General features: G+C 32.6%; 3 protein-coding genes and 1 long non-coding RNA gene across 11 annotated transcripts; all 4 read left to right on the top strand.

Annotated features, from left to right (window-relative positions):
- The first annotated feature begins 9,471 nt into the window (after positions 1-9,471).
- Positions 9,472-18,236, top strand: LOC127702597 (uncharacterized). The gene is made up of 4 exons (XM_052206876.1): positions 9,472-9,848; positions 10,200-10,312; positions 13,996-16,070; positions 17,351-18,236. Exons 1-4 carry the CDS (start codon positions 9,537-9,539, stop codon positions 17,530-17,532), a joined length of 2,682 nt encoding a protein of 893 aa, XP_052062836.1. The 5' UTR covers positions 9,472-9,536; the 3' UTR covers positions 17,533-18,236.
- A 4,086-nt stretch (positions 18,237-22,322) lies between these two features.
- Positions 22,323-101,572, top strand: LOC127702592 (perlucin-like protein). 7 transcript variants are annotated; one of them, XM_052206867.1, is made up of 7 exons: positions 71,182-71,332; positions 96,097-96,160; positions 96,666-96,804; positions 97,895-97,986; positions 98,755-98,842; positions 100,827-101,056; positions 101,460-101,572. In XM_052206867.1, the coding sequence occupies exons 3-7, from the start codon at positions 96,666-96,668 to the stop codon at positions 101,517-101,519; spliced, it is 609 nt and encodes a 202-aa protein (XP_052062827.1). In that variant the 5' UTR covers positions 71,182-71,332; positions 96,097-96,160; the 3' UTR covers positions 101,520-101,572. The 7 variants fall into 7 exon arrangements, with proteins under 7 accessions (XP_052062825.1, XP_052062826.1, XP_052062831.1 ...); XM_052206868.1 differs by lacking the exon at positions 71,182-71,332 and adding an exon at positions 73,351-73,372; XM_052206865.1 differs by lacking the exons at positions 71,182-71,332; positions 96,097-96,160; positions 96,666-96,804 and adding exons at positions 22,323-22,345; positions 22,814-22,952.
- LOC127702596 (C-type lectin domain family 4 member M-like) lies at positions 47,853-51,746 on the top strand. The gene is made up of 5 exons (XM_052206874.1): positions 47,853-47,977; positions 48,914-49,008; positions 49,463-49,545; positions 50,639-50,732; positions 51,463-51,746. Exons 1-5 carry the CDS (start codon positions 47,949-47,951, stop codon positions 51,702-51,704), a joined length of 543 nt encoding a protein of 180 aa, XP_052062834.1. The 5' UTR covers positions 47,853-47,948; the 3' UTR covers positions 51,705-51,746.
- Positions 79,872-88,289, top strand: LOC127702601 (uncharacterized). 2 transcript variants are annotated; one of them, XR_007982500.1, is made up of 5 exons: positions 79,872-80,131; positions 81,110-81,201; positions 82,353-82,519; positions 86,573-86,686; positions 87,756-88,289. It is a non-coding gene; the product is annotated as an uncharacterized LOC127702601 (long non-coding RNA). The 2 variants fall into 2 exon arrangements; XR_007982499.1 differs by lacking the exon at positions 79,872-80,131 and having other exon boundaries at positions 81,049-81,201; positions 87,756-87,892.
- Positions 101,573-118,468: the final 16,896 nt, after the last annotated feature.

Below are 118,468 nucleotides of genomic sequence, written 5' to 3'. Positions count from 1 at the left end.
AAAAAGTTTGAAACTGTATTAAAAATGTTTAAAGTTATATCATAGTTGTTACTGTATATACTATAGAATTACTGAATATGGCTTAAATTATGGAAGAAAGAATGTCAAGGTTTTTGAATATTAATGAATTACCTTTCTATTATTATAACATCATCCAATGAAAATTCTGCCAATAAATTTTTAAGATGTATCATAACAGAAAAACAGATTAAGCAACGAGTGAAAAGAGGATCTGTTTTTCAATACACCTTATCCTTATTTCGTCCAATCTGGAAAAAAACAGTCACTTAGACAACTTCCTGTTTGGGTCAAGTGTCGCAAAACAAAGGTCATCAATAATGAGCTGAGGGACAAAAAAGAATAGAAATTAAACATTTTGAAATTTGATTGTTTATTTTCTAATTTTCTGAAACACAAATTAAAAGTAAAAAAAAATGCCTTATTTGAAGTGTTTACGATGGTTAAAACATGTCTTGTTGAAAATTTTATGCACAATACAGTGTTTAAACAGGGCCCTAGATAGCTTCAAGTGGTTTGTGACATCATGAAAGTTGTGTAATTTCAGAACTTATCCTGATAGGAATAAATTGCAATAAGTTGTATAAAACTGACCTCATTTCACTTTTTTTTCAAACAATGTTTGATAGAACTGTATTGTTTAAGCTTATTTTTGTGAAATAATCAATAGATAGATATATGTTAGTACCAGCAGCATTAATTAGATATATTTATGCAAAGGAAATATTAATAATTGTGTTATATATCTTGCAATATTTTTTGCTTCTTTGAATATATTTTCATGAGGAAGATGACAAGATCTACCGGTAATTGACAAGGTTCATTCATCATGTACTTTAGTAGCATGAAGGTATATCAATATTGTTGATTTTATTATATTTGTATTTTGAAAGAGCTATGTATAACAAAACAACTGTAAATGTGACTCATGCATATTGAATACATTTCAAATATCAAAGTTTCTCCCTCCCTCCACTCGCGTTATAATTGAAGAAAAATTAACGTAGGAATATTTTTGTGACTTATAGTCTGAACCCAGTTGCTGTTGTCTTGTTCTTTGGTTGAGTTGTTGTCTCTTTGACATATTCCCCATTTCCATTCTCAATTTTATTGATCACTTCATTACTAAAACAAAAAGGACAGATGATAGATCTTTTTATTACAAGAAAACAGCAAACCATTTGACGCAAATGGTACAAGGAACCAGACTAGATAGATATTGTGTCAACTGAGAGAGGTACTGTAAAGTGCTCTATTCTCGTGGAGTTTAAATTTTCTAGGATCAAACGTCTTTGTATTGTTTTAGTTTTGCTGTATTCTCGTTCTCTCTCCGATCTTCCTTATATGTAAAATTTATGTGAGGGGACATTTTTATGGTTTTATCCGAATGGCAAATTCAACGAAAAATGAACCCCTTGTGGAATATCCCACCTTTAAAGTATATAATCTGTTTTCAGGTGCTGTTGGAATTTGTGATGTAAAATAAGAAAGTTAATTATTGGAAAATTGAAGTTATCTCTTTTATTATAATGTATAGTAGTAATTTTACACAAGAATAAAACATCGCAAATAGCATTACCTAAATAATATTTTAATACAGTCTTTTTTTACAGTTTTCAGGTAGTAGGTAAATGTATGTAGATTTTGGTTGCAATTAATTGCAGTTGACTGTTTTGTTTTTTGAAACTGAAATGAATTCTTGCAGAAAGGTATTATTTGTTGACTAGCTAGATATTAGACATATTTTTAAGCTTTGCGCCAGTAATTTATGATATAAATGTCCGTCCAATTATGTAATTGTAAATATAAAGAATAATATTTATTAACTTATTTATATTGATATTTATTACTGTTTTTATGTCAATAAACTGTCAAAGGAAGAAAAATTTTCAGTTTATATAAAAATAAGAAGATGTGGTATGATTGCCAATGAGACAACTGTCCACCAGAAACCAAATGACATAGAAGTTAGCAACTATAGGTAACTGTAGGGCCTTCAATACTGCATAGCAAGCTATAATAGACCCCGAAATGACAAATGTAAAACAATTCAAACGAGAAAACCAACAGCCTGATTAATGTACAAAACAATAAACGAAAAACAATTATGATATACAGCAACAAACGACAACCACTGAATTACAGGCTCCTCAGATTTCTTTACACTTTTGATACATCCACATTGCATCATCCTCATCCAATAAGTTTGAAGGACAACCTTTATTTGACCAATAGAGGTGTGTTTCGTTGTCCTGTCTTTTCTGCTTCAGTGACTGGTTTGTTACATGGTTAAATGTTTTCAATCTAGTCGCATAGAGAAATGTTTATCGGTCAGTTTTCATACATATGATCTATTTCTAAGCTTCCCCTTTGTCACCTGTATATGTTTTTGTATGTTCAGTTTTGTGTCCTTTTTGGAAATTGAACACAGCTGTTCATGTCTGTCAAGTCAAGTAACATTTATCTAAAATTGGTATAAAAAACACATTTAATTAACATAAGCTCTGTAAACTTTTCAACCAACATTTGTCAGTTTATAAGTGTTGAACCATTGCATTGCTATCCAATTATTATGTATAGCAAAGGTCAAGTTATGGTTGAATATCAAAGAATTTTGCTTTAGTTGTTTTTATGCCCCCGCCGTAGCGGTGGGGGCATTAAGTTTTACCCTTGTCCGTCTGTACGTACGTACGTACGTACGAACGTCCGTCCGTACGTCCCAAAATTGGTTTCCGTTTTCTAACTTGAGTTTGCCTCAACAAAATGTTATGAAACTTATACACAATGCTTGTTACCACAAAACACAGATCAAGTTTGAATTTTGGTGGTGTCACTTCAACCGTCCTAGAGTTATGCCCCTTTATAATTGGAAAAATTGCAAAATTTTTAGTTTCTGTTCTCTAACTTAAATTTGCCTCAACCAAATGTTATGAAACCTATACACAATGCTTATTACCACAAAACACAGATCATGTTTGAATTTTGGTGGCGTCACTTTAACCGTTCTAGAGTTATGCCCCTTTATAAATGGAAAAAATTGCAAAATTTTTATTTTCTTCTAAATATCAAGTTATTTTTAAAATTGGAGTTATCGTCCTTTGTCCATGATTATAGTTGAATCAACTACAATCAATGCTTTATACAATGCAATGTTTAATTTTGACTTTCACTGATAAAACACAGATCAAGTTGAATTTGGGTAGTGTCACTTTAACCATTATTGAGTTATGCCCCTTTATAAATAGAAAAAGTGCTGAATTTTTAGTTTCTGTTCTATACTTAAGTTAGCCTCAACCAAATGTTATGAGACTTACACACAAAACTCAGATCAAGTTCAAATTTGGGTAGCGTCACTTTTACTGTTCTTCAGTTATGTCCCTTTATAACTATATGATATGCAAGCGGGGGCATCATCTGTGTCCACATGTGGACACTATCCACATTTATTTTTTTTTTTTTTATTTGAAGATATATAGATTCTACCACTGCATCGAGTGTGATACGATATTTATCCACTCGAGACAGTTAAATTTTCAAATTTAAAACACAAGGCTCGCCGAGCGTTTAAAATATTTAAAATTTAATTGTCAAGAGTGGATAAATATCGTATTACACGAGATTTGGTGGTGGAATCTGTTTCTCTAATGATTTTCAAACAATACGCAGGCAAATTTATTCCTTCTTTTCGAATGATCTGTTCTTTCTATGTGACGTCATCAGGCATGGTCGCCTTTTTTAATGCCTTCACAATAGGAAATTCAGAGGAAAGCAAGAAAATTTGACGTCATAATCAAATTTTAACCAATGAAGAACTGAGATCAAACGAACCACACATTGATTACATTTTTTTTATACAATGGGGTGCAGAAAGGGATAAATTGACGAAGAATTAGAGAAAATAAAATCTTCCTTGACTAAAGGTGAAGAACATTAATCAGAGTGCTGTTCTTTTCAAGTGATTAACCGTAGATAACACAATTTATCTGCATAAGAAATGTTCTAGAAACCTTATGGTATTAAAAAAAATATGGACAAATGACCCAGCCATAAAACAAGTTCAAAAAAGGCAGTTAGTTAGCCTTACTGATGAATGTAAATCCTGGAAGGCAGTTAGTTAGCCTTACTGATGAATGTAAATCCTGAAAGGCAGTTGGTTAGCCTTACTGGTGAAGGTAAACCCTGAAAGGCAGTTAGTTAGCCTTACTGATGAAGGTAAACCCTGAAAGGCAGTTAGTTAGCCTTACTGATGAAGGTAAACCCTGAAAGGCAGTTAGTTAGCCTTACTGATGAAGGTAAATCCTGAAAGGCAGTTAGTTAACCTTACTGATGAAGGTAAATCCTGAAAGGCAGTTGGTTAGCCTTACTGATGAAGGTAAATCCTGAAAGGCAGTTGGTTAGCCTTACTGATGAAGGTAAACCCTGAAAGGCAGTTAGTTAGCCTTACTAATGGAGGTAAACTTACTGATGAATGTAAACCCTGAAAGGCAGTTAGTTAGCCTTACTGATGAAGGTAAATCCTGAAAGGCAGTTAGTTAGCCTTACTGATGAAGGTAAATCCTGAAAGGCAGTTAGTTAACCTTACTGATGAAGGTAAATCCTGACAAGCAGTTGGTTAGCCTTACTGATGAAGGTAAACCCTGAAAGGCAGTTAGTTAGCCGTACTGATGAAGGTTAACCCTGAAAGGCAGTTAGTTAGCCTTACTGATGAAGGTAAATCCTGAAAGGCAGTTAGTTAGCCTTACTGATGAAGGTAAACCCTGAAAGGCAGTTAGTTAGCCTTACTGATGAAGGTTAACCCTGAAAGGCAGTTAGTTAGCCTTACTGATGAAGGTAAACCCTGAAAGGCAGTTAGTTAGCCTTACTGATGAAGGTAAACTTACTGTTGTAGTGTATCAATCCTAGGTTTAAGTAGACAATTGCCATGAAATGTAAAACGTAAAATGAAGCCAATTGTTGTTTTATAAGCTCTTTTTTTCTATTGCTGTACAATCATGGCATCTACATGAACCAAATTTTGAATGTTTAATAATACTAGTAATCAGGAAAAGTATGACATTTACAATATGTAAAATCATTGAAATCATGAAAACAGCACGTTGATCACATAGTCGACTCATCCCCCTAGTATTCTAACATTTGGGTAAATTTAAAGAAAATGATACGTAACATTGCATTTACCATTTGTATAACAGACATAATCCTTTAAATAAACTCGTTCTAAAAGGTTACCAATTCAACACTGTAATTAGATCTTTGAATATTGTTTTATTGGTATAAATATTGATATTGATATCAGTAATTAAAACCATGCTAAATATTATTGTTATACGCATATGCACTTTCACGGTACTACAATCTGTCGATACCTATATTTTGGCATTGCACAAGATCATGTTTTTCTCTGTCTGTTAATGACGTCTTTACACTAAATCCATTGGATGTTGGATGTGTACTGATTGATATTTTAGTCTTAGATACAGGATTTTTTTATTAGTTATTATTGGCTTTGAACTAGCTGTCAGTAGCTGCGAGGACTCTCAGATCTGTACTTGGGTCTTTTTTGTTGTTAAGGATGAGGGATGTATAAATACCCTGCCACGTCCGGTCAGTGTTATTTGCTTGATGTTTTTCTGCTTTGTATCGATCTGATGAGTCAAGCTTTAATAGTTTGTTCTTATGTTGTGCTGTAACGCCACTGTCCCAGGTTAGGGGAGGGTTGAGCGCTCACAAACATATTTAACCCCGCCACATTCTTTATGTGCCTGTCCCAAGTCAGGAGCCTGTAGTGCAGTGGTTGTCGTTGGTTCATGACTGTCATATTTGTTTTTCGTGAATCTTTTTGTTATAGATTAGGCCGTTAGTTTTCTCAATTGAATTGTTTCATATTTTTCATGTCGGGGCCTTTTATAGCCGACTATACGGTATGGGTTTTTCTCATTGTTGAAGGCCGTACGGTTGCCTGTAATTGCTTACATCCACTTCATTTGAACTTTGGTGGATAGCTGTCTCATTGGCAATCATACCACATCTCCTTATTTTTAAAACTGAAAAGAGAATACTTTTGCAATAGCTTTTTCATATTAAATACTAAAACTTTTTAGATATTTAGACATATTAAGTAGATGTTCATAATATCCACTTGACATTTTATCATATGACTTCTGTAGTTAGTAATGAGTCTTTGAAGCATGCTCACAAAGGTTCATTTGTTGATATCATTTTCATACTGGTCAAAACTTTTTTTTTGCTTTGAACAGCTTTGGAGGAGATATTTTCAAAGAATTAATAAAAAATAACACAGAAATTCACTTTCTAGCTCATCTAGCCCCAATCATCATGTTAGGCATTGTCATTACTAAAACACATTAAATGTCTTCTAAACTGAGAAACAATTTCCACATTTAACCGAAATCTTTTACTTATGATACTGACAATCCCCCACAAAGTAATATAAATAGAACCATACAAATAGTAAGCAAATACATGTTCTCAGATACCATCTCCCATATAAAAAAATCACATTAAGAAAAAAATGAACCTATTATGTGTTCCTCTCCTAGCTACAAAATGTATCCAAAATCAAAGATGTGGAACATATTCTATCATAATCATTTGGTAATTAATGCAATTAGTATCTCTTCCATGCCCGTGTTGAACATAAAAAACTAAATATTACATAAACAACACCCCTAATGCTTATGTTGGTTGTCATTGTGCAACACAGTTAATACATAGAAAACATAAAACATAGAACTCCTTTTGTCATATAAAACACTGTCAAACATCCAATCATACTATCCACACTGATCTGTGTCCACACTTGTTTTTATACAAAATTCTTGCTATTACTTAAACCAGATATATAGATTATATATCAGAACATGTGTTTGTCTGATTTTATTTCCTTTATCAGATTTGTGACTTTTTTCATACTTGTACAAAATTTGTGAACTTTTTTGCTGTGACTATTTTTAAACAAATTTGTGATTTTTTTGTTTACCATCGAGGATGACGATAATCAATTGGTTTATGCGTCTAAAGAGGTATCTCTTTTTTAATATGTTAGCTTGGTAAACTGTTGCTTAAATTTTAACTTGCAGCACACAACAGAGAACGATATAATGTGTACAATAGTGAAGTGATTTATTAATTAATCCCGAGGAACATACACGACTTGTCTTGAATACAATATATATCGAATAGCCTATGGTCATTTATCAACAAACTGTTTATCATCGATAATTACACATAATAATGCACGCATAACAGAAACTGATTGACAGAAATATGCGACCAATAACTATAAAAACAAACCACATTATAAAATATGTTACGCCTACCAGGTCTTTACCGGATGTTCGTTACATCAGAAATCTGTCAATTAACACATGGTCATCAGCTTTTAGTTAACTTGAAACCTTTCAAAAAGTCCAGGAAGCCATAATTATTGAAAATATTGAGAATTATTGAACTATAAATACACATAAATAATATCAAGAAGTCTATTCACAAACATGGACTTCTAAACATTTGTCGTGTTCAAAATTTCATCGGGTGGGAAATAATGTCTCTCTAAAGGAATACATTTGTATAAAATTTGGTCAATTAAACTTATCCTCGGCGTCCGCTAGTACAAACCATGTCGTGGGTGGTACGTTTAGTTGTGTGAGATGTATAATTATATAAATATGCAGCCACGTATGGTCCGAATGGAAAGTTTGATGGCGTGTGTTGCCACGCCGTCTGAAAATGTTAAAGAGTCCTTGGAGAAACTTTGCAGGATTCGTAAGTGGCCTGTTGACAGCAAATATTTTTACTCCTATCCAACATACCATATTTTCCTTTTGGCAGTCCAAATTCCCGTCCTTCATCTTGGTCAGAACATATGAATAATATTGCAGGTTCATGAATATTAAATATAAGCACCAGTTTGCCTCAAACTAGACTATAAGTATTGTAGAACCTATCTACATAATATCAATTTGTAGCCAGTATGAATATCACTGAAATATCTGCCACTGGATGTTAAACAGACAATCAATCAATCAAATGAAGTTGTAATTATTTTTGTACATTTATTGTCATTAGATAAAAAAAATTGTGACAATAAATGGCATGACACATTCTTCGTTGTCTGTCGTGAAGTAAATACAATTTGTATTTGACTGTATAAAATAAATTGTAAATCAAGACTTTGTTATTTGTATACAAAATTCTTAAAAATAAAGTTTCATAACATAAAAGTAAAGTAATATTTATCATGCTAATAATGCAGAGACTTAGCTGATATGATTCTACTGTTAATTTATACGACATCAAATTGAGGAATAGTTATACCGTATTTGAAAACTAAAAGTATTAAAATATATTTGCAAAATATAATTACATTTTTGTGTGATAGTTATCATGCAATTCTGAATAGACCTAGTAGATATGAAAGTATAGTCAAGTAATACGAATAACCTCTTAAGGAATAATTCGATCTATCTTATTTGAAAACTGAAAATGTAAATATTTCAAAATATAATAACATATACTTGTGTGATTTTTATTCGACGGAAAACTGTTTGATAAAACATAATGAATTTTAAATACTGGATTTGGAAGGATAAAAAAGTCTGGGATGGGAAGAAAAGGACATAGAAGAAAGAGGATTATATAAACGATATCATAATTTGTTTAATTCTATATCGCATGTCAGAAAATGAAGTTTGTGCCAGACGTTAAGATTTTGGACAGATTTATTACTAATGGTATTCTAGATGTGTCAATGGCTTTTATTTAATGGCTACACAACTGTCATAGTTTTTATTGATGGACCTTTGTGACAAGACAAAACGTATTGACGGAATGCGAGTTTTCTATCGAGGTAAGATATTTTACTTTAAAAAATTTCTAGAAGAAAATAGCATGAAATACAATATTCTCACAAAACATCAGGTTTGTTACTAGGGAAAACCTATAGTTCTCGCTTATCTAAATGGTTGCAAAGTATGCACAATTTAACAGACACTCACACAAAAACTATCAGGGATTTTCCGAACCACGCGCTTTTCCTGTATATTACGTTTATCTAATATATATGATATGGAACGACATCATAATCATGATGAAAGAAATTTTTAAAGTAATATTCTATTCTTATGATAATACTGAAGGGGAATTTTATTTGAATTTGTTTGAATCAAATTTCGATAAGAAACATTCATTTATTTAATGACTGAAATCATTGGCCTTGTAGTATATATGAACATTAAGAATTCCAGTAAACAATGTTGATAATTATGATGGATTGATCTTTTTTTTACAAGACACTATAAAACAAAAACGTCTTTGACCTCAAATGACCTAACAATGAATACCTTAAATTTCATTCCAGGAACCATTATTAGGCAGATATAATGCATGCATTTATACTTCTAATATTAATAATTGGGACCACACGAGCTTTGATAGAGGAAATACCGCTTCCAAATGAGCTCAGCATTTGTTTTGAATCCCTGAGTAGAAAAAATGACATGACCAAAGTACCATGTACAGAAATCCAATGGCTCTGCATGCAGAAAAGCCTGTGGAGACTTGTCGACCACAGCATCATGAATATTTCCGATGTTGACAGAAAATGGATCGATGCCATACTTCAAATTCCAGATTTCAGAAGTGCTACAAGTGCTGCTACATCCACAACAGGAACCGGAACTGCAACTGGAAGTGGTAGGAAAAGGCGCCAAGCTGCAGCTTCACTGCGCATTCGAACAGAGTATCGAATGTTGAATGACCTTGAAAGGGATCAATATCATCGTGCTGTTAATACACTGAAGCAGCTCCCTGTATGTATAACTTAAGAGACTGAGTTTACGAAACACAAGAAAACGCAAATGATTTTTTTGGGACGACCAAATTTGAATCATCAAAGATCATTAAATCAGTTCTTTTTCACGCGCAACACTAAACAATTGTGAAAAGAAACAAATTATATTTACACTAAATAAGCTAAACATTTATAGAAATTGGCTTAACCAGCAAACACAAATCATAATTTAGATAAAGGTAAACTAGTTGTCTGTCCTTTTTGTTTATACTCTCACAATGCGTAAAGAATGATTTTCTTGATAAAAAAAAAGTAATCAGTTTTACTTAATATATTCTTTTTTACAAAGTAACATATATTTTATCTTCAGATTGGAAACGTGTCAAGGTATGACTTTATAGCCAACATCCATCGTGGAGACGCAATTCCAGTGGCTCATTTCAGTCCAAACTTTCTAGGATGGAATAGAGTTTACCTTTTGATGTAAGTTATATTCAATTTTAAATACCAATTCTTTTTGACACAAGACATCTTTGGAGTCCGGCATGGTCTTATTCTTTTACTTGGGAAGATGGCATATCAAAGTAAATCGTATAATAAGCTGAGGTGTACAACATATCACCTTTCGGTTACAACATATTGTTATAAAATGAGAAAATATGGTATAATTGCCGATGAGACAACTGTCCACCAGAGATCAAATGACGTGGATGTAGGCAATATATGTCTTGTATAACTGTCTCGATGATGATTATCCCATATCTCCTCTCATTCAAATTTTCAATACGCAAACATGATGTCAGACATTGAAATGGCTTGTATGATTAAAAAAATAAACAGACAATTTTATGAAAACTAGTTTAACGCAGCCACATATTCATATGCTTGTCCTTAGTCAGGAACCGACAGTGGTTGTTATCAATGAGGTTGGGTTTATTTTTGATAGGACGTAGGTTGTTTGTTTTTGTTTTATTGTTTTGTTGTTGTTGTTGTTGTTTTGTGTGTGGTGGGTAGGTTAGTATTTTTGTGTGTTATTTTCTATTTTTCAATTTGTTTTTTTTTGGGGGGGGGGGGGGGGGGAATTTGGTGTTGATGGTTGATCAGTGATAGTTTCTCTATAATTTATCCACCACTTTAATAGACTCTGGACAATTTAAAGTTTGACACATTGGAGACACCTGTCAATTGTTGAAGACTGCATGTTGCTCCCTATATGGCCTATGCTTATTTTTAATGATTGTTGGGTTGCTGTTTTAATGAAGTATACACTACACCTCTTATTCATAAATATTATTACTAACCGGTGAATAAATATTAAAAAATATTTAAATGTTCACGCCTTTAGGACATATGTAATTTTTGCTTTATACCAACACTGAAATGTAATAAAAAATAATAGCATTACAGTTTTTTATGTAAACTGAAAATGACATGTACACTTTATAAATTCGATGCATGAGAGGCGCTTTTTGGATTAAATTTCACAAGGAAAGCTCAAAAACCCCAAAATTGGAAGCCAAAGGTGTATAAATATTTGAATATTTAAGGAGCAATATGACCAAAAGGAACCAAAGTAGAATAGCGAAATCCATTTAAAATCATTTTGTCTGATATAGTTGAAACCTTAAATTCTTAATTACTTTTAAATTTTTCAACGAGGATATATAATAAATCAGACTGCTTAGCTGATGGTTACATTTGGGTACTATCAGTCCAACAGCAGCGGTGTCGACCAAGTACTAAAAATTAAAATAATATTTTGTAAATTTAATGTGTATGGGGCGCTTTTCTGGATTAACCTTCATTAGGCCAAACAAAAAAGTATGTGTGTTTACTGTACCCCTACCTTCCCTAATTTTATCCCCTACCCTTAAGTTTTTTTTACCATTTTTGATTAAGCCCTGTTAAAGTCACAATATTGCTCCCATTGACTCAATGTAAAAAAAATATTAAAAATAAAAAAAATTCCCTACCTACTTACCCTATTTTTTTCAGCATGTAACAGTAAACACTCAAACTTTTTTGTTTGGCCTTAGCAATGCTCAAATACGAAATAAGTGAATGCCAAAGATATATAATTACTTGAGTACACAAGGAGCTATATGACAAAATGACATAAAAATAGAATAACCAAAAATGCTGTATGCATATACGATTCAACGGGGAAAGGTTACAAGTTCGAAGAAAGTCAATTTACCAGGAAGGTCATTGTGAGGATAAATAAGTCCTGGATTCTTTTACGAAAATGTACAGTAATACATCTTTATCATGTCTGTATATTGCATTATGTTTTGACAAGAGTAGTTCATATTTTTGAAAATACAACAAAGATAAAACAAATTTTAAATGCTTGTAAATAGATATATAATAAAAAAGTTATAAATGCTTATAAATAGATATCTATTTACTGCAGGGTTTGTTGCTCGTGCTTTGTGGATGCAGTAGAATGTGTCCCCGTGCTTGTGGCGTATGCCCTTATATTTTTCAATTATGGGTTGTTTGCCTGTGAGAGAGCTTTCACATGTTTATCTATTTACTGCAGGGTTTGTTGCTCGTGCTTTGTGGATGCAGTAGAATGTGTCCCCGTGCTTGTGGTGTATGCCCTTATATTTTTCAATTATGGGTTGTTTGCCTGTGAGAGAGCTTTCACATGTTTTTCTATAATACATAATTTAACATAATTTATGGATGCTTATAAATCACCCAAAGCTTAAATTTTGACAGATTTTGGCTTTTTTTTTGTATTTGTCTCACAAATAGTCTGCCGGAAATAAGTAAAATTATACAAATAAAAAGTGTACAGTTTCCAAAATTAAAATGATCTTCAATGTCAAAACTTAATGTATAAGTATTTATTGAAATGTTGATTGAGTATATATACTTAACAACAAAAGAAACTCACCACATCCATTGTTTTCTTTGAGAGTTAAAATTTAAAAAAAATATTGAAATGAGTCAAAAAAATTTCACAACGTTTTTGAAGTCATTAAGACTAAATTCTGTGAAAATGAGAATTTTCTTAACTTTAATTTTTGATATCTCAAAAAATCATTTTTAACCGAAAAAATAAAATGTTACAAAATTTGTGAAAACTAAAGTCGAAATTATCTTTTCACCTGAAAACAATGAAAATGACTTTGATTTTCAGTTTCTTAATCGAATTCTTGTCTGATACCCAATTTGACCAATTTGACACTGACTTATCTCAGATTTTGGATTTTTGACTTTTGTTTTTTAAAATCTCTATTGTCGCCAATAGAATGAACATTTCTCCGTAAACTCTGCATTAATTTACAGGTTATGTCTAAATTTTAATAAATTTTTACAAATTTGTTGCAAAAACAAACAATTGTGAACTAATTTATAGGGTAAGATTTGGTGACTTATTTGTGTTGTTAAGTATATTAAAACTCTTTGATTTAACTCCATGTTAAATCAGCTTTCATCAACTTTCCGAATTAAGACCTGTTAGTGGATCAAATACAATCGAAAGAAGCCACTGTGCCCGACATTCCATTATACTCATTGTACTGAAATACACCATATATGAATATTCATAATATATTTCCTAATAAGATATGTTGATTTCACTGTTATGTCTGTGAAGACACTTTATCAAGGTATTCTATTGACATGGAATGATAATTCACTTACTTATACATATATATATATATATATATATTATGTAAATCATATAAAATTAACATATTCTTGCAATTGGTTAGTTTTTGGTGTAAAGTTCATTTTGTTTACCACCACAACTGGGTTAATGAATAATTATATATCATCGTTCTCATATAGTGTTATATTGTAATTTGATGCGCGATCATTTAATTAATTATCCTTCTTTTAGGTCTTGAAACCGTTCACTCATGAATATTGATAACCCTTTATTTTTTAAAACTGTGTAATTGGCATCTTTACCTATAGAAACATTAGTTTTAAACTCATGTAGTAAGATAAGAGTTTGACCTCCTCGTTAGTTTTAATGTTTTTTCTCTCTGTATCGTTTAATGCTGTATTTTGTATCGAAATTTACTCAGATTATTTGAAGATTATTTTCTGTAGCTATTTTCTTAAAAGATACGACTGGGTCATTGATTTCATGTCGCCTGTTTTTGTGTTATTATGGGGCCAATGTTCTTTAAAATGTTTTTTTTTTACAGATACGAGAATGCTTTGCGCCAGATCGACCCTACAGTAACTGTGCCATACTTTGCGTCAGACTTAGACGATCCTTTAGATGATCCAACACACAGTGTTATCTGGTCAGATATATTTATGGGGAACGGTGATGGTGTTGTCAAGACTGGTCCGTATGGGAACTGGAAAACACCATCAGGACCTCTTGTCAGGAACATTGGTAGCATGGGCCAGCTTTTATCAAGTAGCAGAATTGGACGAATATTAAGTAAAAATCGAACTGAAGAAATATCTGAACCAACAGCTCAATACGACACAAATCTTGAACGACAACAGTATTTGGTAAATCGGTGGATAGGTGGTGGAGGTGGACAAATGTCAGACCTAAATTCCGCTGCGCATGATCCAGCCTACTTTAACCATCTTGCTTATGTTGACTATATTTGGGAACAGTTTCGAATGTTGCAACGTCAAAAAGGAATCAATCCTGCCAAGGATTATCCTGTTGGGCGTGGAATACCAAGTACTACTGAACCAATTGGTTTTGGAACTCTTCAAAATATAGATGGTTACAGTAGTTACTTCACTGAGTCAGTTTACACTTATGAATACCTACCAGAATGTTCCATTGATCATACAGATTGTGGATCAGTGTATCTTAGGTGTGATACCAGTGTACATGTTCCTCAATGTGTTTCACTCACTCGACATGAATGGAACTTACATCTAAAGGCCACTGGTCAACTAGGTACTAGTCCTAGTTTGGGAGGATTCAGCTTCGGTCAGAGCGCCCTTCCAGTGCAATCAAATAGTAATCAGTGTCCATCGTCCGATAGAGGCATACAGAATAGATACAGAGTGGATGATATGACAGATATAAGAGAATGGGTGTACATTCCCGTAGAAATCCTCAGTAGAAGACCTCCTGAAAAAACGATTTATGATTCCTATCCAGTTTTCCATAGTAACGTCATTTACGACGGCGATGTCTATTCACCGGATGCCTACCGTGTTTTGAGAAACACTCTACACACTGTGCGATTGGGAAAATATGACTATTGTAAAGACACTTCTTCAAATGCTGGTAAAATATTCATCAAATCTGAGGGACTTAATTATTATGGTTCTTACCAAGAATATGCAATAGTTGACAACAGAATGGCCCTGTCGTCTTCAACAGCGTATGTGGCGGTTAGGTCACCAGAGCTAGGAATGACACAAACACTCATTACTGCGCATGACTCGTGTGGTAGAATGTGTTCTGCTTACTGTAAAATGAAAGGGCGAATAGAATATCAACCATGTCATGGAGCATTGCAGATGACGTCTGCAACACCAAAACAGTACAGTGTGAATTTCGGGGAAGTAATTGAGGATACTTGGGAATTTTATAAAAAGAGATATTTTCCAAGAGTGAAAGTAGATAATGTTTTTATAAAGTTTTTCTGTAGTTATAATGAATACTGGCCAAAGAAAATAGAAAAACCACCAACCGTCATGTCATCCAAGAAAACCAGCAATCAGAACATGCATCAACTAAAGAGTTCAGGCGTTCAGGGAGGAGTTAAAAAGACTGGAACCCAAGTTAAACCATCCATCCGACTTAATACTGGTGTACAGCCACAAAGAACCAATACTGTATCACTGCCACAAAGGACCAAAACTGCACCTCAGCAAAGGACCAATACTGCACCGCAGCAAAGGACCAATACTGCATCTCAGCAAAGGACCAATACTGCACCTCAGCAAAGGACTAATACTGCACCTCAGCAAAGGACTAATACTGCATCCCAGCAAAGAACCAATACTGCACCCCAGCAAAGGACCAATGCTGCACCCCAGCAAAGAACCAATACTGCACCTCAGCAAAGGACTAATACTGCACCCCAGCAAAGAACCAATACTGCACCCCAGCAAAGAACCAATACTGCACCTCAACAAAGGACCAACACTGCTACTCAGCAAAGGATGTCTCAAATCAATTCACCGCCAATTGTATCTTCAAATATGGGAGCAAACACACATCAAAGCCAAAACCAGATGCTATCTAATTCAGTATCCACACAAAATACAGGTCAGGGAGGGATACGAAATCCAGGTATGTATTAAACGTTTTATTCACATTCAACAGATTAAGACTGTTGACGCATGCGCTGTAATATTTTTTTACCGTTGCAATGTAAATGTAAAACTATTTAAAGCAATTCATGTAAAAAGTAAAATCACAAAAATACTGAACTCCGAGGAAAATTCAAAAAAGAAAGTCCCTAATCAAATTGCAAAATCAAAAGCTCAAACACATCAAACGAATGGATAACTGACTTGGTACAAGCATTTTCTTATGTAGAAAACGGTGGATTGAACCTGGTTTTATAGCTAGCTAAACCTCTCTTGCATGACATCAAATTCCATTATATTGACAACGATGCGTGAACAAAACAAACAGACACAATAGGTAAAAATGTCAAAAATAGGGGTACAGCAGTCAACATTGTGTTATCATCTTAATCACTATAAAAACAAACAAATTTGATAAAGAAGCACAAAAAGGCATACATCAAATTTAACAACCTCATTTTGCTTTTTTATTATACGATTTTATTTATATATGTAAAATCCACCCATAAAGGATTGAAAGATTTTAAGTACTGGGACCGAATTCTTAACCCGACAGACACATGGTTAGATTAACATTAACTTTAACGTAGAATCGCGCGTTTGACGTCACACAGGTAGAAATAAAATAATTTTGTCGTTCAATGTATGACGGGATGTATAAGTACAGAGTCACGTCAAATGGATATCACAAAAAACAGACTTAACAGTTAAAGTAATATTAATAAAGACAAATAAAAGAATACTATAACACGTTATTAAGATGATAAACAACGTTAGGACGCAGAATCTATACTTCAAGACCATCGTGTATTAATTGTGAAGTTAATAGTTTGGATTGATCTTAGAAATATTTCATGATCCGAATGATTTATCTCCCTTATTCGTTGAATTTATATAACCTTCTCTTTAATTTGGAAGTTGATGTTTCTTGATATCGTATAACACACACTTAAAATCTGTTCATGGTAAATGAAAAACCGGAAGGTCTGGATGGGATTTAAAGAATAGAGAATAAAGGGTAAAAACTTTAAAGAATAGAGAAAAATAGGCAAAAACAAAGAATACAGAATAATGGCAAAATACATCATAAAGAATAGAGAAACATGGTCTTAAACATGTTAAAAATGAAAGAATATATAGAAATGTTCCCCCCATCCAGACCATTTTACCTGGTGTCTTATTGTCAGCTCATTTTCCCACAAACTTTATGCTGACATTCAGTATGATATTGTCTTCATAAGTTTATATATTTCTTTACAGGCTGTTTACTTGGACATGGCTGTATTGTTGCAGGCTCATGCAGAACGTGTACACATGGTCAGAAAATAGCATGCATCAAATCTTCAACATTGTTTGCTCATTGTCAAGGCACTTCATTACTCATCAGACGTTGTCTATCTAATAGTCGTTTTGATTCTGTTACAGGCACATGTCTAATGTAATTAATGTAAATGGAATAAGATTATAAGATTGTCGCATGATAACGTTTTGTTTTAAAAAAAATGTTATAATTTGCAGTGATCTTAGTAGTCATTGTTGTTGTTACAAACCAGCACGATTTGTAAACTTATTAACACCATGGAACAACGAGAATCATAAGAATTAAGATACAGGCATAAAACTGAGGTTTCAACGTGCTAATGCAGCGAACAATATTTTTTGGCAGTATATTATTTTGTTTATGTTACAATGCACACAGTACTCCAATTAAATATAGCATTGCCAGAATTTAAAATTAGGATTCCAAAGGATCTTACTTGGCGTATTTTCGTTCAATATAAAATTAAGTTAAATCTCTTACGAAAAAAACACTTGCTGGTGGAAAAGTAAAATTTTGAAAATGATATAAGTTAGTGTCAGGAGCATGACCGTGAATACTTAGGATAAAAAGTATTGCATAGTTACAGTAAAAACTGTTCTCCTCCGCGGGAGGGACACTGTTGTAAACCATTCCAATTGATAATCATCGAATCGTAGAGAGGATAGAAAATACTTGCAAGCATATGACAGTTCAAATTAATGGAACAAATTGTCCAATTAAGAATTGTGTTCTTATATTTTATAAAGAAGAGTGTTGTTATTCTTGTTTTATCGTGCCCTTTTCTTATGTTTATACATGTATTTTTAGAATAAAATTCTGAATGATTTTATGAAATTCATCTTATTTAAAAAAAAAAAACATTTCCAACACACAGGTAAATTATCGTATTCTTGTCGTTGATTTCTTTGTTAGTACATTTAGTCAAGAGGATGTCGTTGGTTACTGTCGGCCATTACTGTTTCCATTGAATTTTATTCATGCCCTTGGTTTTTTTTCTTTTGAATTGTTTCACATTATGTTATTTCGGGGCCTTTTATAGCTTACCATAAGATATCGGTTTTGTTCATAGTTGAAAGCCATACGAGGACCTGTAGTTGTCAAAGTCCCTGCACTTTGGTCATTGTTGGAATTTTTTCTCATACAGTCATACAGCATCTACTTTTTGGTATGAGTATTTAATTGTTTTGAACTTTTATACAATTTTAAGCTTGTGAAGAAGAGACGTACATGAAGAAAAAACGAATAGATCTATGAAGATAAAAGAGCTGTTAAAGTTGTTAACGAATACTTTATTTATTTAACTGCATAAAAAAAGTTGACCACAGATGGGTTTTACATTATATAAGTTTTATGGTCACTATCACAAATTAGTTGACTAATACAATGTGTATGTGTCTAAACTCACAAGCAACATATTTTCACACTTTGGATCTTTCTGTAACTAGAATATTCGTCTGATCTGTAAATTTACTTATATAGTGTCCTATTCCCGATTGTGACATTTTAGCTGGATTCACATGACAGGTAACACATGCACAGCAGGAGAAGTTTCCCCAGTCAACGCACCTGTCCCGCTCCCTTTTACATCATACGAATTTTTTTTATCTTGATTTGTATCTTCTTAATGAATTTAGGAAATTAAAAAAATCGGTAAACTACAGTTTCCTCTAATTTTGGCAATTTTTTTTGCTACTTTACAACATAATTTTTGATTGAAATATCCCAAATTCTTTATTCTGAGCGTTCCGTGTGAATGCCAATCCTTTTTTTTTTTTTTTTTTTTTATATTTTACTATAATTTGTAGGAACAAGATGAAGACATCTGTTGTTGACATATACTATATTAGAGTACATTATATGAATAGATATAACATATAATACATCTAAAAGAATGCATACGTTTGGTTTCTAATCTATCATCCGTCACCAACTTGATCTACGACAACGTAGACAAACATAAAGGAGTATTAAAAGTCACTGTAGAGTTTATTAGGTCATACGAATGTTAATCGTGTGTAATAATACAAGGGAATTATACGAAACGGAAACGTACGGGAGTTTGATTAGTCGACAGAAAAGCAATTCACAAAAAAATATTGTTTTATGCTCAAAGGCGAAACTTGAACAATAGTTTATACTATACTGAATTTGTAAAATACATTGCTGCTTGATCAAATAGCACTTGTGCATAGAAAAGGGTCTTTCTTTTCACTTGTATATTTTATTTTGACAATAAACGTATTAATTTTAATTGAATAAATAATCTTAAAATGTATTGTTTATTTGGGTGAAAATATATGTTTTAATTTTAAGCTCTTTCAACAAAGGAAGAGGTATGTTAAGAGCCATTTGTAACCCCGGAAATGCCCCAAAAAAGTAAAATTAAGCAAGACTTTAAAAAATGTGTTAAATGAACAGGGTCATAAAATAAATTATAATCTAGTAAATGACGAATTGGTTAACCGATAATATGTTGGTGTTTCCATTCGCAAGCGATGAGTTTTCTTAATCTTATATCTTTAGATACCAGATTAGTCATATCTGTTATTTTACCTAGTGTGTCCTATTCTGGATTGTAACATTTTGACTGAGAGTTGGTTCGCACGGCGGTTGATGTATGCATATCCTTCGACGCACATGATATCATGCGATTACTTCAGTTTTTGTTTGTTGCTATCAGATTTGAACATCAGTAAGGTACTGGTGCCTTAATACAGAAGAACATAGACAAGATATTACAACACAAAGTTACATATGTAAAGGTAACAGCAAACTACAGTAACACTATCAAGTGCTTAACATGTAGTGTAGATGAAGGCAGAATCAAAATGTTGAGGGTGGTGTAGAAAAAAGTAAAATCACAAAAATACTGAACTCCGAGGAAAATTCAAAAAGGAAAGTCCATAATCAAATGGCAAAATAAAAAGCTTAAACACATCAAACGATTGGATAACAACTGTCATATTCCTGACTTGGTACAGGCATTTGTAGACGAGTGAATCCAATATTCATCAATGACTCTAATAAATGTACATTATTTTTTCCGTTTTGATTGTTCCAATATATTCATTAACATTTTTAACTTCCTAACATTACAATTGCAGATATATGTCTTTATTATATTTTTTTTGCTATTAGTTATTTAAAAAAAAGTAGCCTAAAAGTAGTTAATAATACTAATCACAAGGATCATTTTCGTTGCATAATTGACAAGCCTATTTTCTCTTGTTATGGATTCCAACCTTCTACATTCTATTGGAAGTTTATGATTTATCGTTCAATATTTTAAAAAAAATATTACAATATCCCTTTTATCAAGGATATCAAAATATTTTTCGAGCACTGGGTTGATAATACTGATTGTGGATTACTAGTCCCGGCAGTATCATCAACTCTGTGGACTGTTCTTTCCACGACCGAAATGATTTATTTCTATGGTTTTTCGTGGGGTTTGTGTAGCTCAGTCTCCAGTTTTCTGTATGGAGTTTTTTAGAATGTTCTTCATACTCGTTTTTTCCATGTAGTCTGTTTTTTTGACATGATTTGTTTTTGCCTCTTTTGGTACTTTTTCTTTCTTTTTTTTCATTAGATACTTTATTAAATTATTAAAAAAAAACTAAGGTAGAAACTCCCATATGCAAATTGATTGATTTGGCTATACGCTATAGCTCCCATTTATGTTTCTATTGCATGTATAGCTCTTAACGTTTAAAGTGCATATACATCCTTGGCGTTAAATATTTTTGGATTTGACTTTTCTAGCTCTGGGTCGATACCACAGCTGGTGGACTTCTAGTCCCCCATTGGTGTCATCAGCGCAGCAGTCAGTGTTTCGGTATTATACTGATTTATAACATACTTAATTTTAAACTTTTCGTTGATAAATATTGAAATTATTAATTAAACTAAGCTAAGGTTCCTGATGCATGTTAATCAGCATAGTTGTCATCCCTTGTGTGTTGACATGAATTATCATTGATATTGTCATATTTATAAACTTTTCCGAAATACTAAGGAGTTTTTACCCCAGGAATAGAATATCTTAGCTTTGCGAAACCTTTCGAAGTTTTTGGCACTCAATGCTCTTGTACTTCGTTCTTTATTTGGCCTTGAAACTTTTTAATTCTAGGTCACTGATGAGTCTTTTTTTTCTAGAAAAGCGCTTCGGACGAACCACGTTTATAGTGTTAGTTTTGTTTTTCTAGCACTTTGTCGATACCGCTGATGAAGGACTTTTATTCTTTGAGGGTAGCATAAGCTCAATTGTCGGTGCTTCGGTACTGGTATGATTTATAACATGCCTTTCTTAAAGTTTTCGTTGATAGATTTAGAATAAATTAGGAAAAAACTACGGTTCTAGCTGCTACCTCAGCCAAAATTGAACATATAGCGATTTGGCTATTATTTGTATGTCTCTTTAGGTTTAAAATAGCCCCTCACGTCTTCATGCACTTATTCATCTTTGGCTTTATAATTCATGGGTTCGGGTGTTCCGGATGAAGGTAATTTCAAATAGCACCACATTTTTGAAGTGTTATTTTCATTTTGGAACATTTCAGATAAGGCAAATCAAAACATTCAGATATATATCTAAACTACAATGTTACTCATTAGTGATGTGAAAGTATTATAACAGACCATTTTTGCAATCGGTTGTAAAATATGAGATGCAGCTTACCACTATTGTTTCATTATTTTTATCATTATGAACATCATTAATATTTTTATTATTATATAAAGATGAAAGAACATTATACCGCTTTCCACTTTCGGTAACATGATATAATGTATAAAATGACTGATTGCAAGTAAACATGAAAAGGTTATAATTCTCATATTTCTGTGCACTAAATTACCAAAAATTTCTTTTAAAAGGAACACTGGTAGATACCGGTGCACACACTATTTATATAACTGGTTTCCATATGCAAAATGTATGTTGATTTTATAAATTCCAATTTCATTCTTGATTGTTTCAGATTTAGTTTAAGATGTACCTACATGACTGGATATAAAGCACATAGTAATATATTATTTTTTTATTTCAATGATTTTTTTGGTTTTCCCAGCAAAAAAGGAAAAAAAATACTTTCCATATCTTTTCAATAGAGAGGGATCGGATAATGTATCCCCGACATTTTAAAAAAAGTAATGACTGAATCTTTTCTATATAGAGCAATATTAACCGTTTATTTTCGTTTTTTAGATGCACAATTTTTGAGGGTTTTTCATATCACTATTTAGACTGTCGAATCTATGCAAAGAGAGGAGCTTGGCTCACGTTGTTTTCTTGTTCACTCATATTGATATTTTATGTCTTTGCAAGCTATCATAAAATATTTTATTACTTCACTTTTCGTTTACCAAGCTAAAGATCCTTAATTGTAATAATTATTATTTAGAAGAGGATGATTACTACATTACTTGTAATATTTTGCTGTATATTGGTTGTGAAATCTGAAACATGCATTGGGAGCCACGAAAAATCCATCTTTTCTGGTATAAAATCCTCCATAAAGACATTGGAAGAGAAGTTGGAAGGTAAGATACCAGCTCAGTTATATTCAACTTTGGTATACACAACTCAAAGCTAAACAAAGATATCAAATAGGTCTGGTTTAATATATTCTCAATATTTTAGACTCTAGAGATAAGATATTAATATGCTGTATACACGCGCGCCGTATATTTTTGAAGACTGTATGTTGGTCACCAATTTAGCGTGTCGGTGGGTTACTGTCACAATAGCGAATATCCAACATTAAGTTAGCCAGGACTTTCCAAAATTCTTTTCTTGTACATTTGTAATTTTAAAATAGTCAAAGCTAAGCCAGAAAGAGTATTAAGTTACTACAATTTAATATTGTGTAGTCGTTATTGATTTTATTGACTCAGTGCTTTTAACTAGTTCCTCAACTACTATCAAAGAACGTATCATTAACTTTTGTAATAAACGTGACATATGAAAATAGTGGAATTAACTATTTTTGTTTTAGATAAATATCGTGCTTTTAATGGTCCTTTTGATTCTGCTGACAGTTTTGACTTTTCAACTCTTTACACTACACTTCCACACAATCTCATCAAACACAAGTTTTTGTATTTGATTAAATGGTCGTTTGACAAATCTAATTGCAAATATATTTGCTGCAACTTATTTAAAGCCTTCTTCTCTAATGAGAATGGTAAACATGGTAAATATGCTAGATATACTTACTGGAGGTATGATGAGATGATTGAAGCGGTGAGTATTTTCCTTGATAACATTTATGTTCGTTTCGGCAATAAAGTGTATCGACAGGTTGTAGGTATTCCTTTGGGCACCAATTGCTCCCCTTTAATAGCAGACTTGTTCTTGTACTGTTATGAATCATAGTTTATGATCAAACTCAGTAAAGACCCGTCTAAATTGCATTTAATTGATAAATTCAACAACACTTATCGTTATCTTGGTGATATTTTTTTGTAAAATAATCAAGAATTTTCTAAATTACTTCGAAATTTACCTAAGGAACTTACTTAAATGAATCAAATATAAACGGTAATAACTGTCCTTTTCCTAGATTTAGATATTTCAGTTTTACACGGAAAACTCTACACTAAAATTTACGACAAAAGGGACGATTTTTCTCACCCTATTGTTAAGTTTTCTTTTTTGAATGGTGATGGTCCTTTGGCACCATCTTACGGTGTTTATATTTCACAAATGGTTCGCTATGCCCGTGTCTTTAGTGACGTTTTGGATTTCAATGAACGTAATCTATGTATTACTGGTAAATGATTAAGTCAGAGATACCTGTACCCGTGCAAAACGTATTTCAAACGGGATAGCACATTCTTATTTTACGGAAATGTTGTTTACCGAGCCCGAAAATATAGATACGATCCGGGTAAACTGATCGATCCTTTAAATAAACTTATTTTAAATGTTTACCAATTCAACACTGTAATTAGATCTTTAAATATTGTTTTTATTGGTATGCATATTGATTTTGTTATCAGTAAATTAAAACCAAAATAATGTTGTTATATATGTTACAGGCATTTTCTTAATTTAGGCATTTTGTAAAATGCCTGAAAACTTTAGGTATTTTCTAAAATGCCTGTAAGATTTAGGCATTTTTTTATATCAACCAATTTGTTCAGGCATTTTACAAAATGCCTATAAAAATGGAAAAGGCATTTTACTAATGGCCTGAATTATGTAATAGAATGGAATGTTCACACAAACTGAGCCATAGAAAGTACAAAACAACACAACAGTTTTATCTATGATAATTACTGAATTTTAACGCGTGCATCTAAAAGATTTAATTATCAAAAATAAATTCTACTGAATTATCTAAAATTCCCACAAGCACAGAACTCGACTATTATTTGTTATTTCATAAAATATTTGGATGGCAGCTCCTGTTGCACATTTGTCCCAATTGTTTGGCAAACGCCGGTTGACGTTAAATCTGATCTTAGCACGACAACCTAATTTAGTGAAACCCGGACAATGAAACTTTCAGCTCTGTCAACACTTAAATGTTTGAAAATCATGGAGTTTCGAAAACTGCACACACATGAATATCTTCTTTTTCACGTGTTTCCAAAAGATTCGAAGTATTTTAGCGTGATAAGGTTGATTTACATCTTTTGGCTTATCAGAGCATTCACCAGGCTGAATAACATATTCACATAGTGAGTGATGCGTGCATAGCAGGAGACGCTTACTCTTTTGACGCACCTTGATTTGTCTATTCTTGATTTAGTAAACTACTGTCGCCTAAATTCATCAGATTGTAAAGACCTAAGCATGTTCTTGATGCAGTGACCATAAAGATAATCATATCTTTACTTCACAACCAAACACGACCTTGTATGGTGAAACCAATGCTTTAGAGGGGAATTCGTTTTGCTGTACAACATGTATAAATTTGCATTCTTTCTGAATGGGGATATTGAATATGATGCCTTGTGAAAGGAAAATGCCACGCTCTCTGAACATTAAGAAGATTGTTCTTTTTGGTAATATCTCATTGATATTCCCTTTTCTACAAATTACCTGAAACTAAACAGGCAATTTGTTGAATTTTGTTTCAAAATGATTCATTTTACAAAATGACTAGATAAATTTTGTAAATTGCCTAAAAATTCAGTCATTTTATGAAATGCCTAAATTAAGAAAATGCCTGTAACATATATATATATACACATGCACAGTCACGGTTCTACAATCTGTCGATACCTGTGCTTTGGCATTGCACAAGGTCATGTTTTTCTCTGACTGTTAATGATGTCTTCACGCTAAATCCATTGGATTTTGGATGTGTGCTGATTGATATTTTAGTCTTAGATACATGATTTTTTATTAGTTATTATTGGATATAAACTAGCTGTCAGTAACTGCGAGTACTCTAAGATCAGTACTTAGTGTCTTTTTTGTTCTATAGTTGTATAAATACCCTTCCACGTCCTGTCTGTGTTTTGTTACTGTATGTGATTGTCCCAAGTCAGGATACTGTATTCAGTGTTTGTCGCTTCTTGCTGTATATCATATTTGTATTTCGTTAATTGTTTTTTACATAAATCAGTTAGTTTTCTCGTTTGAAATGATTTACATTTGTCATTTCGGGGCCTTTTATAGCTGACTATGCGGTATGGGTTTTGCTAATTGTTGAAAGCCGTACGATGACCTATAGTAGTTAACTTCTATGTCATTTGGTCTCTGATGGAGAGTTGTCTCATTCATGGCAATTGTATCACATCTTCTTATTTTCATATCATCTACAGAACTCGAAAATATCAAATTGTCTTTACAGCGATAGACCACCACAAGACAGCTTAAAGATAGAATTTTTGTTAACTTTTTTTGTATAGGTATTGTAGAATATAAATGCACATTTCAGTATTTTATGATGTGGGATGTTTCATTTTCTACAACTATTCTATATTATTTGAGAAATAAGAGTAAATGCACGACAGAACAAAGATCAGAGTGATCCCCACAACGAATTTGGCTCAATTTCCTTTTAAACTGTGTACATTGAATGGAGGAAATGTACTGTAAATCCACGGAGATTGCAAGATAGCCACCTTTTTCACGAACATATTAGTATTACTAAATGTAAATGTTACATCTCACAGCCCAAAAAAGGGATATGTGCATTTACATTCTACAATTGTATACATATTACATATACATAAACATAAATCTTACCCTTAACTAACGACTGTCATTTGGTGGTCCGTCCCCGTACTTAAAATTAGTTATTTAAGCATCGAAAAATTTTTTTTTTTAACTAAGTAACTAAGTGTGACTAGTTCAAAGTCTAATTGCACATTTTTGTTTCTTGATTATGTTAAACAGAAACTTCTATAAATATGTACACTTTCATGCTGAAGTGTTTTAAGAAGCTTAGCAAAAATGACATTAAAAAGAAACCAAGACCTTTTATATTAAAAGTTGCCAACGGAGTTGGAACCTATGTTTCTACTGATTGAATGAAAACATTAACGGGAAATTTTATAGACACTGCTAAACACCCTGTCAAAAATATATATTAAATTTATATAGATCGGGGAATATCAATTGGAGGTCCACAAATCAGTTATGACCATGCTGGAATAACATTTTATTATCTGTTTATAAGAATAATTTTGAATATAAAATTGGTTTAATCCACCATTTTCTACACAAGGAAATGCCTGTACCAAGTAAAGAATATGATAGTTGTTTTCCATTCGTTTGATGAGTATGAGCTTTTTATTTCGCCATTTGATAAGGGATTTCTACTTTGAATTTTCCTTGGAGTTTCGGTATTTTTGTTATTTTACTTTTTTTGTAAGATGTTGCGGTAAATGTTTTTGCTCGTTCAACAAATGACTTTTTTTGTAGAGAGAGTGCAGAAATATAGGAGGCTTCCTTGCACAAATCACTGATTCTGCAGAAAATTCGTGGCTTGTCAACATGATTAAAAGTAAAAGTAAGATTTGTCTTTGTTTTTTGTTGTGATATAACTTTTTAAAAATATTGGGTGATACAAGTAAATACCATTATATTATTGTAAATAAATAGTGTTTCATTTTGAATTTTATATGGTGCGTAGCCTGCACAGCAGTAAAAGAGAAATATTAAAAATTATAATAATAATTTGGTCTACATGTTACGAGAACGGAATGAGTTGGATTTATACTGGATTTATACTTTCCGAAAAGTTTAAATTGTTGACATTATCATAAGAATAAGCCTGCTGTATACATTGATTGCCCAACAGTCACGACAATACACAATGATTGTTCGGATCTTGTTTTTCTTTGCCAAATATGATGACAATGTATGATATGATATGATATGATATGTTTGTGATTCATTCAACTGTTTATGTTAAGTCTTTTTTTCATTTTTTAGTCTCATGGCAACCAAATTTTTATATATGTATGAAACCGTCTCAAGACATCACGAGTATGTTTTTCTACATAGGCGAATTAGTTCAGTAAATCTGATGAACATTTTGGTCTACAAAGTGTTAATGCATTTTATTGCAATAATAAGTAATAAAGTTATTTTCATGGAGTATATTGATGTACACACAAAACTTTATTCAGGTTATGAATGAGTTGGCCGAGTTATAACATTAATAAAGTCTGTAAAAGTAACATTTAAGATCAGATATGATAAAAACATTAGACTTTATTTTGATTCGGAAAGTATACAACAATACAACAAAACCTTTATTGAGCTTGTGTCCTAATATATGAAACAAATACTCATCTTACATTTTAATTATTGGACATGCAAACAACATTACAAACTAGCCATAAAAGCACTATATATTAAAGAAGAATACTTAAAATTTAAAAGTTATACGAATGACATCGCAAGTCTATTTGCTAATTACCGTTTTGATTTTGTTACACACTTTTAACGCAAGTTGTTTCCATTTGCCAATTGTGGACTGGTTCTAGACAAAATTGTCTTCTGTCCATCCACATTATGATATTTTGAAAGTGGTATACTGTGGATTCAATAATATTCGTTGGATACCAATTTTCGTGGATTTCGTTGGAACTGGGGAACCACGAATTTAAAAGTTCAACGAATCTTAAATTTTCAAAAGGAATGTATGCAAACTTTGCCAAAGCCACGAAATTAAATATCCACGAAAATGCAAGTTTTTCTCAATCCACGAAAATTGGTACCCACGAAAATAAATGGATTCACAGTAAAGGCGTTTTAACCAGTTGTTAATGAAAAATAACAATTGATATCAAAATGTTTAGCTTAACAAAAGATTAAATAAAATTAAAAGATTTGATCAATAAAGATGTTTGTCCCTTCTAAGAAGAAAAATAACCCGTCCAAAGCGATCAATTACAAAATTGACAAATCGACTACTACAATACATGCATTAAAATTAAAAACTATAGCACCGGAAAAAAGAAATAAAATACATAATGAACAAAATAAAATACAAGGAACATGATAACTAAACCAACTGATTTATATGTAGTGTATGAAAAATTCGTTCTTTGCATGTTGCATGAAGAATAAACTAAAGCATATCATCTGATATAATTACACAGAAGTACGTCAACAGTACTACTGGATTGGTGCAACAGATTTTCAGGAGGGTCAATGGAGATGGGTAAATAATCTGTCTAAAGTCCTTTATTCCAATTGGCACTCCGGTCAACCTGATAATTCAGAGGGCAAAGAAGACTGTGCTCACATCTGGTATGATAATGGTTATAAATGGAATGACAGGCCATGTCAAAGTTCAATAGGATATCTTTGTGAAAGCCCACAGGTATTTATTATTTGGAAACACTTTTTTTTTATTTGATTACAATATCGTTGTTATAAAGTCCATTATGTTGACGGGCTAAGTAGCCATGTCAGCTTTATTTTTACCTCTTGGAGGAGAGAAAATCTCTTTTAAACACCTGCATAAATTTGTCGAATCACTACTTAATCTAGCTTGTTTGTCAGCAAACATTCTTAAAATTCAAAACACAGGATCTAAATCAAATTGGTCTGACATACGTTTTCAAATTTTGAGTAGGTTTTTTTCATATCCTGAAATGAAATTTAACAAACCGCTTCTTTTTACTTTTACTTTCACGAGGCTTTATTTTTTTATCTTTTTGATTTATTTACATTGTAGGGGACTAGTTGTCTTCCATACTCAGGACTGCTGAAGAGTGTTGTCGCTGGAAAGTAGCAATATGCAGCCTTTGTGAAAATATGAATGAAAATTAAAAATTTTAAGTTAAAAAGTGTCATAGTAGATATACTGGATTTGTCCAACAAATTTTCAGGATAAATGATTTGTCTAAAGTATATTATTCATGTTAGAACTATCATCAATCTGATAATGCGTTAGGTAAAGACGTTTGCACTTCAATATGATATTTGTATATCGTTTATATCCTAAGATAAGTGCCGTTTATAGAGCTACTACGAAATTGATCAATGACGCCGCTGGTAAAACTTGTTACATTTTTGCAAATAGATATAAGAAGATGTGGTATGAGTGCCAATGAGACAACTCTCCATCCAAGTCACAATTTGTAAAAGTAAACCATTATTGGTCAAAGTAATACCTTCAACACGGAGCCTCGTCTCACACCGAACAGCAAGCTATAAAGGATCCCAAAAATGGCTAGTGTAAAACCATTCAAACAGGAAAACCAACGGTCTAATCTATATAAAAAACGAAAAAACACTTATGAACCACATCAACAATCGACAACCACTGAACATCAGGTTCCTGACTCAGGACATGTGCAAACCAATGCAGCGGGTTTAAACGTTTTGAAAGGCGCCAACCTTCACCCTTACCTGAAACAATAGTGTAACATCACAACATAGAAAGACACACTATAAAATATCAATTGAAATGGCTTAACTCAATCAAAAGACATATTAACAAAAACAAGAGAACATACACTGAACAAATAAATTTTATCTATGAAACAATGTAAATATAAAATTAATAAAACAAGGGGGTTAGATGTAAAACAATATCAGAAAGACAACCATAACCTTGGACAAAATGCCGCCAAATAAAATAACGTACACAGGTAAATAAAAATAATTTTGCTGTAAGGTATACATGCAATACGGAAATATTTTTACAAAATAATTTTGTTGTTCATAGTACGAGAACAGAAGTGAAAACTTATCGTCATACCAAATACCAAATACCAAATAATATCAAAGATGGTATATATTAAAAATTGTGAGACGTGATATAACACTAGATAAGTAAACATTAAATAAAAAAAATGCATAACAAATTGTATTAACAGGTCAAATTAACACGAAAGTACGATTTGAGAGTAATCGCAGTTACTGAAAGCTAGTTAAAAGCCAAAAACAATTAATAATAAACAATCATGCATCAGAGACTAAAATCAACTTAAACACATCCTAGGGATGTAGTGTTTTAACGTCATGGAAAGTTAAAGAAGTCATGACTTGTGCCTGCAAAATTAAAAAAAAATAGACAGGCAGTAGGATATAGTTAGAAGAAAGACTGGAAAACTGCTTTTTCTAAAGCAGTTTTTAATATTTTATCATATTATGACAAATCAACTGTTAATTCGAGAGACAAACCACAACAAGAAACAATGAAAAATGGAAGCTTTTTCAATTTTCAATTTATAATGTCGAAATAAAAAATGCTCCACGATGGCGCTTGTTTCATTTTTCAATTTTTAATGTCAAAATGAAAAATGCTCCATATCGCATTTTTCATTTTACTTTTCTAAAAGTCAAATGGAAAAATCATTAAGGTGAGCAATTTAATATTTTTTTCTTTTTCGATTGAGATTGAAACTACTTTTTTTTTTAAACAGACAAATACGTTTGCTTTAATTCTCATATACTGTTGAAAAAAAAATCAGTTTTTAATTAAATTGAGAAAGGAAACGGGGAATGCGTCGAAGAGACAACAACCCGACCTAAGATCAGAAAATAGCACAAGGCCACCAATGGGTCTTCAACACAGCGAGAAAATCCCGCACCCGGAGGCGGGCTTCAGCTGGCCCTTAAACAATAATTTATTCTAGTTCAGCAACAATGGACGTCACACTAAACTCCGAAACATATAAATGAACCAAAATTAAAAAAACATACAAGACTAAAAAAGACCAGAGGTTCTTGACTTGGGACATGCGCAAAAACGCGATGTGGTTAATTTTGTTTTGTGAGATCTCAACCCTCCCCCTATACCTATAGTCAATCTGGAAATAGCAAACACACAGCAATACGCACAGTAAAATTCAGTTTAAAAGAAGTCCGAGTCCGATGTTAGAATAGGTAACAGACGAAACTAAGCATAATGACAATAATCAACATGAATTAACAAAGGACTACTAGTAGTTACTGACATGCCAGCTCCAGACCTCAATTAAACTGATTGAAAGATTATGTCTTCATCATATGAAAATCAAGCACAATCCCTCCCGTTTGAGGTTTAGTATCATACCATCATAAAATATACGATAAATAACATAACCCGTATCATGCCAATAACTGGTTTTTTGTTTTAGAATACATGTGTTTATTTCCGATGCAAAGACCCTATGCGTGAATCAATATTAATTAAAAAAATGCCATCTTTAATGACCTGACAACAGTAACTATATCCCTTTTGAATAAGTCAGTTTAAAGGTTTGGTTAGCTTTTGAGGTGAATGGCGGCATGTTTGTGCTTTGTATAGAATATTACCATCAAAGATGGGATGTGAAATACCTGAACGTATCAGATGTATGTACGTTGATTTATATTTACGAATGATGTCCTTATAACGATGATAACATTTAGTAAATGTTTTAACGAGTTTGTGATTTCGAAAACCCTGGTGTAATAATTTTTCAGTAATATAGAGATATCTTTCATTAAAATCAAATACACGAGCTAATCGAACAAGTTGAGATATATAAACACCATAAAATGGTGCCAAGGGAAGGTAGGTCACTATCTAAAAATGGATGATTAACAATAGGAAATGAAAAGTCATCTCTTTTATCGTAAATTTTAGTATTAAGCTTTCCGTTATAGATGCATTAATGTAAACTTGCTTTTTCAATATCATTTCGAAATCAAAAAATAAAGTTCATGAGCATTTTGAACTTCGGATCTTCTAACGAAAAATGATATTTTCACAAAAACTACGAAAGCTTTTTTCCTCTTTTTCAGAACAAGTTACTTTAAAAATTTCCGGGCAATTTGCAAAATCTATTTTCTAAATAAAATGACAAATGTTTGGCGTAAATGTACACGGACGCTTTTGGTTACATAGTTTCTAACGTACTCAACAACTTATGTATCATTGGCTTTTTTATTGTTTGCGTTAACGATTTCCCGATGAAGATAAAATCAGAAAAGTGCTTCGGACGAACTAAATCTAGAAAGTGGTACTGTCTTTATCAAACACTTTGTCGTTACCGCGACTGGCGGACTGATAGTCCATGGGTGCATGTCGGCTCAGTACTTCATTACTGAAATGATTTCAAAAATCCTCCGTCTATAGATTTGGAAATTATTAAGAAATTAAGTCAGTTAAAGTGACCGGAGTTAGATTTTGGCAATTTTTAAAATTCCTTCCGTTTATATATAGATCCACACATGTTCAAAGTGCTTTAAATCCACCATTTTCTACATAAGAAAATGCATGTACCAAATCAGGAATATGACAATTGTTATCCATTCGTTTGATGTGTTTGAGCTTTTGATTTTGCCATTTGATTAGCGACTTTCCTTTTGAATTTTCCTCGGAGTTCAGTATTTTTGTGATTTTACTTTTTCCAACCTTTTGGAATCGATTCAGATATATTGGTTTGAGTGTTTCTTGTTACGGTTAATCCAGAAAAGCGTTTCAGACATACCATATTTATATATTGTTATTTTCATGAAATTTCTAGATAAAAGAATGCAAAACATTCAGGTGTTTATAAAATACCAACTTACTCATATATTCTTTTTTTTGTAGCTTCCTTTTTTGGTTCTATACCACTTTATGTTTCTAGTGCATATACATCCTTGGTATTCAAAGTTTTGAATTTGAATTTTCTGATAAAGATAAATCAAGATAAGGGCTTTGAACGCACTAAATTTATAAAGTTATTTTCATCGTCTACCAGTGAGTCGGTACCGCTGCTGGTGGTGTCATTCCTAATAGTATCATCAGCTCAGCAGTAAGTGTTTCGGTACTGACCCCGGGGGTTACTTCCTATATGTTTAGTGGTACGAGTGTGCCGCAAAACAGGGTCGCTTTTTCATGCCCTGCTGGTTAGAACAGGGTCCCTTTTTTATGTCCTGCTGGTTAGAACAGGGTCGCTTTTTCATGCCCTGCTGGTGAGAACCGGGTTTTTTTTTAAACAAAGTATTTGTCCAGAAAAGGATCGCTTATTTAATTAACTGTTTAAGATACAGTCTAGAACAGCATCTATTTTATACAATCTAGAAAAGGGTATACATTTTCTGAGCTTGTCTAGAACAGGGTATGTTTTTCAATATTTCTGTTTAGAACAGGGTATGTTTTTCAATGTTTTCTGGTTAGAACAGGGTATGATTTGGCAAGTGCTGTCGGCACATTATACCCGAAAGGATAGTCAGTTTTGTTTGTTACACTTTGTCGATACCGCTGCTGGATGACTATTACTTCTTGATGATAACATTGGCTTAGTAGTTGATGCTTCGTTATTGGTATTATTTATATTATTTATATATTTAACTTTCTTAAAGTTTCCGTTGAAAGATTTAAAATAAATTAAGAAAAACAGAGGTTGAAGCTCCCTCAAACAAAATTGAACTTTGGTCGATTTGTGTATTTTTTTTATATGTCTCTTTTAGTTATAATTAACACTTATTTATCGTTGGCTTTAAAACTTGTGAGTTCGGGTATTCCCGATGGAGGTAATTCGAAATAGAGTTTCGGTCGCACAAAATTTTTAAAATACTATTTTCTCTTTGGAACATTTTAGATAACGCAAAACAACTCATTAAAAAATATCTAAACTCAAGATTACTAGTAAGTTATCCCACAAACTTAAAATAGACCATTATTTCCAAACGGTTGTAAAATTTGGGATGCAGCTTTTTGTTATTATTATTATTATTATTATTATTATTATTATTATTATTATTATATAAAGATAAAAGATCATTTAACCGTTTTCACCGTGATATTATATAATGTATAAAGTGACACCAAAAAAAAAAACCTCTGTTAGATACATGTGCAACCACAATAACTGGAAACAGGTTTGTTGATTTCATTAATTCCAGTTTTATGTTAATCTGTTTCACATTTGGTTTAAAAGGTACTAAAATGAATTTTTAAAGGCATTGTATTATTTTTATTTCTATTTTTGATTTTAATTATGATTTTTTGGAGTAAATGAAGGCTGAAAAAGGTTAAATAACAAAAATGCCGAACTCTAAGGAAAATTCAAAACGGAAAGTCCTTTATAAAATGGCAAAATCAAAAAATCAACACATCAAACGAATGGAAAACAACTGTCATATTCCTGACTTGGTACGGGCATTTCCTTGTGTAGAAAATGGTGGATTAAACCTGGTTTAATAGCTTGCTTACCCTCTCACTTGTATGACAGTCGCATATCATTCCATTATACTGACAACAATGTGTCAGCAAAACAAAAAGACATAATAGGTAAAAATGTCAAAAGTAGGGATACAGCAGTCAACATTGTAATATAATCTTAATCACTATAAAACAAATAACTATTTTAACAAAGAAAAACAAAATGCCATATAAACACCCTATATACAAAGTACATAAGCAAAAATGAAAGACAATAATACAAAATTTACCATAGCACAATAACACAATGGCGGGATGTATAAGTACCGAGCCACGCCAAAAGTATATTACCAAAAAATGGACTAAACAGATAAGGTTAAAAATGTAGAAGGACAAATAAAAAGAACACCATAACACGTACTCAAGATGATAAATAAAGTCAGCACCTAGAATCTATACTTGAAGAACATCATTTATTATTTGTGAAGTTGATACGGAATATTTATCCACTAGGTCTTTGTATCTTCCAATGATTTTTTTTAGAAAAAGGACAAGACGTTCTTTGACATAACCTTGGCTCATCAACTTTCTGCTCAGACACAGGTGACGGTTTATAAAGTCTGAGTAGGAGCTGCAAGCTCTTGAATACCGAATGAGTTGGGAAATGTATGTCCCATATGCAGGTGAAGTTGGTATATTGCTGCTAAGGTTGGGGAAATTTATAAATTCAAAATTAAAATCGTCTCGTTTGTCATAGATTCTGGTACTGAGATGACCGCTCATGTCAAGTTCAAGGTATAAGTCTAAAAATGAGGCAGAGGAAGCCGTGCCTGTTGTTTTTTTAATTTCTAGTTCTGGAGGATATATCAATGGAACCAAATCAGAAAAGTTTGGATTGTTAATGGAAAGAACATCATCAATATATCTGAAAGTGAAATTAAATGATCTGGCTTCTTTGATCTTCTTGTTTTTGACAAGCGTCTGAAGAAACTCCGACTCGTATGAAAATAAGAAGAGGTCGACAAGGATATGCCCACAATTCTTTTCTAAAGGAATGCCGTCAATTTGTTGAAAAGTCTACCTCCAAATTCAACTTTTTTTTCAATAAGACACTTCAGCATACTGATCACTTGTTCCTATGTGTAGCATGTTTTACCTTTTTGTTCACTATTAACAAAATATGCCGTATCCCAAAGCAATCAATTTATAGCGCATGCTACTATTTTTATATTGAAAAGCATTGTGGATTATTTCTTTAAGCCGATTTTTCAATTTCACATGGGGAATGGAGGAATACAGGGTTGAGAAATCTAATGTTTTGATAGAATTAATTTCAGAGAAAGATCGAGATTTGAAATCACCAAGAACTTCTATAGAATCCACATATGGTTGATACCACTAAGCGAGTTAACAGTTTCACAGAATTTCTGAAGACCCTCTTTCACAGCGGACAGAATTTTTGTCAATCTAATGGACAATTCCTTTGTAGAACATGCAGATGAGCTGGTAATGTACCGTTGTTTGTACGGAATTTTGTGAAGCTAAGGTATCCAATACAAACAAGGCTGGGTCATATCTACAAAAGAGGATATGAATTATGTATTTCCAACTTTGCAAAATTATTGATATTTTCTCCCTAATAAAGGCCGTGTTAAAACTATTTATTATCGTAGGGTTGATGTCTCGTTGGCGTATATCCAACATCCCCTTTCATAATTATATTTCACTGAATGTCGTGATCATTATGTTAGACTGACCCGCTAAATCAACGTGAATGAAACTGTCATAAAGACTCCAAAAAATCGATCATTTATTGTGAATAAAGTTCATTAAGCTAACACTGATGATGTTATCCGTTTTTATTTCGTTTTAAATGGAGAAAAATATATAACTTCAGTATTATACCACTTAACCACTTAACCCCCAATGTATGCCGTGTAATGTGAAACAACAACTTGTCATCATTTCAAAAGAACGCGGCTAGAGTTTAACTCTGTTTAGATGTAGTAGACGTTTCAAAACTCTATTTCTCATGATCTTAAAACTGTTAAAGCTATTACAGAAAGAGCGCTAACTGATTAACATTCTTTAGTCGAGCAATTGAAAATACAAATCTTTAATTACTTTTAAGATGTCTCACCAGCAATTGCTGCTGTATTTGTTGAAGTGCACCGTTGACTACCAAATCTAATCCAGTTATCAGTGAAATACGCTAAAAATCTAAAATTGCAAACTGTTTTATGATTTTATCTTTAAAAAGTCCAAGTCTAATAACATTTCATAATGTTTCTCAATTAATTTTCAGTGAAGGGGAAAGTTATTGATATCTAAATAATTTTAATTCCAAAGGCTATTTAAATAGTTATTGCAAGTCCATTTATAATCTCCTATCATAAAATCTTCAAAATTCAAATAAAGGCATTTGAAGGTTTGACAAATTGAATGATGTCTTAAGTACCTGTCTTTGTAAGAATCATGCAGGTTCCTGTTGATGGGCGATTCATGACCCCTCTTCAATTGTCTTTATATTTTGTTTATGAAGAAGGTATGGTATGAAAATAAGTTTCATATATTATTTTTTTTCTTTTGAACCTCGGTTGCCATAGAAACCATCCTTACAAAATTTTGCCAAAATACGTACAAAAGTAGCCTTTGAAAATTGAAAAATAAGGGATTTCAAAGAACCATTGAAATAAAGTTAATCAATACAAACAATAAGTATATTTACAATATTAACAAACAAAACCCCAAACTATACAAAAAAGTTAAAATTTTGAATTTACTTCATAGTTTGTTTCCTTAGCAACCATTTAAAAATGTGTTAAAATTCGAAAATTAAAAATTTCAAAAACTCCTAAATTTTAAATCTGTTTATCAAGACCAACAATACAATTACATGTCAGTGACAAATTTTGAAAGACAACATTCTATATATTCATAAAATAAAAAGAAAGTCGTGTGTTTTTTTTTTTTTTTTTAAATAATTTTAGTCAAAAATTGTCAATTTTCACCAAAATTCAGATTACCAAACAGATGAATAATCAACCATTTTGAACTTAAAAAGCTAAAATATTCCATTTGTATGTGCATTTCTGACATACATTTGTTAATTTTAAACTAGAATATATGATTAATGAAGATATACTTGTACAAAACGAAAACTCATCACTCTGGGTATGGTGCATCCCCCCCCCCTTTTTTTGGAAAAAAAATCATTTTTTTCAAAATTATAAAATTTGTTGAAAAAAATGTGGAATCTTATTGTGTTTACTTGTGAAATAAGCATTTTAAGAATTTAAGCATAACATTACTTCTATAGTCATATGAACGATTTCTCAGAAGTTTGAAAAAAATGGTAATACGCATAACCCGTTGTCGTGCCTGGGATTGATGCTGTTAGTGAAAAAGAATAATATTGAAATCCAAAACATTTAAGTATGTGTATAAAAATAATAAGAGGATGTGTTGTAATTGCCAATGAGACAACTCTCCGCAAGAGACCAAATGACATAGAAATGAACAACCACAGGTCATCGTACAGCCTTCAACAATGAGCATAACATGATTGTCTGTAAAACAAATCTAAATGATTAATTTAAAAAAAAATTGCCCTAGACTAAGATCTGATAAACAAGAATGCACACCCTGAAATGTCTGGTTGGTTTTATTTATCAATGAATTACTTTTGAAACTCTGTTATATAAAGATTTTAATACAAGTATCATATTAACTTAACATTATCAATGTTCTAGGAAAATGAGGTCAGGGTAAGATGAACTATGTCAGATAGACGAAAGAGAGAGAACGGAAACGCAAAATTCAGCATTTTTTTCCATTTTTAAAGGGGCATAACTCATTAACAGTACAAGTGACACCAATAAAATTCATACTAGATCTGTATTTTATGGTAATAAGCATTGTGTATAAGTTTCAAAACATTTGGTTGTGGCTAACTTAAGTTAGAGAACGGAAACAAAAAAGTCAGCAATTTTCCATTTGTAAAGGTGTATAACTCTAGAACGGACGTACCTACGAACAAGGGTACAACTTAATGCCCCCTTCGCTACGGTGGGGGCATACAAATTCTACGTGTTCTATCTCAGGAAATATATACCAACAATCTATCTTAAACTGTGCAAGACTTTGTCAATGTTTGTATGGTATATGATGGAAAAGGACAGCTTGTCTATCAATTTTTTTTTTTAAATAATCTAACTGAATTATTATTTGTATAAGGCAGAGGTGTCGCAGCTTTATAGTTCTCAAAACATATTCTCCTTGTGGGCCTTGAGGAAAATTTGCTGGTCCTAACTAGTATATACTGTTTTGATTCTCAAAACCTTAGGACCAACATGTGCAAAGATCATTCATGGAATTTTGCTCAATTTTATCAATTGTTATATTTACATATTTGTATGCCCCTACCGTGGCGGAGGGGGCATTAAGGTTTACCATTGTACGTCCCAAATTTGGTTTCTGTTCTCTAACTTTAGTTTGCCTCAACCAAATGTTATGAAACTTAATCACATTGCTTATTACCACAAAACACAGACCAAGTTTGAGTTTTGGTGGTGTCACTTGTCACTTTAACCGTTCTAGAGTTATGCCCTTTTACAAATAGAAGTATTGCTGTATTTTTCGTTTCCGTTCTCTAACTTTAGTTTGTCTTTACCAAATGTTATTTAAATTATACACAATGCTTAAAACCACCAAATACAGATCAAGTTTGAATTTTGATGGTGTCACTTTTACTGTTCTAGAGCCATGCCTCTTTACTAAGGTTTCAACTCCCTCAGGCAAAGTTGACATTAGATGAATTTGGCTATTTATTTTAGGTATTTTTGTCATATAGCTCTTCAACTGTTTCGGTACTTATACATCCCTCGGATTTCAAATGTTTGGCATTGATGAAGGTAAATCCAGAAAAGCGGTTCGGACGCATGAAATTATTAAACGTGTTGTTTTCAATTTTTTACAAAGGGAAAAAGTTGCTGAATTTTTCGTTTCTTTTTTCTTTCATCAGTTGGGGGCATAGGTGGCCGAGTGGTCTAAGTAGTTACTACTGTAATAACTAGCCAGTCAACTCTGAGGTTGTGAGTTCGAACCCTGCTCGTGTGGGTGCACTCGACTCCAATCTTAATCGACTAGGAAGTCAGTTTTCCTATCGAAGGTCGGTGGTTTTCTCCGGGCACTCCGGCTTCCTCCACCAATAAAAACTGGCCGCTACGAAATAGCCCAAAAGCGGTGCTTAAAAGTGGCGTTAAAACACCAAAAGTCAAATCAAACCAAATGTTATGAAACTTTTACACAATACTTATGACCACAAAACTTACATAAAGTACACATTTGGTTAGTGTCACTTTTACCGTTCTCTCTTTCTTTAGTTTGCCTCAACCAAATGTTATGAAACTTTTACACAATACTTATGACCACAAAACTTACACAAAGTACACATTTGGTTAGTGCCACTTTTACCGTTCTTCAGTTATGTCCGTTTATAACTTTTATGATATGCAAGCGGGAGCATCATCTGTGTCCAATGGACACATTCCGCATTTATTTTAAGCTCTTTTGCATAAGTTAGATTCATTATATATTAGAATAGAAAGAACGGTTCTGTAGTTCTTCTTCAATTTCAATTTTGACACAGTTAAATCGACATAGTGACAAATAAGTGTTTGCATAAAGGTTTCGATACATATCGAATTACATGGGAGGTAAATAGTAACAGCCATTAAGTGTACATATTCTGACTCTGCGCAATAGTATACTAGTCAACAAAAGAAACGATACAAGGCATTGTATTAAATTTTCCATATATAATGAAATTGGAACACTGTACCAAACTAAATAACTGTCCCATTGGTCTAATTTTTACAGAGTGTTATTTTCTTATCAAACCACTGATTTAAGACAAAAGACCGATTTTTTGTTTTTTTTATTTTTGTTATTTTAAAAATAGTCTTTTTTGCCAAAAACATAATAATCAATATTAGAACTTAAAATTTTAAACTTAAACATGGTTTGCTTAAAATTTTGATTGCCGTCCGTCCTTATAACCATCTGGCTATCCGTGTGTCTGTCTGTCTGTCCGGTCCTTGCAGCGCTCTCACATGTACAAATCTTGTCAGATTTATACGAAACTAATGCTTAATATAAGCAACATTTCAAACAAGTTATATATTGGTGGCCAATCGACTTTTTTAAGAGTTATTACCCTTAAAAGTATTAAATTTATGGAAAGTGGCCTCGTTAGCACTCTCGAGGGAACAAATTGTTTATTTTTCATTTTCAGTATATTTCTGATTGAACGGACGTAGTTTTTTAGTTCACCGTTCCATCACTTGGCGTTCTACGTCGTCGTCGGTCCGGTGTTAACTATTTCAAACATCTCCTCTGAATCCACTGAACCAATTCCAGCCAAACTTAAGCTGAATGATCCTTAGGATATCTAGAATGAAGTTTGTGTTTTTTTTTTTCTATTTTGTCAAAAAACATGGCCGTCATGGCTAAAAATAGAACATAGGGGTAAAATGCAGTTTTTGGATTATATCTCAAACACTAAAGCATTTAGAGCAAATCTGATGTAGGTAAACATATTCATTAGGTCAAGTTCTATCAGCCCTAAAATTTTCAGATGAATCTAACAACCCATTGTTGGGTTGCTGCCACTAAATTGGTAATTTTAAGGAAATTTTGCAGTTTTTGGTTATTATCTTGAATATTATTAATGACAAAGATAAACTGTAAACAGCAAAAAAGTTCAGCAAAGTAAGATCTTTAAATAAGTTTAAAGACCAAAATTGTCAATTGACCCCTTAAGGAGTTATTGCCCTTTAAAGAATTTTATCACAATTTGTTCATCTAGTTTGCTTACTTTAAAAAATCTTCTCCTGAAACTGCAGAATCAATTTCAGCCAAACTTGGGAGTATTTAGTATAATTTTGTATTTTATTTCCTTGTAATTCAAGAAACATAGCCACTATGGCTAAAATGGAACATAGGGGTAAAATGCATTTTTTTGCTTTTGAAGAAAATATGACAGATACAAAGAACATTTAAATGGAATTTTTAAGCCACTCATTGATATATATTGAAAAGCATAAATAATCATTGATAAAGATTTAACTAAAAAATTACAGGTGATCGATTCAGGCTCTTGAGAGCCTCTTGTTTAGAGTTTAAGTTTTTTTTACATAGACTGAAATAAAACTTGGACAGAGGCTTATTTTCAAGACCATGAAATAGCATCTAAAAATTTCAATTTGCACAAGACAAGTGTATTTCATGTATTTAGGGACGCAGCAATCCTTCATTCAGTCATCAGCCTTTCGGCTGTTTTCTGTTGTTTGGTTGGATTGTTGTCTCTTTGACACATTCTACATTTCTGAAAAAAATTAATATCTAAAAACGGGGAAGGAGGTACTATCATTGCCCTAACCCTTTGAAGAAATTTCATGCTTCAATGATCAAAATGTTCAGAATTTAATACCATCTTTCTTTTAATTTTTGATAAATTTTATAATTTTGAAAAAAATGATTTTTTTTTCAAACAAAGGGGAGGGCACCATGCCCAGAGAGAAAAGTTTCATTCTCTACCAATATATCTCTATCAATAATATATTCTCATTTATAATTACTAAATTTGTGTCAGAAATGCACATATAAATGGAATGGTTTAGCTTTTTAAGTTCAAAATGTTTGATTATTCATCTGTTTGGCAATCTGAATTTTGGTGAAAATTGACAATTTTTGACTAAAATTATTTTTTTAAAGAAAAAAAAAACACACGACTTTCTTTTTATTTTATGAATAAATAGAATGTTGTCTTTCAAAATTTGTCAATGAAATGTCATGGTATTGTTGGTCTTGGGAGATAAACAGATTTAAAATTTAGGAGTTTTTGAAATTTTTCATTTTCGAATTTTAACACATTTTTAAATGATTGCTATGGAAACAAACTATTTGGTAAATTCAAAATTTTAACGTTTTTGAAAAGTTTGGGGTTTTGTTTATTAACAATGTAAAAACCTTAATTGTTTTTATTGATTAACTTAATTTCCACAGGACTTTTAATTCCCTTATTTTAAATTTTCAAAAGGGTCTTTTTTCACATATTCAGGCAAAATATTGTTTTGATGGTTACCATGGCAACGGGCAATATACAGGGAAAATAAAGACAGAATTTTACTTTTCTACCAAAGTTCTTATGATATAGGGCCAAAAAAATTACTTCTGTGACATGTCATGAATCACCCTCTGCATGATTTTTACAAAGACAGGTACTTAAAAACTTAAATTCCCATCTGTATCTTAATACATTGAAATAGAATTAGGTCCATTTATGAGAAATAGAGAATGGTTGAAAATATATATTTTTAAAATGATGTTCTGATTACCGTCTCTTGTCGCTTGGTCATCTTGGGCCCAAGAACACAGTTATTTTTGTAGTGCATTTCATTTAGACAAAAAAGGCGTATAAAAAAAATCGTATCTGCTCTATCAAAAAAAGTTTTTTGCAGTGTAGTGAATTACTTTTTGGACAAATTATTTCAAAATTATAGAAACTAAAAATATGGACAATTTTATGTTGAGGGGTCTATGATTCAGTTTGACAGCTTCAGACATACTAATGTTTTACCTTTTCAAACTGGACCAAATCATTCATTTACCTAAAAATTCATGCCCAAAATTTTCTCTACATGTAGCTTCACCACCTTCTTACTATTTTATGCATAAAATACAAAGAAATTAATTTAGAAGTTGTAGTAAAAACATTTGCAAGTTATATACTGTCCACTCAAGACTCTACTAATTGTCTAGACAACGAAAATCAAAGAACGATAACTGTGTTCCTGGTACTATTAAAAAGATGGTTTAAATGCTTCATACGATTCCATGACGGTTTGACAAAGTTAATGATGTCTTAAAAAGTTAAACCTTATACTGTATATTAATGTGAACTGCAAAAAAAGTAAGTGGTTTTTGTCAGTAAAATACATTAAAATGGAATGGAAAAAAAATCTAAGTTTTGCCTCTGCCAAAGTTTCGTAAAGTTCTCTGTAGATTTGATTAAGATATTTGTGTCTTGAAAAGTTAAACATAGACCTAATCTAAATGGTGACTCCGATGGAATGTATGATCTCTATGTCTTGTTTTTTGCGACAAATGTCTCAGGCTCCACATAATCTATTCTTTATGACGTCCCATGCTTCCGTCGTCTAGTCATCTATTACAGGTGAAAACTCCATTAGACAAAGGTGACCTTAAATGATTTTGGCTGTATTCTTCAGGTCCTGTAGATAAAAGGTGCTTCCACAAATTGTTTCCATACATTATGTTTTATAGTTTTTGTTTTATATTTTTGTTAATTTTGTTTGTTTTTTCATGATTTAGTTTTTTACTTTTTTTTATTTTTTACTAGAATATATTTTACAAATAGAATTGTTTGGACGAGTATTGTGAAAATAATTGTATAAAGTTCGAGATTGGATGTTAGTTACGTACGCGCGTCATTGTTTGTGATATCCTGTGGTGTTTGTCGTTGATGGAATATGTTCGTTGTTGTTCTGCGGTTTGCATGTTGTGTCGACTATTTTATTATTTGTTTGTGCGTTTCTCTGTGATGAATGTTCTTGTGTGTGTTTGTGCTATATTTCTGTCACGTACAGGATGTACGAGTTGAACACCGGTATACAACTGTTGCCTCTATTTACTTTAGTAGCAATACTTTCTGCCCTATAGCTTTTGGTTAATGTGTATTTCAGTTGATACGGTGCGTCGGAGTATACTCTTAATATTCCGATTTCATTGACATTCATAAACGCGTACTTAAAATCACAAATTTGCTCTCTATCATACGGTAGTGTGTATTTACATTTCACGGACATTGGATATGCATTTTTTTATTGTGATGAGAGATGTGATATGTGTAGCTTATGTGGCTCATAGCATTTTACCGTATTTATGCACACAGGTTTTCAAATGATAAGGTTTGAGCGTTCCTGATGAAGGTAAATCCAGTTCGGACGCACGAAATCAAAAAGGCGATTATTTCAGTTTTCTTGTACTTTTTATTATGTGTCTTATTTTTATTTTATTTCATCAAACATGTGTTTAATAATATTGGTAGTTCGGAACCTTCAATACAAGATGATACATCTGTGATATCAGAAAAGATGTATTAAATACAGTATACATGTTTAATACGAGCAGTAAATAAAGAACACACATTTTAAATGGTTAATTCATATGATTATGTCGACACAAGACAATTCCTTTTCGATAATTATATCCTTTATATGAGCTGATTTGTTAACTGACATAATAAAAGAGGAATAAATCAAATAATATCAATAAGCTTTTCCAGGAGACCACTAGATCCTTTTTATTGCATTTTGCTTATACTTATTTGGAAGTATGAACCATCTGACTATCATGATCATATTATTCAAAGAGTTTGTTCAATTCTTTTTTAAAATTATTCCAAAATAATAATGGTTGAGCCGAGTGTTGAGTGTGGTGACGTTGAATATTTTTTACGGTTATGTCTGTCTTGTCGCACCCCTTTTTACCACTTCCTTGTAAACGAGAAAATGATACTTGATGGGACTCTATATCATTTGTGGCATGTTCACAACGATTAGAGGAATATTCGTAAAGCATCTACAATTGTTTTTGGCACAAAGCTGTCTATACCTATCTTGAAATATAATACTCTAGCTCATAATCGAAGAAATATGGTAATGGAAGAGAGATAAATTAAATTACATCATGGATTTTATTTTCTGAAGCCATTTATCAAAAGTGCATGTTCTTTTTTCCATGAGTTTTGTTGAACGATAAACATAAGTTATTTAATGAGTTACAGTTGTTTTAGAAGGAACACTGTCTACAATATTCACTGCTTATAATGAAAGAATTTTACTGAACTGTTATATCGTACTTTCAAAGTAATCAGACCCGGAAGGTTGCCTGGGGGTAAAGAACTATGGTTAACCCTTAACCTATACCAACCGACACCCGTTGTCGAGAGGGGCATCCGTTTGGCTCTGATCTGAATGAGGATGATGAATCTTATGCTTCGTGTAGGGATAGTGCCATAATCTCTTGCTGTTGCAAATCCCGTGGCTTCAAACATCATACTTGTTATATTCAATCTTAATCCTATCTTTTTTTTGGGAAACATTTTACAAATTCAAATGTGACGTCACTTTGTGTGTTTTTTTTTAGAATTTCAAATGTGACGTCACTTTGTGCGTTGTGGTTTTGGCTAACTCGGCTGTGTATTTTTATGTGTTGGATTAATTTGTTTTATGTAATGTATCCGTTTTTATTCTGTAGTTAGTCCCCACTTCGGTTTTATCATGTATATATTATATAGTCATTTTATAAAATTTACTGTTTGCAAAATTATAAATTATTCTAAATTATAAGGATGTTCTTGTACAAGACAGAAAAACCTGGCCGTGTTAGGCGCAACTTTTTGGAAGTTTTGGTCCTCGGTGCTTTTCAGCTTTGATTTGTTTTGTTTTGGCTTTCAAACTTTTTTCATCTGAGCGTCACTGGTTGGTCTTGTGTGGACGAGACGCACGTCTGGCTATTGAATTTTAAGCCTAGTACCTTTTGTTAGCTATTATTCGTGTGTTTCTTTGTCCTATATGTTCTCCCATTTATTTGTATTGTGGTCCTGTCATGTGATGTTATCGTTTTGGTGTTGTGTTTGACGTTGCCATAAAAGCGGGAGGTTTGGCATGCCACAAAACCAGGTTCAACCAACCTTTTTTTTTTAAAATGTCCTGTATCAAGTCAGGAAAATGGCCATTGTTATATTATAGTTCTTTACTTTGTGTTACATTTTAATGTTGTGTTTTTGTTGTATCGTTGTTCTCCTCTTATATTTGATGCGTTTCCCTCAGTTTTAGTTTGTAACCCGGATTTGTTTTTATCTCTATCGATTTATGAATTTCGAACAGCGGTATACTACTGTTGCCTTTATTTGTATTTGTCACCTGACGTTAACCCAATAACAATCAATCAATCGACATAATTAAGTTACTGAATTTAATTATCAACAGAAATAACATTATCTAATCATTCTATACGATTTTCAGTGCAACTTTCTTCTCTACCTCAAACTTAAAAATAACTGAACGTTATCAATATATACAGATACATTGGCGTTGCCAGTTTGTTTTCAACTTGTGAATTTGAATGTTCTATTGGTATCTTTCGCCCCTTTTTACACTAATATTTGATATCACTGTATATCATATATCTGATATATAATGACCAATCAGGGTACAATCAGATGCTGACATGATATATCTTAATTGTAAAAGTTTGTATTAATAAACTTTACAGAATGGGTTAACATTATTCATTGATAGAAGATGTACAGTGCCATATAATTGTATTCATCATCGTCCTTTGATCTTATTGGATAGTTATCTCATTTGAAATCCTACTCAATCTATTTTTTTTAAATACTAACTTAAATGATGTAATTTTGACATTCATTTTTTATGGTCTTTCTCATGCATTCAATTTTCCCCTTTCTGTTTTGTTAATTGCTTTTTGCTTTGACAACATGATATTTGATTGTTCCAGACCAAAATGTTCCTGTTTGCTCCTACAATGTTTTCGAGGAATATCAAGTATGACCAATTAATATGCATATACACAAAAAATATCGAATTTGAGAAAGTGTCCTTGTATTGATACATAACATTAATTTACGTTCGTAAAATTTTCTAATTTTAAAACAACAAACTACGACTTTTTTACAGGATGTATGAGTTAGCGACGTCCTTTTGTGATCCTTTGATAATCAAATGTTTGTTCATGTTACTATTCTGCGTCATATTTTTCAGTTTAAAATGCAGTAATTAAGATTATATAAACTATTACGTTTGTGTCAACAGGAAAATGTTGTTGTATTTTGTGCGTTTTTCCTGACTGAATAAGGTTTATAATCAGCCTCTTATTGGGAGGAATGCAGAAGACTGGCACGGCTTTGATCGGGTAAGTTACACTAATACTTGCAGTAAGTTAGTTCCCTTTGTAACAAAAAATGAGTCATAACCATATTTATTTTTTATTATAGTAAATACAAATAAAAGGAGATGTTAGGTGTATGTCGATAAAACAACAGCAACAAAACAACTGTTACACAAAATCCCAAAAGATATCGAGAAATTGTTATATAGTACAAACCAAATGCCAGACTACAAATTATCAAGTTTAAAACCATCGAGACTAAAGGAGGGTGGTAAAGGGTTATTTTCCTGCAACGTTTTCGGCTTTTTTATTTCACGTGTTTTCGTGTTTTGACGTTTTATTTCTCGTTTTCTCGTGTTTGGTTCGATGTGCGTGCTTCGTGTTTCCCCTTATTTATTTTCCGTGTTTCGTGTCGGTACTCTAAATTTCTCGTGCTTGTCCCGCGTTTGATTAAAAAATAAACCGGGACTAATTCAAAGTCACCTCGGATATTTACAATTCTATATTATATGTATGGTATGTAATAAAGTCGATCAAATTACTATGAATAATATTTTTTTCAAATCAGATACAACTAGCGGACGATAAAAGGTGACCGCAGGGTCTTCATGTCCATAAATGATGACTGCATGATCTCCAAGAACGGCTGAGTAATAACTTCTAGTACTTTTTTCCTTAATATTTACGATTTAATTTCTCGTGCTTCGTTTTTCCCGATTTTCATTCTCCGTGCAACGTTTTTTCGATTTTTATTTCACGGGTTTCCGTTTTCAGGCCCCCCCCCCCCTTTACCAGCCTCATAAAGCAGTGGCGTAGGAGTAGACAGGAAAGTGGGAGAGAAACTACGGAATTCTGTTTTTACGGTTTTTGTAAGGTATTCAAATACAAAATCGTAAAATGTGTTGCATATTACGTGAATGTTGTTCTTAGTAATTAGTTCTCTCTTATTCTGTTTTTCAGTTTCACCTTAGAAAGTCATTTTCTTCCTGACTTTAGAATGGAAATTAAAATTCTATTGTTTTGCACTGCTATGGCATTTACCTCTGTGTTAGGAGGTAATTATCAATGCTTATTACTTATATGCGAGATTTAAAGTACTAATGTTATAAACAATATTTAAAATTTGAATGTGATTTAAAACAGTCTTTGTCTCATTTCCGTGTAATAACATGACCAGAGGACCGATCAAACGTATTACCGTTTTACCATCACACAGAACAATGGAATACGGGAGCATTTTGATTGGCCCAGGCGTCAATGAAGAGGACACTGTAACTATGCAGCGAGGGCGATAGTTAAAATTTATAACTAATCCACAGGAAAATTTGAAATTTTATGGTTTGATGGCAGAGAGAGAGAGAGAGTGTGTGTGTGTGTGTGTGTGTGTGTGTGTCTGTGTGTCTGTCTGTCTGTCTGTCAAATGCAATTTTAAAAAATCTTTTGTATCTGATTTCTGATATTACATCTTACCACTTTCGATTTCATTGAAAATTTGTTTTTCTTTAACAGATAACTGTCAAGCTCCCTACGTAAGGATAGGGGATGGCTGTTACTTTATCAGTAATGACAAGGTGTCTGGTGATGCAGCATTTGTACGTATAAACAATGAACCAACAGATAAGTACTGACGCAATGTAGTTTCACATACTAGTACACTGATTGTTTACATGTGTTATATGGTGGTAAAATCAAAACAAAATTTTACAAGCATTTGTAGAATCTATACACGAGCTGGTCATGTGTGATATTTGTCTCTACCTTGAGGAGTTGTTTGTTCCAATTTTACGATGGCCATGTCAAAGACAATCTCGAAGGGAACAAATTTCTCTTGCAACTTATTGGTTTTTATGTTCACGTATACAGTGTGTTAGTGAAAAGTTAAATAGAACATGATACGTCAAAGGAATTATTATAGTATCAATACAACACACAAAGCAGCTAGAAGTCAACATGTTCTCCAAAATATAAACAATTATTGTCTATTTTTGAAATCGTATATAGTCGAGAAGTAAATCGAATGCCAGTGGGTAGACCAGTTGTGTGTGAATTTTATAGAAAAGGGCAAATATTTAGCTCATTGTTTAAGGGCGTACGGTGACCTATAATTGGTTTCTATATATGCAAAATACCATTTATAGGTTTGTTTTTGTATATATATCATGTAAGTACCAGAGTATTGTATCCTTAGCATCATGTTACCTGAAAACCTCGGTCCTCAGAAAATGGTCCGTTATGAATAAAATTAAAATATAAAATTAAGAAGATGTGGTATAATTGGCAATGAGACTATCCATTAAAGTTAAAATGAAGTGGATGTAAACAGTTATAGGCAACCGTACGGCCTTCAACAATGAGAAAAACCCATACCGTATAGTCGGATATAAAAGATCCCGACATGAAAAATACATGGCTTACAAACTATAAAGACAATACAAATAAAAATAAAACATCAAAAGACATTTCTCCAAAAACCTTCCACTGGTGCTCAACCAACTTTTGTATGCGCATGTCCAAAGTCAGGAACCTCGTCTATGTTTATACTTATAGTGTCTTACAATTGTACAGTTGAAAGATTTATTGTCTTGTCTCCAATGTTTAAATCATGATGATGATTGATATGATTAATTCTTTCCAATTATTGAACTGATGTAAAATTCCATATTGTGCATATTTTTTTGTACATAGGCACTCTGTGCGAAGAGAGGTGCTTACTTGGCTAATTTTGAAACCCTTGAGGAAGCCATGATAATGAAAATGAAACTGCAGCAAAAGAATTCAGGTAGGACCAAAGAGTCACACTAAAAACAATAATGCATTGTCAAATTAAAATATAAATACATGTACTAAAACAGAAAGTTAGATTTTCAATTTGACGAACAAAATTTAATTTCCTCCATCAGATATCTTGGAGCCAATTAAACGTTTTGGAAATGCAATGTTGTATAAAAAGATAGAAGGCTGTATAAACATAAAGGATCCATAATCAGATTACCAATAATGTTAAAGGTGAAATTAAGCTGATGGGTTTGCAGCTAAAAACAACAACTATACTGTGAGATTATCATATAAAGACTTGCAAATGTATGTTGCGTGTATGAAAATAATAGGGTTAAATAAACAGTATCAAGATAAAATAAGGAGATGTGGTAAGATTTCAAATGAGAGAACTATTCATCAGAGACCAAATGATGTAGATGTTAGCAACTAAAGATCACTGTACGACCTTCAGCAAAGAAGTGCAAAATCATAAAAAGCCATCAAAGGCCCCCACATGATAAAATGAAAAACAATTCAAGCAAGAAAAGCAACGGCCTGATTTATGTAGAAGACAATAGACGAATATGATATTGATCGACTATCGAATGTGATATTGATACCACTATTCATCAACATATTATTTATGAATATTATGCACTCACGTCTAAAAAAAGATCTGTGACTTTTTTTATATCTCATCCAATCGAATTTTTAGATTAGTCTTTTTATCAAAATTTTTCAATCTCAAACAGGTTTACACTACTACGTTGGTGGAAGAAATATCAACCGATACGTTACTGGTGGTGATTGGAGGTGGGTTAAAAATGAACAGATGACAAAAATGACGTACTACGCCTTCGGTGACGGAGAACCCAATGGATCTATCGCGGCACCACAAGACTGTATGTTCTTCTATGCGCAGGACAGATATAAATTCCATAATGTCATGTGTGATAGTGGAAGCTATCTTGGAGGTTACATTTGTGAAAAATAAAGCTATTGATTAAACTGCTCGAATTACGTGTCTTGCACAATACATCATTTGTTTATTTTATTTTTATATGATATATGAATTAAAGGCAATGAAAGATATAAGGCGATAAGGCAGCAACACAACGACACACATTCCGATATCTAAAATGCATCTAGAGGTAAACACACGGTCTTCAACAAGTAACTTCAAATATTCTCAAGGTAGAACACAAATCCTTTTAACTTTTGATATCTGAAGCTTAGTAGAATTCTAGTACTTACTTGCATAGTAATGGTTGGTCTGACCTAAATAAAGTAAAATATACCAGCTCATTGGAATGAGCTAAAATTATTGGACTGCACGAATCATCGCCTGGATTTTTCATCATCCGAGTATGGTGTAATAGTTGTCTTTACAATAACATATCTTAGTCAGATTTGAAGTTTAAGGTCAAACTATGCATTAAAAGAGTTTGGTATTGTGGTATACCTGCATTAAACTAAATCAAATGATTCGATAAGGTGAATTTCATTTTAAGAATACATGGGTACATGTAGAAAGTTTTAAAAAGGCTTATAAAAAGCCTACATCCTGTCGTTACTGTTTACTTATATGTTGGCATTGCACAAGGTCGTGTGTTTATGACGCCTTTACAATAAATACGCTGGATATTTACTATGATTTATTCATATATGACGTTGGCTTTGACGTAGTTTTTAGTAACTGTGAGTAATCTTAAATCGGTGCTTTGTGTCTATCGTTTTTATGTTATTTATTTAATTTTGTTTGTGCTTCGTACCGATCTATTGAGATAAGTATTTTGCAATTGATTTTTAGAATTTGTTATCTTGTGCTGTAACACCACTGTCCCAGGTTTGGACAAAGTTGAGTACTCACATGTTTAGCAACGCAAAATTCGTTATGTGCTTGTCCCAGGTCAGGAGCTTCTAATTCAGAGTTTGTAGTAGGTTCATATAAAAAGGAAGATGTGGTATGATTGCCAATGATACAACTCTCCACAAGAGACTAAATGACACAGAAGTTAACAACTATAGGTCACCGTACGGCCTTCAACAATGAGCAAAGCCCATACCGTACAGTCATCAATAAAAGGCCCCGAAATAACAATGTAAAACAATTTAAACGAGAAAACTAACGGTCTTAATTTTTGTACAAAAAATGAACGAAAAACAAATATGTAACACATAAACAAACGACAACCACTGAATTACAGGCTCCTGACTTGGGATAGGCATATACATACAGAATGTGGCGGGGTTAAACATGTCAGCGGGATCCCAACCCTCCCCCGAACCTGGGACAGTGGTGTAACAGTACAACATAATAACGAACTATAAAAATCAGTGGAAAGAGGCTTAACTCATCAAATGGATAAAATACAAATACTACCAATACAAGTGGACGTGGCCGGGTACCTGTACATCCAAACAACAAAAAGACACTAAGTACAGATCTGAGAGTATTCGCAGTTACTGACAGCTAGTTCAAAGCCACTAACAACTAATAAAAAAATCATGCATCTAAGACTAAATTATCAATCCGTACACAGCCAACATCCAATGGATTTAGTGTAAAGACGTCATAAACAGTCAGAGAAAAACATGACCTTGTACAATGCCAAGATATAGGTATCGACAGATTGTAGATCCATGAATGTGTATATGTATATAACAATAATGTTTAGTTTGCTTTTAATTTACTAATAACAAAATCAATATTAGTACCAATAAAAACAATATTTAATGATCTAATTACAGTGTTGAATTGGTAACCTTTTAGAATAAGTTTATTTAAAGGATCGATAAGTTTACCAGGATCGTTTCTAAATTTCCGGGCACGGTAAGCAATATTGCCGTAAAAATGAGGATGTGCAATCCCGTTTGAAATAAGTTTTCTACAGGTACAACCAAACTTCAAAACCAAATCTTTATATCTGTGGAAGAATTTAGTAAAGGTTTTAAGTAATTTGTGGTAACGAAATCACTGGCTTAATAATTTACCAGTAATACATAGATTACGTTGGTTAAAATCAAAAACGTCACAACAGACACGGGCATAGCGAACGAGTTGTGAAATATAAACACCGTAAGAAGGTGCCAAAGGAACATCACCACCCAAAAAGGGAAAATTAACAATAGGGAACGAAAAATCGTCCCTTTTGTCGTAAATTTTAGTGCGGAGTTTCCCGTGTAAAACCGAAATATCTAAATCTAGGAAAGGACAGTTGTTACCGTTTAAATTTGATTTATTTAAAATAAGTTCCTTTGGGTAAATTTCGGCAGTATATTGAGAAAATTCTTGATTAATTAACGAAAAAATATCATCAAGATAACAGTAAGTGTTGTTGAATTTATCAATTAAATGCAATTCAGACGGGTCTTTACTGAGTTTGGTCATAAACTGTGATTCATAACAGTACAAAAACAAGTCTGCTATTAAAGGGGCGCAATTAGTGCCCATAGGAATACCTACAACCTGTCGATAAACTTTAATGCCGAAACGTACATGAATATTATCAAGAAGAAAATTAACAGCTTCAGTCATCTCATCACACCTCCAGTAAGTATATCTAGCATATTTACCTTTCTCATTAGAGAAGAAGGCTTTAAATGAGTTGCAGCAAATATATTTGCATTCAGATTTACCAAACGACCATTTAATTAAATGGTCAAATTTTTGCTTGATAAGATTGTGTGGAAGTGTAGTGTAAAGAGTAGAAAAGTCAAAACTGTCAACAGAATCAAAAGGACCATCAAAAGCAAGCAATTTATCTAAAACATTCAAAGAACTTTTTACACTCCAAAAATAGTTAATTCCACTATTTTCATATATTTTATTACAATAGTTTATGATAAGCTCTTTGATAGTAGTTAAGGAACTTGTTAAAATCACTGAAAGATTAGTTGTAGAACACTAACTTGAGGCCGAGATGAAACGATATTTTACATGTCTGTTTTATTTGTTTTTCTAAAGTTGAATTGTTATATATAATGCCGTTAAGAATTAAAAAGACTTGTTTTTTTTTTTTTTTTTTCATGTCGGAACATGTGATAGCTTACTTTACGTATGGGGTTGTCTCATTGTAGACAATCGTACGGTGACCTATAATTGCAAACATCTACGTCATTTGAATTTGAATTTGGAGAATAGTTGTCTCATTGGCAATCATATCACATCTCCTTATAAGAAGATGACAATGAAAAGCTGATATCAGACAGCGTTATTTTAGATAAATTACGTGCTTTTGGTGGTCCTTTTCATTCGGTTGATAGTTTTGACTTTTCTACCCTTTATACCATACTTCCACACAATCTTATCAAACTAAAGTTTTCCTATTTAATTGAATAGTCGTTTGATAAAACTGATTGTAAATTCATTTGCTGTAACTCATATAAAGTCTGTTCTCTAATGAGAAAGGTAAATATGCTAGCTATACTTACTGGAGATGTGATGAGATGATTAAAGCTGTAGTTTTTCTCATTGACAATATTTATGTGCGTTTCGGCATTAAAGTTTATCGACAGGTGGAATGTATTCCTATGCGCACCAATTGTGTCTCTTTAATATCAGACTTGTTGTTTTACTGTTATTAATCACAGCTTATGACAAAACTTAGTAACAACCCGTCTAACTTCCATTTAATTGATAAATTCAACAATACTTACAGTTATCTTGAAATTTTTGTTAAATAATCAAGAATTCTCTTAATATACTACCGAAATGTACCTAAAGGAACTTACTTTGAATACATCAAATATCAACAGCAATAACTTCCCTTTCCTAGATTTAGTTATTTCAGTTTTACACCAGAAACTCTACACAAAAAATTACGACAAAAGGTACGATTTTTCTTTCCCTATTGTTAATTTTCCTTTTTTGGACGGTGACGTTCCTCTGGCAAACTTTTACCGTGTTTATATATCCCAACTCGTTTGCTTTACCCGTTTCTGTAGTAAGATTTGGATTTCAATGACCGTAATCTTTGTATTGCTGGAAAATTATTAAGTCAGGGATTTCGATACCACAAATTACTTAAAACATTTACTGAATTCTTCCATAGGTACAAAGATTTGGTTTGCATGTTTGGCTGTAACTGTAAAAACTTATTTCAAAAGGAATAGCACATCCTTATTTTTACGGTGATGTTGTTTACCGAACCCGGAAGTTGAGATGCGATCCGGGTAAATTTATCAATCCTTTAATTACATTTATTTTAAAAGGGTTACCAATTCAACACTGTAATTAGATCTTTGAATATTGTTTTATTGGTATAAATATTGAGTTTGATATCAGTAAACTAAAATCATACTAGAACCTGTTGTTCAGTGCTTGTCGTTTGTTGATGTGGTTCATAAGTGTTTCTCGTTTCTCGTTTTTTATATAGATTAGACCGTTTATTTTTCGTGTTTGAATTGTTTTACAAAAGTCATTTTGTGGCCCTTAATAGCTTGCTGTTCGGTGTGAGCCAAGGCTCCGTGTTGAAGGCCGTATTTTGACCTATAATTGTTTACTTTTTACACATTGTGACTTGGATGGAGAGTTGTCTCATTGGCACTCATACCACATCTTCTTATTTCTATAAATATTATTGTTGTACACATATTCACATTCACTACAATCTGTCGATACATTTATTTTGGAATGCATAAGATCGTGTTTTTCTCTGACGGTTAATGACGTTTTTACACTAAATCCATTGGATGTTTGGTGTGCACTGATTGATATTTTAGTCTTAGATACATGATTTTTTTATTAGTTGTTATTGGTTACGACTCGCTGACAGTAACTGCGAGAACTCTCAGATCTGTACTTTGTGTCTTTTTTGTTGTCAGGGATGTCTAAATACCCTGCCACGTCCGGTGCTTGTTGTCAGATGTTTTTCTGCTTTGTATCGATCTGATGAGTTAAGCCCTTTCAACTGATTGCGTGAACCCCTGAGGGTTCACGCATATTTATTAGTTAGAAATATAGTCTATGGACGAATATTCGGAAGCTAAATTATTATTCATTCGGAACACATATTCATCTTATCTGTATTAGCTTCCTGCAATTAAGAGCACCTCCATACTGTGTATCTAAGATTATTTAAAACTTGGCAATAAAGAATTTTCGAAGATCGCTAATTCACTTATCTGATATATGATAAACAATCTATAGATCCTTTTCAAACATGTATATTTATTGTAAAGCTACATTTTATGCATTGCAAGGGTTTACTGACTTGAGCAAAGTTGACAGTTGTACCCTTTGATAAACAAGTGAAAGTTAAATGGTCAAGATTTAATTATAACGAGCCATGGTATCAAACATCTGGTAAAAGGGAGGGTCTGAACACGGAAACACGTGAAATAACAAATCGCAAAAACGTTGCACGGAAAAAAAAACTTTGGAAAAACGAAGCCAAGGAATAAAATCGTAAATATTAAGGAAAAAAGTACCAAACGTTATTACTCATCCGTTCTTGGGGATCATGCAGTCATTATAAATGGACATGGCGACCCTGCATGTGGTCACCTTTTAGCGTCCGTTAGTTGCATCCGATTTATTATATAATACAATAGGCTATTAATAAATATCTTGGAACCAGTTAATTAGTTTATAATTTAAAACAATATTTGGGCTGACTTTGAATAATTCCCGGTTTACTTTTTAATCAAATGCGGGACAAAGCACGAGAAAATAAGAGTACCGACACGAAACACGGAAAATAATTATTGCAAAACACGAAGCACGCACATCGAACCAAACACGAGAAAACGAGAAATAAAACGTCGAAACACGGAAACACGTGAAATAAAAAGGCCGAAAACGTTGCACGAAAATAACCCTTTACCACCCTCTAAATAGGCCATACTAGATGTCGACACCTCATATCAGAACTTACGTAGATGGTCAATTTCGTTTGCAAGGTTAAAGAAATCTTCAACTTGCTCTAATTTGCCTGTGAAGACTATAAAACCGTCATCCCTATTGACAGTGTAATTTGATGTTTTCTCTCCATTGGAACTTATCTTAGATTTTAATGAATAGGGCAGACATATGCAGATCTGTGCATGTTGGTGACAATGGGCGCTCCTATAATGTGTTTGTATAACAGTCCATTAAACTCAAATTCATTGTTTCTAAGAATTAATTTAACAAATGCAGTTAAATCTATTTTGTTGTGAATCTTTAAAGTATATTCTCCTGTGTGTCTAATGCGTTGATAACAGTTTCTTCTAAATTATCAATGATCATATTTGTGTACATTGACGTACATCATAGGCAATAAGAATGCATACTTTTTACCTCGTGTGACTCTATTTTATTAATGAAATTTTTTTGTATCTTGAATGTAAAAGTTATGCCTCTTCAATAATTGGATGTTGGATGTGTACTAATTGATAATTTAGTCTTAGATGCATGATATTTTTAACTAGTTGTTATAGTGGCTTTGAACTAGCTGTCAGTAACTGCGAGTACTCTCGGGTCTGTACTTAGTGTCTATTTGTTGTTGGGATATACAAGTACCCGGCCACGATGACCATGACCGCAATGACCATTAGAGGGGTTACGGAGGACCTAAATGCCAAAATACGCGTGAAAATTAAGAAATAGCCAATTATGAATAATGAAATGGATATTTTGAATAATGGAATGAACTGCTGCGACCCTTTTGCCCCTAATTATAGATATACCTTATACCTCATTCGAAAGCTTATTAAGAGAGAAACAAAAGGTATATAGTCAATATGTTCCGCAACGCATATTAGAGGAGTAACGAAGGACCTAAATATCGAAATACGCGTGAACATTAAGAAATAGCTTATTTTGAATAATGGAATGGACAGCTGCAACCCGTCAGCCCCTAATCGAGGAAAAATTTATACACCAAATTAAAGCTTATTGGTAGAGGAATAAACTGAGTATATACGGTATATAAAGTCCACTCTGTGTAGTATTTCTGTTTGTATCTATCTGATGAGTTAAGCTTTTTCCACTGATTTTTATAGTCAGGAGCCTGTAATTCAGTGGTTGTCGTTTGTTGATGTGTTACATATTTGTTTTTCGTCCATTTTTTGTACATAAATTAGGCCGTTAGTTTTCTCGTTTGAATTGTTTTACATTTGTCATTTCGGGGCCTTTTATTGCTGACTATGCGGTATGGGCTTTGTTCATTGTTGAAGGCCGTACGGTAACCTATAGTTGTTAATTTCTGTGTCATTTGGTCTCTTGTGGAGAGTCGTCTCATTGGCAATCATACCACATCTTCTTTTTTATATTTATAATTAAATCAAGTAAGTATCTCTCGCGGGAGAGTTACCCTTATTGATGATTGGTCGGTAACGAACATTAATGTGTCCTGCTAGCTGACCAGTTCGCAATGCCTCATTACTTTTATCTAGATTAACTTTATGAATTTTTGGAAGAAGGTACATGTGTCCTCCATGTTTTGAATTATTATTCTTTAAGAAATTATACGTCTGGGAATCTTTTTTTCCTCTCCTTGCTTTATATTTAACACTTCTCTCAACATGCCAAAATTGTTATGATTTACAATAAAAAGAAAATATTATCCTCCACACACATGGCCAAGATAACACTGATATATAATTTCTTATTCAGTTGAATTAATAATAAGAATAAAAAAGTTCTAAGGTTCACGTATTGTCTTTTTTTTTTTTTAAAAGCAACTTGTTTTTATAGTTTGTTCTTATGTTGTGCTGTAACACTACTGTCCCAGGATAGCGGGAAGTGTGAGCGCTCAGAAACATAATTTTATCTAAACCCGCCACATTCTTTATGTGCCAGTCCTAAGTCTAGAGCCTGTAGTTCAGTGGTTTTCGTAGGTTCATGTCTGTCATATTTGTTTTTCGTAAATTGTTTTTTTTTTTATAAATTAGGCCGCTAATTTTCTCAATTGAATTGTTTCATATTTTTCATGTCGTGGCCTTTTTTAGCCGACTATATGGTATGGTTTTTCTCATTTTTGAAGGTCGTGCGGTTGCCTATAATTGCTTACATCCACTACATTTGAAATTTGGTAGATAGTTGTCTCATTGGCAAGCATACCACATCTCCTTATTTTTGTATTATGTACATTTCAAGAAATCCTAGTAATATGATTGATAATAGCATGAATTATTATACCTTAATAGTAAGTAAATGATGATTAAATTCTTTAATTTTTTACCCTCAATTCGTTCAATCATTTGTAAAAATCATTCAGAAAAGGTCTGAAAAAATTGCATGTCATTTTTGTGCACACCAACATCATTTTTAAATCGTGTCCGCACACGTTTATTTTCGTTATACAGTTAGGTTTCATGTTCTTCGTCGATTTTGGTTTTTGGGGATTCAGTCTTAAAAAGAACATACAAAAATATACTATTATTTTAGTTTCATTCATAATTTAGCATGAAAGTGTTTCATCAGATATATTGATTGGTCCAACAGATTTTAAGGAGGTTGGTTGAATTGTCTAAAGTACATTATCCCGGTTGGAACTAGGATTAATCTGATAATGCTTTAGATAAAGAAGGCTATGGCACTTTAATATAAGTTGTAGATCTATCATACCTTAGATAAGTGCCGTTTGGAAGATTGCAAAATTACTATAAGTAGGCACTTTAATGTTGGTCATCATATTTTAACCAATTAACTGCATAGTTAGGAGACAAACCGCAACAATAAACAAAATTATAAACAGATTCTACCCAAACAACTAGCATCTGACGTCTTAACACTAAATCCGTTGAAAGTGTACGGATCTTTTTGTACCTTCCCATGTCAGGAGCCTGTATTCAAGTGATTTTCGTTGTTGTCTGCAATAAAAACAAATAATTACTGATTGGTTTTAGTATAAACTAGTTCGTTGGTTATGTTTTGTTTTGAAAGCTTACTGTACAGTATGGGTTTTACTCATTGTTGAAGGACGTGCTGTCATTCATAGTTGTAAACATCTCCGGTGGTAGTTGTTTTATTGGCAACCATACTTTATATAGACAATTAAATCATGAACAAAAAATCGAAAAGTCAAAATCGCGAACCAAAAGAGATCGACAGAGTATATCTTTTAAGTTCAGAGAGAAAACAGTAAAAAGGCAATGTAAGCAACTTTTCCAAGATTTGGTATACAATTTACACTACTTAAATTATGTTAAAAAAAGTATGAACAACACTACCAAACTCCAAGGTAAATTCAAAACGGGGAAAACCCATAAAAACTGACAAAATCAAACGCTCGACTATATCAACAGAAGAAACGAATGAAAAACAACTGTCATATTCCTGATTAAGCACAGGAATTTTCGGGGGAAAACGGTGGGTTAAACATGATTTTATATCTAACAAAAACCTCCCACTTGTATGACAGTTCCGTTATATTGACAACATAGGGGGAGCAACCCAAACAGATTTGTGTTGTATGACTGTGATATATGTTTACACAGTTTTACAACTGACTTAAAAAATTGCAAACAAACATACAAATAAATCTGACAAAGATGCCAACAAAAAAGTTTTTGTAGTTGGTAGTACAAAGTTTCATTGAATCATAAGTCCTATTACCAAAATATAACTCATTTCAGAGGTAGATTGTTTTATCTGGTTTGATGTAAACTAAAATCAAAAAGCGCATTTTACAGCAGAAAATTAACCAACGTTTTACTTTGCTCTATACTTTTTCTTAGCCCTAACATACTCCACCGATCCGATAACTTCATGTTCCGCAATTGAAAGCGATGTCCTTTTACTGAATAATTCAAAAGTTTGTGGTTTCGTTGATCATACATGTGACGGATGCCACATATGATGCAGGATCTGCTTACCCTTCCGGGCCACTTCCGGTTTTGATGGGGTTCGTGTTGCTCAGTATTTTATGTAGTGTTTTGTAGACATGTTTGTTTTCCTTCTCGATACATTTTTTTGCCATGGAGTTCTCAGATTTTCTTTTACTTTATATGAGTTTTGAATGTCCCCTTGATATCTTCCGCCTCTTTTGTATCCAATAAAAGCAATAAACATGGCATAAAATTGATATCCACATGCGCGCACAGTTAGATATATATTTTGCTCCCCAAACTTTTGGTTTAGAGCGTACCTGATGAAAGTTAAACAAATGTCGTAACCACTAAAATAATTATTTAATAACGTTGTGTCCGTGCCATTTCTGGCTGAGACTTCTTTTTGCACTTTATTTATCCTAGTTTACTATCCGCCAGTAGTTAGGTACTGGCATGTTATCTAGTGTTCAGAAGTATTACGTGTTCGGAAAAATTGCAAAAACTGCCAAACATCAAGTTTCTTTTTAAATCTTTATATTAATGCTAAAATAATATGAGCAACAGTATATGTTTTGTTCTCGCATTCGATTTGAAAAAAAAGTATTTGCATTTTTTTTTATAATCATCATCATTGTCAACAATTTATTTCGTATATAAAGCGAACATATGGTGGTCTGTGTGTCATTTAGACGACATTACACATGGCGACGTATATTGCTGATTCAAAAGTTAAACTATCTTTAGGTATAAAGACCACAGAAGCGGAAAGTAACGACCACACAACTAGTGATTGTATCGTCTGAATACCTACACACGATCACCAATCCCACTAAATCATTTGATGTGAAGACACCTTTTTAAGCTATTGGTTTGCATTTTTCTAAAAATGTTAGAACGTAATTCGACTTTTTATTAAGGTTTTTTTTTCACACGTGGAATATTGCATATTGGAACGTTTTTCTAGGTGACATACCATTGAAATCTGCACACAAAGTTCATTCGCACAATACTTATACATTTCACGAATGTAGTGAGATAGAAACCAATTATAGATAGCGAAATTATTATGATTAGCATTTGACTACTACAAAATTACGAGGATAAGTTTTACAGGTACCAAATGTATATGATTTGGTAGTAACAGGTCCAAATTTTAAGTAACACAGTATCACATTGCGAAATATAAACAATTATTGTATATTTTTGAAAATAACACTTTAAATATTTCGTGGAGAAAAGTATTAATTATCCTGTTTTGAATCAAAGATGTCTTATGATTGCTTGTTGCCATTTCAAAGAAATCAAGACTAAAAGACAACGATTTGGGATTGTGTCATGTGTAACATGAAATTATACATTTCTTTACCCCATATTCAACTCTGTTGTTATCTATATAAAATGTGTAATGCTTGCTGATATGTGTATATTCACAACGATAAGAAAACTGGGGGTCTCATTTGCGAGAATAGAGCCGACAATTTACCACAGAGAGAGAATGTGTTCAGTCTTGACACAAATTATATCACCCGAAGAGAAAAATACCGGATAATGAATGCCATTTCTTTTTATTTTGTATATTAAACAATTAAGTAGGACAAGTTGAGATCAATTGTCGTGTGTATTATATTTTATTTAGTGTTATTATGATTTTTTTTTTTTTAATTGTATCCATTTTCATTTTGAATGTTTTGGGGCATATTATGTGTGTAATATAACCGTAAAATTTCTCATGGTAACCGGAGAAGACATCAATCATTTGACGCACATTCACAGCCGACAGAGATTTAAACAGATTTTTAAAATACAAGTAAAGATTAGTTCTTTATATTTCACCAGCAAGATGGATACTGTGATGAGGGAGATAAAGACAACAATATTGAAAATATTGAGATCTCACAAAACATGTTTAACCCCACCGCATTTTTGCGCTTGTCCCAAGTCAGGAGCCTCAGGCCTTTGTTAGTCTTGTATTTGTTTTTCAATTTTAGTTCATTTTTATGTTTTGAAGTTTAGTGTGGCGTCCATTTTGACTGAACTAGTACACAATTTTATTTAGGGGCCAGCTGAGGACCACCTCCGGGTGCGGGATTTTCTCGCTACGTTGAAGACCCATTGGTGGCCTTCGGCTGTTGTCTGCTCTTTGGTCGGGTTGTTGTCTCTTTGACATATTCCCCATTTCCATTCTCAATTTTATCAGTAATTTGCCATATATAATAAAGAGCCATGCTACAATATGGAATGTATGGGCCAGCAAAGATAAAATATATTCCTTATAGTAATTCATTTTAAAGGAAACAAGATGTCTGTAATGAATATATTCGTTACTTTTGTAGACTATAGATGGTTAAGATCTTTCATAGCCCGAGATCATTGGCCCGGATCTAAGGTTGAGGAATGCCATAGGCTCTTTGGTCGGGTTTTTGTCTCTTTGACATATTCCCCATTTCCATTCTCAATTTTATCAGTAATTTGCCATATATAATAAAGAGCCATGCTACAATATGGAATGTATGGGCCAGCAAAGATAAAATATATTCCTTATAGTAAGTTATTTTAAAAGAAACAAGATATCTGTAATGAATATATTCGTTACTTTTGTAGACTATAGATGGTTAAGATTTTTCATAGCCCGAGATCATTGGCCCAGATCAAAGGTTGAAGAATGCCATAGACGGTTGTCCGACGTAAGAGTTTGTTGACTTCTACTGTCTATCATTAACTTTTATATATCAACTGTTGGGTTGCGGTCTTGTTGATGAATATATCTTTTTCATATATAAGTTACGTATAAGAATATTATTTATTATTACACATTTACTTATTTAGTAACTACATTCATTAAATAATTATTTTTAGTATAGAAGGTAGACATAAAAAGCAAACCATAACTTTAATTGTTATTCGACACTGCACCGTGCACGTTAGGCAAACAATCAATTTATGGAATCGACATACACAAATCGCCCAATCAAATCTTCCTTGTTCTAAACTTAAACAGGTAAATATGATTTGTTTAATATCATAGAGAATGACCAACGAAGATGCAGATGTTTAATTTCAGAGAGATAGAGAGAGAAAAAATCTAACAATGTTAAAAATAAAAATTCCACTCCGAAATACACGATTTTTTTATGAACAATATATTTGTCATTGTTGTTTCACATGTTCTTATTAGAAGCAATTCTGTTCCTCTTCATGCAGACTTTGTCCAATACTTGTGTGACCCAGGCTTCTGAATCTGGAATATATGTGAATTCTGGAAAAGGAAATGTATGATGGAAACTAAGCAAAGCTATATCTCTAACTTGCTCTTGTTTACTGATATGTCGCGTAAAATACTATTGTCTCCGTAAGAGAACTATTAATGCAAATTTATATAGGAAACGAATTTCCATTCTTTGAAAACTATGTCACCTCCACCCAAAGTCCACTTGATAGACTAGTACTGTCTGAATATTATTTGCATTTTCGAAAGATATCAAAAGTATTTCTATATGAAGTATGATTTAATATAATAACATATCAGGTATCTATGTTTCACAACTATGCAATCCACAAATATGTTCTGCAAGATGAACCTATAGCTTTATATTCATAAAACGAGAGCACGTGTCTTTTCCTCATTTGGTATTGAACATATCAGTCAATTTTGACTTTCATGTTCAATCTCAGAAAGTACTATATATTATTTTTTGACAATATGTATATAACACAAATACATCCCTTGTATCAAAACCATGTTAAATTATGACATATTCCGTACAAACATATTGTCTATATTATACACTTATACGTATTTGATTAATACATGTATAACATATTTTTTTTTAGTATAGATTGGCATAAACACAATTCATAACTATAATTATTAATGGACAAACAAAAATAATTTTACTATTTCTTGAATATTTAGAGTTGCTATCCCTGACTTTATAAACAATCATTGTTACATTCACGTTCTGACATACTACACAGAGGACAAAATTCAACAACTCAACACAATTATTGACATTATCCAACTGATTAGTTTTTAAAACGTAAATTTATTAACAAATAATACAGCGCGGCGAAACATGGCAAAAGTAATCATTAAAATACTCCACAACATCTCAATGTGAAAAAATAACTTTATGACACATTATAGGTCCTTATTTTAACACTCCTCGCGCATTCGATTACTAGTACTTATATATCTTTGGCTTTCTAATTTGGGGGTTGGAGAGTTCCTGGTGAAGGTAAATCCGGGAAGCGGCATTTCAAACACACAAAATTTTTGCACATCTCACTCGAAACAAAGCAAAACATGAAGGTGTATCTTATAATCCCAGTATCCCAGTTCAATAATGATTTTATGGACAACTTCCTCTAAAAAAGTCACTACAATGTTGTAAAATATGGGATGTTTGTTAAAATTATTATTAAAATTATTATTATCATTATCATTATTATTATTATTATTATTATCATAATTAATATCATTATTATGATGTCAAGAGGGAAGAACCTCGGACCGTTTTCGACTTTCCGTAATATGATATAATGTATTAAATGACTGAATATTGCAGGTAAACATTATCGAAAATGTCATCATTCTCATATTTCTCTGACGTCCATAACCTTAAATTCCATATGCAAAGAAGTCTGGTGGACACGTGTGCAACCACCAGAACTGCCGATTACTATATTGTGCAAAAGGTTCGTTTATTGTTGAAATTACATTTTCATGATTATCTGTATCAGATTTTGTTTAAGAAGTAGAATGTACATAAATTGACTGGATTTTAATGAAACTTTCAGAAATTCCTAAGATCTTATAGCTTTGTTTTCATTTTTTGATTTTGATAACTTTCGTGGTTTCCAAAGCAAAAATAAACTTTGTCATATCTTTGTCTACAATACGGGATATGCTTTTTGCACCAGCAGTTTTTCATACGTATTTACTACACTTTTATCATATCATTTCTATACAATGCCTTTAAACAGGTTTTTTTTATGTCAGACCTCAACATTTTTTATGGATTTACAATACCAAAATATAGATTCAGTCATACCTATACAAAGGTAAAGGCTGTCTCAAAAATCTTCTACGCTTATTTATTTTGATCGTATTTGTCTTTGAAAGGTATTAATGTTGTAAAATATTTTATTATTTCATTTTTCCTTTTGAAAGTTATGATCCTTAATTGTAATGATTATTATTTAAATGAAGATAATTTCTCCACTAATTGTGATATTTTGCTGTACACTGGTTGTGAAATCGGAAACATGCCTTGGGAAAAATGAAAAGGCAATATTGTCTGGTATAAAATCTTCCATAAAGAAATTGGAAGAAAAATTGGAAGGTAAGGTACCAATTCATTTATATACAGCTAAAAGATCTCACACATGTTTTGTTTTACTTGTTCACACAATTCCTACGAGTCGGAGCGATTGAGAGCTTGAAATGCTGCATAGACATCCGTAAATTGTTGACATGCTGCATAGACATCCGTAAATTATTGACATGTTGCATAGACATCCGTAAATTGTTGACATGCTGCATAGAAATCCGTAAATTGTTGACATGCTGCAAAGACATCCGTAAATTGTTGAAGACTTTCTGAAGACATTAGTATGTCTTTATGCTATTTGTGTCATTGGGTTGCACTCTATATGGCTTTGTCCCGGCGATTATTCATATATATACAATTCTGTTTACGCATTTTTAATTTTGGTTCATTTGTATGTTTCGGAGTTTAGTGTGGTGTCTATTTTGCTGAACTAGTTTAAATTATAGTTAAGGGACCATCTGAAGCCCGCCTCCGGGTGTGGGATTTTCTCGCTTCGCTGAGACCCATCGTTTTCTGCTTTTTGATCGGGTTGTCTTTTTGACACATCCCCCGATTCCATTCTTTATTCTATATATATAGAATTTGAGTGAATGGAATTAACACTTTATAAATTTCGTGTGTACGAAACGCTTTTCTGGATTTACCTTCATTAGCTCAAACCTAAATATCTAAAAGCTAAGGATGTATAAATACGTAGAAACGTTAGGAGATGAATTACCAAAAGGGTCCTTAAATGAATAGCCAAATTCAGTGAATATCAATCTGGCTTGAGGGAGTGAGCTGGAGCCGCAAGGACAAGGCTTTCATATTTCAGTTCATTTATAACAAGCCGGAATTGCATTGCCTTAATTACTACCCGGTATCTCGGTAAAATGTTTGACTAAGTGATGTATTTATTTTTTTTTAAATTCGTTATCTATTAAATGAAAAGACGTTTAATTTACGTTAATGAAAGCTAATGATTTTTGTCATACTATCTCGTTTCTATGCATGTGTTAATGCTGAATTTGTTAAAGAAGAAGATGTAACCAAAAATAATCAGAAATTCTTTTTCAAATATTTTTCGAAATGAATCAATCTTAGACTTAAACTCATAAAATCATTATTTACAGAATACGTAGATAGTATTCAATATATGTAGGAAAATCTCCGAGATGCAGACCAGGATGGAAAGAATACAAGGATAGCTGTTATTTCTTTTCTAAAGACAAAAAACCCTGGCAAGAGGCGGAGGTATGTGTCAGTTTGTTTTTAGTTTGAACACAATAAAATAGAATAGCTAGAACGGCATGAATTAAAATATACAAACACTTTGAAGATCATACTGTGACCAGAAGTTGTTTACATTAATCTTCTTATTGTTTATAATGATAAGTTCTGAATTATAAATTTGTTTAACTTCAATTGTGATATACGTATCTGCATTTTTATTTTCATATTTCCCCCAATGAAAAATATTTATTATATATGATCAATGGTAATAAATTGACGTATCCCTGACAATAGAAATAAGCCGACGATTACACTTGTATTTTTATATCGAGTTTAAAGCAAGGTCTCAAAAAGTATAACACATATATTTCTTTTTAAACTTAAAGTAATCCTGTTTGCTGAGATTAATGGTAAGGTTGAGCAACCCGTGGTGCTTCGGTAAAGTAATACTCTTGTCACGACCCTGCAGGAATAACATTGTATGGTCATTTAAAGATAGTGTGTATATTGAAACATACAAATACTTTGAGAGGCTTTGTAGTAAAATGTGTAAGCCAGTTTGAAGCATCTCCAATCTAGTTAAAATATAGATTTCTGATTTCGTTATCCTTATTGACGGAGCTAGCGATTCCGATAGATCTGAATTTTAATTAGATTGAAGCATCAAGTGCTAATAACTGATTACATCTGAAAATTCTCCAAAACAACCTACTTTATGTTTGTAGGTAGATTGTCGAAACCTTGGAGGTTACCTCACACAAGTCACTGATTCTCCTGAAAACTCCTGGATTGTTACCATGATCACAAGTAAAAGTAAGTATATCATTTGTTTTCTGTGGTGATATCAAACCATCTCAAAGAAGTTGAGTCTTATAGTTAATATTATTAGCTGATGTATAGAAGTATGGTCACCAAAATTCCTCTTAGTTCGCAGTAAAATTTATGCGTATGAGCAGTTGTCTATTGGTTTGTGTGGTAAGCATAAATACCCTACCACGTTAGTTGTGACGGTAAATCCGATACCTCCAGTAGAAACAGTGTCACGTCATGTACACGCGCAAGAATCCTTTCAACAGCTTCAATTATTCCTTAAGTTGTCTGCTGTAAGGCAAAATATCTGTTGCTATCCAACATAGCCTCCGTTTCGGTTATATATTTCAGCCAATTTATTCGATCGATTTTTTTACCGATTGTTAACCCTTCCGGAGCACCTGAGATAACCCCCTTTTTTTAGTGGGGTTCGTGTTGCTCAGTCCTTGTTTTTTAATGTTTAGTTTTGTGTACTGTTTTTTTGTCTTTTGGTCTTTTTCTTGTTTTTTGCCATGGCGTTGTCAGTTTATTTTCAACTTATGAGTTTGAATGTTTCTTTGGTATTTTTCGCCTCTCTTCTTCTGAATAGCGTGACATTTTTTTCTGATTTCTAATAATTCAAACTGTTGGGTTGCTTTGTATAGGTTTATGTTATAGAGAAAGTCCAAATAACTGTCCATTCCTGGGAAATAATGGAGCGGAGGCCCGTAGGGCCGACGCCCATTATTTCCCAGGAATGGACAGTTATTTGGACTTTCGCTAACTTAAAATACACCTTTAATATAGAACGAATCTTCAGATTTTATTTCATTTTGTTATGGTTTTCTTTTGCTTTTCATTTTCCCTGTTGTGTGCCCAATAATCCACAAGCAAGGCTGGGGTGAGAGAGAAAAAAACTAATATTTATGCATATTTGTTAATGGATTATGTGTTTTTCGTTTGATGAATCTTGGATGTAGAATCGTCTGAGAAAAATGACATGGTACAACTAGAATAAATTTCCAGGTATGTAACGCTCTAGTATATGTTATTTAACTAATAAGGGTGTGCTCGACCTGAAACAAAATATGATTCTATATTTCAAACCATTCTATTAGATCAAACTATTATCAGAAAGATTGCCTTTTGTATGTCTTTAACTTAAGTGGAAAACTACTTTTTGATTTCATTTAAACATTTCAAGATTAACGCCGTCATTTGCACTGCCGATATAACTGTTATATTTGCCACTGGACATATAACAACAGCGAAGGAATTTGATTGTGTTACGCGTTTCTGTTGAAAATTGAATAAAAAATCCCGCCCAATATTTAACACAAGCCTTATTCAAATGTTATCCATACCCTTCAAATTCTATTCAATAGTACCATATTCAAATTATAACAACGAAAAATCAAATAAGATATCGAATACGCCATTTTGACCATTTTAGTTTCTTGAACTATTTATTCTTTTTAACCACAATATTATTGTAGAAACTATCTGAGTAATATTTCTTTTTTTTAATGTACATATAAGAATGGAACAAACGATTTTTGCTGTACAAAATCAAAATACAACACTTTAAATTTCAAGCAAATGATATCTTAAACGGTAAAATTAAAAGCAAATCTGTAAGTGAACTAATTTTTCTTATTGTATAATGTTACTGTGTTCAACATTACGAAAGAATTCAACTGAGTTAACACATTTGATATTTTGTAGATCCACAGAACAGCAGAAGAGGACTGGCACTCAATGGAAAATATTCGTTTTTACCCGCTTGGATACTATCCGTGACAGAAATGTAGCCAAGATGTGCATCGGAAAACAAATTGTGGATTATGTTGTGGAATTTTAGTGAAAACGATACCATATATTATACGATGGAATTACGACTCGCAAATAAAAGCTGTTCATTAATAATGAGATATTTGGTGTTCATTGTATTACTACGAGGTCATCCCAATTTTTAAAAAAATCCATTTAATATCAGCCGTTTAGTAAGTTTTCATCTTCATTCAATATCGCGTTACGTCCTTTAGAACTATTTCCATGGGTGAACACCTTTTAAGAAATTGCCCATGGAAATACCCAAAGGACAAAACGTCCGGATGAATGAAGATGGACAATTGAAAAATAACTCTCCATTCCTCAAAAATAATGGAGTGTTTGAACAAAAAATTTACGTCACAGGTGTATTTTAAGGAGAGAAAAAACTAGTACAACAGATGAATTATACATATATTATTGTCTTGCAATTTCATCATATATCTAATAATGAACTTGGATTAATTATACAGAAGTGATTCAAAGCAGTTACTGGATGGGAGCAACAGATTTCAAGGAGGGTGATTGGAGATAGGTGAATGATTTGTCTAAAGTAAATTATACAGATTGGAACACTGCGTCACATGAACCTACTAATTCCGGCGGCATAGAGGACTGTGCTCATTTATTGCATGGGCAGAACTACAAATGGAATGATGCGCCGTGGAAACAATCAGTTCCGTACATTTGTGAGAGCCATCAGGTATTTATTGTTCATTACAAGACTCTGTCCTTTTTGTGTGGTGAAGAGTTGTCTCATTGGCAATCATACCACATCTCCTTGTTTTTGTCTGCAGTGTTATATTTGATTATGATATTAATTTTATAAGGATACATTCTCATTAAAAGACTACTTTAAAAACAAATGTCTGTACACACATATGTAACTCCAGTTTCGTTAACTCTTTTTATTGGAATACGAACGATTTCTTCGTTAAAATGGTAACATCTATAAACAATGTGTGGTGATATGAATGTTGCATAGCTTAAATCGAGTTCGTTTTTCTACTTTATGCCGATCTGATGAGTTAAGCCCTTTTCAACTGATTTTTATAGTTTGTTCTTATGGTGTTCTGTAACACTACTGTCCCATGTTAGGGGGAGGTTAGAGCACTCACAATCATGTTTAACCGCGCCATATTCTGCATGTGCCTGTCCCACGTCAGGGGCCAGTAATTCACTGGTTGTCGTTGGTTCATATCTGTCATTTTATTTTTCGCAAATTGTTTTGTTGTAAATTAAGCCGTTAGTTTTCTCAGTTGAATTGTTTCAAATCTTTTTTTCATGTCGCGATCGGGGCCTTTTATAGCCAACTATACGGTATATGTTTTTCTCGTTGTTGAAGGCCGTACGATTGCCTATAATTGCTTTCATCCACTTCATTTGAACTTTGCTGGATAGTTGTCTTATTTGCAATCATACCACATCTCCTTATTTTAACGTGTCGTGTTCTATGTTCCCGAAGAGAAATTCGGTTATCCATTTTCCAGTTTTCGAGATCTACAAGGAATTTGTGTTCGATGTTTTGTTTTCAGAAATAATTATTCCTAGTCATGCTCCAGTATGCTCATTTTAACATGGGTAGGCATAATATGTGTAAATATTTTTATACAGATCAAAAGCGAGATGTATAATATTGACAAATTATCATATTACCATGAAGCATGACATGGAAGAATCATTTCTATTCTGAACTTAGATCTTTTCTACTTTCGAATAGGGCGTATATCAAGTTTGAATGCAGTCATTTTGATTTGATGAAAACAATCAGGCGTTTCACGATTTAAATATAAAATACAAATACAAATACAAGATGACTTACGTTTTTAAAGATTTCATTGAATTTTATGACAAGCAGAAATGTTCATTTTATCTCAAGCGTCGTAAGAAAAACAACCAACGTTGCAAATTCGATTATGGCGTCAAGCACTCTCCCGTGTTTTATTGAAAATAAATCATGGCTTTGTTTACTTAACGACAGAAGAGTTTAAGATTAGAATATGAATTAGTTGAAATCTATTTGCACGTTGTTATGTATTTGTTCAATTTCAATGATTGCTACAGTTTAATATCGGAACTTGGACTGTTCTAACTCAATATATCTCAATACCAAATTAATGTTTAGTTCAATTGCGCTTCTTTATGACAGCAGAAACTACTAGTAGTGGGCAAAACATTACTGGAAGCCATCTTAAAAAAACAAAGAAATTGCTAAGTTAGGGAAAAACCAATGCAATATTTCGGAAAATCTAGCATTTAGTCCGTGATTCTAAGGGGATTGTTATGAAATAAAATACGGACGGTCGACCGAACGAACAAACGAACGGATGTATAAAAACAACGAGATATTTAAAGATTTTGACTATACGAAAAGAATTAGCGGTACGAACACCTTTTATAAGGAACTGCACATGCAATAATTAAAACGAAATATAATAGCACCAACACAAAAAGGTGCTGTATACATGATATCTGAGTTATCGATTTTTTTTTTAATTTATTGATTATTCTTGGTGATTTTCATCGTTATTTCAATAAACGAGAAAAACAGGGGAGGGATGAGTGCGTATCCAGCATCACGCTTAAGTTAACAGGTGTGCATATAAGTTAAATGTCGGGAACCTTGAAGTGGTTTTTAGTTTCCTTATTGCCTTTATCATTCAGTGTTGATGCCTGTAATGAATCTATTCGTAACTTTTCTAGACTCTTGATGGTTCTTATCTTTCCTAGCCTGTGATCATTGGTAAGAATACGTTAAAGCATGACATAGGCGCTTGTCCGTCTTTTTTGGTTTGGGGGCTGCAGCATGTCTATCATTACCTTTTATATATAGATTGTTACTTATATGAGGATCGACTTTTACTCGAGTACCGACCGTAGGTTATGCTATTTTCAAGAATCTGTTAATAATTCTCAAGTATTCAGGAAATAGAATAATGCTGCGTGACGGCTAAAAACTTTCAAGTTTGACCGGGTGTTATTAATAACATTATAAAAATGATTGCAAAATTAAATTTAAAAGTATTTTAAGAGTTGTGTTCTAGGTGAAAATATTATTTGCAATTTGTGTTTTTTTTTGTTGGCAAACCTATCTTGCAAATCGACAGATTCTCGGCACAATAAAAATCTGTTGATTCTGTTCGCCGCATTCAATCGCTAAATAATTCATACTAGGACTCTCGGCTTTATGTGTTACTATATCTACATGTAGGAACCTGATTATCTCTACATGCAACAGGCTGGGGATTCCAAACCAAACTTCCAACCTTTCTGTGGTGATTAGTTAATACAATTGTGAAGAAATGTATACATTCTCATTTTGATTGATATCATAGAAACCCCTATGAGTTACTGGGGTATATAAGTAGGAACATCTTGACTTTTCCCATTCGGTAGTAAGACCGGGATGTATAAAAACACAGCCAGGTCCGCTCGGAATTTGGATTTAATTTCGATGCATTGAAATTCTCTCGCTATGTACACGTTAAAATAGAATATTTGCAACAACTCTTCTGTAGACCTGTATAGATGTCCTTATCAACAAACTCTTCCTTTCTCGTGGTGCAGTCCAGATGTTGTCCCTTTGTCCCTTTGTCGTTTTTTTATCTGTTAAACAGAGTCTGTATACAATTTCGGCTATAACACCATAGTTATAAAACTAAAAGTAACATCCCTTATACCATGACAGCTGGCGTTGGTTACGAACAAGGACTTTCGTAGTAAACGTTTACTCATGTTTTTAGTTTTATATTATATGCCATCAAACAACTTTTCTTCTTTTGATAATAAGTGGTCCAAATAAATAAACATCACCATTATATGCCAATGAAATATATAATATCCTCAGTAAAATAATATTTTGCTAGAGAAAATTATTTTACAATCACAAAATGTCTTTCCGGAACATTGTTCGAACTTCGCATTTTTAATATTTACCGATATCACTTTCGTAAAAAACGACTATACGATCACGGCTATGGAAGGGATGTTGATAAAATGAAAAAAAAGATATTTATTCATCCAAAACTAAAATACAATTGATTATTCAGGTTTAAATAATTCATTTTGATTGTATAATAACTAATAATTCAAATTACCTTAATATTTGTTATATAAAATGTGAAACACCAATGATTGAATACACACCCTGAACAATTACAGAATCAATCTATAACAGATGCATACAATTTTAAGTTATATTTCCTTTGTTAACTTGTCGTATGCCTAAATATAGATGCGAACCGTGTGAAACAATCAGTTCCAATTATTAAAGAATAGAACAATACAGATCATAAGATTTCGAATTATATATAATATATATAGCCGTATGTTAGGTGTGTGCATCGAAGTCGATAACTAAGCATCTTTTTGAAAAATGTCACTCGCCTTTTATTATCAGGAGTTTCTGAACAATAATGCCATTTCCTTAAATAGGATCCCCTCACCGATCTGATTACCTCTTTTTCAGTTGATTTTCATAGTTTTTCTATTGATGTATTGCTACACTAATGTCCCAGGTTAATAGGAGATGGATTGAGAGCCTACGAAGAAATGTTTCTCCGATATATTCTGCATGTGCCTCTCCCAAACCAGGAGACTTTTATCCAGTGATTGTCCTTGGATGCTGTCTGTCGTAATGTATTTATTAGGGATGTCAACGAGTACTCGAGTATTCGAGTATCGCTTGGTAGTACAAAATGTACCGAGTATCGAATACCAAAACGATACTCGACTAATCGGTTTCCTGTTATAATATTGCTGTCATCTTTATATAAAATTGATCTTCTTGAGAATCTCTTTCGGAAAATTAAATAGACATCACTGGTTAATCATACTAGTAAATAAGATACATTTTGTTTCGAATTCTTGTACTACTAGGGCAAAAATGCCACACATGTGTCACGCATGTACCTAAAAACACATGTGTCACAGGTGTGTCACATGCGTAATACACATGTTTCTTGCCACGCATGTGAATCATGCGTGGTACACATGCATTCACATGCGTAATACATGCATGTGAATCGCATGTGTCTGAAAAACACCTGTGTCACGCATGTGTTGGAAAACGCATGTGACACATGTGATATTTGCATGTGTAACACATGTATAGTCAAACGCATGTGTAACGCATGTGTTACACAGGAAAATTTTGTTGATGTGAATTTAAGTTAAATTTTTCTCATGAATTTTACGTTAAATTTTTCATGTGAAATTCACATGAAAAAAAGTTAATTGTGTCCAAGTTGAAAAAAATTTACATCAAAATTAAAACTTGTTTATTAACATCTAATACCTTGTAAGACATATATTCCATTGAAAATCTTATTTTACTTTTAATAAAAAAAATTATTTTCACATGAAACCCCCCTTTTTTTGAATGAACAATGCATTTAAATGGGGAAACATAATTGGAACCCCCTTTTATCCTGTGTTGGGACCCTCCCCCTTTTAAAAATGGCTGGATCAGCCCCTGATTATCCTTAATTGTCACCATAATAAATGGTATTTTATCCAATCAGCTTAGGAAAATAATCGCAGTAAAAAAAGGCAAAGTAAATAAAATTGCAATAATTGTCAGATATGGGTCCAGGATCCTTAAAAAAAAGTGAGACTAGACTTGTAAAAAGTCTCTCTCTATATATAATTCCTAAAGGGAGTAGGCCAGGGGATTCTGTGAATCACCCCGGCCTTCCCCCATAAAATGTTCTTCTTATTTGAACAATTAAAAGTTTAATCTTTAAACATTTATTTTAATTAAGATTTTCATTGGTATTTCTTTTAATACATATACACAGGTAAAAGAAGTATGCATTTATATTGGGAGAATTTGGTGTTAATTGCAGATCTTTTGATCTTCAACACTTTGAAAAAAAATGATTTAGAACTTGGAATATCTAGATTTGTTGTGTTGTGTTTTTGTTATTATTGTTTGAATAACTTTCTCAAAGGTGTGTTACAATAACCTTACATCTCTTTTTATTCCTATATATCTGCCAACTATCTTGGACAAAAGACAGACAGATACACCCAGTAGATATTCATACAGTTATGGAACTAAATTATAAATTTGCATATTTTATTTAGTATTTTCTTATTTGTAACTAACAATATAATACACATGAGTATATAGAAAGTACTTGAAAAGTTTCAGAGTGTTTGGGGTAGTCTGTCCTGTTCAATACGGCTCATAAGATAAAGGGGAAAGCAACACTATTATCGTGTTTAAATCACGACAAACAATAGTCACTACATACTTTCGTCCCTTTAATTTTTAGGCTTATACAATGTACAGAATAATATACCATTATAACTTGATCATACGTTTCTTCATCTTTGGTGTGGAATAAAAGCAAAGGATATAATTACCTGCTTATATTTTACTTGTGTTTCAAGCAAGCATTTGGTGGGTTGAGAGGGGTTTACTGTAACGGCGGTTATAAACTTACATAGGCGGATCCAGGGTGGGGGGCCCGGGCCCCCCTTTCGTGTGAAAAAATTTGGTTGATTATATAGGGAATCACTGAAGCATGACTGGAGCGCCCCCCCCCCCTTAGGTCAGTCAGCGGGCCCCCCTTATGAAAAGTTCTGGATCCGCCACTGACTTACCACCACCCACGTTCCACCACATCAGTGTCCTGCAGGCACTTGCCCGCAGGTGGTGTCAAAAGTTACATGTGCTTGTGTTTTTTCAAAGTTCATAAAATGTGGAACAAATGTCCTCAATTTCTCTATTCTATTTAAAAGGGGAACATAAATATCAGTGATCAGTGTTGGAGCTGGGACTATTGTATAATAGTCTCCATAATAGTCCCAGGTTGGAGGCATTAATGTCATTAATACCATTGTGAGGGTACTACTGGAAAGAAGTTGTTTAAGAATAGATCAACCCAGGATTTGTTTATTGGATCAACGGTGATAACATTTTAAAACTGTGATACCCAAACAACCTTGGTATGAAATACTGTCAAAATTCCCAGTAACCGTTGGGCTTAACATTACATAAAAACTATAAAGATTGTGCCATTGACGGATCCAGAAATTTTCATAAGGGGGCCCACTGACTGCTAAACAGGGGGCCTCCCTAGTCATGCATCAGTGATTCCCGATATAATAGATCAAATTTTTGCCACAAAAAGGGAAGAGGCAGGGTGCTCTAAATCCGCCTTTATGTGGAACACGAACCTCCAAAATACATGGGTGAACTCAAGTATTGTGAATGATAAAGTTAGGAACTTTCTGCTCAACATGTGGCAACCTAGGTTTGAGTATACATGTAATTGCCAACTTGAAATTAAGTAAGTAAATCTTTGATTTGATTCGCCATATTGGCAAACATGCGAAGATAAGATCTGGTGAGCTTTTCGTCGAATATCATGAGGAGATAGTGTTAAAAATATTTGCATAGTTCATGAGTTGAAAATTATAAAACAAAATATATTGTTTAACCTTGGACAAAAAGATCAAGTCCAAAACTGGCTGTTATTTGTGTAGGCTACCTTAATCTTGAAGAGTATGCAATTCTAAATCAAGGAGGCGGTAGGCAATTTCCTAATAATATTACAAAAGAACTTGTCACAGATTCTTAACTAAACGTCTATCAGATTAGTAAAATTTCTAATTCACTGACATCTGTTGGACATAGATACTCAAATTGCAGAATCTTATTAGTAATAAAAAAAAAATCTGTTTTTTCTGTGACATCGCTTTGAAAAATATATGTTTATATTTTATTTATTACACTCTGACTGTCTAACATTTAATTCTCCTCTGATTAGAATTTAGAGTAATTATCGTTTGTCAATTTTCCAAACTTCCCATGCCCCCCTCAGCAGAGTTATTTAATTCTGAATGGAACAAAATGTGAATGAGTTATAAATAATATATAAATGATTGAATATTCTTTATTTAGTTTTTTTTTATTCTCAATTCTTCCAGAGACATGTATATGCTCTGAGAATAATGTCTTTGCATGATTCTTCATAATTAAGTATACTCAATTATTCTCTATGATCCTTCTTTCTATATTTTTGCTTTTCAACTATCTATATGTAGGACTCTAAAGTGCGATGGTCACGCTAAAGTGCGATGGTCTACGCTAAAGTACGATGGCGTCACACGCTAAAGTGCGATGGTTGTTTGTTTGCTAAATTAGGATGGTATATCACGCTAAAGTGCAATGGACCAATAGGGTAAGGTTAGAGGGCTTAAAACGTTAAAGTACATGGATGTTATCAAATAGTCTTTTTGCAAAAGCTAGTATGCTAAGGTATATTAAATATATGTGATAGGCTTTATAATTTACCGGTAGGCTTAAATGATTGCTCCTAAATTTAGAAGAACGACCACGTAATAATTGCTAAAAGGTAATTTTGGTGTCACAAAATACTATATTTCCTGTAAAATTAATTTTTAACAATTCGGGCGTATTAAATATTTGGATAATTGGTGTAGCTTGCCGTTCACAGTCTATCACTAATGTGAATACCTCCCCTTACAGTCGTCATTGTCATTGTAAATTACAAATACAAAATTCGTTCATTGTCGGAACATGTAACATTTATTTGTATAAGTTTTAATTTAAATGCGAGAGAAAGGCGATGTTCGCCGAGCTTTCTCCTTTTTCGTAGCGAGCACAAATACATGTTATATTTTCCTACAATGTACAAACTAATGTTTTAGCCGACAGTTTATAATTTACGCTTAAAAACATGTACCTTTATTTTGCTGACGTTACTTTTCAATAAAATCGGCAATATTTTAACGGGGATCGCAAAGTAAACTGCAACGTAAACAATGATTTAAATGTATCCGTTTGCTTCAAATAGAAGCAGGATACAGGATACTTATGCCTATACTATTTTGTATCTATAAAGTAAAATGGTCGACTGCAGGATACATGTCCTTCTTCCAGCACCCCCGAAAAAAAAACACGTTTGCTTCAGCCGACAAAGCATGGTTAGGTTTAAACTAGTTAATTCATGGACATTTGGTTTAAAAGTTGTTAATCAAATATTCTTAATTTATCTTTCAGTATTTACATTTGGTTTGTATAAACGACTGTTAACGTCATAATCCAACTACGTTTCTTACGTCTATACTTTCGCGGAACATCAGACTTTAGCGTATGGAGGCATCGCACTTCAGCGCAGACCATCGCACTTTAGCGTGACCATCGTACTTTAGCGTCCCCTTCGCACTTTAGAGTCCTACATATATAATTTTTTTGTGTCCTTATTTAAATCCCCATTCTTGATTCCAGACTAACTCTCATATATATATACGTAAATGTACGAAAGCTTGGCACGTCGAATACGGAAACCCGGAAATCTTTTCACCGTTGTCGTTTTTATACTATGACGCAAAATCCATGGACGCTCGTCTGCTGCTGAATTCATGTTTTAAAAGAATGGACAAAGATAGTCAGATAGTTGATACAAAGACCTTTGATTTTTCAAACTGATGGATCAAAAATTTATTATAAACAGATATATTGAAATGGGTTAGTAACTTACATTGTCGATTAACTGAATCCGGGGAACGAAAGTCAACGCAACGAAAGTGTTTCGTTTTGATGGATTACGTACCAACTTAATTTATTGTACTTGGAAAGCGCAATGAAATGTAAATATAATCATGCGCATTTTTAGGAAGATGCTAGTGCTATACTTTTCACGAAAAACCATTTGACTTTATCCATGTCTGATTGTCATGCATGTATAAACCCGAAAATCAGTCAATATTGGCAAAAACGGAAGCAAGTCAACTCGCCCCATTGCAATTGGCAAAACGCCCCATTATTTTAAAATCGCTCCACTCTTGTTTAGGGAGCTACCATTTGATTTTTATGGGAGAGGGGGCTTTGACGGAATTTGAAAAAATGCGGGACAGGAGTTTTGAGTAAAAAAATAAAAGCCAGGACCGAAAAGAATGAATAATAAACTGTCAGGACAGATATTACAACTAAAAACAATGCAGGATAACTGTTCATAACATTTTCATCCTAGCCCCCCCACCAAATCAAGTGGTAGCTCCCTTCATACCAACTTGCTTGCCCCACATTAAAAAAAAATCGCCCCACTTGTGAAAAGGATTAAATCCTGTTAAATATACAATGTACTCCTGCCAACAGTGGCAACTTGCCTAACTTGGGTAAAATCCAAATGAATATAATCATGATAATATATAATAAATATATTATAAACAGATAAAGGTCTACCAACTCGCCCTACATGTACTTTAAAAAAATGAAAACTTATCTACCCAGAATTAAAAAAAAAAATGAAATTTAATATATGATATTTATTGAATTTAAATGATGTTTCACTTCTTAAAATATAATTGTAGATTCATTATTTACTATTATTTAATTTATGTATTTATTGGAAAATAACTTTATTCTTGCATTAGCTTAGTTATTTGCAAAATAATTGCAAAGAAACCTGTTAATTGTATCATAATCTATCTGATTGTTTTTTAGCCGACTCAAAATCATGCTGTTAATTAGTGCCTCCTGTTGTACATGTACTTAGGAATCGGACACCTCCAGAAGATGAAAGATCTACTTTACATGTACGTAATGTAAATATAAAAATAAGAAAATGTGGTATGATTGCCAATGAGAAAAGAGTGGAATTGGTAAAAGTCCGTGAAAATTCACTTGTTTTCCAATCCTAATAAAACTGTCATATTGTAATGTTTAAATAACCTAATTATTTTCAAAATAAAATCTTGTTTACACCAATGAGAAAAGACAACTCTCCATCAGAGATCAAATGACATCAAAGTTAACAACTAGAGGTCACTGTACATCCTTCAACAATGAGCAAACCCCATACCATATAGTCAGCTATAAAAGACCCCAAATGAAAATGACAAATTTGTAAAATAATTCAAACAAGAAAACTAGCAGACTAATTTATATACAAAACAAAGAACAAAAAAAACAAAATATGATACACAGCAACAAATGACAAACTGAACCACTGAATTACAGGCTCCTGACATGGGACAGGCACATACATACAAATATGTACAGGATGGGGTGGGGCTAGACTAGTAGTTTGTGGTGCCGAACCCACCTCCTAACCTGGTATATTGATGTGAAAAGGGCTTAACTCGTCAGATCTATACAAAGTAGAAAGACATCTAACAAAACCACACACAAGACGTGGTGGGTACTTACACATCCCCACAACAAAAAAGACCCAAGTTCAGATCTGAGAGTACCCCCAGTTACTAACACCTAGTTCAAAGCCAAAAACAAAGTACATTGTACATGTACAATGTATTTACCACCAAACCTTGCCTGGTTTAGTCCATTTCTCAGATACTACCTTATATAAAATAGTCCAACTTTTGGTGTAATTTAAACAACTTTGAATGACTTAAAATTTCAAAGTATCATGATTATTAATAACTTAATCCCCAAAGATTGGCATTATAAATCATGACAGATTCAGAGATCCTGTAATATATACTGTACATGTAATCACTTTTGTTCATCCCTTCATTCAAGGGTCATATGGAATTTATATGATGGATTAGCACATTAATAAAATGATTAAATACTTTTTTGTAGTCATTTTTTTTTCGGGGAAAGTTTGTTGGTCTAGTTTTAAAAGATTAAAGCAAGCCAATTTTGCCAGATCAAAATATTAAAGGCAATTTTGGCAGATACATTGTATTATAACTTCATTTTATTAAACATTATTTATTTTTAGCTTTTTCAACGAAAGTACAATTACTTTGAGAAGTAGGAGAAGCTAAGCAACAGGACAGAATTCATTTGAGGCATTGCTTTCTAGATTATATAGTGGAGTCATAGATTGTCCTATTGATTTATGTGGATATGAGGAGCAGTAGTCAATGAATAATTTTGTGATGAGAGGTATGTAATGAAAATGATAACTATGTTTGAATAATTTTTTCTTGTCAGGCTCTGTACATGCTGTTTCGAAGATTTTTTTAAAAGTTTGAGGTCAAAGAGTTTAAAGTTTGATTCTTGTAATGTTGTGGGCAAGTTCGAAAATTATCCATGTTAGAAGTGACAAATTTATTTTTTTTACAGGTCATTTTTATAGAAAATTGCATTCAAAGCTCTCTTAATCGCTTGTTCTTTTTTGTCTAGCCACAACAGTTATGAAGCTGTGACTTAGGCATGCTGTTTTCAATAGAGGCATAGTCGTAAAAAAATTGTTGATATTCATGATGAGGTCAGTTTAAGGAAACCAAGAAATAAAACCTTTGCACCTTTTGTTGGCGGTATACCATCTTTTCCGCAAGTTCATTGTTTTCTGTTTAGTATTAAATTTATAATTAAGATTTATTATTACATCGGTGATCCGTTTATTTGGCAATTTATACAGGAATAATGTCACTTTGAAATGTATGAGTTAGAAGGTAAGTGCTATTAAAATTTAGGTTTACAGAAGTTATTCCGTGGAAATATATATTGTTTAATGTAATGAAAATTGCATTGCAAGCAATCCCAAACAGGTCTACATTTCTTTTAGATTATTTATGAAAATGTTTAAAAGAACAACCATATTGTATACTACAGCAAAAAAATTTTGAGGTCGTATATTGCTATCAACTCGTTCGAAGACATTTGGTTTCCGGACAATAACTTCAGTTTAAGTGTATGAATGTCTATGAAATTAGATTTAAAGGTTCAATACCACAAAAGGAAGGTTGGGATTATTTTTGGCGTCATGGTTCAACCAGTGTAGGAATTAGGGACCAAAAAAGGCCCAAATCAAGCATTTTTCTAAATTCAGGACAATAACTTGATTATAAGTATTTTTATTGCTATGAAATTGTACCACAAGTAGAAGGTTAAGTTTCATTGTCGAGCCTTCGACTTTAGTCGAAAAAGCGAGACATAGCGATCCTACATTCCGTCGTCGTCGTCGGCGGCGTCCACAAATATTCACTCTGTGGTTAAAGTTTTTGAAATTTTAATAACTTTCTTAAACTATCCTGGATTTCTACCAAACTTGGACAAAAGCTTGTTTATGATCATAAGATAGTATCCAGAAGTAAATTTTGTAAAAATAAAATTCCTGTTTTTCCGTATTATACTTGTAAATGGACTTAGTTTTTTTCTGCCAGGAAACATTACATTCACTCTGTGGTTAAAGTTTTTAAAATTTTATCAACTTTCTTAAATTATCCTGGATTTGTACCAAACTTGGACAGAAGCTTGTTTATGATCATAAGATAGTATCCAGAAGTAAATTTGTTAAAAAAAAAATTTCATTTTTTCCGTATTTTACTTATAAATGGACTTAGTTTTTCTGCCAGGAAACAATACATTCACTCTGTGGTTAAAGTTTTTAAAATTTTAATAACTTTCTTAAACTATCCTGGATTTGTACCAAACTTGGACAGAAGCTTGTTTATGATCATAAGATAGTATCCAGAAGTAAATTTGTTAAAAAAAAAATTTCATTTTTTCTGTATTTTACTTATAATTGGACTAAGTTTTTCTGCCAGGAAACAATATTTTCACTCTGGTTAAAGTTTTTAAAATTTTAATAACTTTCTTAAACTATCCTGGATTTGTACCATATTTGGACAGAAGCTTGTTTATGATCAAAAGCTAGTATCTAGAAGTTAAAATTTGTACCTGTTTATCCGTATTTTACTTATAAATGGACTTAGTTTTTCTTCCAGTTAACATTAAATACAGTCTGCAGTTAAAGTTTTTAAAACATTTATTAGATTCATAAACTATCCTGGATTTATACCAAACTTTGGCAGAAGCTTCTTACAATCAAAAGATAGTATCTAAAGGAGTAATTTTTATTGATTTTTTTTCCTCATTTTTGTTGAGCCTGCGATTAACAGCAAAAGTAGGCGAGACACTGGGTTCCGCGGAACCCTTACAAATTTTTTGGGGGTATTTGCCCAAACCATTCAGGAATTAGAGACCAAAAAGGGTCTAAAACAAGCATTGTCAGACTGGCATATATTATTAATTGATCATGATAAGTTATTCTCGTTTAGAATACATAAAATATTTGCCTCTGGACATTAAAATAAGAAAAAAAGTCAATCAATTTATGTTTTTGCATTATCAGAATGAATTTGCAAATATATAACAAATAAATTATGTTGTATCCTTGGAGCTGTTTCAATGACCTAGCATATAAATATAAAAAGATGAGGTATGATCCTCAATGTGACAACTATCAATTAATAGACCAAAGGACAAAGATGTAAACATTTACTGGTCAATGTACAGCCTTAAACAATGAACAAAATCAATACCATAAAGTAACCTACAAGGATGAAAAATATAAACTACATACAGTAATGGCAGACAGCAAACAACATAAGAACCAACTTTCAAAATTAGCCAAAAAGGACTGGATTCATCAATAGGGCTTATAATAAAAAAGGTGCAAAAAACATGTTTTCCCAAACTAAAATATCTATCAGTTTACATTCAACAGATTTAGTGTAACAATGTTTCACAGTTTGTCATTTTATGCAGTCTTAAGAAAAGTATGACTGTGTAATGTCAAAATATTCAATATATCAAAAGGGTATAAAACCTATTTCTCAATGCAAGTATGCAAGGATGTACAGACAGACAAGTGTAAAACTTGATGCCCCCTCCGTTACGACAAGGGCATAAAAAAGAGATGCACAATAGGACTATGTCGGAAGTTTTAATAAATTATGAATTACATGTTTATGCAGAAAAAACACATACAAATGTGTGTTCTTGTGTGCAGATATAACTAATTCCATGTCAAAATTCCATGTATGTTCGACAAAGTTGTTGATATCCAAAAAACATTAAAAAACTTTAAATGGGGATTTTCCAGTTTTGGGACAATAACTCAAAATGTGTTCACCAAATGGCAAGAAACTTTTGTGACTTGTGTGTATCTATTGACATGAGCTCCCTTTCGATTTTTATAAATTTAAGATTTTATGTTTCCAAGTTGTTGGGTTATATTCATTTAAAAAAGGGAGATTTTCCAGTTTTCAGACAATAACTCAAAAATGCTTACAGCAGTTTTCATAAAACTTTGGTGAATTGTTTATATTTATTGTCATAAGCTCCCTTTTGGTTTTTATTAATTTTAGATTTTATGTTTCAGAGTTATGTGATTTTATTCATAAAAAAGGGGGATTTTCATATTTCAGACAATGCTTTGAGCAGTTATCATGAAACTTTGGTGACTGGTTTATATCTATTAAGATAACCTCCCTTTAGTTTTTCATGAATGTCTGATTATGACATTGAAAAGTTATTGAACTTTATTCTTTGAATAAGCGATTGGTGTATCATGTGCTCATGGTGCAGCTGTCTATTTATTTTGGGCCAGGTTTTCAAATTGGTCTACATGCAGGGGTTAACATTTGCATTAAAAAATGAAAGGTCCTGGACTATTTGAAATTTTCAGTCCAGTGAAAGGTCCTCCATTTTTTTTGTCAACATTGAAACCATTCTGAAGCGTACGAAAGGTAAAAATAAAATGTACTTCTAGAATTTTATGTTTGACATCATGAGTACGCATATGACGTCACATTGTTTAGTTGCTAAAGACAATGCAAAATATTTGTTAAATGGTATTTATTTTAATATGCTGCATTAGAAAGTAGATAACTGTATTGTATTTTAAGCTTGGCCTTCATTAAACTTGATTTTACCATAGGCGGATCCAGGGGGGGGGGGGGGGGGGGAGGGGGGCCCTTTTGTGGTAAAAATTTGGTTGATTATATAGGGAATCACTGAAGCATGACTGGAGTGGGCCCCCCCTTTAGTTATAAAAAGTTCTGGATCCGCCACTGTTTACTGTCACATCACTAGGTAAATACAGAATTCTCCTAAATGGATAAGCTAATTGTTTGCAAAACTCTTTGAATACTTATTATAGTCTTGCATCCACATGCTATTAATAAAGTACTGTTTTCTCCCTTTCAGCTGTACATTGTATTACAACAAATGGACAGAGGAGTTGACTATTGATAGTGACTGATAATGGACTGGAGTAACCTAGGGTCCAATGACTCCATGCCTGACAGTCCATGTGTACATGTATGTCAACAGCCAATTCTAAGTAACCTTAAACATATATATACAAAAGACCTAAAATAATAGTATGTGCATCTATGGGAGACTTATATGTCACTGTTATCACACAGTGTTGTGTGGCTTCATTACTGATTAGAGACTAATCAGATTATCCTTTACTTTAAGTTCAAATATAATGTACATGTACTCAATAATTATGACTTGCCTTCATTAACTTGTAATAATTATGATGCAGGATCCAACAAAAGTATTTTTTTTTTACCTACATTTTATGCATCAGTCTCGCTGATTTTTTAAGTACCTTGTAAATGTATATGGATATATGTATGAATTTAGTTGTAATACTTAGTTTTGAGCCTTGCACATATATACATCATTGTACATTGTCATAGAAGTTAAAATAACTTTGATCGCTGTCAGACAATGACAGAGTGTTTTGAAAATTGCTTCATAATGTTGATCAGATTACCTTATTTAATTAATAAAATGTTATTGTCACAGATTGAAATTTTTAGTATTTTATAAATAAGGTCTTACAATGTATGGTAGGATTGTCAATGAGAAAACATTCCATTAGTCAAAGAGGATGTAAAAAAATTTAGGTCACTGTATGACTTTCAACAATGAACAAAACCATACTACCGTAAAAGCAGAAATTTTCGTGGAGGATTTAATTTCGTTTATTTCGTGGAAAGAATATATCCACGAAATTAAAACCCCCACGAAAATTTAACCTACATATAATATCACTTCCATTTACTGGAAACCACGAAATTAAATCCCCATGAAATCTTGTAAAGAGACAAAACCACGAAATTTTAACCCCACGAAAATTAATGTTTCTACAGTATATAGTCAGCTGTAAAAGATCCTGACAAAGTGAGCAACAATCCAATCCAGAAAACTAGTGATGTTCCAATTACCATTTGCAGTATTGGTTATAATATAAAAATATCACTTGTTTTCTCTCTCTTTGCCAAGGGATAACTGTATTCCTAATTTATTCTTATTGGAAAGCAGACTGCATCAGGTTAAGATTGTATATGATAATCACAGGAATTTTAATTTTCAGAATTAGCTCCTCAGATGTAAGTGGAAGGGAAGCTATATACATTATATGTTTAAATGAAATTAACAACAGGATTAGATATTGAGGAGATCCTATAGCTACAGTATATATAAATGTAACTGGTATGTATTTGTTACAGTATTTAATTTCCAAATGGTATAACAAAAATACTGAATTCCAAGGCAATTTCAAAAAAATCGTAAGGGTTCCGCAGAACCCAGTGTCTCGCCTACTTTTGCTGTTAATTGCATCATTTTCTCATCACTTGGCGTCCGTCGTCGTCCGTTAACTTTTACAAAAATCTTCTCTGAAACTATTGGGCCAAATAAAACCAAACTTGGCCTAAATCATCCTTAGGGTATCTAGTTTAAAAAATGTATCCGTTGACCCTGGCCATCAACCAAGATGGCCAATATTGCTAAAAATAGAACATGGGGGTAAAATGCAGTTTTTGGCTTCTATCTTTGAAACCAAAGCATTTAGAGCAAATCTGACATGGGGTAAAAATGTTCATCAGGTGAATATCTATATCTGTTGAATTTTCAGACGCATCAGACAACCCGTTATTGGGTTGCTGCCCCTGAATTGGTAATTTTAAGAATTTTTTTTTCAATTTTTATACGACCACAAAAAATTATTGGTATCGCGTTGTTGTCGTCGTCGTCCAAAGACACTTGGTTTCCGGACAATAACTTTAGTATTAGTGAATAGAAATCTATGAAATTTAAACATAAGGTTTATAACCACAAAAGGAAGGTTGGGATTGATTTTGGGGGTTATGGTCCCAACAGTTTAGGAATTAGGGGCCCAAATAAGCATTTTTCTAGTTTCATGACAATAACTTGTGGAACAGTGTATGGATCTCTCTGAAATTATACTACAAGTTTCCATACCACAAAGGGATGGTTAGGATTGGCTTTGGGGGGTTATGGCTCAAACCATTTAGGAATTGGGGGAAAAAAAGTGAGAAAAAACAAGGGTGTCCTGGTTAATGGACAATTACTTAAGTACAAATTACAGTGTAAGGGAGGTAATTCAAATACATCTTGGAAATTTGAATTGAAATTATGACCATAACTGAGGGAAAGATTTTTTTTTTTGGAAAAAGGGGGGGGGGGGGACAATTTTTTTCTCCTCAAGATTTCAGAAATCAAAATCAAAAAGAAAATCCTTCAAATTTTTTTTTTTTTTTAAAAAGGGGATGGAGGTCAATTCGCAACAGCATAGTGTATTACACAAAAGCAAAATTTTGAATATAAATTCAAATCATATAACCAATTCTAAGTTCTTTGACTACAGTTATTCTGTGTCAGAAACCTATTATGTGTCAAATATTGAATTGCAATCCAAATTCAGACCTGTATCAAGCGCGAATATTGTGTCCATATTTGCCCCAACTGTTCAGGGTTGGACCTCTGTGGTCATATCCAGCTGCGCTCGGCAAAGCAATTTATTGGTTATTATCTTGAACATTATAATAGAGATAAACTGTAAACAGCAATAATGTTCAGCAAAATAAGATTCACAAATAAGTCAACAGGATCAAAATGGTCAATTGACCCCATAAGGAGTTATTGCACTTTAAAGTCAAATTTAACAATTTTTTCATAAATTTTTGTAATCTTTTACAAAAGTCTTTTCCTGAAACAACTGAGACAAATTTAACCAAACTTGGCCATAATAAGCATTAGGGTATCTAGTTTAAAAATAGAACATAGGGGGGAAAATGCAGTTTTTGACTTATATCTTTGAAACTAAAGCAAAAGTATATCGGTTGCAATATTTCATGCATCGATTGTAAAATAAAAAAATATCAGGTGAGCGACACAGGCTCCTTGGAGCTTTTAGTTGGTATTGTAATTTAAATGAGGTTAAGACGTGTAAGAAAGGGGCTTGAAAAATGAGGAATTGTGTTTCTACAAGCACTTAGTAATCTAGATCTATAATACTAAAATAACAAGGTCCAATTTGTGAGCCGGCATGACATAAAAATGACGATTCAAAGAATTCAACTTTATTTATAACTTATATATATAGGACAATGGTGTTGATTAAAAATTACACCATTCCAGGCCCATTTGTTTTCCACATAATTATTACTACAGATAATTAACAAGTTCTGGGTCGAAGGGTTCAAAAAGAAAGATTTTGAAAGCAGAGAAAACTGTGCACCTAATGACCAGCATGACATTATTAGATGACAAAACGAAAAATCTTAAAATTCAGGCTAAAAATAAGGCTAAGGTACTTTGCTTCAGTCACAACACCATGATGTCCCGGAGTATTCTAGTATATATTATATATACAGGTAATGTGTAGTACACATGCATGAATAGAGTTAGTTTTCATTATTACGGTAATTTATGTTGATAAAAATGAGAATATGTAGTATTATTGCCAATGAGACAACTATCCACCAGAGTCCAAATGACTGAATGTTAGCAACTATAGATCACTGTATGAACAGCTTTCAACAATGAGCAAAACTGATACTGCATCTAGCAAGCTATAAAAGGTCCTGAAATTACAGATGTAATACAATTCCAATTTACGTAAAAGACATTAAACGAAAAATAAATATGATAAACAACAACTATTATATTCCATTCCAGTTGTTCACACGATATATATATATATATATGTAAGTTTGGTAAATCATTGGAGATTAAATTGATGTTATCATTTTTTGCCTGATTGGTAATCCAATATTTGATGTATGTTTTACAAAAAATATATGCTGTTTTTGTCTCGCTTGACGGAGTCAAAAAGCGAGGCATAGGTATGCTGTTTCTGGCGTTGGTGACAACAGCGGCGTCAACAATGTATTAGTTTGTGATTAGGTCTAGTTTATAGTGAACCACAAGTAGTAAGTCGAAGATATTTGGTATGCAGTTGTATTAGTATTGGCACATCTCATTTCCATGGAGATTATTTGGCCCCACCCCCTCAGTTATGGTTTATTGACTTAATTTGAAATTCTTGCTTAGTCTTCATGTATTAGTTTGTGATTAGGTCAGTTTATGGAGAACCACTAGTGGTAAGTTAATTATGATTGGTATGCAGTTGTATAAGCATTGGCATATCTCATTTCCATGGAGATTATTTGGCCCCACCCTCTCAGTCATGGTCTATTGACTTTTAAATTTTTGCTTAGTTTTCATGTATTAGTTTGTGACTAGGTCAGTTAATGGGGAACCACTAGTGGTAAGTTCATGATAATTGGTATGCAGTTAAATACGCATTGGCATATCTCATTTCCAGAGATTATTTGGCCCTGCCCCCTCAGTCATGGTCTATTGACTTTGAAACTTTTGCTTAGTTTTCATGTATTAGTTTGTGATTAGGTCGACTTATGGGAAACCACTAGTGGTAAGTCAATGATATTTGGTATGCAGTTGTATTAGCATTGGCACATATCTCATTACCATGGAGATTATTTCCCCCCCCCCCTCAGTTATCGTTTATTGACTTTAAAATTTTCTTAGTTTACATGTATTAGTTTGTGTTTAGGTTTTTTAAAGGGAACTACTTATGATAAGTCAATGGTATTTGGTATGCGTTGTATTAGCATTGGCACATCTAATTTCCATGGAGATTGTTTAGCCATGTACCTTTAGTCATGGTTCATTGACTTTGAATATTTGCAAATCTTACATGTTAAAGTGTTGCTATTTTAATTTCAACATTTGCATTATCGAAATTACTAAAAAGCGAGACATATCTCTGTGATTACAGTTTATTTTTTTTATTACAGCAACAGTATTCCAAGAGTCTGATGGCTGATAATGTATTACAGGATTTTATCATTCAAGCAACATCTAAGAAGGATAAGTGCAAATGTATGAAGGAAGCCTTGGGTACAAATAGCAATTACAGCAATTACATGCAGGAGAGATCTCTTAATATTACTAACAGACATGTAGTCATTATATGGGAGTGGTGTATTCAAGAAATCTAAAACACATGGAATTAAATATCGTGTATATTTTTTCAACCACAAGTACTCTCAGAATATAATACAATTCAAATTCAAATTATTGTGCCAACATGACAATTACAGTCTAAAAATGGAAAATGCGTGTTTTAAACTGATTTTTATATAAATATTTGAAATAACAAGAATTTTTAGTTTATTGTGCAGCCAAACTTTGAGATCTTCTAATGGGATATGCCTGTTGTTTGTCAACATTTGTTTTCTTTTTGCCTTAACCTTAAGATTGGTGTTAAAATGAAAAATTGAAATAGATATATGAAATAAGAAGGAAATGGTTGTAAATAACAGCAAGACTTTCAATATGGTATATCAAAATATATTTCACAGAACTTTCTATTTCAGTTTATTAATACAATGAGATATGAGGTATAAATAAATCAGACAGCTACACAACAAAAACACATGAAAGGCATTAAGGTGCTAACATACAGTCCTCAACAATGAACAGGTGTCTAAACAATGTCATGATCTACTTAATTAACCAGAGTCTATACCAATCAAAGAGCTGCCATCAACACCAAATTCTTTAAATATTTTTTTTTATTAGGATGAGACTTAGACAACCACTGAAAAGGTTCCTGGCTTGAAACAGGCACAGGAATATGTGGCAGGGTGAAATACTTTTTTTCTTCAAAACTTTCAAAAGAAAAATTGGCATCTTTTGCAAGTAAGACTATTTCCATAATGGGATTGGATTGTCTCATGGCTGATAACCACAAAATGACTTACATATTAAAAATGAAATATACATTAGTGCATACATATTCTATAAATGAATCACCAATCCTTACATTACTTTTAAAAAAAGTATTGAGACTTGAACATAACCGAAAAAATTCTAGGAGTGAACTAAGGTGACCTGGATATTTGCTTGCCTTCTTTGTTTTATTGCATCTTATCTCTTGCATTGGAGATATTGTGAGTTGGGAGTTGATAGATAAATATTTTTTGTATTGTTTAGGATCAAGAAAGTAAAATATAATGGAAGTATGAACACATAGTCAAGACCAAGAAGAATATTTATATATCAAAATAGAATGTGTACTAGATTAGCATTAACTTATCTAAAATATGCTCAAATACTGTGAATTTGTGTGATTGATGCTCAATTCACCTTAATTTCATTTTGCCTGTGTATATATAGAGAAAACACATGTATAACGCATGTGTTAGAAATTGCATGTAATTCACATGAGAACTGAGAAACATGTCAACAATCATGGTAATTGGACAAATAGGAGGACATTTTGAAAAATATTTAATACAGGCACCATGCCTTTTACATGTAGTAATCACGCATGTATCACAGGTGTATTTCCTTACGCATGTGATTCACATGTGAAACGCATGATCACATGTGTGTATCATGCGTATCACATGTGTTTTTCACACATGTGTCACATGCGTTGCATGAAACGTCTCTTTCACATGCGTGTGACACGCATGTGAAACGCATGTGTCACGCATGTACACATGTGTGGCATTTTTGCCAGTGTAAATTGTCAATAAAATGCCTCCGAAAATACGTGGCCTATGCCTAGGCTAACACTTTAAACAAAACTTGTCTAAGCCATTCCGTCATATCGGTACCGTCAGAGCAAATATTTTCGTCTTCAAGACTGTGTTAGTTACAAAATTGCAAAACCGACTGTCCCCAATAATAGTTGACAAGAAAATGTTTCCAAATAAAATGAATTCTTTCCATCCACTGGTGACCCTCAGTGAAAAGTTAAACTTCTAATCATTACGCATTTGTAAACATTAAATGTGTTTTCTTAATAATTACCAAATACTATTGTTTGATATGGTTTTTCCTTGTTGCAATTTTTAAATAGGTGTTCATTAAATCATTTTGATTAGATTATTGTTTTTTTACTTAATTAGTACTTGTAGGTAATGAGCTATTAATTTTGGTGTGTTATTCCTTGTACCAGATATTTATAATGTAAATGGATTTTTGTCCGTTAAACAACAAACCACAGAATGTAAAATACGTATTTTGGTTTCCGTGTTGTAGATATATTCCCAAGCGAGTACTCAAGTATTGCTCGATAAAAACAACGAGTACTCTATTAGTAATTGTTCACCGAGTTGACATCCCTAGTATTTATCATTAATCAGGTCGCTGTGTCTTTGAATAGTTTCATAGTTTGTCATCCGGGGCCAGTGTTTTCTCTTAAAAAGAGACAGAGTCGGAACAACGGTAAAGGCATAATTAATCCGTCCTAGTAACAATCTTATAGATTTTAGATCTCCTTTTTGCTTTTGTTTACTGATATTTCGCGTGGAAAAAGTTTGTCCCAGTGATAGAACAATTAATGCTAAAATATATAAGGAACGGATTTTCATCCAAGGCCTCATGATGAACTAGTATCTGCATATAAATTGCATTTTCGAAAAATATCTAAAGTATTTCTATATCAATTATGATTTAATAGAATTTAACCAAAACTATGCGATACAAACACTTGTTCTGCAAGATAAATCTATAGCTATAACTTTTGTTATATGTTCCTAAAAAGGAAGCACGTGTCTTTTCATCTTTTGGTATAAAATATATTTGTAAATTTTGACTATCATGTTCAATCTAAGAAAATACTTTATCTGTTCACGGCCAATATGTATATAACACAAACTACACAAAGACACCCTGGTATAAAAACCATATAAATTATGACATATTCCGTATAAGAAATTTTTTATCAGGTCTCTTCACTTTCCGCAGAAAGACCTTTTGATTTTGTTCTGATTATTTTTGTTTTTTTCCGCCACTTCTGTTTTTGAAATGCCGCATTTGTTTCGCAACATGTCGATCGGATATTGGGTATATACTAACGAACTAACGCACACGTTTTGTGTTTAGACATGTTAGAATCTTACTCCTTTTAAACGCGCGTTTGGCGTACAAAATTTTAAGCCTAGTAACTATGATGAGTTTATTTACAATCAATGGGTTGATGTTACTCCTGTTTGAGTTTTCCTTCCCGAGGGTATCACCAGCCCAGTAGTCAGTACTTCTGTATTGACATGAATTATCATTCATATGATCATGATTATATATCAACTGTTTACAAGACTTAGAATTTTTCCAAAATACTCAGGATTTTGTATCTCAGGAATAGATAACTGTATTTGATAGCACCTTTTGGAAATTTAGGTTCGCAATGCACTTCAACTTTTGCCTGGTATCTATGATAAGATTATTAAACAAAAAACTTTTCCACATATCACAAATACATTCCTGGCATAACAACCATGTTAAATTATGACATATTTATGAAAGGAATATTGTCTTTATAAAACATTTACTCATTTAGTAAATACATTAGTAAAATAATTATTTTTAGTATAGAACATAGGCATAAAAAGCAATTATTACTATTAGTATATTTATTATTTCTTAAATAATGTTGAACTTCAGAATTGCTATCCCTGACATTATAATAAACTCATCATGGATACCAGGATTATAATTGTGTACGCCAAACGCGCGTTTCGTCTGCAATAGACTTATCAGTGACGCTCGAATCACATAGGTTGGAAAGGCCAAATAAAGTACGAAGTTGAAGAGCACTGAGGACCGCTAACTTGTTTTTAAAGCGGTAATGTTTTACCAAATAATACACTGATACATTGCAAAATTATTCCTTAAAATACAGAACATTTTTCATTCTGAGATGAAATAAACATAAAGAACTATATGCGACTGTCACACAAGTGAGAGGTTTAGCTAGCTATAAAACCAGGTTTAATCCACCATTTTCGGCATAAGAAAATGCCTGTATCAAGTCAGGAATATGAAAGTTGTTTTCCATTCGTTTGATGTGTTTGAGCTTTTGATTTTGCAATTTGATAAGGGACTTTCCGTTTTGAATTTTCATTCGAGTTCAGTATTTTTGTTGTTTTTCTTTTGTTCACATATTATAGTTCCTTTTGATTTTATATAGCTCCTCGTGTATTCGAGAACTTGTACAGCTTTGGCTTTCTAATTTGGGGGTTGGAGAGTTCCTGATGAAGGTAAATCCGGAAAAGCATTTTAAAAGCACCAAATTTTTGCACATCTTACTCTAAGCATAGCAAAACATTTTGTTGTACATAAATTCCCATTTCAATCGTGTTTTTATGTCAAAATTCCTTTAAAAAGTCACGTTTTTTGCACAATGTTGTAACATATCGGATATAAATTAAGTTTATTATTATTATCATTATTTAAAGAGAGAAGAACCTTGGACCATTTTCGACTTCCGTAATATAATATAATGTATCAAAATGACTGAATATTGCAAGTAAACATTATTGAGAATGTCATCATTCTCATATTTCTCTGAAGTCCATAACATTAAATTGCAGATGCAAAGAACTCTGGTAGATACTTGTGCAACCACCAAAAGACGGTTAAAATATTGTGCAAAAGGTTCGTTTATTACTGAAATTACATTTTCGTTCTTTCCTGTACCAGATTTTGTTTAAGAAGTAAAATGTACATAAATTGACTGTATTTTAACCCAACTTTCAGAAATTCCTAAGATCTTATAGCTTTGTTTTTCATTTTTTATTTTGGTAACGTTTGTGGTTTTCAAAGCAAAAACGAACTTTGTCATAACTTTGTCTACAACAGGGAATAGGTTTCATGTACCAGTAATTTTTCAAACGTATTTACTAAACTTTTATCATATCATTTCTGTACAATACCCTCAAAGTTTTGTTTTTGTTTGGCCTAAACTTTTTTTGTGGGTTTACAATAACAAAATATAGATTCAGTCATACCTATACAAAGATTGAGGCTGTCTCAAAAATCTTCTACGCATATTTATTTTGTTCGTATTTTTCTTTGAAAGGTATTGGCGTCGTAAAATATTTTATTATTTCACTTTTCTTTTTGAAAGTTATGATCCTTAATTGTAATAATTATTATTTAGATGAAGATAATTTCTCCACTAATTGTGATATTTTGCTGTACACTGGTTGTAAAATCGGAAACATGCCTTGGGAAAAATGAAAAGGCAGTATTGTCTGGAATAAAATCTTCCATAAAGAAATTGGAAGAAAAATTGGAAGGTAAGGTACCTATTCATTTTTATACAGCTAAAAGATCTCACTCATGTTTTGTTTTACTTGTTCACACAATTCCTACGAGTAGCAGCGATTAAGAGCTTGACATGCTGCATAGACATCCGTAAATTATTGAAGACTTTATGCTGACATCAGTATGTCTTTATGTTATTTGTATCATTGGGTCGCTCTATCTATGGCATTGTCCCGGCGATTATGTATATAAACATATAATTTTGTTTATATTTTTCTTTTGGTTCATTTGTATTTTTCGGAGTTGAGTGTAATATTTCGCTGAACTAGTATAGATTATAGTTTACGGGCCAGGTGAAGCTTGTTTTACTCATTGGTCGTGTTGTTGTCTCTTTGACACATCCGCCGTTACCATTATCTATTCTATATATATATAATATAAATAAGTATAAATTGAAAACAACATTCAAACCTATGATTGCGTTGGATAAAAACCGCAGTTTTTATACGTGTGCATGCAAAACAAATTTCTTGGTAGAGGGGTCTAAATACACCACAAACAACATTTTCCAAAAGACCAAAAAAGTGAAAAAGTATATTTAAACAAAACGCATTTGATTAACAGGTCGAACAACGGATGTTATTAAACCCACCTGACTGCCATTGGCGATTGCCAAATAAACTTTATTATTAATTTAATACCAAACAGAAAATAATAAACTTGCGGAAAAGATGGTATACCGCAAACATGAGGTGCAAAATTATTACGATATTTCAGTTCATTTATAACAAGCAGGAATTGTATTGCCTTAATTACTACCCAGGCCAATTTCTCAGTAAAATATTTGTCTAAGTGGTATATGTCTATTTTTTAAATGGGATATATAAACTTCGTTATCTATCAAAAGAAAAGACGTTTAATCAACGTTAATGAAAGCTAATGATTTTTTTCATACTATCTCATTTCTATGCATGTGTTAATGCTGAATCTGTTGAAGAAGAAGCTGTAACCAAAAATAATCAGAAATTCTTTTTCAAATATTTTTCGAAATGCATCAATCTCAGACTTAAACTCATAAAATCATTATTTACAAAATACGTAGATAGTATTCAATATATGTAGGAAAATCTCCGAGATGCAGACCAGGATGGAAAGAATACAAGGACAGCTGTTATTTCTTTTCTAAAGACAAAAAACCCTGGCAAGAGGCGGAGGTATGTATCAGTTTGTTTTTAGTTTGAACACAATAAAATAGAATAGCTTGAACCGCATGAAATAAAATTTACGAATACTTTGAAGATCCTACTGTGACCAGAAGTTGTTTAAATGCATCTTCTTATTTTTTTATAATAATAAGTTCTGAGTGATTTGCTTAAATTTTAAATTTATTTAACTTCAATCGTGATATACATATCTGCATTTTCATCTTCATACTTCTCCCAATGAAAAATTTGTGGAGAATTTTAGAATTTAATCAGTAATTTGCACTTGATGCTTCAATCTGATTAAAAAATCTCGCTTGCTCTGTCAATGAGGAAATCGAAATCAGAGATCTATATTTTAATCAGATTGTTGATGCTTCAAACTTACATTTTACTAAAATGCCTCTGAAATGTTTTGTATATTCCAATGTGCATTATCTTTAAATGACCACACAATGTTATTCCTGCTGGGTCGTGATCCAGGGTATTACTCAACCGAAGCACCACGGGTTGCTTGACCTTAATATTGATCTCCCAAAACCAGATTATTTATGTTTAAAAAGGCATTTATTTATATGTTTTGGACTTTTTGAGACTTTGCTTTAAACTCAATATAAAAAGACAAGTGTAATCGTCGGCGTATTTATATATTCAAAGTTACATTAATTTATTACCATTGATAACAAATAATAAAACCTACTTTTGGCAGGTTTGAGGCGTCAAGTGCTTATAACCAATTAGTTCTAAAAATTCTCCACCACAACTGCTTTATGATTGTAGGTAGATTGTCGAAATCTTGGAGGTTACCTTACACAAGTCACCGATTCTGGCGAAAATTCCTGGATTGTTACCATGATCAAAAGTAAAAGTAAGTATATCATTTGCTTTCTGAGGTGATATCAAACCATTGCAAAGAAATTGAGTCTTATAGGTAACATTCATTAGCTGATGGATAGAAGTATGGTCACCTCTTAGTCGGCAGTAAAATGTATAAATACCCTACCACGTCTAGTCGGAGTGTTGACGTTAAATCCGATACCTCCAGTAGAAGCAGTGTCACGTTATCCACACGTGTAAGAACCATTTCAACAGCTCGTATTAGTCCTTAAGCTGTCTGTTTCTTGTTTTGGGTTATATTAGTCCTTAAGCATGTTAAGTTGTCTGTTTCTTGTTTTGGATTATAATAATTCTTATTTTGTGAAGAATCACACTGATTCTATCAGAAAATACACTGAAGATGAAATTATCAAAATGCTGGACTTTTTGGTCGACAATTATATTTGTTGAATTGGAGGATTGATCAACAGACAGTCGGTATTCCATTGGGTACTAATTGTGCACCCCTACTGGCCGATTTGCTTTTGTATTCGTATAAAGCAGAATCATTCAGACTTTCTAAAAGACAAAAAGAAAAAGCACCTTGCGAAATTCTTTAATTTTACTTTTAGATATATTGATGATGTCCTATCACTGAATAACCTATATTTCAGTCAGTACTTGCATCTCATATATCCCAGCGAACTTGAAATTAAGGATACTACTGATACTAGAAGGACTGCTTCATACCTTGGTCTTTTCCTTAACATTGACACAGATTGGCGACTTCAGACTAAAATCTATGACAAACGGGATGATTTCGACTTCCCAATTATCAATTTCCCATTTCTCAGCATTAACATACCCTCTGCCCCGTCGTATGGTGTTTACATCTCTCATTTGTTACGGTATGCTCGTGCATGTTCACACTATACGGACTTCATATACAGGAGTGTGCTCCTTACGCAGAAACTGCTCCAATAGAGTTATGAGGATTAAAGATTAAAATGACACTCCGTAAAAAAAATGACACCATCACGAATTAGTTGAACTATACGATGTGTCTGTGTCTAAACTAACTAACGACCTTTTTTCCCACGTTTTAGATTGTGGTTTACCATCTACGTCGTCTGGTCTGCTTAGTACCGAACGTGACCTATTCCCGAATATGATCGACTGTTTTGTCGATTGGGAATTCGCATTGCTATACGACGTGCCTAGATATTTATATATGCAACATTCATGTGATGTTTCTTTTGTAAGTCCGGTTCGTTATTTTGTTTTGTCTTATGTCGCTGTTGGAGATGACGTGGTTCAGTATTAATATACCCCCCTTTCGGGCATTTTGGTGATACTTTCTTATACGTGTGGGTCCGGTGGGTCATTTTGTGCTGAGTTGTTGTCTGTTTATTTCGTTTGTGGTTTGAATTCTGTATTTTCGCTACATTTCTGTTATTTTTAACATTGCCATATAAGCGGGAGGTTTGGCTAGCCATAAAACCAGGTTCAACCCACTATTTTTTCTTAAAGTGTCCTGTACCAATTCAAGTCAGAAATATGACAGTTGTTATCAGACAGTCCGTTTCTATGTATGTTGGCGTTTGTTTTTGTTGTAGTTCAGTGTATGTTGTTCCGTTGTTTTCCTCTTATTGTTGATGTGCTTCCCTCGGCTTAAGTTTGTTACCCGGATTTGTTTTTGCTTAATCGAATTATGACTATTAAACAGCAGTATACTACTGTTGGCTTTATTTATAAGACAAAATGTCTGTCCCTATCCAACATAGCCTCTTTTTCTGTTTTGATTTTTAGCCCGTTTATTCGATCGATTTTCTTTTTTATCGATTGTTAATTTTTTCTGAATATGCATGAAATATTTTCTAACTTTATGCGATACTTCCAATACTTTAAACTGTTAATTGGTTTGCTTTGCATAGGTTTATGGAGAAAAAAAACAATTGCAAAAGATGAATTATAATAATATTATTGTCTGGCAATTTCATCATACATCTTAATAATGAATTGAATCATTTATACAGAAGTGACTCAGCAACATTATTGGATGGGTGCAACAGATTTTAAGGAGGGTGATTGGAGATGGGTGAATGATTTGTCTAAAGTAACTTATACAGATTGGAACACTGCGACACATGAACCTACTAATGCAGGTGGCATAGAGGACTGTGCTCATTTCTGGCATGGACAGAACTACAAGTGGAATGATCAGCCGTGCAAAGATGCATTTGCGTACATTTGTGAGAGCCCTCAGGTATTTATTTTTCGTTACAAGACTCCGTCCTTTTTGTGTGGTGAATATTTGTCTCATTGGCAATCATACCACATCTCCTTATATTTGTATTCAGTGCTATATTTGATTATAATATTGTTTTATTAAAGATACATTTACATTAAAAGACTACTTTAAAAGCAAATGTCTGTACACACATATGTAACTCCAGGTTCGTAAGTCTTTGAATATTTTGATATGAAAGTTCTTCGTAAAAATGGTAACATCTATTAACAATGAGTGATGATATGAATGCTGCAGAACTTAAATGAATACCATGACACCGATTTGTTTTTCGTGTTGTTCTTTTACATTGAATTTGAAAAAAGCTTTACTTTTATTTAAACGAGAACCAATGTTTCTTTTTTTTTGCATTTTATTGTAGGGGTCGAATTGTCTTCCATACTCAAGACTGTTAAAGAGTTCTCTCCGTGGAAAGAAGTAACAAGCAACTTGTCGTGAGAAAATAAAAGTCAAATAAAGTTTGATTCATATTTATTTCTTGTCTTAATTTATGAATGTGTATTCTCTTAGGTTATCCCGTATCATTTCAAAGTATCAAAGTTGACGTTAAGTCCTTTTCAACTGATTTTCCCATGTTACGGGAGGGTTGAGCGCTCACAAACATTTTTAACCAGCCACATTTGAACATTGTAGGCATAAAATTTGTACATATCTTTATACCGAGCAAAAGCGAGATGTACAATATTGACAAATTCTCATGTTTAAATGACTTGTTTAGCCCCGCCACATTTTTTTATGTTCATGTCCCAAGTCAGGAGCCTGTAGTGGTTGTCGTTGGTTCATGTCTGTCATATTTGTTTTTTGTGAATTGTTTTGTTATAAATAAGGCCGTTAGTTTTCTCAATTGAATTGTTTCATATTTTTCATGTCGGGGGCTTTTCTAACCGACTATACGGTATGGGTTTTTCTCATTGTTGAAGGACGTACGGTTGCCGATAATTGATTACATCCACTTCATTTGAACTTTGGTGGATAGTTGTCTCATTGGCAATCATACCATATCTACTTATTTTGTTATGATGCATGACATGGAAGAATTATTTCTATTCAGAACTCAGATCTTTTCTACGTTCGGATATGGCCTGTAATTAGATATAAGAAGATGTGGTATGAGTGCCAATGAGACAACTCTCCATCCTAGTCAAAATTTATAAAAGTAAACCATTATAGGTCACAGTACGGTCTTCAACACGGAGCCTTGGCTCACACCGAACAGTAAGCTATAAAGGGCCCCAAAACATTACTAGTGTAAAACCATTCAAACGGGAAATATAAACACATTCTAATGCAATCATTTTGATTTGATTAAAACAATCAAGCGTTTTACGATTAAAATATAAAATACAAATACAAGATGACTTACGTTTTTAAAGATTTCTCCCGCAAAAATGTTCATTTTTATCCCAAGCGTCGTAAGAATTACAACTAACGTTGCAAATTCGATTAAGACGCCAAGCACTATCCGATGTTTTATTGGAAATAGATCATGGCTTTGTTTACATAGCGACAGAAGAGTGTCAGATTAGAATATGAATTAGTTTATATCAGTTTTCACCTAGTTTGGTATTTGTTCAATTCCAATGATTGGTACCGTTTAATAACGGAACTTGGACTGTTATAGCTAAATATATCCCAATACCATTCTTACAGAATTAATGTTTAAGTTCAATTACGCTTTTTTATGACAGCAGAAACTACTAATAGTGGGCAAAAAATTACCAGAAGTCATCTTAAAGAACAAATCAACCGCTAAGCAGGGAAAAACCAATGGAACATATCTGAAAATATATCCTTTAGTCAGTGATTTTAGAAGAGTTATGAAATGAGAGGCGGACGGTTGAATGAACAAACGGACAGACGAACAGACAGAAACAACAACCTATCTCAACATTGTGTTACACACACACACATTATAAGAAACTACACAGGCAGTAATCAAAATGAGATATAATGCCAACACAAAAATTTCTGTATACAAATCTGTTTTTTCATTTATCATTGACATTTTTTGTTGGTTTTTCTTGTTTGATTTTCATTGTTCATGTGTAGTGCGTTATTTCAATGATTGATAAAACAGGAGAGAGATAAGTATCTCTGCTGGTGCACTGTTAGTCCCCGAGAGTATTGCAAGCCCAGTAGCCAGTACTTCTGTACTGGTATGACAATACTGATTTTGTGTTATCAAAATTTGCTGTTAAAAAAATTGGGAAATTACTTTAGATTAAGGAATATATATCCCTCGTGCAAAGCTCTGCTTCCTTGTCCGACTCTGGCTAATCTTTGTTTGTCCTTTTTAGCTTATAAAAAGATCCTTATTTTGTTTCATAAGCTTTGGATTTTCAAATATTTTGGCCTCGAGCATCACTGAAGTGACATTTATTGTCGAAATGATTATCTGGAGCAGAAAAATTGGTATCACTAATGTTATTGAATTAAACATGCCTGCATATCTGTTTTTCGTTTATTGTTTTGTACATAAATCAGGCCGTTGTATTTTTCTCGTTTGAATTGTTTTAACATTTTGGGGGCTTTTTATAGCTTGATATGCAGTATGGGTTTCGCTCATTTGTGAAGGCTGTAATGTGACCGATAGTTGTTTACGTCTACGTTATTCAGTCTATTGTGGAGAGTTGTCTCGTCGGCAATCATACTACATCTTTTTTTTTAATATATGTATGCATAGGAATTGAAAGTTGTGAACCTTGGAATGTCTTTTTTTTAAATATTTTTCTATTGCCATTTCCATTCAGTGCTTGTAACGAGCAGGGAATCCTACACGCCAGACGGTACCTTATGTACCCGTGGACCCGGACCAGGGTCAATTCCCTGGATTAGTTGTGTATCGTTGGCTAACCCTAACAATTGGTAACGTTCATCCAAATTTTAACTTAACCTATGATATAAGTGTCTAACGAGAATGAAAAAGATTACTTTCAGTAATTATACTATATGCGACCCTTAAAACTAACAATTGATAACAGCACAAGGGACGGATTATTTTAACCTTGGCTTAGCCTTACTTCAAAATTAAATATATGACTGGTCACCTATTTGCCTGTCAGCACTTAAGTGCTTTGATTCTGAGGTAATATACGATTACTAGTATATGGTAACCAGTGCGCTCCTTGATCCTTATTCAGAGCAAATGTGTCACTGGTCCAAAGGGACAGTTTGACGTTGTACCTTAACCATATACCACGGGACAATATGTCACCACCTTATTCAGATAATACAATTGGCTCTTGCTAAAGAAAGATTTACCAAAGGGCCTTTGGGGAGGGGGATAACATATTTAATTTTTATTTATACATCCAAAATCAAAGTACTACTGATTCCTCACGTTCAAATAGCTTATAATATTTTATTATTTGGTTGTATAATAACTTATAATTGCATTACTCTTGGTTACACAAAATGTCAAACAGCTATCATATTAAATGATTGAAAACACTCTGAACAATTGCAGAATAAAACAATAACAGATGCGTAAAAAAATTAAGTTATATTTAACTTTTTGTTAACTTATCGGATGCCTAAATATAGATGCAAACCGTGTGGCTAGAATTAGTTAAACTAATTATTAAAGAAAATAGGCAAAATGTGAATTTATCTTTATATAATTTCCTTTATTTATGATAGACAATCGTTTCACAAGAAATAGATTAAGTTAGAGATGGTACATAAAGTAGGGATTATCGTCTACGAGTCCACTACTTCTTATTAAATCTCTAATAAATAAAAAGACGCCTAGATTAAAAAATCAAAAAGGTTTTTAAATATATCAAATCTTCACCTGTTCATAATTCTTCAAGTCGGATATATATTTATTCTATTTTCGATTTTTGTCTTAAATATTTGCTTATAAAGCGTTTAAAAATTTGCATATAAGGAAAATAAAAAAATATATATATAACATCCTTCAAGATATGAGCAACACCTTTACCTAACGCGATAACTTCAAAAAACAATTTCACCTTTTCAAGAAGCAACAAACATGCTTTACCTGTATATACATATATCAGTTCTCTGAAGCTATTATATGTAGAAACTTGCACAGACCGTCACTGACATATTTTGTTTTTCGTGTTTTTTCCTTAGTATGGATCCACTCCTAAATTATTAGCAATAAGACAATCATAAAAATAAAATTGAGAATGGAAATGGGGAATGTGTCAAAGAGACAACAACCCGACCATAGAACAGACAACAGCAGAAGGTCACCAACAGGTCTTCAATGCAGCGAGAAATTCCCGCACCCGGAGGCGTCCTTCAGCTGGCCCCTAAACAAATATATATACTAGTTCAGTGATAATGAACGCCATACTAAACTCCAAATTGTACACAAGAAACTAAAATTAAAAATAATACAAGACTGACAAAGGCTAGAGGCTCCTGACTTGGGACAGGCGCAAAAATGCGGCGGGGTTAAACATGTTTATGAGATCTCAACCCTCCCCCTATACCTCTAGCCAATGTAGAAAAGTAAACGCATAACAATACGCACATTAAAATTCAGTTCAAGAGAAGTCCGAGTCTGATGTCAGAAGATGTAACCAAAGAAAATAAACAAAATGACAATAATACATAAATAACAACAGACTACTAGCAGTTAACTGACATGCCAGCTCCAGACTTCAATTAAACTGATTGAAAGATTATGTCTTCATCATATGAATATCAGGCACAATCCTTCCCGTTAGGGGTTTAGTATCATACCATCATAACATATATGAGAAGAACATAACCCGTGTCATGCCAACAACTGGTTTTTAAATAAATGTGTTTAGTGCCGATGCAAAGACCCTATAAGTGAATCAATATTAACGCCAAAATATGCAATCTTTAATGACCTGACAACAGTATCGTAACTATATCCTTTCTTAATAAGTCTATTTAAAGGTTTTGTTAGCTTCAGAGGTGAATACTGACATTTTTGTGCTTTATAAAGAATATTTCCATAAAAAATTGGATGTGAAATACCTGAACGTATAAGAAGTCTGCATGTTGAGCTATATTTACGAATGATGTCCTTATATCGATGATAAAATTTAGTAAATGTTTTGACTAGTTTGTGATATCGAAAACCCTGGTGTAATAATTTTTCAGTAATACATAAATTTCTCTCGTTAAAATCTAAAACATTGTTACATACACGAGCGAATCGTACAAGTTGAGATATATAAACACCGTAAGATTGTGACAAGGGAACGTCACCATCTAAAAATGGATAATTAACGATAGGAAATGAAAAATCATCTCTTTTATCATATATTTTAGTATTAAGCTTTCCGTTAATGATATAGATATCAAGATCGAGGAAAGGGCAGTGGTCATTGTTAGTATTAGCTTTATTTAAAGTAAGTTCAACAGGATAAATTTCTTTAGTATACACACTGAAGTCGTCATTATTGAGAGCCAAAATATCATCCAAATATCTAAAAGTATTATTAAATTTGTGTATCAGATGTTGTTTCGATGGGTCTTTGCTGATTTTTGTCATAAATTGTAACTCATAGCAATACAAAAAAAGGTCCGCAATAAGTGGTGCACAGTTAGTCCCCATTGGAATTCCGATAACCTGACGATATACGGAATCTCCAAAGCGAACACAAATGTTATCTAGTAAAAATTCAAGGGCATATATAGTATCAAAGCATGTCCAATTGACATAGTTTTTTTGTTTATTGCTACTAAAAAATGACCTAAAAGAGTTTGAACATATATATTCACATTCTGACTTTTTAAATGCCCATTTAATTAGGTGTGTGAATTTTTTCTTAATGAGAATGTGAGGCAATGTGGTATATAGGGTAGAAAAATCAAAACTTTGAACAGATTCAAAATCACCAATATATGCATGCAATTTATCAAGTACTTCCAACGAGTTCTTGACACTCCAAAAGTAATTAATTCCACTATTTTCGAAGGCCTTATTTGAACAGTTTATTATCAGGTTTTTGATTGTACCAAGTGTACTGGTAAGAAGAATAGACAATTTAGTAGTGGAACAATGGCTTGAAGACGAAATGAATCTATATTTGTAAGGTGTTTTGTGTAGCTTCGGAAGCCAATACATAGTTGGGACTTTCATTGTATTTGGTTCTGCTTGTAAAGCGGTAGCTAAAAGTTTATGTTTGTTACATATGTCGTTTTCTGAAAATGGAGTCAGTTGGAATGTTGGTGAATTGGTGATTTCTTTTTTCAGAACCTCAATGTAAAATTTACGTCAAACAATAATAATATTATTAGCAGCTTTATCGGCCGGGACAAAACAAATTCCTTGGCTAGTTCTTTTAGTTTATGTTTGATACGAGAAATAGGTTTATTGTGGTTATTGTTAAGAGTAAAATGTTCTTTAAAATGTTGAATACGTATATCAACTATGTTCATTACTGATTTAAAAAAAGAGTCCAAAGATTTTTTGTCAGCTTTTTCCCGTTTTATCCATTTCAAACAGTAAGTATGGAGTGAGTCGTGGATGATATTACGACACTCATTCCAATTAATAATTGACGGGGGACGATATTTAGGTCCTTTACTGAGGAATGATTTTAACTCTCGGTCTTGAACGATGTTAAGATCTCCTGTTATAACATGGGAAATGGGTCCATAAATGTATTCGGAATTACTGCAATTACATGAAGTAGGTGTATTTTCACTGATATTAACATCCTTACACAATTGGCTATAATTAAACACAAATTTCCGGGTAGATTTCTTGTAAATATAACAAATAAGAGGGAGCTCAGTATTATCAAAATATCCCGGAATTTGTTCTTTAACAGAATGGTCGTTAAAAATACCGGCAATATTTACAAAATCAAAACCTTTATTGACATACTTTATTTTAATAAACTGTTTTTTATGATCTTCAGGGCGATCAATTTTGAGAAACAGTTTAGAATAACAATATGCCATTATAATTTGAACGATTTCATACTTAGGACTGCTATATGAAATTGTGTTGCAATCCTCTAAAATTTTAATTAACTTATTAACCGGTAATGAACAGAGCTTTGTTAACAGATAATGTCTGCCGTTGTTTTTTGAAATAGAAATTAGGTCCGAAATATTGGTATGATTGGTCCGAAATTTTCTTTGATTGCGATTTTTTCTACGACCATGAGAACGGTTTTTACGAACAGTTTTAGAAACTATATCCAAAATGTTAACAGAATCGGTTCTTGATATATTACCAATTCCCATGATATTATCATTAAGACCGAGAGGGTAGACTGTCTGTAATTTTTTAATCCAATTTAATTCAATTATTTTCCGCGATCGTACAAACTTTGAATGAGATTCACCAGGCTGCTTATTTACTACTTCTAAAGGTTGAAATGCTAATTATTTAATAGGATGATTGTGCTTCTTAAGGTGTTGATAAATGATACTTTTGAATTTATTGGGTCTTTTAAAACGATACAGATGTTCTTGAGTGCGTTTAGATAAATATCGTCCAGTTTCACCTACGTACTGAATACCGCATCCCGGTTTGTTTCATGTGAGTAAATAAATTATACTGTTTGTTTTTCAAGTTATATCAGTTTCAAAATTTAAAGAAAATGTGCGACCATTAAACGTAGACCTTACCGTATTGTTGGTGGAAAGACGGGGACATGTAAGTCATTTTTTGGCATGACACTTATCGATAGAAGGGTAACCACGATTTTTATTGTTAAAAATGTTAGCGATGGTAGTATTTTTAGATAAGCGATTTTGAAGATTGAGACGTGTAGATACCCTTTGAACGAGTTTAGTATTTAATATTTTTCCATTTCTAAGCTTCATATTTGTTTTTTGTTTGTGAATTATATTAGAAAGGAGCAAAGACTGGCGTCCAGAATATGAACCAGTATACAATGAATTAAATTAAGTAAAAATGATAAATCTGTTCGGCTAAAGATGTCAAACGCTATCCGTATTAATTACCCGAAAAAGAAAGGGTATATCAGGGTATCTGACGTCTGACTAAATAGTAGAATGGGGCTGAATATTGAAATACTACTTTTTGATAAATATTCCTAAAGTAATGAACTAGAGAAGTTCTCGCTCGGACACACACTCCATAATCTAGTATATTATAAGAGCATAAACCTGAAGCACATGTATAACAGACGAACTTCATTGAAGCAGCAATGTTGGTAGAATTTCGAGGAAACAGGAATGAGGGCTACAATTCTCAGGAACAGAAATGTGAGATATACTCCAAAGAAACAGTAATGTTTGGGATAAGTGTTGTGAGATAAACTTCAAAGTTAAAAAAATGTCCCTTTAGAAAGGAAAGGCGGATGTGCGCCGCCAAAGTTACCAGCATCTCGAGATGGAAGACGCTGAAACTGATGAAAAGTATTACTGCTTTCCGTTAGATTTAAAAAGATGATTAAAAAAAATAGTGGATATAAGGTCTAATGCCAATAGAAAAACACTATATATCAAACGAAGATTTATCCATAATATGAAAAATTCGGCCAGAAAAATGACAAAGCTATGGGTAACTTAAATGTTGTAATCATGGCAACTCTGTTGTGGTAATTGTAAGAATGCCCTTAACTGTGTTAGATGTTGGTAACTTTTTCTAGTGCCAAATTTTTCATGCATATAGGTATGAATAAATTAACATATATTAACATATCAAGTTGATTGTCGAGTCTAGAATCTTGATTGCATGCCATTGAGAAGGACGCATTGCCACAGAAAAACATGTTATATCAATATGAAATCATTAATCTTTTTTAAACTTTGCAATCTAATTAAATTTTATACGTTACTTTATTTTTCTCATATGCACTTTTATTAATTTCTGTGCTATACATATATAAATATTAATGACATTTCTTTTTATTCTTTTTCTATCGTGTTTAAGAAAAAGATTAGTTTTAGTTGGAATAAATGAACTGAAAATGTTAGAAATAGACAATATTAAAAAGGGTCCATACCCTGATCGAACGTCTGTGGTTTTATCGTCTAAAGTTATATGCTATTTTTTTTCCTCGAAAACGAAGTATTTGCAATAATAATCATTTTCTTTCTTTTGATTTTGTCAACAATTTATTTCATAAACAAACTACACCTATAGGGTGGTCTGTGTCAATTGGACGACATCACACGAAGTGACGTGTATTGCCACTTAATATGTTTAAACTTACTACATGTATAAAAGACCACACAAGTGGAAAATAACGACCGCACAACTAGTTTATTACATCTTCATGAATACCTACAGCAAAGATTTCACTGGAAATGGACTCGCCCGATCCAATTTTCAGCCATATTTTCTTTGATTGTCACTAATTTGGGACAATTTTAAGTAATGTGTCGACCCAGTGTTACTATTCAAATGCATTCATTCTAACAAAATTAATAATATTGGAAATTATATTATTTACGGATTAATAGAGTAAAATTATATCATTAGAAGGTTTGATAAAATAATTGATTTTGTTTAGAAAATATTTCTTAAAATACATTATGTCGAATATCGTTTAATTTATTTTTGCATTGGCACAATTTTTTATATATTGACCGTCCATTTTCTATTTTTCTTCGTTATTTTCTTTGAATTTACTGTAACTTGAAAGAAATTAACAGTTCAAATTCCGGGCGATTCATGTTATATTTTTTTCATTTTGTTGTTGTATATATGCACAAAGACCATGCTGTGCAAACAATAATATTCAGATATGAAGGATTACTGAAACCTGAATAAGCATTACATTAATTTCAATCAAAAATAAATTGATTCATCAGGATAAAAATATATTAGTATTCGAATTTTATTATTGTTATTTGGAAAAATGATCCATCAAATTGGTCTTTCTTTCGACTCTTCCTTTCGAAGCTCTGAAAGAACTTATGTTCTGAAACTGTCATTTATAGCATACTTCCAGAAATATAAAATAAAAATTAATGATATTTGCAGATGTGTACACTGTGTATCTGAGATTTTTTATTTTCTACCATTTAATTTCAAAAATAAATAAAGAATAAAAGAACTAAAATACATCAAAGTATTTTACCAAATAACCAAGGACCTTAATGAACTGAAATTTTAAAAGAGAAGTAAATTTTTAAGTGTTATAATTTCTTAAGTAAACACTGTAAGAAAGAGGGGTCAATTTACATCATCCCGAATTGTGTCTTACAATTTATATCATCAGAAAAAATTCATCACATTTGTGAAGACATTATTTATTGATAATCAGTATCAATTCTTCGCTATTTGCTGAATTTCAAATTTTGGATGTGCATATAATTATGTAATCATGGTAACTACCAAAATTTATTGTCTCTGAAAACTGGTTTCTGTAAAGAGGGTTATATTCATTGAGAAATTATGACAGATATCTGTCACCTTTTTATTTTTAAATATATATAAAGTTTGGTAAAAAAAAAACATCCAATGGCGACTGTATCATTAAATCAAGATAATTAGCCTCTCTCCAGTTTGTGGTAGCTCTTTGCTTAATTTTTAAAAACGTTTTTACAGTACAGTCTATGATTATAAGTACAGTCTATATTGTAAACATCATATACAGTTATTTTGTTCTGTTACATAAATTGTACTTGACACTACATGCATCATGTTTTGTTCTATGTATATGTTATTTTCAATAAGAAGATGTGGTATGAGTGCCAATGAGACAACACAATGTATAAAAAGTTAACAATTATAGGTCAAAGTACGGACAATGCTGTCAAAATTTTCATTCACAACTATTTTCAACATGCTTGTGGGTCATGCAGGATAGTTATTTGTGATGCCAGGTCATTCATTTGCATAAGCATTCCTCCTCCTCATCCCAAAATATCAAACAGTCGTTTCCTTAATGAATATCTACGGGTTTTTTACCTTCTAATTATGTTTTGTTCGCTTAAAATACCTACAACAATTTACATTTGTAGAATAAAAACTGATTTTACATGAAGATGACTTATATAGCTGTCAATATATATATATATATAATTGAGAATGGAAATGGGGAATGTGTCAAAGAGACAACAACCCGACCATAGAGCAGACAACAGCCGAAGGCCACCAATGGGTCTTCAATGCAGCGAGAAACTCCCGCACCCGGAGGCGTCCTTCAGCTGGCCCCTAAACAAATATGTATACTAGTTCAGTGATAATGGACGTCATACTAAACTCCAAATTATACACAAGAAACTAAAATTAATATATGGTTAATAACTTCATTAACAAGTTACAGTTATGTAGATCTTGTTTGGAATAATGTTTACAATAAAAGCAAGACAAAGTAGTTATTTTTCAACGAATTAACTTTTTTTCTAGATTGCAACAGTTCTACAATTAGTTTTGTTTTGACAATTTATCTTTGCATTTTTAAGTTTTATTGTTCTAAAATTTTTATTTTTTTTGAGACCAATTTGAAAAAATTCCTTGTACTATAAATCAATGATTTTAAAACATTTAATTTACGTGCTGTACAAATATTATAACATTGATGTGTGCTCTTTATCGTTTTCAATTTCAACGTTAAAAACCTATTTCAAATATTGTTCTGCACAAATCCGCCCCTGATGTAGTAATATTAATAACATATTTATTTAAAGTAAACATGGTGATCTACTGGTACTGGTCCTGGTACAATGATCGTCGCCATATTGTTTATTAAACAAGAATATAGATGGTAGTCAACAAAAGTAACAATACACAAGTTTGAACCCCAATTAATCATAAAAATAAATGTCATACGATATACTGTATAATTATCCAATGAAAAACATTCATTCGAAAGCAAATGCATATAATTTAGAAAATCTGACCATGTTAGAAAGTGAGAAAGTACCATGATATTGAACACAGGCGTCACATATGGGTTTGGATATGGGGTCCTTCATTTCTGTATTTCTTAAATTTTTATGTCATATTTCTCTATTATTTATATTTTAGCACCCCATTGTTCTCTATTCTTTATTTATTTGGCCTATTTTTCTCTATTCTTCATTTTTTGGCCATTTTTCTTTGGAATTAGACCATTGTTCTCTATTCTGTAAACCCCATCCCAACCCATCATAAAATTTTTTTACCAAAAATCGGTATTCAATATTTCGAATATGAGAAGTTAGTAATAAAGAATTTTCTCAAGCAATCAAAAATTTAATCAGAACATGTTAAAGTTTCAATTCCTAAGTTATAACATCGGCTTGTGAATTTTGGGGTTAAAAATGATTTTTGAGATAAATAAAATTGCCAATAAAATATTGTAAATTTTTGTCTTATATCGATGGTTTTGATTAGAAAACAACTCTCTGTAAATGTTAGACCAATTGGACTAAAAAAAATTAGCATGGTCCCATCATATGTCTCAGGTACCATGTATCCCAGTATCTTTATATAGGGAAAATGCATTGACTTGTATCTTGTTGACTAGTATAGGCAATACACTAAAATTTACACAAGCTTACGGCCATACGTGTCAAGTTTCGTTGAGTAGCTAAACAGAATTTGAAACAACAAGAGTGCACACACTGAAATGCCTGCTTTTGGTTGAATACATGTTGAAAGTCTGTAATATTTAGGCTTAATACAAGTATCACAAAAACTTGACATTATCAATGATCCTTATAAATAAGGTCAAGGTCAGATGAATACTGCCAGACAACATGCAATCATTCCATACAACACATATATTGCTTATAGTATCGGAGAAAAAGACATAACCATAAAAAATTAATATTGACCAGAGACATGATATAATGTATTATATGTCTCTATATTGACCAACGAACCAGGAAAAAAGATCAAAGTCGGGTAAAACCTGCCAGAAAGATTTGTACGCTTTACAATCATTCCATACAACATAGTTGACCTATTGCTTATTGTATCTGACAAACAGACAAAACCATGAAACTCAATACTGACAAATTAACTATGAAAATGAGGTCACGGTCAGACGAAACCTGCCAGACAGACATGTACACCATACAATCATTCCATACACCAAATATAGTGGTCATATTGCTTATTGTATCTGTGAAACAGACAAAACCATGAAAACTTGATATGACAAATGAACCATGAAAATGGGAGACAGATTTATATGAGAACACTGCTTTTGTTTCCTAATCCCAATTTTTGTATTACTTACATTTTTCGTATGCATTTACTCTAGTAGCTTTACCATAACAAATTCTTTAATAAAATATGTTTACACTAACAATGAAAAAGAGATTAAGGTCAGATGAAATCAGCAAGACAGACATGTACTGATGTAACCTTACAATCATTCCTTACACCAAATATATTTGACCTGTTGCTTAAAGTATCTGAGATCTGAACTTCACATTCATTATTAATCCATGAAACGAGGGTGTGCCGAGTCAGGTGAATCCTGTCTGACAGACATGTACCATATACCAAATACAGATATCATATTACTTAATAAGTGGTATTTTAAATGACAAAATTTTTTAACATTTACTCAAACAGTCATTGAACCATGAAAATGAGGTCAAGTACAAAGGGCATATATCAAACAGAAACTTGATAACATATAAAGTTTTGTACAAATAGTTTATGCTGTTGTTACTGCCTGATAGTAATCTAAATGTCTTGCATATTGCGGGCCAGGCATATAATGAGTAAAAAAAGTCATTCAATGACATAAAACAGTCAACGAACAAATTCATTGATGACTTATTGTATATGGGAAATGATTTATATAGACTGAACCTTTATCCAATTCTTTTAATCAATAAACAAAGATTTGCTCCAATGAATATTTGTTTATGTTTCTGTTGGCAGGTTCTGGCTATCTATCGGAGTTTTCAAATAATAGGTAATAAAATGCTTCGCTGAGCGCAGCTGGATACGACCGCAGAGGTCCAACCCTGAACAGTTGGGGCAAAAATGGACACAATGTTCGCGCTTGATACAGGTCTGAATTTGGATTGTAATTAAATATTTGACACAAAATAGGTTTCTGACACCGAATAACTGTAGTCAAAGAACTTAGAATTGGTTATATGATTTGAATTTATATTCAATTTTTTGCTTTTTGCTTTTGTGCAACACACTATGCTATTGCGAAATTGACCCCCCCCCCCAAAAAAAAATGTACCCCCCCTTTCTTTTTGCAAAAAGAAATAATATTTGAAGAAATTTTCTTTTTATTTTCTGAAATCTGAAATGAAAAAAAATAAAATGCTCCGCTGGGGCGCAGCTTGATATGACCGCAGAGGTCGAACCCTGAACAGTTGGAGCAAGTATGGGCACAACATTCAAGCTTGATACAGCACTGAATTTGGATTGTAATTAAATATTTGACACAGAATGAAAGTGGTCTAAGAACTTAAAAAAATTTAATTTACCTATTCAAACCATATCATTATTATTTGCTTTTATATATAAATCAGAAATAACCAATTTAAAATGGAAAATTTTAAAGAAAAAAAAGGAAAAAAAATCCCCCCCCCCCAAATTTTTTGAACCCCCTTATGATTCATCACCCCCAAACTCAATCCCAGCCTTCCTTTTGTGGTATGGTACCTTGCAGTACAATTTCAGAGAGATCCATACACTTGAACACAAGTTATTGTCTGGAAACTAGAAAAATGCTCGTTTTTTGGCCCCTTTTTGGCCCCAAATTCCTGAAGGTTTAGGGCAATTACCCCCAAACTCAAACCCAGCTTTCCCTTTGTGATATGGAACCTTGAGTACAATTTCATTAAGATCCATACACTTACACACAAGTTATTGTCCTGAAACTAGAATTTTTTTTGTTTTTTTGCCCTTTTATGGCCCCTAATTCCTAAAATTTTGAGGGAATTACCCCCAAAATCAATCCCAGCCTTCCCTTTGTGGTATGGTGCCTTGAAGTACAATTTCAGAGAGATCCATACACTTGAACACAAGTTATTGTCTGGAAACTAGAAAAATGCTTATTTTTGGCCCCTTATTCCTAAACTTTTTGAGCAATTACCCCCAAACTCAATTCCAGCTTTCTCTTTGTGATATGGAACCTTGTAGTACAATTTCATAAAGATCCATACACTTACACACAAGTTATTGTCATGAAACTAGAAAAATGCTTGTTTTTTGCCCCTTTTTGGCCCCCAATTCCTAAAATTTGGAGGCAATTACCCCCAAAATCAATCCCAGCATTCCCTTTGTGATATGGAACCTTGTGATACAATGTCAGAGAGATTCATACACTTACACACAAGTTATTGTCATGAAACTAGAAAAATGCTTGTTTTTTGCCCCTTTTTGGCCCCTAATTCCTAAAATTTGGAGGCAATTACCCCCAAAATCAATCCCAGCATTCCCTTTGTGATATGGAACCTTGTGGTACAATGTCAGAGATCCATACACTTACACACAAGTTATGTCTGGAAGTTACAAAAAATGCTTATTTTTGGCCCCTTTTTGGCCCTTAATTCCTTAACTGTTGGTACCATAACCCCCAAAATCAATTCCCAACTTCCTTTTATGGTATTGAACCTTATGGTAAAATGTCATAGAGATCCATTCACTTAAACTAAAGTTGGAGTGCGAAAACTAATGTGTCTTCGGACGACGATGACGACGACGCCAACGTCATACCAATATACGACCACAAAAATTTTTTTGCGGTCGTATAAAAATTGCCCCCACAACTTCTTTTTACCCCCTTCCCCCCCCCCCCCCCCCCCCCCCCCCCGCCCCCCTCCTAAATTTTTTTTCACCTCCCACTCCCCCCTTTTCCAAAAAAAAATTCTTTCCCTCAAGATACGGTCATAATCTCCATTCAAATTTCCAATTGAGTTTGCAACCATAATTACCAATTTAAATACATCATAAAAGTCTTAAAATAGAAAAAAAAATTCCCCCCCCCCCAAATTTTTTGAACCCCCTTATGATTCATTACCCCCAAACTCAATCCCAGCCTTTCCTTTGTGATATGGAACCAGTAGTACAATTTCAGAAAGATCAATACACTTACACACAAGTTATTGTCATGAAACTAGAAAAATGCTTGGTTTTTTTTCCCTTTTTTGGCCCCTAATTCCTAAAATTTTGAGGCAATTACCTCCAAAATCAATCCCAGCATTCCCTTTGTAATATAGAACCTTGTGGTACAATGTCAGAGAGATCCATACACTAACACACAAGTTATTGTCTGGAAGTTACAAAAATGTTTATTTTTGGCCCCTAATTCCTTAACTGTTGGTACCATAACCCCCAAAACCATTCCCCACCTTCCTTTTGTGGTATTGAACCTTATGGTAAAATTTCATAGAGATCCATTCACTTAAACTAAAGTTATTGTGCTAAAACCAATGGGTCTTCTGACGACAACGACGCCAACGTCATACAAATATACGACCGCAAAAATTTTGCGGTCGTATAAAAACATTACGCCACAAAATATGATTTGTTAAAATCATCATATAAGTAGTCATTTGATGGTTTCAGTCATATTAGTATTTTTTGCTGCTTACAGTTTCTGAATGTTGTATTTGTATTTGTGAGATCTTGTCAGGTGCAGATCCAGGATTTTGAAAAAAGGGGACCACCTGGGAAGCCAAATTTGGAGTGATTATTGTAAAAAGTCTACGCATTTATCATAGATGAAGTTCCATAAGGGCGCCCACCCACCAATATCGCCTCTGCTTGTATTTCTAATCATTTTACTGATGAGTGACAATTCCTGTTTATCTATTAAATTTTCAAGTTAATGAACAGGAATGTTAAAATTGGTCAAAGACTGTCATCTAAGGGTAACAATTCATATATTGAGGCAATTGAAAGGTTTTAGTTTTTTGGATATATCTTGAATAAAGTTTATCTTTCTTGCTGTCCACAGTTTATGTTTATCTATTATATTTCTAAAGATAATAGTTAGGAACATTGAAATAAAACAGGAACATTGAAATAAAACATAACTTGTAAATTACAGGACAATAAATCCTTTAAGCAGTCAAATGATAGTTTCAATTATATTAACATTTTCTAAATCTTGTATAGAAAGGATTATTTAGACAGTTTCTGCCCATCTATTATAGTTTTCAAGATTATACATGTATGGTTACATTGTTTTCATAACGATATAAAATTGGTCAAACATCATCCTTTAAGAACCATACCTTTGATCAGATAAGACATGGAATATGAAACTGACAATATTGTAAGAAATCTTTTAAACCAAAACCAAAAAGAAGAATGTGTCTGAGGCCAAGAATGCCCCCTGCTCAAGCTTTGCAATTTTCCAAGTTATAAAGGGGCATAACTCTAAAACAGTTAATGACATACTGCCAAATTTTAAACTCTGATTGTGTGTTGAGGTTCTAAGCATTGTGTATGAGTTTCATAAAATTTGCAAGAGTAAAACTGAAGTTAGAGTGTTGAAACAAAATTATTTGTAA

The sequence above is a fragment of the Mytilus californianus genome, unplaced genomic scaffold (assembly GCF_021869535.1).
Source record: "Mytilus californianus isolate M0D057914Y unplaced genomic scaffold, xbMytCali1.0.p SCAF_5, whole genome shotgun sequence".
Classification (NCBI taxonomy): Eukaryota; Metazoa; Mollusca; class Bivalvia; order Mytilida; family Mytilidae; genus Mytilus; species Mytilus californianus.
The sequence above is the reverse complement of the archived record's forward strand: the minus strand, read 5'-3'. Positions and strand labels throughout refer to the sequence as shown.

Excerpts from the sequence above, each read along its gene's own strand:
- LOC127702597 (XM_052206876.1), top strand. The coding sequence starts at position 9,537 with ATGACCAAAGTACCATGTACAGAAATCCAATGGCTCTGCATGCAGAAA. Across the intron at positions 10,313-13,995 it reads AATAGAGTTTACCTTTTGAT|ATACGAGAATGCTTTGCGCC; the intron begins GTAAGTTATATT and ends TTTTTTTTACAG. Across the intron at positions 16,071-17,350 it reads GGGAGGGATACGAAATCCAG|GCTGTTTACTTGGACATGGC; the intron begins GTATGTATTAAA and ends ATTTCTTTACAG.
- LOC127702592 (XM_052206865.1), top strand. Across the intron at positions 22,953-97,894 it reads ATTGGAAGAGAAGTTGGAAG|GAAAATCTCCGAGATGCAGA; the intron begins GTAAGATACCAG and ends CAATATATGTAG. Across the intron at positions 98,843-100,826 it reads TACCATGATCAAAAGTAAAA|AAGTGACTCAGCAACATTAT; the intron begins GTAAGTATATCA and ends TCATTTATACAG.
- LOC127702596 (XM_052206874.1), top strand. The coding sequence starts at position 47,949 with ATGCAGAAGACTGGCACGGCTTTGATCGG. Across the intron at positions 47,978-48,913 it reads ACTGGCACGGCTTTGATCGG|TTTCACCTTAGAAAGTCATT; the intron begins GTAAGTTACACT and ends TCTGTTTTTCAG. Across the intron at positions 50,733-51,462 it reads ACTGCAGCAAAAGAATTCAG|GTTTACACTACTACGTTGGT; the intron begins GTAGGACCAAAG and ends AATCTCAAACAG.